General features: G+C 55.4%; 6 protein-coding genes and 1 non-coding gene across 12 annotated transcripts; 4 read left to right on the top strand and 3 right to left on the bottom strand.

The window, feature by feature from the left end:
* Positions 1-21,560: 21,560 nt before the first annotated feature.
* Positions 21,561-54,272, top strand: LOC122682699 (atherin-like). The gene is made up of 4 exons (XM_043885701.1): positions 21,561-21,890; positions 22,012-22,263; positions 22,595-22,698; positions 52,739-54,272. The coding sequence occupies exons 1-4, from the start codon at positions 21,561-21,563 to the stop codon at positions 53,277-53,279; spliced, it is 1,227 nt and encodes a 408-aa protein (XP_043741636.1). The 3' UTR covers positions 53,280-54,272.
* RAB7A (RAB7A, member RAS oncogene family) lies at positions 21,758-64,984 on the top strand. Its single transcript, XM_043885312.1, has 6 exons — positions 21,758-21,890; positions 54,284-54,344; positions 56,174-56,300; positions 60,453-60,671; positions 61,943-62,071; positions 63,709-64,984. Exons 2-6 carry the CDS (start codon positions 54,292-54,294, stop codon positions 63,802-63,804), a joined length of 624 nt encoding a protein of 207 aa, XP_043741247.1. The 5' UTR covers positions 21,758-21,890; positions 54,284-54,291; the 3' UTR covers positions 63,805-64,984.
* Positions 64,985-69,924: 4,940 nt separating this feature from the next.
* LOC122682744 lies at positions 69,925-90,032 on the bottom strand. Its single transcript, XM_043885839.1, has 4 exons — positions 87,772-90,032; positions 86,085-86,373; positions 85,556-85,692; positions 69,925-72,917 (listed from the first exon to the last, which is right to left on the bottom strand). The coding sequence occupies exons 1-4, from the start codon at positions 87,916-87,918 to the stop codon at positions 72,843-72,845; spliced, it is 648 nt and encodes a 215-aa protein (XP_043741774.1). The 5' UTR covers positions 87,919-90,032; the 3' UTR covers positions 69,925-72,842.
* Positions 81,793-83,398, top strand: LOC122682745 (histone H1.10). Its single transcript, XM_043885840.1, has one exon. It carries the CDS (start codon positions 82,308-82,310, stop codon positions 82,947-82,949), a length of 642 nt encoding a protein of 213 aa, XP_043741775.1. The 5' UTR covers positions 81,793-82,307; the 3' UTR covers positions 82,950-83,398.
* Positions 90,033-90,218: 186 nt separating the features above from the next.
* On the bottom strand, positions 90,219-104,260 carry HMCES (5-hydroxymethylcytosine binding, ES cell specific). Of its 6 annotated transcripts, none has more exons than XM_043885834.1 (9): positions 104,190-104,260; positions 103,743-103,948; positions 98,010-98,153; positions 97,198-97,323; positions 95,370-95,551; positions 92,546-92,738; positions 91,046-91,357; positions 90,967-91,000; positions 90,219-90,803 (listed from the first exon to the last, which is right to left on the bottom strand). In XM_043885834.1, exons 2-7 carry the CDS (start codon positions 103,923-103,925, stop codon positions 91,124-91,126), a joined length of 1,062 nt encoding a protein of 353 aa, XP_043741769.1. In that variant the 5' UTR covers positions 103,926-103,948; positions 104,190-104,260; the 3' UTR covers positions 90,219-90,803; positions 90,967-91,000; positions 91,046-91,123. The 6 variants fall into 6 exon arrangements, with proteins under 6 accessions (XP_043741769.1, XP_043741768.1, XP_043741770.1 ...); XM_043885833.1 differs by having other exon boundaries at positions 104,179-104,245; XM_043885835.1 differs by lacking the exon at positions 104,190-104,260 and adding an exon at positions 104,134-104,185 and having other exon boundaries at positions 90,963-91,000.
* A 986-nt stretch (positions 104,261-105,246) lies between these two features.
* On the bottom strand, positions 105,247-123,313 carry COPG1 (COPI coat complex subunit gamma 1). The gene is made up of 24 exons (XM_043886486.1): positions 123,137-123,313; positions 122,178-122,230; positions 121,521-121,601; positions 121,211-121,282; positions 121,019-121,098; positions 119,977-120,052; positions 119,793-119,885; positions 119,353-119,439; positions 118,343-118,500; positions 118,115-118,248; positions 117,748-117,815; positions 117,343-117,531; positions 116,629-116,724; positions 115,447-115,690; positions 114,651-114,726; positions 113,559-113,662; positions 113,099-113,224; positions 112,728-112,796; positions 110,853-110,995; positions 110,345-110,516; positions 109,634-109,731; positions 107,845-107,983; positions 107,328-107,426; positions 105,247-105,672 (listed from the first exon to the last, which is right to left on the bottom strand). Exons 1-24 carry the CDS (start codon positions 123,171-123,173, stop codon positions 105,542-105,544), a joined length of 2,625 nt encoding a protein of 874 aa, XP_043742421.1. The 5' UTR covers positions 123,174-123,313; the 3' UTR covers positions 105,247-105,541.
* On the top strand, positions 114,258-114,330 carry TRNAE-UUC. Its single transcript has one exon. It is a non-coding gene; the product is annotated as a tRNA-Glu (tRNA).
* Positions 123,314-127,402: the final 4,089 nt, after the last annotated feature.

The following is a 127,402-nucleotide window of genomic DNA, read 5'->3' as shown; positions in this document are numbered from 1 at the left end:
TGAGGAACAACGCGCGTGAAGCAGCTAGTGCAGGGCAGCCCACGGGCACTCGGCCCTGGTCTCTAGTTCGGCCTCCGGGCTAAGGCCCTAACACTGCGCTCAGAGGTGTTCTCCATGGGCAGGAGCAGGCGGCCGCAGAGTGACAGTTAGCACAGGAAGCCTGTGAGCAGTTGGAGGGCTGGCAGGTCTGCAGGCTTCAGGGCCCCAGGCTTCCTGTTTGCATTGGGAGGCTGCAGGGATGGGCTGCAGGCCGTTCGTGGAGGTGTCTCCTTGCCAGCAGCCACCTGCTCTGTTCAGTTCCCTGACACCCCTTTGGAGCATCTTCCAATGCCTTTCACAGGCGTCAGCCTCTGTTTCTGAGGCTCAGTGCTCACACTTCACTGCTCATTTAATATGAAACTCATACTGCATATATCTAAAATTTAAAAAAAAAAAATTTAATAGCGATAAGGTACACATAATGTAGAATTTACCGTTTTAATATTTTTAAGTGTACATTTCAGTGGCATTAAGTGCATTCACACTGTTGTGTCTTTCCATTTTACAAAAAGATGAAGCTATGTGCAATAAACAGTACCTCTCCATTTTTCCTTCCCATGATCCCCTGGCAGTCACCATTCTACCTTCTGTGTCTGTGAAGTTTACTGCTCCAGGGACCTCATATAAGAGGAGTGAGAGTACTTATTTATCTTTCTGTGATTGGCTCGTTTCACTTAGCATAATATGTCCTCGAGGTTCACCCACTGTAGCGTGTGTCAGAATTTCCTTCCTCTTAAAGGCGGAGTAATGTTCCTTGTCTGCGTGTAGCCCCGGATGAGAGCAGAATACACCAGCCAAAACATGCCACTTTGTCATGTGAATTGTTTTGAGCTGAAGGAAATCAAGACCCAGCAGTTTTAGGAAAAACCTTTACCTCTTCTTTATCTGCCTAAAAGAATTTAAATAGGGGGCCAGCCCCTAAAGACAGCAATTACCAGAGATAGTTGTTTTATCTTCTGGACTTAACCTGTGCGGCAGGACAAACATGTGATCAGCAGACATGTGTTCTCGCCGTCCTGTGGGCGGCCCTCCCCTCTGCAGACCCAGCCCCTAACCATTTCCTCACCTCAGGGAGGCAGATGAGCCTCAGTTGCCTGACTGCCCGTGGGTCTCGTATTTTTATGGGGCTCCCATACATAGGAAATGAAATCGGTTTGTCTCCAGTTAATCTGTCTTAAATCAGTTTAACCGTTAGACCAGCCAAAGAACCTACACGGGGAGAAGGGACATTTTTTTGCCCCAACACTGCATTTTGTTGTTCACCTGTCAGGGGACAGCTGGGTTGCGTCTGCCTTTTGGCTCTTGTGAGTAATGCTGCTAAAAGCTGAGTGCATACATACTTTAACTTGAAGTAATGTCCAATAGGATTATAATAGAGAGTAGAGTGTGCTTTATATGCTTACATTTGATGAAGTAATTCTGAATCATGAAAAATGCAGTAGTAAGCTGTTCACAAGATCATTAGACGGTTTAAGAGACGTAGTCAGTCATAGTGCCTCATGGGCTGTGCCTCAGCTGGCGATGGGACGCACGTTCAAGGCGCTGTGACTGTCGTAGCTCCCTTCTGCCCCACCAGTGGGCTCGGGGGAGGTTGAGGGTAATCTTATTTAAAGGTGGCTTTGAAAACCTGAGAAAGGTGCACAAAGATAGGAATCAAAGACCTTTAACAAACGATTGTGAGGTGAAATGTTGGAAGCACTGCAGGCCTAGTCTGTGAGGCTGGATAATGAGAGCACTCACCTCGGGGTCGTGGTGAGGACAGGGGGTCACGTGCACACAGGGCTCACCTGGCCAGGAGTGGATGTTGGCCATGATGACCGCAGATGTGGAAACGTGTCCACAGTGTGCAAGTCATTTTTAAGAGGAATGCGGTGAATCTAGGGGAAGGGAACGCGGGGATTTACAGGGGTTCCTTGTAAGTTTTCGTATAAGTTTTCCTATAAACTCCTCTGTAAGTTTATTTCAAACTAAGTTAAAAAAACACACATCAAGGGACTTCCCTGGCGGTCCATTGGTTAAGACTTCATCTCCCAATGCAGGGAGTTGAGGTTTGATCCCTGGTCGGGGAGCGAAGATCCCACATGTCTCAGGAGCAAAAAGGCAAAACAGAAAACAGAAGCACTATTGTAACAAATTTGATACAGACTTTGAAAAATGGCCCACATCAAAAAAATCTTCAAAAACAAAACCCACATCAAAATAGCATGTAAAATAGAATGTAACTGTGAGGGAAACTATATGCACACAAAAAATACATGATATTTTTATATCAAAAATACTAATCACGGTTATCTCTGGGTGGCAGAATTATATATTCCACCCTCGGTGTTTTCTTGAGTTTACCAAGTTTTTTGTTGTCGTTGTTGTTCTATGCGTGTATCAGTTTACTAATTATGGAGAACACTAGTACTTAGTTTAATAAAAATGGACTCCGGTAGTTATCTAATAATTATCTAATGGAAACATCCCTTGTAGCTCAGTCAGTAAAGAGTCTGCCTGCAATGCAGGAGACCCAGGTTGGATTCCTGGGTTGGGAAGATCCCCTGGAGAAGGAAATGGCAACCCACTCCAGTGTTCTTGCCTGGAGAATCCCATGGACAGAGGAGCCTGGAGGGCTGCAGTTTAAGGGGTTGTAAGACATGGCTTAGACATGTAAGTCATGCTCGGACATGCCTGAGCGCCCAGCACACACAGCAAACACACACACACAGAAACATCTGAGACCTTTCATGAACTCGAGTTCCATCCAAACGGCCCCTGGCTTCTGTGAAGGACCACGGCCTCCGGGCAAGGACAGGTGCTGAGGTGATGGCTTCCCGTCCCACTTTTGGGCGGGTCCTTTACGAGGCTGACATCACAGTTGAGAGCCACATCAGATACTTAGAACAGCTGGAGGTTGAAAGGCCTTCACGGTGGAGTTCACTTCCCGGCTCTGGACGGCTCCCCCTCCAGTGGCTGGTCTCAGCTGGTCCATGCTCGGCAACTGTCTGTGGCAAGGCCTTTGCTGACTTGGAGTCCAGATCTGATCGCTGCTCTGTCCCTCAGAGATGTGCCGGGCCAAGACCGCCAGCGAGGGGCTCCGAAGTGTCTGCCCTGAACTCCTGTGACGCGTCCTTCCCCAGCCCAGCTCTCCCCCAAGCCCCAGACCTGCCCCTCCGGCTCTCCTGTTCTCTGTCCTCGTGGGTCTCACCGAGACCTCACATGCAGTGTTTCCGACGTGTGGCTGTCCTCCCCCCCAATACGTGCTGTCACTTGTCCCTGCTACAGTGATGGATTCGTTAGGGAGGGAGCGCTTGGTCACGGCTCTAGGCTCTGTTGCCTGATCTTCCTCACTGCCTCTGAGACACGGCTTTCTCCTGGCCACGGTGCGCTGGTGGAAAAGCTCCGAGTTAAGACATGGGCACCTCTGCTGTGACGGACATGCAAAATAGCGGTGACTATGTTCAGATGAAAGAGTGGCTCCACTCTCGGCAGCTCCAGCGACCACAGCGCGAGGGGTCAGAGTCAGAGCGCCGGTCGTGGTCGTGTCGGTGGCGGAAGGGTGACAGAGACGCAGAGAAGGAGCGTGGGCCTCCTGTGCCGGCCAGAGCAGGAAAGGGACCGGGCCAGACGGCCCCAGCAGACTGTCCCCGGCGCCAGTGAGTGGGAATTACCGGAGCTGGAACTTGAGGCCATCGTCCGCGATGGGAGAGTCCGTTAGAACTGAACAGATGAAGCCTTGGGAAGAGAAGCCACAGGCCAAGGGCAGAGGTGGGTGGTCTGAGGGGGAGGCAGTGCTGGGCGGGCCGAAGAAGCGGTGACCGACAAGCCATCCCGCCACTGAGTCAGGGTCCGAGCGCGGAGCGCCCCCGACCGGCGGCCCCTCACTTGGAGGCAGGGAGCTGCGGCAGCCGGACCGCTGGGTCCCGCTCACCCCAGGCGTGTGCCGTGCTCGCGGGGCTGGTGGGGGAGCCCAGGTCACAGTGGCCAGGGCGGGACAGGTCCCCCAGGAGACTACACTGACGGGGCTGGGGGAGGATAACCGAACCCGGGGGCTGAAGGGTCTGCCGCGCGCCCTCTCTCTTCCTGAACGTTAGGGGAGGGGGTGTGATGATGTTCTCTGTGGCCCCCTTCGAGGAAATGGCCGGGCGTGTCCCCGACTCCTGCGGGGAGCTGGGGAGGCTGCCTGGAGGAAGCCCTGTGCCCACTGACACTTTCGAGCAGAACAGCCCGCGTGTCTCCCGAGCGTGGTAGGCGGGCGCCCGCTGAGCTGGCTGCATCTGCTGGGCACGCGCAGTGCGCTCTCCAGAACGGCGTGCCTGAGCTCAGCCAGCCAGCCAGCCATGTCTGCCTCTGCGACCCAGGGTCCCAGGAACGCTTCAGGCCCATCAGGAATTATATCTAAAAAGACAGACATTGAAACGCTTATACACTGCTGGTGGGAATGTAAAACAGCGTGGCTGCTGTGGGAAACAGTGTGAGGTCCCCCCTAAAATTGCCTACAGAATGTCCATATGATCCAGCGATTCCTCTTCTGGGTGTGTTGCTAAAAGAACTGGAAGTAGGTACTCAGACGGGTATTTATACAAGCATGTTCACAGCAGTGCTCCCCAGGTGGCTCGGTGATAAAGAATCCGCCCGCCAGTGGAGGCGCAGGTTTGATCTCTGGCTTGGGAAGGTCCCCTGAAGGAGGAAATGGCAGCCCGCTCTCTTGCCTGAGAAATCCCATGGACACAGGAGTGTGGCAGGCTACAGTCCAGGGAATTGCAGAGTCAGACACAACTGAGCGATCGGACATGGACACCTGGGGCAAGCAGTGAGAAAAGCAGTTGAGAGGGACTGCCCTGAGGAGCAACCTTGGGGTCAGGAAGGGCTGAGGCGGCTGGCTTTTACTAAAGGCCTTTAGTACTACTATTTTTTAACCATATGCATGCATTGCTTTGATTTTTAAAAGGCTTCAAAACCATGCAAAAGATCACACTGCAGAGTAACATGTCATCTCTGACCCCATTTTTAAAGCGAGACCAAACCCCAACAGACCATCCGTCTGTGTACAGAAGATCATCTGAGCACCGGGAGTCGTGGAAGCGGGCGCTGGTGCCCGGGAGGCGGCAGCAGAGGATGTGGGAGAGACCCTCACCTGTCCTCCATGCTGTGCTGTCTGACTTGACCATGGACTGCTTAGGTCACTTTTTTGTTTCTATCATTCCTTCTCTCTAAACCACTTGAGAGTGAATTGAAAACATCTTTGTTTAACCTCTAACTTCAGGGTTTATTTCCTAAGATCACAGGCTGTTTGTTGTTCAGTCGCTAAGTCCTGTCCTTCACTGTCTCCTGGAGCTTGCTCAAACTCATGTCCATTGAGTCGGTGATGCCATCCAACCATCTCATCCTCTGTCATCCCCTTCTCCTCCTGTCTTCAATCTTTCCCAGCATCAGGGTCTTTTCCAAGGAGTCAGCTCTTCTCATCAGGTGGCCAAAGTGTTGCAGCTTCAGCATCAATCCTTTAAATGAATATTCAGGACTAATTTCCTTTAGGATTGACTGGTTTGATCTCCTGGCAGTCCATGGGACTCTCAAGAGTCTTCTCCAGCACCACAGTTTGAAAGCATCACTTCTTCAGCACTCAGCCTTTATGATGGTCCGAGTCTCACATCTGTACGTGATTATTGGAAAAAACATAAGCTTGACTATACAGATACAGACCTTTGTCAGCAAAGTGGTGTCTCTGCTTTTTAATACACTGTCATAGCTTTCCTTCCAAGGAGTAAGTGTCTTTTTAATTTCATGGCTGCATTCACCATCTGCAGCGATTTTGGAGCCCACAAAAATAAAATCTGTCACTGCTTCCACTTTTTCCTGTCTATTTGCCATGAAGTGATGGCCCGGGATGCCATGATCTTTGTTTATTTCATGGTGAGTTTCAAGCCAGCTTTTCCACTTGCCTCTTTTACCTTCATCAGGAGGCTCTGTAGTTCCTCTTTGATTCTGCCATTAGAGTGGTATCATCTGCATATCTGAGGTTGTTGCTATTTCTCCCAGCAGTCTTGGTTCCAGCTTGTGAGTCATCCAGCCCAGCATTTTGCATGATGTGTTCTGCCTGTAAGTTAAATAAACAGGGTGACAATGTACAGCCTTGTCATACTCCTTTCCCAATTTTGAACCAGTCAGTTTTTCCATGTCTGGTTCTAACTGTTGCTTCTTGACTTGCATACAGGAAATGTAGATGTCTCCTGTTTCTCAGGAGACGGGTAAGGTGGTCTGGTATTCCCATCTCTTTAAGAATTTCACACAGTTTGTTGTGATCCACACAGTCAAAGGCTTTAGCGTAGTCAGTGAAGCAGAAGTAGATGTTTTTCTTGATCTCCCTTGCTTTCTCCACGATCCAGCAAATGTTGATCTCTGGTTCCTCTATCCCTTTGAGGCCTAGCTTATATATCTGGAAGTTCTCAGTCCACATACTGCTAAAGCCTAGCTTGAAGGATTTTGAGCATAACCTTGCTAGCATGTGAAATGAGCACAATTGTGCAGTAGTTTGAGCATTCTTTGGCATTGCCCTTCTTTGGGGTTGGAATGAAAGCTGACTTTTTCCAGTGCTGTGGCCACTGCAGAGTTCTGATACAAAACCAGAGTACTATTATCAAAATCTAGAAATTGGACACTGATAGAATCCTGTTATCTAATGTACAGCCCATGGTCAGGTTCTCCCGTGTCACAAAAAAGTCCTTTCTGGCCTTTTTTGACTCCTGGTCCAAGATCCATAGGGCTTCCCTGGTAGCTCAGTTGGTAAAGAATCCACCTGCAATGCAGGAGACCCCGGTTCCATTCCTGGGTCAGGAAGATCCTCCGGAGAAGGGATAGGCTACCCATTCCAATATTCTTGGGCTTCTCTTGTGTCTCAGCTGGTAAGGAATCCACCTGCAGTGTGGGAAACCTGGGTTTGATCTCGGGGTTGGGAAGATCCGCAGGAGAAGGAAGCAGCTATACGCTCCAGTGTTCTGGCCTGGAGAATTCCGTGGACTGTGTTCCTGGGGTCGCAAAGAGTGAGACAAGGCTGATTGACTTTCGCTTGCAAGATCCATTCGAGGACCATGTGTTGCATTTCGTTTCCATGTCCCTTAAGTCTGTTGATCAGGAACAGTTTCTTAGCCCTTCTTTGACGTTCTGACCTTGATATTTGTAAAAAGCACAGGTCAGTTACTTTTTAGACTGTCCCTCCTCATGGGTCTACCTGGCGTCTCCTCCTTGTTACACGCCGCCTTTGCACCTTCAGCAGGAGCGCTGTATGTGATATTGTCTGTCTTCGTTCACCTTGTCACGGGGCCCTGGTGCCACTGTACCCCGGTACTGCTGATGTTCGGTGGGGTCACTTGGTTACGCTGGAAGTCCGCCAGCCCTGTCCACTGTAAAGTTCCTGTCTGGTGATGAGTGAGTGAGTGTGGGGCTAAGTTGTTTACGTTACTTTATTTACAGCATGTTAATTTCTGCTGTTCAGCAAAGTGATTGAGTTATACATACATATACTGTTAATATTCTTTCCCATTATGGTTTGTCCCAGGATTCTCATACACAGTAGGATTTGTGGTTTATCCAGTCTGTATACAAAAGCTTATATGTCTACTAACCCCAGTCTCCCACTCCCTCTCCCTCGGCAACTACACATCTGTGATGCTGTTTCCGTTTCATAGATACATTCATTTGTGTCATAGTTTAGATTCCACGTCTAAGTGATAGCACACGGTATTTGTCTTTCTCTTTCCGACTGACTTAGTATGGTCATCTCTAGGTGCCTCCACGTGACTGCAAATGCCATTATTCATTCTTTTTTATGACTAAGTGGTGCTCCACTGTATATGCACATCACATCTTCTGTGTCCATGCCTCTGTTGCTGGGACGTGTAGGTTGTTTTTCGGTTTTGTGTACTTATTTATTTATTTTGGGTACCTGGACAGTGACTTGAACCCTGGACCCTCAGAGTAAAACTCTGATGCTCTGCCGACTGAGCTGCCCAGGCATTCTCTCAGCATGTCTTTTTTAAGCTAGGCGAGAATGACAAGGAAGCACTTCAGAACGGTTTGGTCAAGGCCAGCATCCAGAACCTGCCACCCTTCCCGCTCCCCCGGTCCCTCGGCCACCGCTCGCATCCCGTCCACCTCTGCCCTGGGTACTGCAGAGTCAGGGTCGGAAGGAGGCCCTGCACACAGTTCTTCAAGCCCGAGGCCTCAGTGATGCGAAGGCAGTGTTCCTCCAGCTGTTGGGAGGATCTAAGACGGAGGAAACAGGTGTCGTTTGGGTTGGAGGAGAGCAGAGCTGCAGCCGAGCCCGGCAGAGGTCCGCTTCCCTGCGGGCCGGCCCGCGGGTCCCCAGCCGGCTCCCTGAGCCCGGCGCGGGAGGCGTGCCCGCGCACTGGCTCCTCAGGGGGCTGGCTCCCACAGCTCTGAGCCCGAGTCCTGGGCCGCGCGGGTCCCTGGCTTTTGAGAAGGGACTCAGTCTGTGCTCAGGCAGCCTCCCAACCCCCGCACCACCCCAGCTGCACTTTCTCTCTTCTTTTCCTGGGATATTAACTGCAGCCTCGAGAGGAGGCCGAGAAGCCGAAGAGACTCAGACAGGCCCCTGCCTCCTCTCTGCCGCTGAACCTGAAGGCGCCTGCTTCCTTGTGGCCTGCACACTGGAGGAAGCGGCCAGCGTGGATGTCCAGCCCCCAGACCTGGCACCTCCCCTGGGTGCTCTCTGCAACACACCAGCCCCTCCGAGGGGAACCAGGACCTGGGGGATGCGACAGCCACAGGAGGAAGTGGCCTGGAAGTTTCTCAGTTCTCCAAAGTGTGTTTCAGGGTCTGCCTATGACAAATACGGTGGGGGTGGGAGGGGGCAAAGACCGCAGCAGCCAGGGAAGAATCCCCACTGCGTCATGGCCCGCTGGCAGCCATGTGACACTGACAGGTCACTTCAGGCATCTGAGCCTCACTCTCCATCCTAACGTGGGGGCAGAGTTAAGCAACCCCTGCAGTTGTCACAAGGACCAGAGGTCATCTCGCGGTGGGACTTCCAGATCTTAGGAATCAGCATGCCACCTGCATAACTCCGGCCATCTCTTCATGCCACTTCTGCTATTATTTCCCTAATAATTCTCCGTAATTGGTTTTCCTTTCTAAATGTTCTAAAGAAATATTGCTCATGAAATTTGGTTTGTTTCACATGTCATATTTTCCTACTCCACCTTAAAGTAAGTAGATAATGATTAAATTTTAAAAGTCCTCTGTGGTCCCCAGTGGGGTCCCAGGTGCAGCGTGGGGGCCCCTCCTCTGTGCCCCGCACACCAGCAGTCCCCCCAACAGTCCCCTGGAGGCTCTGATCGTCTGTAGGGACAGAAAGAGGCGCCCAGTCTCCAGGACGACAGGCGTTTTAACGCACTGCATGTGCTGTGGCAGACTCTCATCGGGCCCAGTCGTGACTGGGACGGGATGGCCCTCACCCTGTGTGTGCAGAGGTAGCCCGGCAGCAGCAGGGTTTCCGCAGCACAGGCTGTGTCTGCTCGCCCTGAGCCCCCTCAGAGGGGGCCTGCGCGCCACCGGGGCCGGCCAGGTCAGGGGAGCTGTCTGATGGGGGTGTCCATGTTGCTTCTTCGGCGTTACAGCAGGAGGCCCTCCAGAATGCAGGCAGAGCCTGGACGTGAGCCACCTTTTAGGTGGAATGCGGCTGAATCGCCAGCTCTGACTGCAGGCCTCTGTGTCAGTCAGGGTCCACTTAAGGAAAGAGAAGCCATTCCCGCAATTCTAATCAGAAAGGGATTTAACCCAGGGCGTTAGATGCTTCTGGAGGCACTGCAGGGCCTCCAGGGGTCTCTTGGGGGTGGGGGGGGGAGGGCGGGGGCCCGGCCAGCTGGGCGGCAGGGTACTTGGAGCCTAGTGCCCTGACCCCGGGCCGCTGACAGAGGAGAAGGAATCTTCTGTCAGGTGCACATGTGTCTTGGTTCCGACAGAGCAGCTGCAAGAGCGTCCCGATTATTCCTGGTTCGGAACCACGCAGTGACACGAGCCCTGCTGTCTTGTAGACACGACTTCATCTGGAGACAGCACGGAAACCCGAAAGGCAGCGCCCGCTTGTGACTGTGTGGGGCAGGCGTGTTCTTCCTGAGTCTCTGTAACAGGGAGGTGGACCCAGAAAAGACCCTCACTGTGTAAAACAGTCAACGATCTAGGAGGTCGTATGTGTGTTTTACTCTGTCTCAGGCTTTCTTGTGGCAAGGTAGCCTGTTCCCAGCCTGTTTCAGGGAGGGTTGTCTTTTTTAATGTATTTAAAAAATTTTAAACTATTTTTTACTTATTTATTTATTTTTGATTGAGCTGAGTCTGTTCTGTTTGTGGGCTTTCTCTAGTTGCAGCAAGTGGGGGCTACTGTCTAGTTGCAGTGTGAAGGCTTCGCCTTGCAGTGGCTTCAGTAGTTGCAGCTCCTGGGCCCTAGAGAGCAGGCTCAGTAGTTGCGGCATGCAGGCTTAGTTGCTCCATGTCATGTAGGATCTTCCTGGACCAGGGATGGAACGTGTCCCCTGCACTGGCAGGCGGATTCTTAACCGCTGGACCACCAGGGAAGTCCTGTTCCCAGCTTTAAAGGAGTTTCAACAAGGTACAGAAAGCTCATTCCATGACAATGTTCATCACCGTGAAATATTGGAAATGATCTAATAATAAATCAACATGGGAGAGATTAAAGAAATTCATTAAGTCAAAGGAAAATTGCATGCATTAAAATAACGACAGTTATGTGTCAATGAATACCGTGCTTTGAAGTTATGCTAAATCAAGAAAGATTATAAAATAAGACTGTTGAGTCTTAGAGATACACAGATTAATAAAACATGGTCTTGGGCTTCCACAGTGGTCCAGTGGTTAAGACTCTGTGCTTCCACTTCAGGGGGCAGAGGTTCAATCCCTGGTGAGAGAACTAAGATCCCAGATGCCACAGCAGCCAAAGAAAAAAAAACTCATGGTCCTGTTGTGGCTCTCCGCTACGAGACCTGCAAGCACTGGTATGCAGTGAAATACATAACCAGCTGCTAGTCAGTTGGGAGTGGGGGAAATATTTTGTAATTTTTGCCAATTTCTGTGGCGTGAGCATTTCCCCCATGGCTGATTTCCAGCTACCAGTGGAACCTTACTAAACGGGGAATTGGGAAGACATGTACACAAGGGGCTCTTGAAAGTCGATACCAGCTGGCTCCTCGTGTCCCGGGAGCCCTCCGCCTCTTTTTGTGGACCAATTGGGAGGGTATTTTAAGTACATAATAATGTATTCATATAATGGAATGCTAATCAGTCCTGAGAGGATGATTCTTTGAAATAATCAGTCATATTTGAGAAAAATTCAGGTTTAGTTGCAAGTTTAAAACACAAGCAAGCGTGAGCGAGATCAGTGAAAATGGCAGTGTAAGGATTACAGACATTGCCTCCTCCATAAAATCAACCAGAAAATGGGCAAAAATTGTCAGAATCAACTTTTTGAAAAGTGTGGAAATTAGCCAAATTGTTGAAACAGCCTGGAGAACATTTATTCAAGAATAAGGTTGAACAGAGAGTGTGCTGACATTTGCCTTTGCCCCAGACTCATCCTGTGTCCTCCAAGTCCACAGTCACCTCAGCAATAACAGCTTGCATTTCCGGTGCTGCCCGCCAGCTGCCAGAGGGACAGGAGTGGAGCTGGAACCCGCTCCAGGGCACGCTCTCAGATGGGGCCCTCGTGTGGCCTGTCCGGGTTCCCTGGAAGCCCTCGGGGGCCAGGCTGACCCGGAGCTCACTCAGCGTGGGCAGGCTTCTCGCTACAGAGGGCATTTTGGAGAAGCCATCACAGGGCTTCCCCGCTGGCTCAGTGGTAAAGAACGCACTGCCAGCGCGGGACACGCAGTTCAGGCCGCAGTCCGGGAGGAGCCCACGCGCCGCCGGGCAGCTAAGCCTGCGCCCTGGAGCCCCGAGGCCGCAGCTCCGGAAGCCCGTGTGCCCTGGGGCCCGCGCCCCGCCGCAAGAGAAGCGCGTGCGCCGCACCTGGAGAAAAGCCCGCACAGCGGAGGCCTAGCGCAGCCACAGATGAAGAAAATTAATTTAAAAAATGAACAATTACAGACAAGCGTCTTAACTGTGTGATTGTTAGAGGCAGCAGATAAGAGTCCGGTCAAGCACCAGATCTAAAAGAAAGAAAAAGCTTGAAAGAGCAGGTCAGGGAACAGAGCCCCTGAGGGCTTTGGAGGCCCTGACCTACTCTGGGGCGCGTGGTGGCCGTGCTCAGCTGTGGGTCTCTGTGCCCAGGGGTTGCACTTGCTCAGAAAAGAGCTCAGAAGGCCCTCCGCGCTCACCTCCGGTTGACCCCAAAGCCTTGCACACACAGGCAATGAAGCCTAAGGTGGAGCCGTAAACTGCCTGCCTGTACCCCGAAAACCTGTCCGAACACGCACTCTGGGCCCCGTGGCAAAGACTGGGAGAACTACTTGTTCCAGGCATTTAAAGAAGACTCAGTCCCACGAGCCGACCACTAACCTAACTGACCAGAGATGGTAGCGGCCTCATGTGACAAAGGATACAGACACTGTAGAGTTAGTTCAACATAGTTACTGGACAGACAACCGCGGCAACAGCAGGAGTGGTAACAGACCTTGGGGACGGAGAAGGTCTTATTTCTGAAGCTGTACATTCAGTTGCTTAAAATGTTCAGTTTTCAGCAACAACAGAACGAGAACACTTCCCAGCTCATTTTCTGAAGCCAGCACTACTCTGACACTGAAACCAAAGACACCACAAGAAAACTACAGACCAGTATCTTTTGTGATTTAGATTTTATTGTTGTAATTTAGTCGCTAAGTCATGTCCGACTCTTTGTGACCCCGTGGACTGTAGCCCACCAGGCTCTTCTGTCCTTGGGATTCTCCAGGCAAGAACACTGGAGTGGGTTGCCATTTCTCGAAAACTGGATCCGGTAGCATATAAAGAGGATTATACATCATGGCCAACTGGGATTTATCTCAGGATGCAAAGCTGGTTCAACATACGAAAATCCAAATTGATCTACATATTCAATGCAATCTGTATCAAAATCCAGCTGCCTTTTTTTTTTTTCAGACATTGACAGGCTGATACTAGTATTCATATGGAAATGCAAGGGACCCAACATAGTCAAGACAGTCTTGAAAATAAGGACAAAGTTGGAAGACTTCATACTCCCCAGTTTGAGAAGTACCTGTAATCCAGGCAGTGTGGTGCTGGCATCAGAGTAGACATGTGGATTAATGGAACAAGTTGGGGAGTCCAGAAGTAAACCCATACACCTGTAGGCAACTGTTTTCAAGAAGGGTGCCAGGCCATTTACTGGGATCAGAACACGCTTGTCAACAGATGGTGCTGGGGCCACCGTAACAGAATGAAGTTGACTCCCTAACCATACTGTGTACAAATGTGAATTCAAATTGATCAAAGGCCCAAATGTAACCACGGACACTGTAAAACTTTCAAAAGAAAACATAAGAACTCCCTGGCGGTCCTGGCTGGGGCTTTTGCTTTCACTGCCGAGGTCCCAGGTCCAGTCCCTGGTTGGGGAGTTGGGATCCCACAAGCTGCATGGTGTGGGCCAGAAAACAAAAAAGGAAACATAGACGGAAATGTTTTTGCCTTTAGAGTACACAGTGGTTTCTTAGGTATGACATCTAAACCACAAGCAGCCGAGGATAAAATTATTGGGAGTTCATCAAATTTTAAAAGTTTCATATGTCAAAGAACACTGGCAAGACAGTGAAAAAATCCACAGAATGGAAGAAAATATTTGCAAATCATATATATGCAAAAGATATAATACCCAGAATATATAAAGAACAGTTACAACTCAATAATAAGACAACCCAGTTGAAAAATGGGCATAGGATTTGAATGGACATTTCTCCAAAGAAGGTATATAGAAGTTCAGTAAGCACATGAAAATATACAGTTTTATTCATCACTAGGAAAACACAAACCAAAATCACAATGGGAAACCATTTCACACCCACTGGGATGAGTCAAGGAAAAGCAAAGTGGACAGTAACAAGTGTTGTCCAGGATATCAAGACACTAGAACTCTCATTCATTGCTGGGAAGAATGTAAAATGTTGCAGCAGCCTTGGAAAATAACTTGGCAGTTCCTCAAAAAATTAACATAGAGTTACCACATGACCAGCCAGGTGTATACCCAAGAGAGTTGAAAACATAGGTTCACAAACATGTGTACATGAATATTGTTAATAGCAGCATGATTCCCGTTAGCTGGAAAGGAGAACAGATGACCATGGACTGATGACTGAATGAACAAAATGTGTCCATCCACATAGTGGGGCTTTTCCCGGTCATAAAAAGGAATGACGTACTATAACGTGGATGAACCTTGAAAACATTATTGCTAAGAAGCCGAGAACAAACGGCCACAAAATGTATGCAATCCATGTGCACACATATGTGTAATACCCTGGTATTTCATGTGTGCATTTATGTGCAATATTCAGAATAGGCAATGCTTATAGACAAAGTAGATCAGTGGTCTCTGGGCTGGGAAAGAGAGAACAGGAGTGGCTGCTCAGGCAAAGTTTTCTATAGGGTCTTGAAAATGTCGTGGAGTAAGCAGTGGTCTTTCCACAACCCTGTGAATATATCAGAAACCACTGAGTTGCACACTTTAAAACTGGTTTTGTGGAATATGAACTGTCTCCAATGAACAAAAAACAAGTAGGCCTCAAGACAGTCTTGCCTGTAAGTGGTTGGTAGGCAGCCTGCAAAGTGACCCCCGAATGGTTTTCTCCCCCTGGTGTATCCCTCACCCTTCGGCGCAGGCCAGATTTAGCGATTCACTGGTGTTAATAAGACGACAGAGCAGAAGTGGTGGAAGGTCGCCTGTGGCGTTAAGGTGAAAAATGATGGAGCCTCCCCATTGCCCTTTCTTTCATGCACATCCATCCCCCGGGGGGGCAGCTCCACGCCCTGAGCCCTCTGTGGGGCTCCTGCTGCCTCCGACAGGCCGGCTCAGCCCCGCCGCCCGCCAGCAGCCCCGTGGGTCAGCACCCAGGGGTCCTTGCCCAGCCAAGCCGAGAGGTGGTCACAGCTTCAGCCAACACTGCGGCTGCAGCCAGGTGACTCGTAGAAACCGTGAGAGCTGAGTGCTCATCTTTTGTAGCTGCTGAGCGTTAAGGTGATTTTTTATATTTTCTGAAGTTAACTAATATGGTATGTTGTGTCAGACATAGACAAAAGACATGGCTGACAAATACTACTTATTATTTTACCAGTTATCTCTAGGTAGAATGATGGTTGGTGCCTCATTTTCCTCCCCACAGACGCCCGATTTTCCTAAAATGTTCAATGATGGACCTACACTGTTTACAGAGTCAGAGAGAGGTGAAAGTGACAGCTAATTTTAGGAGACTTTAGGGACTATTTGGTCACATAAATACATCTGGTACAACATTAGGTAAAATAGGCAGTATAAAAATGGTCTGCATGGAATTCCCTCGTGGCCCAGTGGTTAGGACTCTGCACGCTCATTGGCAAGGGCTTGGGTTCCATCCCTGGCTGGGGAACTAAAAACTCACAAGCTGCTCGGTGTGGGTCTGTATTCTGTTATTATTGCATAAAAATTCCATCTGTGTATGATTGAGGCCTGAACAGGAAACATCAAAACATTTAGTTCTTTTGGAGTCTCTATTTTAAATAGCAAATGCATTGTTAATTGCGATGTTTAATTATCGAGCTGCATTAGCCATAACATGGAAAGTAAAGAAAGCTCCCTCTGGCAGACACTGGAGGGAGACAGAGTGGACTCCAGCCCCAAGCGGCCGGGGAATGGGGATGCCATAGGGAATGGGAAGGTTGGGGTTTGGAATGGACCGAAGGATGAACCCGGGAGAGGACTAGGAGAGGACAGCTGGGTCCTGGTGCCTGGCTTCACGCGAGGACAGAGAGATGGTCCAGATAACTGCCCCACACTTGAGAACACAGAAAAGGAAAACGCAGTATTGATACAGCTTCCCCCACTGTTTGAAAGTAAAGCGTTCCTAAGAAACCTTTCATGAGCCAAGAGGCATAAAGGGAAGAAGCAGTCACCTTAGGACACATCTTGCTCTCAGATGCACAGAGAAGTCAGGAGCAGACGCTCGCAGACACAGCTCCCAGCTCTGGCGGCTGACTCTGAGATGCTGAGTGCGGCTCCTGGGAAGGACCTGGGGGGGCGGGTTGCCGCTCCTGCTGCTCAGAGCTTGCGCTGCCTCTAACAGCTCGCAGCGGAACTCACAGGAAACGCTATTTCCACTTTTTGCCTTTTTCTTATAAAAGTGAAAATCCTCTTTGGATTTCTTTGGTTAGTAAAAACAGGTACTAACGTAGGGCTTTCTTAAAATCGGAGTGGTATCAAGCGACCTTTTAAAAAGTGGGGAATACCTGTATCAGTTCATTTTGAAAGTTTTACGTGACTGTCTGTGTTCTGTTTGCCTTGTTTCTTCCAGGAACAGATTAGAGACCTGGCCTTTTAGGGTGCTCACCAGTGCATTCAGAGGGGGAGAAACATGTAACCACGAGATGATGGTCATTAATATTCAATGACTGTCCAAACAGTCAGTGCTGTTCATTAATGCTCAGACTCCTCTCCTTTCAGGGACGTGGGGAGATCCTGCTTCCCTGCCTCCTGGACGTTGCTGTGACCCGGGGTGGGGAGGGGGGAGTGCGGGGAGGCATCGCGGTTCACACGTGGGTGGGGTCTCCAGGGGGCAGCACAGGAGTGGGCCGCACCGCACGTGAGACGCAGCAGGCAGGCGGCCTGCGGTTAGAGACGCCGCAGGGGTGGGGGCTGGCACCCTCGGCCCGGATTCCTGAGATAAGAGTGGCGTTGAAACACAGTTGGGTGACGGTGGATACACAGACCTGCGCGGGGGATGCACTTACATGGCACACGGCGGGCACACACGTGCACACACACGCAGAAGAGAGTACAGGGAAGACTAAGGAGCTCGAAACACCACCAGTGTCAGCGTCCTCAGAGTGATGAGCTGTAGCTTTGCAAATCGCCACCCTTGGGGGATGCCGAGTAGAGTGCAGGCCGTCTCTCTGGACTACTCACACCTGCATGTGGATCTACAGTTAGCTCCAGAAAACCAAAAAGTGACAGAATTATCCCTTTTCCAGTAGTTTTCCAATCTTTCCGATCACCTCAGGGAGAAATTCTTGGTATGCTGGCAATGTGCATGTCCCATTTCTCTGAAACTTGCAAATATGCATTTTGAATAGAGAAAGTGTAGGCTTCCTTCTCAAGACTTTCAGCAGACAACAGCTAGTTATAAGCCAACAATCTTATTTTTGTGATGCTCGCCTTGCCAGTTGTCTTCTCTGTTTGGCAAGAGAGACTCATCCCCTTATGATGCTGATACAAAGGTTTATTTACAAAAAGTTTAAATTTAAAAAAATCAACTCCCTTTCCATAACTAGCAGTATTGATGGCATGGGGTATATCAAAAAAGTCATGAAGATGGTATACAAGTGATAGAATTTGAGGGAACACAGATCCCTTGGGAAAAAAGTGAAGTTTTAAAAGAAGTTTATTGTTAATTGGTTGAAGAATCTTAATGTCTGGTAACATAATTTGAAATATGCCATGAGTTCGATCCCTGGGTTGGGAAGATCCCCTGGAGGAGGGCATGACGACCCACTCCAGTATTCTTGCCTGGAGAATCCCATGGACAGAGAAGTCTGGTGGGGTGTGATCCACAGGGTCGCAAAGAGTTGGACACGTCTGAGCAACTTAACACACAAGTGCCATGGGTAGCAGATTTCTTAATGACATTAAATATTTTGAAGTGTTACACATATATGAAAAAGCATTCAAATAATACATAAGTGTACAACTCAATAAAATTCTCCCCACGTGGATCATAAATGCCATATGATTCCAGTCTATAGCAGAATTTTTATGTGGAAATTGACAAGCTGAGTCTAAAATTTATACAGAAATGCAAAGGGCCAATGATCGTGAAGGCCTTCCAGAAGGGGAGGAGGAGAAAGTTGGAGAACTTACCCGCCAGATCTCAGGACCTCCCATGTAAGTATAGTAATTAATCCAGTGTGGTGCTGGTATAAAGTTGGGCAGACAAATCAATGGAACAGGACAGTCTAGAAATAGACCCATAGATCTACAGTCATCTGACTTCTGGGAAAGGTGACAGCCGAGCACCATGGAGGAAGGGCCTCTTTTGAACAGATCCTTCAGGTCGTGGGTGCTTCTCTGTGCTCTGGGAGCCTTGGCACCTGTGCGGGGACCGCACTGTGTACGGGCCATGGGTGAGCTACCCGCAGAGCTCCATGGGCCTTCCCCTCGCTTGGGTCCATGGTGGGGTAGAGACGACCAGGCTAGAACTCTTCTGCCCCTCCAGCTCACCCTCCTCGGGTGCCCTGTGCCTGGCCAGCCCTCCCAGCTGCAGAGCCAGCAGGAGAGCCGTGGTCTGCAGCCTCCACGACAGCCCATGATTCTCCCGCCAGGGGTGCACGCCCTTCTGTGGTCCTCGCGCCCTGAGTCAGAGCTACCCCATGTGAGCCCACCAAGTTCTGTGGAGGTGAGGACACGGGACTTGTGAGGCTCGGTCGGGTCAGAGGCTGCAGCATCACCTCGGCCTGTTGGGTGGTTTTCTCAGGAGGAAGCCAGCTGCCACATTGTGTGGACATCAGCAGCCCGTGCAAAGGCCATGTGGAGAGAAGCCCAGGTGTCAGCACCGGTCACCCGTCGTGTGAGCCAGCCCCAGGCGAGCCCTCAGCTCATCCCTCAGCCGAGTCCCTCTGCCGCGGCCCAGGCAGCGTGGAGGATACAGGGGTCATGCTCATGACCCCCTGTCTGACCTCCTGGCCCAGGAGTCATGAGATAAGAGATGAGCACAGGTTTACGGCACTTAGGCTTGCGGTGTTTGATTTGCAGTGACGGATCGCTGATACAGTGGCTCAAGCTGCTGCCCTTTGGACCGACCTCTCGACTCCAGGACAAGCCTACAGGGTGGCCTCGCCCAGGCCAGGCGGCTGTGCAGGCAGCCACCCTGCAGCCTCCTCTCTGCTTGGAGTCCTCTCCTGCCCCTGGCAGGGCGTGGAGGGCAGGGTCCACTCGGAGATTCCCCAGGAAAGGAGAGTCCCGTGGGTCCCGTTCCCCCCACCCCAGCTGTAAGTCTCACAGAGCCCTCTCACCTTGGTAACCAGGGTGGGGGGCAGCCCAGTGATCACCAGCGGCCCTGTGAATTTTCTCTCTCCCCTCTCCTCAGTGGGGTGGGGGAGGAGGTGAGCCAGGTGGTAGGGCCAGTCCTGCCACTTCCGTCTGCGCCGAGGCAGGGCTGGGTCTCACCCGTCTTAGCCGGTGTCCCAGTCCTCCTAAATGTCAGCTCCTCCACACCGTTTGTCCTCAATTGTGGATCGGGACTGTCGATAGCAGGAAGACAGGAAAAGGCTCCATCAACCTCGGGATCAAAGGCACTCAGGACATACCACCAGCCGGCCTTTGCGCGTGAGTTTCCTCAGGGCTCCTGCTTCCTTCCCTCCAACTCTGTTCTCCAGGAACACTAACCCGTCAGCAATTTCTGGAATGAGTTATGACATGCTCTCTTTTCTCTAAACCTTTGCACACAGCCATCCCTCCAGGGTAGTCACCTTCCTCTTGGCCCAGCAGGTTTTTATTCATCCTTCGTGAATCACCTCGGCACCACCTCTTCTGGGAAGCCCTCCTTGGCTACTCCATCTCCTGCACCGCCCTCATTCCTCGGCGTCCTGTATTCAGTGTTTTCCACGCTGCATCTGCGGCAGGCCAGACAGATACGACCAGGTTCATTCCCTCTTCCGGAGCGCAGAGCTGGCGCCTCGCCTGCCCCCTGTTTTGCAGGTCCTCTTGCATCCAGCTGTGCAGTGCAACTAGCTCTCGCCAGAGGAATGTGAGCAGAGGCGGTGTGTGTCACTTCTGCACCCAGGCGTTTAAGAAGCAGGTGTGCCATCTCTGCAGAACTCCTCCCCTGCTCCCAGCTCTCTACACAGTGCCAAGCCCCTTGTGAACAGTGTGGCTCGGGGTCGCCCAAGTCTGCGTGTGCAGGAGAGCCACCTACTTCTGTCTTGTTTGAAATCTGACTCCTTGGAGGCCTACTGTTAAAGCAGGTAGGGTTACCTTCTGAAATACAGCACCATGACTGCGTGTTTACTAATGTAATCTTGCTGGACTAGTCTCAAGGGAGTGGTGGGAGCTCCTTATGTGAAAGGAGAGAATTAGGGAGATGGCAGAGGAATGAATTTATCAGTTGCTCAGGGAATACTCAGTACCTGTCACAACTCAGGCAGTGTTCCAGGCATTGGAATCTCAGCATCAAACCAGGTAGACAAGGAAGTGGCCTGATTTTGGGAGACAGGGAGGCTGGGGTCACTCCCTACCCGCTGCCACTGCTGTGTTTCTCCTCGTCACACTTTTAAAACAAATATTTATTTATTTGGCTGTGCCAGGCCCTAATTGCAGCATGGAGGATCTTTTATCTTTATGCAGAATTTTTAGTTGCGGGCCACAAAGTCTTAGCTCTGGCATGTAGGATTCTTAGTTCCCCGACCAAGGATCGAGCCTAGGCCCCCTGCATTGGGAGTGGGGAGTCCCAACCATTGGACAATCAGAGAAGTCCCGGGATAGGACCTTTTGGTTGTAAAGCCTTTAGTTTTTATTCTGACCTATGGGAATAGTTGGAGCAGCAACATGACATGTTATTCTGACTGCTGTGTTGAGACTAGATAGGGAATGGGGTGGGAGCAGAAAGCCAAGCTGTTGCCATAATCCAGGTGAGAACGGATGGTGGTTCAGAGTAGGTGGTGGTGGCAGAGAGAGTAAGGGGTCATGTTCTGGGTATCTTTCAAAGGCTGTGGATGAGGGGTCCAAGAGAGAGAGCTTTAGTGTCCTGGAACTGCTGGTGGCTTAAAACAACAGAAATAGATTCTCTCAAATACAAAAGTCAAACTCAGCACCACCCCCCACGCCTTGCTGCTGGCATCCTTTTGATTGTGTCTACTCCATCTCCACGTGGCCTTTCCCTCTTCGTTTGTCTCTTGCAAGGAGTTAAACCAGGAGGGTCTCATCTCCAGATCCTTAATTACACCTTCAAATACACTTTTTTCCAAATCAGGTCACATCCACAGGTTCCACGATGTGGACATACCTTTTGGGTCGTCACTATTCAACCCACTACGGTAATCAAGAATGATTCCATAGTTATTGTATCCAGCGACCAAAAGAATGAAGTTTGCAGTAAAAGGCTATGAGACGAGCATGTTGTTGCAGAGGGAGCCAAAGTTCTGAGCAGCTCCTACGGTGTGCACGTGGAGCTAGAGCTGGGTGGGATTTCCCACCCTCCGCGGAGCTCTCCGGGTTCCATTTCTTCGCTCCTTTTGATCCTGAGCTGTTTAGGGGCTGAGGCTTCGGTGGGTGGGTCCAGCATGGCGCCGCCCTGCTCCCGGAGGGGCCTCCAATATGGCCGCAGTTACTGGGGGCAGACATGTTTGTGCCACGTGACTCGGGCCGGGGCAGGAGACGGCGGAACGTGACGCACGACTGGGGCGGAGCTCCGCCCCCGCAGCCCTGGCGTCGAGCGTCTCGTGACAGGTACTTCCGTTCGGGGCGGCGGCGGTGGCGGAAGTGGGAGCGGAGCCGGAGTCTTGGCCATAAAGCCCGAGGCGGCGGCGGCGGCGGCGTTGGAGACTTGGACAGGCCCGGGAGTCCGCAGGAGCCTCAGCTTGGACCTCCCCGCGCGCCCGTCACCCCCCCGTTTCCTCCTCGGCGGAGCCCTCGCGACGCGCCCGGCCCGGAGCCCAGCGAAGCGGCCGCGGTAAGCGGCGGCCCGGCCCCATCCCCCTCCTTGGCCTCGGTCGCCGGCGCGAGCCGTCCTCGTCTCGGGCAGGCCCGGCCCGGCCTCGCGGGGAGTCCCGCGCCCTCGGGCCCGGAGGCAGGCCGGCCGAGAGGTGGCCGGGTGTGACCGCGACCGGCCGCGACCCGGGCCGGCGCCGCGCACGCCCTCCTCTCGGGCCGGCCGGCCGGAGCGGCCAGGTCTGCGCGCCCGGGCGGTGGCCAGCCGGCCGGCCGCGGGGGCGCCGCCCACCCCGCCCCGATGCCAGGCCGAGCCGTGTGCTCGCCGTCCCGTCCGCCGAACGGCCGGCCGGCCGAGGGTCCCCGACGCCGGGAGTCCGCGGAGAGCCGGTCACGTGCTCCCAGCTGCCCCGGGCTCCCGGGACGCGGAGCTTTTTCTCTTAAACGCGTCGCGGGGAAGCCTGGAAGAACTTTGCAAACTTGCTGGGGGCGAACCGCTGCCGGGTGCAACGCCGTGTTAGGTCTGGACTGCGGCGGGGCGCGCCTGTGCGTTCAGCCCGGGCTTCCCGGCGAGGAACGGTTCGCGAAACTGGGCGATTGAGAATAAAGACAGCGGACACTGGGGCGCTTACTGTCTGTCGGGCGGCGTGGCGAGACCTCTGCACCGATTGTTATATTTGATTCTTAGCGGAGTCTTCTCAAGTACATTGCTGTATCCGCTGGTAGATAGCGAAGTCGAAGATCGAGGAGGTTAAGTCACTGGTCCAAGGTCGCGGAGCGGAGATCGGAGTGCGGGTCCCTGAAGCTTGGGATCTGTCTCTTGCCACCCGGTATCTGCCTCTCCACGTCTTTTCTTGTGATGTGACGTTGGCAGCCTTCTCTGGTAGCATTAGTTCTGCCTTAAAACCACAACATGTTCCGTTTTCAGTTGTGAGTTATAACGCTTTTTTTTTTTTTTGGTAGTGTCGCGCCAGTCGATTGGAAATTCTAAAATTCTAGTAGAGTTGTTATTTGAGGTTTGAAAACTTTTGTCACCTTGGTCTCCTGTCAAATGAGTTGGGCTGGCCATCTTGCGTGTGGACCTTTCCTGAAGCCTTAGTGCATGGGTGTCCGGCCAGTTGGTTCTTTACTGTTGGAAATTCTGTATCTTCTCTTTGGATTCCAAAAGAACAGGCTCTTGTCTCTTCCTTGTGACTGAAGCAGCTGATTACCCGCATGACTTCTCATCCGTGGATTAATAAAGTCTCCTGTTAGCGTGCTTCTCTATTCAGACTTAGGAGAGTTTGTTCAGTTTTGAGTCAAGAGCTGGAAAGTGAGTCCTGAGTACTTCTCCTGAAGGTCCTGTTCAAGCTAGAAGTTGGTGCCTACTACTTTATCGTAGTCTGATTTCTTTTTTTTGGTTACCCGGTCGGATATATTGAAGTGAGTAATCTGCGTGGTTGCTGTAACTGTTGTTTGTGTTTGGAGCAGAGTAATGGTGATGAGTGGCTTTTCATCCATTCATCAGATGTTTTCAGTATGAACCGAGCATCAGGCATGGCTGAGTATTGACTCGGGGAGATAGGCCTGGTTCTTGTCCTCAAGGACGTTAAAAGCGATGAGTGGTCATGGCCAGGAATTCTCTCGTGGAGTGGCATGATGGTACTGTAGATGTTGAGATTTTTCATAAGGGAGAGTTATTTTTCATCTCAGCAAGTACATCTGTGGTAATCTAGACAGCATGGTGTTCTGCCCTAACTTGAAGGCTTTGTTAATTTTAACAGCAGCGTTTGGTTTGGTTTGCTTTTGAAGAGGGTGTGTAGAAGATAATATCACAGTTTCTAACTGATTGTGCTTTTTTTTTTTTTTTTGATTGTGCTTTTTAAAGAGTAACTTTTAGCTCTAAACTTGTTCTTTTGCTCTGGGGCATTTGTTGTTCACTCCACATGGAGTTTGTGTCGCCAGAAGCTTCCAGGACGGGTGTTAGCTGTTGGGGGCTCTCTGAGCAGAGATACTCTTGTGGGGCTGAGGCGGCTGCTTTGCCTGATAGCACAGGTTTGATGTACCAGGGTCACCCTAGGTAATCTCCACCAGCCCTCTGGCTCCCTTGGTTCACGGGGGATGCGAGTTTTACATTTGCTGTAGGATTGCCTGAGTAAACAAGCAGAAGGGGGGAGTGGAATGTGGAGGACACTCTAAAAATAGCTTTATTGGTACGTTTTTCCAGGTAATTGTAAGCAATCTCCTGAGGCAGAAATATTTTTTGGTGCCAAACAAGTCTAAGCCACCCCTCCGAACCCCATAATCAAAGGCCATTGCTTTACAGTAAAGTGTGGCTTTGAATCCAGTTCCTTACTCTACCACCAAATAAGGCAAAAAAAAAAAAGGTTTTGGTTGGTTATTTCCTTAGCTGTTAGTAAATTTCCAAAGGGACCTGTACTCAGTATATACTTGTTCTTTCATTTGGCATTGGTGTTCCTATGTGAGGGTGTAGCAAACCCAGATCCCACACGTGGGACTGTTGTTTTACGAACTGTTTCTCCGAAATTGACCTAAATGTTTGTCTTTACTTCTGTCTTGAGTTGTCTGGTTCTCCACCTAGCAGTTCACATATGACTGAGGGAACTGGACCAGTCACTGGACTGGGAGTTATACAAGCGGGTGTTCTGGGGAAGTCAGGAGGAGTCCCGAGCGAGGCCCAGATGGGGGTTCTCCCAGTGCTGCGGTCATCTGGAAATCGGCTCCCTGCTCCCCACCCCGCTTTGCAGCTCCTGGCTTTGTGTTGCCTCGTGTCTCCCCTGCAGGGTCGCCAGCATCCGCTCCTGTGTGTGATCAGACACACGTCCGGGGACGCCGTCTCCAAACTCTGCTTCCGTCTGCAGTTTGCTGCAATGTGTTCATCTTCTCAGTTATTGGCTCTCATCTCTCCCCTCTGTTTTCTGCCTTTTCCTTCCCATGTACGGCATTAAATACAAAAATAGTTTGCATTTATGTTTTAAAACTTTTTAATGGTGGTTGTGGTCAGTGTGACTTGTGAGTCAAAGGTAAAAGTGATGCAGTGGGGAAATCAGGGCAGGCTCTTCAGCGCTGTCTCCCACTAGTTTCAATTTCAGTACTCCAGGCTGTGATTTCAAAAACAAATTTAAGAATAGCTACTTGCAGAATGCCTCTGTGGGGGAGGAAGTGAGCTCGGCAGCTGGTTCCAGGGGTGACACGCAGTCCTGGCCGAGCTCTCCTGCCTGGAGATGCAGCACTTAATGCAGGGGATCGCAGGCCTCGCCCGGCTGCTCTATTTCGGTGATGTCATCACTGCCGAGGAGAGCACTCTGAGTCCCTTGTCCGTTTCCTGGCCTTGCTGGGCTGCTCGCTGTCCGGCAGAGCAGCTCCGAGGAGGCCTGTGAGGGGGGCTGGGGGCTGGGCGAGGCCTGCGTGTGAACCTGCCGCCAGGTGCCACACGCTGGCTTCCCTGGTCTCCCCACCCTGTCCGGTGTGAGCGGCTTGCTGCCTGCTACTGGCCTTCCTGGCCTGACCCAGCTCCGCTAGGGAGTCTCTGAAACATGACCCTGTGGACACCATCGGTTTCCCATTCTGGTATGCAATTTTAATTTTTAAAAGCTGATTTCCATTTGAGTTGTTTGCGAGTACACAACAAAGCTACTATGAATTAACCTTTAAAGAACTCGATCATAACAGCACAGAAATTTGGGAAAAACAGTGCCCTTTACATGTGTCTTTCAGTCAGGCTGCCGAGAGTTCTCTGGGCACTTATGGGTCCGGGGCCCCCAGAAATAACTCAGGGTTGCCCCGGCAGCCCGTAGGTTAAAAGACTCACTAAAATCCCCTGACCTGTGCGTTGCTGTGGATGGTTGTTAAGAGCACTTCTGTAGAAACTTCGCTACAGATACTCGTTTTGCTAGCATTTGGGTAGTGCTTCCAGTCCCACAGGGTCCCAGCTGGCGCCCGCAGCTGTCTGCAGGTTCAGGGCGGCTGAGCCTGGTGCTCAGGGGGCCCGGCTGCTTGTGCAGGTCGGGATCTCTTGGAACGCACTGAGGCTCTGACACCCCAGCCTGGCTTTTGGGTTTTTCATGATTTGCTCTAAAGCCCTCAGCTCTCGACTCCTTATAAAAACGTTATTCTTCCTCCACTGAAAAGTGCTAGTTGCTCGGTTGTGTCTGACTCTTTGCGACCCCGTGGATTGTAGCCCGCCAGGCTCCTCTGTCCATGGGATTTTCAGGCAAGAATGCTGGAGTGGGTTTCCATGCCCTTTTCCAGGGGATCTTCCTGACCCAGGGATCAAACCCAGGTCTCCTGCATGGCAGGTGGATTCTTTACCAGCTGAGCCACCAGGGAAGCCTTACTTTTTATTTAAAGTGGTGTTTCTCTTTTGCTGATTATTAAACTAGTCGCTTCTTTAAAAAAAAAAAAAAAGCTAGGAAAATACAGAAGTGAAAAAGAAGAGAAATGTAATTCACTATCCGTAGGAAGACCAGAGTGTTAATTGGTAGTTTTACTCTTATGAACGCCTTCCTTTAATGAGATTGAGTTTTAAAGAGATGGTGTGACAAAGCAGCCGTGGGCATTCGTTGGCTCCTCTGACAGGTGGGGGAGCTGGGGGCCAGGGGACAAGCTGTGCGTCCAACTCTGTAGTGGCAGCCAGAGAAGAACCTGGTGAGTCCAGCTGGGTGGTGAGGTTGACTTGCCGTGCTGACAGTGGATCAGTACGGCGTTGCAGCTTGTCTTTTCTACATTTTACTAAACTCCGAATTTGCAGTGGGACGTATGAAGACTGTGCAAGTAAGTGAGAAACTTGGGGAGTTTTCATAGACTCGGAAGGCCCCTTGTGCCTCCTTGAGGTCATTGTCATCCTCTCTTGGTTTTTTCTTTAACTTGTAAGCACTGTGGGGTTTTTTGTCTGTGTCTCTGTTGGTCATACACGCTGCGCCCTCTTGTCTCTGTCTCCGTGTTGTCTGACACTCTCTGCTGGGTGCAGCCCCGACTCCGTTTCCAGTGTTCCCAAGTGCTTCTTCCCTTGGCCCACCATGATGTTTGTGTTAACTTCGTGATGCGCGTTTGGGTAGCTTGTAGCGTGTGGCTGGTAGAAGTAATGCTGTACTGGGAGCTCCCTGGTGCTCCGGTGGTTAAGACCCCACACTCCCCTGCAGGCGGCCCAGGCTCCATCACTGGCCAGGGAGCTAGAGCAGAGTGGCCAAAAAGAAACTCTGTGTGAATAGTCCTGGATCCGTCTTCTGATCGGCGTGTGTGCACATTTCCATTATGTCAGTACTGAGGAGTGGAAAGGCTGGGTTCTAGCCGGTGTATCTGTAGATTGTTAGGCCACTGTAACAAAACAAACTTACTGGGTCTTAATTTTGGAGCCTGGAAGTCTCAAGTTTGAGTGCTGGCAGAGCTGGTTTCCTCGGAGGCCCCTTCCCTTGAGTTGTGGGGACCATCTGCTCCCTGTTTGCCCACCCTGTCTTTCCTCTGAAGGGTTCTGCGTCCTAACCCCCTCTTCTCGGGACCCCAGTTAGATCCATTAGGGCCCGCAGGACCTCGTCTAATCTCCCTCACCCTGTAAGGGCTCCATCTCCAGCTGCAGTCACGGTCTGACATTGTGAGGTGGTGGGGTTAGATCTGGAGTTGGGGGGCCACAGTCCAGCCACAACCGTGTGTGCGGTGCTGTGGTGGACCCGGCTCGGTTCCCACAGTCCTGCCGCTTCCACGCCCACCAGCCGTGTGTCAGGGTTCTAGATGCTCCGCATCTTTGCTGACGCACCTTCATTTTGCCCCTGGGGTGCTAGCGTTGCACCCCCATCTGGTGCTGGCATGGGCAGTGCTTGAGCGGGTGGGGAGGTTGGTTTTGGACCACAATGCGTCAAAATTTGAGACTGCCTCTTGTGAATGCTTCTTGAATCCACCGGGGATAGAAAAGCAGAGAGGCTTCAGTAGGGGAGCAGGTAGCCCTCCACACTGCCCTGTGGGAGCGTCTGCATTTATCATCTGACTCACTCCTGGGGGTGGAGCTGCCTTCAGATGGTCACCTGTAGGGTATAAAGGTAGCCCTAGGAGAGTTTTTCTTTGACCTGACACTTGGGTTCTTAAAACACTGGACTCCCTGATGTATGCTCAGAATAGGTCTGGATTGCGTGTTCTGACCGAGCATTTAGACGGTAGCTGGTGTTTGACCAGCAGCTTTCGGGCTGAGTGCTGGCTGTAGACCTGGGGTCCCTGGGGTAGTGTTGCCCCGCCCCTCCCCCACACTCACCTTGAGGGCAGGGGTGAGTCACGGCTCCAGGATGAGTTGAGACACTGCTCAGTAGCTTGATATTTCTCCAGTTCTAACTTTGCACACTGGGTTGCTATTCGTGGCATGTAAGTTTTGCTTCTGGGCCAGTGATGAATATGGATAGCCTTCCTGAATGATAAGTTATGCGCTCTGTGTTCGTTGGACGCAGTTTTATTGTCTGCTAAAACAAAGTGCGGCTGACAGCTGCGGGGAGGATCGGATAAGAAGCTCTGGAGGTTTTGGAGTCATCGTAGAAATGAGACAGATGCCAGTCTCAGAAACGTTAGAGGAGGTCAGTGGCTGGCTCAGAGGGTGCTGCGCAGACGTCCGGGAGAGTACCTCAGAGGGGGGCCAGGGAGAGCCGTTGGAGGGCGCTAGAGGGAGTGGACGGGGGCGGGGGGCATAGGACAGGTGAGGGGCTGTGGCACTGGGACTCGGGAGTGGCCGTCTGTGTGGGGAGCGGACGAGCCCCGGGCACGGTGGGGGGTTGGCCGTGGTCCTTTCCCCTGACCCGCACAGCCTGGTGGGTAAGGAGGACGGTGTCTCAGTCACCCACGAGGAGTGGCTGTGATGGTCCAGTTCACCTAAAGACACACGCTCTCAGAGGTGAGCGGGGTTAGGACTGGAATACAGAGGGCACGCTGCAGCCTTCAGGGATGTACTTCCTCAGACGTGCCTGCAGCACCGTTAAAGTCAGGGGCTGGTTTGGGGGGATTGACTGGAGAAAGAGAGCAGGTAGTTCGGTTTTCTTCTATAGCCGCTCGCCGTGTGGGCTCTTCCGAATGGTTTACGGGTGGTGTTTTATTAGGTAAATGTCTGCAATGGTCTAAAGCTGATGGCAGATGTTCAAACTCCTGAAAAACAGTGTGTGTGGCTTCTCTTGTTTTCCAGTCTTCCTTACCAAAAAGAAAAAGGAAAGGCAGTCATTCCGGTCTCTTGAAAAGGACCCTTAGCTCTTCGTTTGGCACCTGCCTTTAGAACAGTGGGAGCATCCCTTTAAAGACTCTATTGATCAGGGCTGCAAAGTCCTTGTGACAAGAATTGCTTTCCAGGGAGCTTGACTCTCTGAAAAGTGGCTCCATGTGAATGTGACACCTTGGAAAAAAGTATGTGTGTGTGTCTATATATACACAGCCTCTTTACATTTTAGAGAGCTTAGCGCTCACCTTGAAGCAGCATCTGAGTTGTCAGCATCTGTTTCCAGATGAGAGACCCACCAGAAAGAACATGCTTGGTATCACGGTCCAGCGCTGCGTGTTCCAGGTCGGGACGCGTGTCTTTAACCCCAACAGCGCTGAGAACACCTCCTATGGAAGCACAGCCTCTGTGAATTTTAGTGATACGGTGTTGTGTTTATTTAAAAATGATTTGGAAAGACGGATGCTTTGACAGGTCTGTTTCTTCTGAAGTGTAAATTTCACGCAGAGTCTGACTGAACTGGCTGTGTTGCTCAGCAGTAACACACCACCTCCGAGTGGCCGCAGACCACCGCTCGTTCGCTTTCTGCGGGTGCGGGTGCCCGCTGTGGTCTGCGCCACCCTCCCGCCGCTGGAGGGTCCCAGCCGTTACTTCTGGCTGGAGCGTGTCAGGGCGCCCGGAGCAGGAGGCCTGGGCCGTGCTGGGCAGTGGGGGAGGTTGACCGGCTGCTTCGAGGCCGCGGCTGCTGGGGAGGTGCCTGGTGTGCGGGTTCCCGTCCTGGCCTGCTGGCCTTTTGGGCGCCCGGCACCCCTTTGCGCAGTCCCTCTGTCTCCTTGAGCAGGAGGGCTGAGCTCGGCGTCAGGGGAAGGGAGCGGTGCGCCCGCGTCCTCCCTGCCGTCCGCGCTCTCCGGGCCCACTCCATCCTCCCTGTCGCGTGCGCCGGTGGTCCTGGCCCTGCATAGCCGTGTCTGTGTCGTCCGGCCTGCCGAGCCTGCCTGCCCTGAGTGCGCTTTGCTCCTGCCCTCGGTCCGGCCCCGCCGCGCCCCTCCTGTCCGCGCTCATCGCGCCTACCGCCTCGCCTGGTGCCAGCGGCCTCGCTTCCTAAGCGTTCTGGCCGTGTTCCCCTCAGTCTCACCTCTCACTGAATCCTCGGGTGGCTCTTAGACACCTGTCTTTCACAGGTTCTGTGGGTGCCGCACCTGCTCTCGAAGGCTCTTAGGGGAGACCCTAGACTGCTTGTTTAAACCAGTAAGCCTTTCGGGAGGGGAGCACCGTGCAGCTTGCGGGACCTGAGTTCCCTGACCAGAGGTTGCCCGCGGGCCACAGCAGGGAAAGCCTGGATCCTGAGACTAGGCTGCCAGGAGCTCCACACCCTAGACTGACCTGTGGGTTCCCCCAGAAAGTAGCCACCTGAAAGGAAGAGCTGAAATACATCCCCAAAGTGGCTTTTGATAGACACCCCCCGCCCCGTGGTGCTCCCTGGCTGAAAAGGAGCGCACACCTGTGACTGCCTCCCCTTGCTTGGAATCAGCGGGCCTGGAGCCAGGGGCATTGTCGAGGCTTCCTGAAGCAGTGCCACACGATGGCTCTGAGGAGAGTGGCTGAGCTTCGGTTTCCATGGCTGCACAATGAGAATTCAGCATCCCCCTTTATTCCCAGTTTCACTTTTTGCTGTTTCAGTTACCTTCTGTTAGCCACGGTCCAAAAACACTAGATTGAAGTTTCCAGATGTAAACCGTTGGTCATCTGACAGTGCGTGCTGTTGTCAGCAGCGTGACGGAGCCTCGCGCCCGTCTTGGTCCTCCCCACCTGGGGTCTCAGGCATCCAGGCTTGGAGCCTGCAGTGGGGTCCGCGGGTGGGTCGGGCGCAGGCCCTGCGCCAGGCGGGCAGCTCACCTCTCACGAGGAGGCGGGGGGCATGGTGCGGCCAGAGGCCTTGAGAGAGACCACACTCACGTGCGTTCAGTGCAGTGTGTCGTTAGTAACATTCTGTGCCTAACTTACACGTGACCACAGACGTAGAGGTATGAAGGGCCCACTGTGCGTGGGCTCCGGTCTTCTCCGTGGCTTCTGGCGTCCACTGGGGTCTCGGGGTGTGTCTCCCACGGACGGGGCCCGGACTGCGCACAGGCTCCTTCATACTTTGCCTCTTGGGCTCTTGCTCACCTGTGGTGGCTTTTGCAAGATGATGTCGCTGAAGTGCAAAAGACCCTTCCGGCCATTTGAAAAGCCAGGGCCTCTGTGGAGCCCTGCGCGTTCACTTCCTGCTGGGTGGGGAGGTCTTCCTAAATGGCGCAGCATAGGCGTCTCGGGGAGGGGTCTCCGTTACCCTTCTGGATTACTGGGTGCCCATGCTTCCAGACTCACCCTCTCCTCCAGAAGGGCTCGCTCCGCGCACACACGCTCCGCAGCTGCTTGTGAACCACCCCACCCCCCCCCTCACGCAGCACTTTGCCTTGTCGTGCCCACTGCTGCCCCTCTCACACTGCCCACACCAAAATGTAACCGTCCTCTGGCCGTCTCAGTTACTTCCGCCTCTTCTCTGTAACAGAATCACGCACTCTCTGTCCACTTCCGTGATCATGTCCCTAAGATCCCGTGATTGTACGTCCCTAGAATTTGGTACTTGTTATTATTGTGCCCCCAGGAGGGTTGTGTAGTTAGCTATTTGTAGTTGGAAGATTCTATCTATATAGGTGTCACTTTTTTTAGTGGTTGCCAGTGTAACTACTGGGGAAAATTTTAAAAGTGCCTCATTGTTTAACATTTACCTTTCTTTGATTAATGGATAAAATTTTATAAAAAGGGGATTAGCTATTTTTCTTTTGTTATTTGGCTTTTCTTCTTGAAGGCCCAGGGGAAGGTTTTTTTAAAAAAATATATAACAAGGATGTTTTTATGTAATAGCTTTTAAGAGTATTTTTTGTATAGGAAGAACATGATCGGTTTTTCATGTTGCAGTGTTCCTGGTTTCTTTCTCTTGCTTGGTTCAGTTGACGCTGTGTTTTTGTCCTATAGAAACTTTAAATAGTCACACCTGTTAACTTGTTTCATTTTCTGCATTCTGTTTTATCCTTCGGCCTTCTCCTTCCCTGTGCCAGTTTTTTCCCCTAGTACCTAGCATGTCTGAAAGTTCTGTGTAATGTGGTGTTAGACAGCTCTTTCCATATGTATGCTTGCTCCGGCATTTCACTGCACTGTCATCCTTTTTTCACCAGCTAGACATTTTTTCATCGCACACACTAACTTCCTCCCCACGCGTCTTTCCTAGATGCCCTGTTCCATTCTTTGTTTCCAGGACATTGCCGCTGTCTTGCTGGCTTCTCTGCTTCGTGATCCCTTTTGACAAGCTTGTAGTTGCCCGTCTTCATAGACCTCTGTTGAAGCTGTGCTCAGAGACGCGTCTGCTCCTGAGTACATCGGTGCTCCTCCTGCCGCTGTCCTCTGTCCTTGACTAGCTTTTCTGAGAGATTGATTCGTGGGATTGGGGGGATGGCCTGGTGGAGGGAGGAAGGACCGGCCCCCCGGGTCACGTGCCGGGTCTGCCGCAGGAGAGCACCTGGCTCCCGGGCCCGAGCATGAGCCTCAGCCCGGTGTGTCCCGGTCGCCTGGAGAGATGGCCTGGGACGCAGGCGGCCGGGCTTGGTTGTGATCGTGATGCTCTCCAGCGTCTCCCGTGGTGCCGCCTCTGGCCCCCTGCAGCATCTGAGCAGATGCAGTGACCTCATGATGTGCACTCCGGGTGCATTTCTAAAACGTTTTCGTCATTTAATGTTTGTCCAGGGGTGGCATGTAGGATCTTAGCGCGTTAAAAAATGCTTCTTTTTATGAATTAATTTTCACAAATAAAGGGTAGACTATTGGGCCAGTCTTAATTTTCATGACTTTCAAGGAAATGTTAGCAGTCTGAGTTGGGAAAGCAGTTACCTTTCTGTCAGGAGAAAGGAGCCTCGTCACCCAGTCCTCCCCTCTTTCTCTTGCTTGTTGACCTCTAACAGTGCAGCTCACCGTCTGTGCATGTGGACTCCTGTCTGCTCCCCAGACTCGCAGGTACCCGCAGTCTCTGGGGAGGAGGAGGGGAAGGCTCGTGGCCCATGTTAGCCCAGTCGAGAGGCCTGGCAGGGGGTCCCCTGCGGGGGCTGCGGTCAGGTCTGGAAGAGGGACGGCTGTGCTGGGGAGGCCCACGAGTCCCGGAGGGTGTCCTGTGTTGGCCCAGGAGGGGGCCTTGGACACACGTCTGCGTTCCTCGGTCTCTCCACCTGGAGACCATGGTGGACCCTCTGGTGGCTTGTTTTCACTACCAAAACCATTTGTAGGCTTCAGCTTAACAGAGTGTGAGCCGAATTTGTACCCTTAAAAAAACTAACTGCATTTGGTAGTACATGTGACTCTGCCTGGCATTATTCATGTGTTGTGACTATGTGTTTTGGAGTGAAGACAGAGTCTTCCCTCCGTGGGCTCTTTTTTGGCTGAGATGCGTGGAGGGGAGGAGACGAGGGGACCTGAGACCCTCCGTCCATGTCGTGGTCGTGCCTAGAAGCAGCCCCCTGGGTTCTGGACCTCGCTCAGTGTGAGGTGGTGGTCGGCCGTGAAGAGGGCGGTCTGGCGAGTTGGGGCTGGGTGCAGCGCGTGTGCAGCGTGGGGCGGGGTTGAGGGGGTTGCGCTTTCAGCTGCGTGGTTATTCGAGAGCCCAGGTAGAAATGCTGTGATGGGGCTGAAAGCAGTTTTGTGGTGGTCTTGTTTTCGCCCTGACCACAGTTTGCCACCAGAGCCGATCCATGTTTTCACGTTGAAACACACGGTGATTCCCGTGGTGGAGATGCTCTGCGGCTGGAACGGCGCAGGTGTGATGCGGCCCAGCCTGGTCAGGTTGAAGCTCTGAAAGCAGTGAAGCCTGTTTGACCTGCTTGGGTAGCGGGGGTGGGCAGTCCTGAGAGGAAGCAGGCTCACTGCAAAGGAGGAAGCGGTCCTGCTGGGCGGTGCTGGCGAGCCGGGACCTGGCCACCCCTGCCTCTGGTGACAGAGGGGCTCTCACTTCCCCTGCTGCCTGGCGGTGCTCACGTCACACTCAGGGCCACTGATGGTCAGCTCTTGATGCCGTTTGGCTGTTGTTGCTGGAGGAAGGACTTGTTGGATGGGATTTGCTGGCTGTTAGCACATCAGTTCTTCAAACATTGTAGCCTGTGGGTTGCTCACGGATACAAGTAACTGCTGCAGAAAAAGCTGCTCAGAGAGAAGGTTTCTGGTGGGAGGACTCAGTGCTTCCCCGCAGAGACTGTTGGCTGTGGTTTCTTATGTGTGTTTCCAGAAAGATGTTTAAGGCAAAAGAAGCGGAATATTGTAGCCAATATCCAGGTTCCTAATGTGCTTGGGGTTAGAATATAGAGTTGGAAGTATTGATTTCAGCTGCAGCCTTGGGCCCTAGACAGTTGTCCCGGAATAAAGACTCTAGAGGTAGACTCTGTGCCACGCTCCTCTTAATGCTGGGTCCACCGCCAGTGTTCTGAACAGTGTGTGAAGCCACAGCCTCGGGTTTGATGTTGGGGTCTGTGCTGTTAGAGGAGCGGATCTTTGCTTCATCCCTTCCTGTGGTCACAAGAGTTTTACGGAAGGAGGTACTTTGAAGGAAGGGTGACTCATTCTGATGGTTTGCCAAAACTAGAAACCACATCATACGTTATGCTGGAAGGATATGCATGTACCTGGCATTTTCTGCTGAGAGAATTAGCAGTGATTCAAGGGCTTAGATGAGTTTGATCAAGGTCTAGAAATCGGACAAAATCACTGATAGTTAAAGACTGTAGACCACAGTGATGTTATGCAAAATGGTGGGCTAGGAAACCTGAGCAGCAGCCCCCTACCAGGTCAGCACTGAGCTGGAAAGAATGGTTGGAATTGGCTGTTTTGGAGCCCCGGGGTCTGGCTGGATGAAGCCTTGCAAGGAGACGGCTGCTGGTTTTGCGAGTGGTGTGCTCAGGGTGAGAGTGGTGTGCTCACGGTGAACGCTTCTAGCTCACAGCAGACAGCAGCCCTGCAGGGAGGGAGACAGATCTCCAGAACACCACAGTGAAACTCTCAACAACAGAAAATACGGACCATACAGAGAACCGCAGGAAGAAATGCAAGGAGATCCAGCCAGTCAATTCTAAAGGAAATCAGTCCTGAATACTCATTGGAAGGACTGATGCTGAAGCTGAAACTCCAGTACTTTGGCCACCTGATGCGAAGAACTGACTCACCTGAAAAGACCCTGATGCTGGGAAAGACTGAAGGCGGGAGGAGAAGGGGACAGAGGATGAGATGGTTGGATGGCATCACCCACTCGATGAACGTGAGTTTGAATAAGCTCTGGGAGTTGGTGATGGACATGGAGGCCTGGCGTGCTGCAGTCCTTGGGGTCGCAAAGAGTCGGACACGACTGAGCGACTGAACTGAAGTGACGGAGAACTGGCAAAAAAATGTGTGGCCTTTCACAGGAAAAACGAGTTTGAGGGGAACCCTCCCAAAGCAGGCGGTGACATGAGGATGCTAGTCAGAGACGTTGAATCCGGCATGTTAATGCGCTCAAGGAGCCAAAGGAGACGGCGGGCAGAGAAGGAAAGGGAGTTGGGGATAGGTGTCTGAACAAAATGAGGATATCGGGAAAAAGTAATTCTAGACAAGGAAGCAGTTTTGAAACAGAAAAGTACAGTAGCTGAAAGGGGAAGCTTACAGAAGGGTTTAAGAGCCACATGAGCAGGCAGAAGAGTGAGACAGCTGAAGTGATTCCATGTGAGGAGCAGAAAAGCCTGAAGAGAAGTGAGCGCAGCCTGAGTGTACATGGATGAAGCTCTCCTGGTCCAGCTTGGCCTGATGGGGGCGACCGGAGGGAGCCGTGACCCAGCTCAGGCCCGAGGCTCACAGGACAGAGGAGATGGTGTCGTCAGAGCAAAACAAAAGAAACCACAGACAGGAGCAGACCCACAGATGTGTGGTTGCCGGAGGGGAAGGGGGCTGTGGGCGTTGGGAGAGCAGACACAGAGTGTTGTCCAGAGTGGGTAAATGACAGGCCTCTGCACCGCGCGGAGAGCTGCATTCAGTGCCCTGAGATGGCCGCAGTGGAGAAGGGTGTCGGAGAGAGTGTGCGGCAGAGGCGAGCGGCGTGGTGAGTCAGCTGCACTTGAATCAGAAGAGCAGAGTGGAGCTGCCCTGGTGGCGCTGTGGTGAGGAGTCTGCCTGCCAGTGCAGGAGACTTGGGTTTGATCCCCGATCCGGGAAGATCCCACATGCCACAGAGCAACTCACCAAGCCCTCATGCGTGGCCTTCATGGGAAAGTGCCTGGAGGCGGAGGAGCTCTGCTCCTTCCCCTTAATGACCTTGACACTCAGCCGGCCCAGCGTCACCTGGTGAAGCCACATGGGCTGGTGATGTTGAGGAGCTTGGAAGAGTCACGGGAGCCTCCTTGTCAGCAGGGAGGCCTCAGCGAGGCCCAGGACCGTGGTCACCTGCTGACTCTGCTTACTGTTAGTAACTGTGCTGACAGGGCTACCTACCTACCTCATTTTAACACACTTTGCTTTATAGCACTTAGCAAGTTGGCAATCCTGTGTCAAGCGAGTCTGTCAGTACCATTTTCTTCCCACAGCAGTTGCTCAGGTCAGGTCTCTAACATTTTGGTAATTCTCAAAATATTTCAAGCTTTACTACCGTATTTGTTGTGGTGATCTGTGATCACTGATCTTTGATGTTACTGTTGCAGAAAGATTACAACTCCCTGAAGGGTCAGGGGATGCCTGGTAATTTTAGTATTAAGTATTTTGAAATAAAGGCAGGTACATTTTCTTAGACATAGCACTGTTGCACATTTAATAGGTGACAGTGAAGTGTAAACGTAACTTACATGCACCAGAAAGTCCATGTGACTCAATTTAGTGCAGCCTCACTGTTCTGCAGTGGTCAGAACCAAACCTGCAGTGTCTGAGACATACTACTTGTGCTAACTAACAATTCTGATGTTACTAACAAAATGAAAAGTATTTCAATAAAAACAGCTGAAAATCAAAGATTATTGGTAAATTTCTCATCAGAAACCTTGGAGGCTGTGTTGCTCTGTTCAAAATATAGAGGGGGGAAAAACTTGTCAAACAAGAAACCTGTAACTGGCAAAACTGTCCTTCAAAACTGAGAGAGAACTTGAGAGCTTTCCAGAGAAGCCAGAGCTGAGCGAGTTCACCACAGCCCTGCCTGCAGTGAGGGGATTCCCTCATAGTGGAGGGTGCTGGACAGTGACCGCAGCCCCGTGAAGAAGTAGAGGTCTGGTGGAAGAGTCACACAGACGATTAGAAAGGCTGGTGCTGTTGTAACTCACCTTTTTGTTTCCACTCGATTTCAGGGACTAACATACTTAGAAACTGAGTTCATCTTTTGGGAGGACGCGATACATAAAGCTGTGGTTTTGTGACATCTGTGAGTGAGAGGGCATGGGGTCTGAGATGTATGGGAACAGCTTTGTATGTTACTGGAGTTAAGCTGGTGTAGAGTGGCCTGTTAAACTGCTGCAGCTTCAGGATGTTAAATGTGGTTCCATGACCACAAGGAAAAAGCTAGCTATGGGATATACTCACAAGGAAATGAGAAGGGAATTGAAAATGTTTTGCTATAAAGAATCAATTAATAACAAAAGAAGATGGCCGTGCAGGAATGGGGGACAAAGAAGCAATAAGGCATATGAAAAACAAGCAGGAAAAGGACTGGAACTGTGACTGCGTTAAACTTGCCAGTCAAAAGACAGATTGGCAGTTTGGATAGAAAAACATGAACCATTTACTTGCTCTCCACAGGAGACTTACTTCAGAGCCAAAGACAGAAAAATGTTCAGTGTGAAAGGATGTGGAAGGGACTCATGCAAATAGTAACCAAAAGAGAGGGCGACTATACTCATCTGAGGTGAAGTACACTTTAAGTCAAAAAAAAAAAAGCTTACAAGACAGCATATTAGTGGAAGATTCGGTACAGCAGGAAGGTTAGGCAGTGATAAACAGGTACACACCATTCCACAGCCATCAAAATACATGAGGCAGAAATGAACAGAGCTGAAGGCGGAGAAGCTTGACAGTAACGCTGACGATGGGTGGGCCCAGACAGCAGGTACGGGAGGAGGAGGACGTGAGTGACACAGTAAACGGACTGCGTCCAGCAGGCACGGGTCTCTGCCCCCCGCCACCAGGACACACATTCTTCTCGATGGACACGGTCGTTCTCCATGTTAGAATACATGTTGAGCCATAGTAAGTCTCAGAAGGTTTGAAAAAGTAGGTTATCATACAAAATACCTTTCTTTCTTTCTTCTTGTGATGGCGACCATTTTTGAAGTCTTTATTGAATTTGTTACAGTTATTGTTTCTGTTTTATGGTTTGAGTTTTTGGCCTTGAGGCATGTGGGATCTGCGCTCCCCAGCTAGGGGTGGAACCTGCACCCCCTGCGCTGGAAAGCAAGGTCTTAACCGCTGGACCGCCAGGGAAGTCCCCAAAGTATCTCTCGGACCACAATGAGATAAAGTTAGAAGTCAATAACGAGAGGAAAACTAGAAAACCCACAGATACCATAGATGGTAAACAGCACATTCTTACAGAACTAATGGGCCAAAGAAGAAGTCACAGGAGAAATCTTAAAACGCCTAGGGATGGAGGACTCACTGGCAGCAGTTAGGACTCAGCGCTTTCGTTGCTGGAAGCCTAGGCTCAGTCCCTGCTCTGGGAACAGTGACCCTGCAGACACAGCCTAGTAGAACGTAGAGGACCTAGCGAAGTTCTGAGGGGGAAGCTATCGCCATAAGTGCTAACATCGAAACAGATCTCTAATCACCAACCTAACTTCACTTCCCAAGGATCTAGAAAAAGAACAGTTTAAACCCAAAGCTTAAAAGGGAAGGAAATAATCCAGGTAAGAGCAGAAAACCCGTTAGATTAACTGCAAATTTTTTAAAGGCTCAAATCACTAAAATCAGAAAAGAAAGTGGAGATATGACTACCCGTTTTTATGAATAAAAAGGATTCTAAAAGAGTCCTAGGAACACTTGTACTAGAATGAATTGCATAGCTTGGATGAAACAGATTCCTAGAAATACACAAACTGCCAAACTAAATAGAAAATAGGAATTGTACTGTTGTCAACTAGGGGATGGAATCAGTTACCAAAAGCTTCCTGACAGAGAAAAGCCCTGGATCTAATGACTTCACTGGTGAATTCTAACGGTTAAAGATCTAAGACCAGTTCTCAAGTTCTTCCCAGATACTGAAGAGGGGAGAACGTTGCCTCTTCTTTTTTTTGTTTTGTGTTGGGACATGGCCTGTTAGCAAAGTTGAGATGGTTTCAGGTGAACAGTGAAGGGCCTCAGCCACACATGTGCATGTATCCATTCTCCCCCAAACGCCCCTCGCACCCAGGCTGCCGCATCACATTGAGCAGAGTGCCCTGTGCTGTGCTAGGGCCTTGTTGGTGATCCGTTGTAAACATAACCCTGCGTACGTGTTCATCCCAAACTGTAACTTCGAGGGGAAAACATTTCTTAGCTCATTCTGTGAGGCCTGTATTGGAAGTGAAGTGTTAGTGACTCCGTTGTGTCCAGCTCCTTGTGACCCCACGGACTGTTGCCCTTCAGACTCCCCGTCCACGGGGTTTCCTAGGCAAGGGTGCTGGCGTGGGCAGCCATTGTCTTCTTCAGGGGATCTTCTTGACGCAGAAGTTGAATCCTGGTCTCCTGCATTGCAGGCAGATTCTTCACCATCTGAGCCACCAAGGAGGCCAGCATTGCTCTCCTACAAAGGTCAGACAACCACTACAAAAAAAGGAAACTATCAGTCAATGTGTCTTAGGACAGTGGTGCAAAAGTCCTTAACAAAATACCTGTAACATTTAATTCGGCAGTCTGTTAAAAGGGTTTATGTGCCAGGACCAAGTGGGATTTATTCCTTGCTTGGATTTATTCCTTGGAATGCTAGGTTGGTTCCACAACCAAAGAGCGATTGTTAATACACCATGTTAACGTAATGAAAGGGGAAAACCATCATCTCAGCTGATGCAGAAGACAGCACCCTTTCAGGATGAAAGCAGTCGAAATACTGGGAATAGGAGGAAATTATTTCAACATAGTAAAAGTCTTATATGGCAAATCCACAGTGAACATCATGTACAGTGGTGAAGGACACACTTTGTCTTCTAAGATCAGGAACAAGGCACTGATGCCCACTTTACCACTTCTCTTCAAAACCCTACTGGAAGTTCCAGCCAGAGCAGTTCAGCAAGGAAAAGAAAAGACATCCAAATTGGACAGGAAAGAGATACATGATCTTATATGTGGAGTGCCTTACAGAGTTCATACCCCGAAATTAAAAAGCTAAAACCTCTTAGAGCTAATAAACTAATTTAGCAAATTTTAGGATACAATCTGAAAAAGAAATTAAGGAAACAGTTCCATGTACAGCAGCATCAAAAGAAATAAAATACTTTGGAATAAATTTTAACTTGGTAAATGAAAAAGACTTCTAAATGAAAGACTATAAACGTTGCTGAGAGAAGTTAAAGATGTAAGTAAGTGGAAAGACATCTCATTTGTGGATTAGAAAAGTTAATATTGTTGGGAAACCATCTACAGATTCAGTGCCATCCTTGTCAAAATTCCCAATGACTTTTTTTTTCTTTTTGCAGAAATAGAAAAGCCTGTCCTGAAAGCCGTGGGACCCTCAGTAGTCAAAATAATTTTGAAAGCTCAAAAGTTGGAGGTCTCCCACGTCCAGATCTTGAAACTGCAAAACTCTGTGGTAATTAGAACAGTGTGATACTGGAATAGGACACACGTGTAAACCAGCGGAACAGACTAGAAAGCCCAGACATTAATCTTCACTTTCAAGGTGAATTGACCTTTGGCAAAGGTGCCAAGTGCGCTCCGGGGCGAAAGCAGTGGCTTCCGTGGCTGGTGATGGTGCCGGGGGAATGTCTGCCTGCAGAGGGGTTTGGACTTGTCGTCACACACAGAGTTAGATCAGAGACCTGCAGCTGCTTTTTATTGAAGAATCGTTGATTTACCGTCTTGTGACGTCTCCTGTAGAGCACGCGACTCAGCTATACGTCCTGTTCTCTCCCGTCTTCTCCATGGTGGTTTACCGTAGGATACTGAATGTGTGGTCCCCGCGCTGTGCGGTCGGGCCTCGCTCCTGTCCGTCCTGCGTAATAGTTTGCCCCGCTCACTCTGACCTCCCAGTCCAGCCCCTCCGCGCCTCGCTTGCTCTTGGCAGCCGCAGAGAAAGCCCTGCTGGCTCTGTCCTGAGCCTCCTCCGTGAGCAGGTCCCCGTGGTGGCTCAGGTCTCACGTGTAGGTGGTGCAGGGCCGTTTCCCCCGGCCGGCCTCCTTGCGGGGTAGCCCCAGCTGCGCCCCTCTTGCCGCGCACAGTGTTGCTCTTCTGCACGTGCCGCGGCCGCCCCGTCCACTCGTCCGCCGCTGGGCACCCGAGTTGTCCCCAGACCCCGACTGCTGTGAGCAGTGCTGCTCTGAGCCTTGGGGTGCCTGTGTCTTTTTGACTTAGAGTTCTGTCTGGATATTCGCCCAGGAGTGGGATTGCTGGATCATATGACAACTCTATTTTTAGCTTTTGAGGAACTTCCCTAGTAGCTGCACCAGCTTATTGATAAATTCCTACCAAGAGTGTGGGAGGGCTCCCTTTTCTCCACACCCCCTCCCAAATTTATTATTTGTAGACTTTTTAGTGATGGCCATTCTGACCAGTGTGAGGTGGTACCTCATTGTAGTTTTGAATTGCATTTCTGGAATAATTAACAATATTGAGCATATTTTTATGTGTCTGTTGGCTGCCTGTATTTCTTTGGAAAAATGTCTATTTAGGTGTTTTGCCCAATTTTTTTTTTTAAGTTTATTTGGCTGTGTCAGATCTTGTTTGTGGCATGGGGAGTGTTCATTTTGTCACGCCACACCTTTTCATTGCGATGCGCGCACTCTAGTTACGGTGTGTGGACTTAGTTGCTCTGTGGCTACTTGTTTGTTGTGTTTTGTTGTTGTTATTGAGTTGTGAGAGCTGTTTGTATATTTTGGAAGTTAGACCCTTGTCAGTCATATCATTTGCAAATATTTTCTCCCATTCTGTAGATTTTTTTCCCTTTCTTTGTGGTTTCCTTTTCTGTGCAAAAGCTTGTAAGTTTGATTAGTTCCCATTTGTTTATTTCAGTTTTTATTTCTATTGCTGTGGGAGACTGAGCTAAGTTAAGAAAGCATTGGAATGACTTACATCAGAGAATGTTTTGTCTGCATTCTCTCCTAGGAGTTTGATGGTGTTGTGTCTTATATTTCAGTCTCAAAGATCTCAGTCTAAGAGGTAAAAGTAAAAAAGTGAGGGACGTCCTTGGTGGCCCAGTGGTTTTAAGAGTCCACACTTGCACTGCGGGAGACGAGGATTTGATCCCTGGTCAGGGAACCAAGATCCCACATGCTGCTCAGGGCTGCAAAAAAAAAAAAAAAAGACAGCTGTGAAACGCTCAGAAGTAAACAGGGCGAGATTCCTGGTGTTGGATTTGGCGGTGATGCAGTGGCTGTGATACCAAGGGCACCTGCAACAACAGAAAAAATAGATAAATTTGGCTTTGTCAGAATTAAAGCTTTCGTGTTTCCAAGCACAGTTAGGGGAGTAAAAAGACAACCTACAACATAGGGAAGATACTATCAAATTGTACATCTGATAAGGCTTATATTCAGAATACATATTTAAAGTTTGAACAAGTCAACAGCAAACAAGCAACTTGATTATAGATGGTTCAGGATCAGAGTAGACATTTCTCCAAAAAAGATGTGGAAATGGCTGATCCACACAAAAAATAAATACACAGCACCATTAGTTATTAGGGAAATTCAGAACGGTGATACATGCTGCACTTGGATTACGGTGGCTCTTTTCTCCCCCACCCGAAGTAATATTGATTGATTGATTGGTTGATTGATGGCTGGCTGTGCTGGGTCTTCCTTGCTGCTCAGGCTGTCTCTGGCTGTGTCGAGCGGGGGCTCTAGTCGCCACGTGCGGGCTTCCTGCAGTGGCCCCTCGCCGGGCGCGGGCTCTGGGCTCTGAGCCGCAGGGGCGCGGCCTGCCCGCCCTGAAGCACAGGCGCAGGAGTCGTGGAGCGCGGGCGTGGTTGCTCCAGAGCATGTGGGATCTCCCTGGACCAGGGGTCAGACCTGTGTCTCTTGCATTGGCAGGTGGATTTTTTACCACTGAGTCACCACGGAAGTCTGGCTCTGTATTTTTAAAATAAATATGTGTTGCTGAGAATTAGGGAAATTGGGACCCTTGCATATTGCTGGTAGGAATGTAAAATGCTGGAGTTGTGGAGAGCAGTGCGCAGATTACAGAAAATTACCATATGTCCTGGCACTTAGGTGCGTCTACCCACCAGGTTTGAAATCAGGATCTCCAGCATAATCCATACACCATGGTTTATGGCAGAATTACTCACAGCAGTCGTCGGGTGGAAAGACTCTGCGTGTTGGTAAACAGATAAGCGAGGCACGGTATCTGGATGCGGGGTGTGTTACTCACCATGTAAAGGAGTGGAGTTCCAGTGTGGGCCGCAAGCTGGACAGCCCTTGAAAGCAGGCCGAGTGAGATACGCCAGGCAGGAGAGGACCCGGTGCCCAAGAGCTGTTTGCAGAAGGCCAGTGCCGAGAGAGAAGTCGGGCCGGGGCGGGCGAGGAGGGCCGCTGCATGCTGCATGCGTGACCCGCGCGGGGCCTCTGCTCGCCCTGACGGAAGGCCCTGGAAGTAGTCACGGTGGCTGCTCACGGGTGAGGCGCTCACAGGTGCTGTCACTGGGGTGTGGGTCTCCGCTCCAGACGCGGCTTCCTCCCAAATCAGAGCCCGACGGCGTCTCAGCTGGCAGGTCTCTGACCTCGAGATGTGACGTTGTGGGCACCTCCTGGGTGGTCACCGCGCCGGCTGGGAAGCTGCGAGCCCTGCTCCAGGGCGGCTGTCCCACTGAGGAGGAGGACCGTGGTCTGCACGCGGCGTGTGCCTTGCAGTGCTGCGTGCACCTGACCTGCGACCGGACGTTCAGCTCTTCTCCTTGCTAGTGGGCGACTGGCGCGTGTCCACCCTGAGTGAGTGTTTAGCAGTGATTTTCCTAAATGTTACTGAAGCAAGCTGGCCGTCAGTGATCTTGGGAGGCAGGTGGATCTGTGTGTTGCCAAATCTTGCATGCACTGCTTTTGAATCCCTGTAAAGCTACACTTGAGTAATGACCTTCGGATAGTAACCTTGGTAGTGGAGGCAGGTAGTGGGCACTTCGGACTTCCTCATCAGCCAGAGGAGCTGAGCTCTCGCTGAGCTCTGAAGTCTGCGGGGCTTTCACACCTGCCTGGTGTGCTGGTGAATTTTCTGTGTCAGCCTGAGCGGCAGGGGCCCCCAGGGGTTAGCCTGAAGCGTGCTTCCAGGGTGTCCATGCTGTGTTTCTGGGTGAGGTGCACAGCTGGGCGTGTGGGCTGAGCAGGGCAGACTGCTCTTGTCCAGGCCTGGGAGGCTTGCCGAGGGCGACAGGCTGAGGGGGAGAATTCTCCCGGTCGGAGGTTTTCCCAGCTCCCCACTCAGCCAAGATCTAACACCAGGTTGCCTGGTTTCCAGGCCTTCAGATTGCCGATCGGGGGGCATCTCAGCCTCCGTAATGTTGTGAGAACTTCCTCTCTAGTCTAAATGCTACATTTCATGTGTGTATTCCGTGATCTTATACATCCTTACAGAAACGTGAATCTCATGTATGTGAAGTTTATTTTTAACAGCACATTTGAAATCTTACTTTAATGGTAAAACATAGGCTTTTATATGGTGCCAACAGAAGCATTAGGTTCTGTTCCTTCATCCTTGGATCCATGGTTCTGTTTCTCTGGAGAATCCTAACTGGTACGTACTCAACTGAATGCAGAGTTCCAGAGAATAGCAAGGAGAGCCTTCTTCAATGAACAGTGCAAAGAAGTAGAGGAAAACAGCAGAGTAGGAAAGACTAGATGCCTCTTCAAGAAGACTGGAGCTATCACAAGAACTTTCCATGGGAGAATAGCACGATAGAGGACAGAAACGGTGTGGACCTAACAGAAGCAGAAGAGATGAAGAAGAGGTGGCAAGAATACACAGCAGTAACGCTACAAAAAAGGTCTTAATGACTGGGATAACTGCAATGGTGTGGTCACTCACCTAGAGCCAGACATCCTGGAGTGTAAAGTGAAGTGGGCCTTAGCATCACTACCAACAAAACTAGTGGAGGTGATGGAATTCCAGCTAAACTATTTAGAATCCTCAAAGATGATGCTGTTGAAGTGTTCCACTCAATATAAAAGTGTTGCACATTTGGAAAACTCAGCAGTGGCCATAGAACTGGAAGATGTCAGTTTTCATTTCAAGCCCAAAGAAAGACAGTGCCGAAGAATGTTCAGACTACTGCGTAATTGCACTCATTTCACATGCTAGCAAGGTAATGCTCAAAACCCTTCAAGCTAGGCTTCAGCCGTAGGTGAGCCAGGAACTTCCAGATGTACAAGCTGGGTTTAGAAAAGGCAGAGGAACCAGAGATCAAGTTGCGAAAATCCTTTGGATCATAGAGAAAGCCTACGGTAAAGCCTTTGACTGTGCTGATCACAACAAACTGTGGAAAATTCTTCAAGAGATGGGAATACCAGACCACCTTACCTGTCTCCTGAGACTCCTTCCTGTATGTGGGTCAAGAAGCAACTGTTAGAACTGGACATGGAACAACGTCTGGTTCCAAATTGAAAAAGAACAACCACAATTAGTACTTTAATAGACTTACTCTTCAGAGACAGGCATCAGAGTAGCCTTGTTTGGAGTGGATATCGGGGGTCTTTTTGTTGTTTGTTTTTAATAATGTGGCTTGTGGGAGATCATAGTTCCCTGATCAGGGATTGAACCTGTGCCCCTTGCAGTGGAAGCTTGGAGTCTTAACCACTGGACCACCAGGGAAGTCCCTAGGTGATGGGTATTGCTAAAAGACAATTTTCAAGAAAAGATGGTATCATGACTGTCACTTACAAAATGAACAAAGAGCAGATATGCATGGGAGGTCAGCAGTGTTGTAAGGAACCTGCAGCTGGTGACAAAGCTGGCTTTTCCACGCCAGAAGCTTGTCCTGGTAGAACCCGTTTGTGTGTCTGAGAGTCATGTGTTCCGCCATCGTGTCCACACGTTCAGCTGGTCGGGACAGTGAAGGCCTGGAGTGAGGCCCAGGGCGCTCTGGGCTCTGGGCCCCAAGCCGTGCACCGTTCCCCGCAGGAGGCATCCCGCGCCCTCTTAACTGTAGGTCTCCGTACGGAATATGAGCTCATAATGCTAAATTGGGCTACTTTTTCATTTAATACTGAAATTTTTGAACACTTGTTTCAAAATGTTTTGGTGAGGAGGCTTTGTGAATTAAAGCCCCAGTGGTTACATATTTGGTTTAATGTAGTTTGATGACTTGATATGCAATGTGGTCTTTGCTCCAGGGGTCTGTTCTGAGGACAGTGGCCCTGGGACAAAGTGTGGGGCTCCTGGGGCTCCTGTATTCCTGGTGCCTAACTTGGACGCAGGCAGTGCTCGAGGATCGGAGACTGGGACCCCAAACGTTGGGCGAGAGTTGCTGCTCTAATTTGTCTTTCCCTGGGGGTAGCGCCCCACTTCATGCCAAAGCAGTAAATGCTGCGAGCCACAGGTGTGTGGTCCTGTGATCTTGTTCCCTGAAGCGGTGGTGGGATCAGGGTGGCCTGGCAGTGGGCACGGGGGACTGAGATTCACGGTGGGAGAGACAAGCCAGTCCTGAGCTGGCGCATCTTCAGAACGGAAGGGCCCTTGGATACCCGTCCAGGGGCCCAGCGGCCACCGAGAGCCTCCATTGAGGAGGGGGCGCCGCCGGCAGGGCGAGCTTGTTGGGGCCTGTGGACCGGAGAACAGCAGGCGCGCTGGGAGGAGCCGGAGCCCTGACGGGGCTTGGCCTTGGTTGGGGAGGGTGCTGCCGGCCGAGGGAAGCTCTCCGCTGGCTCGCCGCCCCCCCGTGGGTGCTGCTGGGGTCTGTCTGTCCCGGTTCCCACCCTTCCATTTCGCTGATGAAACGTGCCCTGCCTCTCTGGCTGCTGTCCTGGTGGTGGCGGTGTACCGCGTGACCTGGGCCTCCGTGTCTGAACTCCGGGTCGTAGATCCGTGGCCGGTGGCATTAACTTGTCGGCATCTAACCTGACCGCACGTGTGATATGATGCATTCTGTGCTCTGTGTTATGTGGAGCCTTAAAAACTGCCCAGTGTGGAGACAGACTGTCACTTAGCTGACTGGGTTTTTTTAACTTCGGCGTCTGGACTGGGACGTGGTCGGGAAGGAGTTGTTCAGGAGCCGGTCTAGCCCTGTCGTGGCACACCTCAGCCACCACGGTTCCTGCCAGAGTCCTTGAGAAGAAGTGCGCGTGACGCCTTACACAGACACCTGCAGGCGGAGGGTCTGCTGGGGCGCTCAGCACCGTCAGGAGCGGACGTCCACGCCTGGTCCCGGAGGTTCTGAGGTCTGCGCGACGTTCCCTAGTCTGACCTTCTGCAGGCCGCCTGCCCCGGATCAGTGCGGTCTGTCTGGCCCTTCATGCTCCCGGTGTCGTCCACAGTGCTGTGGCTTTCAGACGGGCCCCGGGGGTACAGAGGGCCTGGGGGACCGTGTGGACGCTCCTGGTCAGCCAGGACCAGTGGCTCTGAGTACTTTGAAGTGGTTAGGATGCAGCCAGTGTACTCCTGTGGCGTTGTGATGAAAGCCCATGTGTGCACTGGTGCCTGAGGTTGCTGGTGAAGAGCTAGTGCTTACTGTGTTTTCAAGAGGGAAAGAAGAGGGGCCAGGTGGTGCTGGACGCCATCCGCTGCGGCGGGAGGCGTGTGACGACCGCCGACAGTGCCGGTGGGACCCCAGGGCTGCGAGAGCGGCGCTGCGCAGACACCGCAGGACGCTGCAGCTGCGGGGACGCAAGTGCTCTCTGCAGGCGGGCCGGCGGGCGGGCGCGGCTGCTGCCGAGGACTGCCCGGTTTAGACCAGCCTTCTCCCACCGCTTTCATGATCACATCTCCCTTCTGCCCCCCAGGCCTTTGCAGATCCAACCCCCACCCCTACCCCGCCAACTGTCTCCCCTGCCCCAGTGAATTTTTTTTTTTTTTCCCCCAGTGAAATTTTAATACCATGGATGTCCTGTGTCGTTATGCTTGGCTTTTGGAGGGCCACAGACCATGGTTAGTAACACCCGCACGGGGAATGGGTGGCCTGGACCAGCAGAGGGTTGGCATGGTCGTGAAGCTTAGCCCAGTGGCAGTATACTTCGTGGGCGTTTGGGATGACTGCTGAGGCTGCTGGTACCTTCCTGTGCGTTAAGGACTTCCACGCTGAGGGAGCTCTTAGACGTTTGTAAAATTCTCCACGTTCTTACGGCGTCACCGTGTTTCACTAATGGATGATGCATGTACGATGAGGCAGGTGTCGTGAGAAGCGCAGTGAGTCTGATCCAGGCAGAGGGCGGCAGCGGGAGGCTGCGGATCCGGAGGCAGGCTGCGTGGGCAGGAGTTGAGGGCGGGTGTTGAGAGCGGTGCTGGAGGGTGTGTGCGTGTCTGGCCCTGCTGCGGGCTGAGAACAGCTCCCTGCGCGGGAGGTAGCTCGTGGTCTCTGGGTGTGCATGCGGGAGCCCGGCGGGGTGTGGGTGCCCCGGCTGTCTCTCCCAGCACAGGGTGGGGTAAAGTGACTCCTGAGGGCCCATTACGGTGTTGGGTGCTTGGACTCATTCTGCACGTGGCCTCCCCGTGTATGGCGTCACACCAAAGCCCTTGTCCAGTGAGGTGTGAAATAGCCAGCTGCATCTGGCCCCTGGAGCTCCCAGTTGACCACCCAAAAGCTACAGAAGAGAACGCTTTATTCAGCTCACAAGGAGTTGTTGCGGCCTTCTTGTTTGTTTGACTGCCCCAGGTGCTTCCTGACCAGAACCTGGACCCCCTGCGTTGAAAGCATGAAGTCTTAACCACTGATCACCAGGGATAGGTCAACCCCAACGTCCAGCCCAGTAACTGACACTTCACTGCACCCTCAGCAGGTGTCTGAGCCAAAGTGGGTGTGCTTACTCCCCGAGGTCGCGGCTAGTGACCAGTGTCCTGAAAGGGACAGGGGTCGTGAGTGCATGTGGTTAAGTGTGAGGCATGGAGGAGGGTGTCAGGACATAGGCCTTAGTCTGAGGTCGTCTGATCAGCTGGGTTAGGATCTCGAGAGCGGGGAGCCGTGCTTCTCGGGCGCACAGGTCTGAACTGTTAGCGCAGAACAGTAGGCGGACGCGGAGGCGAGAACCCGAGTGGAGTCGCTGCGCGCCCACTCTGCAGCTGTGCTTTTTCTCCTCTGGCGCGGGCACGCGCCTTCCTCCAGCGACTGCTCCGCCGCAGCGTTCGCTGGTTGGCGCGGTCCCAGTGGGCGCGGTGTGACGGACTGCAAGATGCACGTAAGCGAAGCTGTGAGTTGTCTTAGACGTTTCTCTAGGACCTCAGACACACGTGTTAACATGCGAGTGTCGCAGAGGCCAGCGAGTTAGTGTGAGAGGCTGCGGTGATGAGATTTGGAAGGTGAAGTAACAATACTAGGAATACTGGTTGACTAGGTACGTTTTTCACACTGTTAGAAAAGCCCTCATAGGGACTTCCCCAGTGGTCCAGCGGCTAAGAATCCGCCTTTCAGGGCAGGGGGTGCAGGTTCAATTTCTGGTCGGGCAACTGAGATCTCACGTGGTGCAACAACTGAACCTACTCCACTGCTAGAGAGTCTGCACTGCAGCTCGAGGCCCCACCCCACACCCGAGAGGCCCCGCCCCACACTCCAGAGGCCCCGCCCCACACTCCAGAGGCCCCGCCCCACACTCCAGAGGCCCCGCCCCACACCCCAGAGGCCCCGCCCCACACCCCAGAGGCCGCGCCCCACACTACAGAGGCCACGCCCCACACTCCAGAGGCCACGCCCCACGGCTATAGCTCCCCCATGATGTAAGTTGATGCTGTGGCAGCTCCAGAGAATGTGCCCTGGTGAGAATGCCAGCCAGGCCTTTCCTGCTGAGTGATGGGCAGGGGCTTAGGAGTCTTCCTCTCAGACAGTGCTGATCTTGTGCTTGTGTGGAGACCCTGGCACGTCGCTGCGGGCCAAGCCTAGGAGGAGGTGCTCGGGGCCTCCCCGGACCTGCATTCTCAGGTCCGTCGCCGGGACTGTCCCCCGTCCTCCTGTGCGGAGGGCACCTGGGGGGCAGCGTGGCGTGGCAGGAACACCCTGGAAGGAGCACCGGGGGAGACGGGGCGTGTTGGGGCAGTGTTGGCGGTCAGCGGGTCGTCCTGCCTGGGACATCCTGGCGCCCTTCCCCTCCTTCCAGTCCAGGCTCAGTCGTCCCCTCCTGGAGCAGAGCGCGTCTCACTCCCCAGCTGAGGTCGCGGCCTTGGAAGCGCCCGCGCGGTTCGGCGGTGTGCTGCTCCCTGGCGTCTCTCCTGCGTCTTCTCGAGCGCTCCCAGTGTCCTCTTGAAGCCCTCTGGTAGCTCTTTGCTGCTGAGTTTCCCCTGGGGGTGCTGGCTGTAAACGGGACATCAGACCAGCAGGCTGTTAGCTGACACCATCACAGCGGAAGGCTTGCTTGGAGCACACAGGCTGCATGATGAGAGGACCCCAAGATTCAAGTTGCATAAACCTCGGGGACTCGGCGTGGGGTGCGCCCCCGCGTGGCCGGCACGGGGGCAGCGCCCTGGTTGAGGGGCTGCCCTCCGGTTGGCGGCAGAGGTGGAGGTGGCCCGGCTTCCTGCTCCTCCCCTCCCCGTCCCTTTGTCCCCGGGCCCCCGCCCACCTTCTCCGGCAGTCCTCACTGGCCGTGCACAGCCCAGAGTCTGGGCTGGGTCACGGTGTTTTCCTGATGGTTCTGCCTGCTTGCGGCTTCCTTATTGGCTCTGCTTTTATGGCCAGTTGGCTGCTCAGCTTCAGAGATGAGAGCGGTGACTCCAGGTGTGTGTGTGGGAGTCTAGCTTTTGATTTCCCACCGGAGAAACAGTGTCCCTGGGGAAGGAATCCCTGCAGCACGTGGAACAGTGATGCGCACTGATCATGCTGGGTTTGAGGACAGAAGGAGAGGATGTGCCATGAGTATCCCTTCTTCTAGAAAGACACTGGGAGAGATTCCTGGGCTGGTGGGTGTTCTCTCAGGGCCTGTTCCCAGGCCCCGGGGTTGTAGGGTTTTTCAGAGCGGTCTGCGTCTCCAGCAGTCCGTGGAGATGCTGTTGGTCGAGGGTAACAAGGCAGGTGCTGCCAGAGAGGGCTCTGGAGGCTCTGCTCCTTGCGCAGACCTGTGTTCCAGGTTTGCCTTGGTTTTGTTTTTTCCTTCGCTCTTGTCTAGAAACAAGTGTCCCGCTCTTCGATCCTAGAGAACATTATGTACAAAAACATAGCTCTTAGTGGTTGCCAGTGTGAAGCCGGTGGCGTCCTCTGGGTTGGCCCTGGCCGCGACCCCCCCTCGCCTGTTGACAGGCGCTGCGTGGGGGTGCGTGTCCTGGAGGTCAGGAATGCTCTTGGAAGCAGAACCAAGTGGAAAAATCAACAGTGGACGTTTTCCTCCAAAATGGAAATAACTTTTTGAGTTTAAAGGTCGTTTGCCCCTGGAAAGATGACGGTTAAGCGAATATGAAGAAAAGGAAGTCGTTTGTGATCCCCCCTCCAGGAGAGACCTGCTGGTTTGTGCGTTGCTTACCTTCCCACCTCTGTCCTGTGTTGGAAGATGAGCTGCAGGGCTGTTAACCCCGCGCTCTCCACTGAGTGGGGGTCAGCCTTGTACTGCTGAGTTCTGCAACACTGGAATTCCAGCCCATCATGTTAATGCTGTATTTTTATAACGTACTTTCCAAGATGGTTAGGCCAGTTCCCTGTCACCACTCTTTTTTGAAAGGATTGGGAGGGACTCTTGTTCATTTTTCACTAAGAGAGATAGAATGACTTCATCACATTCCCCCCAAATCCTTGGAATTACTTAAATAGGGAAGAACTTTTATCTTTACATTAAGGCTTCCTATAGGAGGTATCTCTTCATTTATTCTGATTTTCTTTGTCTCAGTAAAATTTTTCTCATTTAGATCCTATATCTGTTAACTACTGCAACAGTGGCTGCAGTTAAATTTGGAAAATCCTTCAGGAAAGTGAATTAGCAAAAGTCATAAAAGTGCTTTTATACTTTTGACTCAGTAATCCCAGTCTTAAACAGTTAATCCCATTCTTAATCTCAGTAATCCCATTTTTAAACATCTTGGGTTAAGATGGACAGAAACCTTTCCCTTGAGTGAGAATTGACCTTTCATTGACTTCCTGGAACCCTTTGGGAACCCTGTTGAAGGCACATGAGCGCCTCTGTTGTGGGAAGCTTTGCTTATGGTCACGTGTCTCCACTTGGCGATTGCATCTGATGGGTGGGGAGGGGCTGGGCGTACCTGATGGGCCCCCAGCCTTGGGCTTCGTGGAGCACAGTGGCTCTTGTGCTGGATGTGTCTCTCGTGGGGAGCCCCCAGAAATGAGGGCTCAAGAGTCGGGGTGTTGAGGCCAGGCCGCCTCATCCAGGCCTGACACCCTTCCTCTGGCTTAAGAGCTGTTTTCCTTCTCCCAGCAGAGAGGTTGACCGGTGTGTCCGAGGTCACAGCGCTGGGGAGTGTGGGGCCAGGAATTCCCTTCTTCCCCTTCTTGAGTCACGGCCCTGTGGCAGCCAGTGCCGTCAGCCTCAGCCTTCAGGAATCCAGGCAGGTGAAGAGCCAGAAGTGGCTTTTGTCAGGCCCCGTCCGGAGAGTCTTGTCTGCCTGGACTGGAAGGACACCAGGGTCTGTCGAGTGCATGCCCTCCCTGCTCGGTCCCGTGTAAGCCCCGAGGCCCCCCGAGGTCCCCGCTCCGCTGACGGGGGGAGGCGGACGCCGCCCCTGCTGGTTCCCAGTCGTCTCTGCCCGGCCTGTCCAGTGTCTCCTGAGGAGGGCCAGGGCTCCGGGTCCCTGGAAGGTGTGGGGTCCTTTCTGAGGACACTTGTGCTCTGGAGGCGGTGGCAGCCCCCAGCCCTCTCGGGATCAGCGCCGAGGGGAGCTCATCGTGGTCCTCAGGTGCAGCCCCGACACCGGTCCAGGGTCGGGACTGCTGCCCTCCTGACGCTGCTCTTCCCCTGAAAGTCTGTGAGGCATTACTGAGGACCACGAGGCCCGTGACCGTAAGGAAAGTGATCCGGGGTCAGGGTGAGGCAGGAGGTTGCGCACCAGTGGGGCCTCTTCCATGCTGTGTGGTCCAGGCTCCGGAAGACTTCCTGAAGGGCTTTCTGGGGAAACATGGTCTCGAGCTGCAAAATCAGATGTTGTTTCTGCCAATATTTGGTAACTGCTGAGCACTGGAGATAGAGAAGAAAACGGTCTAGACAGAAACCATCAGGAGAAGAGAGATCAGTGTAATAACATTAAAATGTCGAGTCCAGGTGACCCTCGCACGTGCAGCCCTGAGCCGCGTGTCCGCTTGCAGGAGGGTTTCTGGCTGAGCCGCGCGCCCCGTCGCCGCAGAGGCTCTCCTCGGTGCGGAGCTCGGCTCTGGGCGCAGCGGCCGTGGCTCCTGGGCCGCTCAGGGTCAGTTGCTCCGCTGCACGTGGGAACTTCCTGGGCCAGGGCTGGAAACCCTGTCTCCTGCATTGGCTGGTGGATTTCTAACCCCTGGACCACCAGGGACGCCCTTGAGGGTGTTTTAAGGACTGCGGAGCCCGCGTGGTTGAAGTGCAGGGGCAGGACCGCGGGTGCCGACGCCCGGCTGTGAGGTGGTCCGCGGTCTCCAGCTGTGTGCAGGGTCCGTGCTTTGAAGACAGGCGGCATCAGGGGGAGAGGCGTCCTGCTTCACGGTGGACGAAGGGCTCGCCCCTGAGGAGACGTGCGTGAGCAGCACTGAGGCTCACCCGCGCCGCCTCAGCGTCCCGGAGGGCCGTGTGCGCCTGCAGGCTCCCCTGGGTGCTGCCTGGTGTGCTCCTGGCCTGAGTCCCGTGCTGAGTTGGGCGCTCCGTCCAGGCCCTAGGCGGCAGGGGGAAGCCAGCCGGAAGGCTTGGGCGCCGAGCTCCCAGGCCGCATCGGTGCATGTGCCGAGGGCGGGGCTCCCCTCGCAGTTCTGTCCTGCTCATGTGCCTTCTCCTTTCTTCCAGCTTGAAGGATGACCTCGAGGAAGAAAGTGCTGTTGAAGGTGATCATCCTGGGAGACTCTGGGTAAGCGTCCCTCCTGCACTTGAGCTGACACCCTGGTGGAGCTCTCGTGCTGGTCTCCGTGGGGCCGGGTCTCCCTGCCGTGGGGGCACAGCAGAACCCACGCTGCAGGTTTGGGGGGCGCTGCAGCACAGGCGGAGCCCGAGACCCTGCAGGTGCTTACAGACCACCTCCGCGGCGTCGGCATCACAGGGAAGGGAGCCACGGGACCGTCTGCTTTCTCGGGGCACAGAGAAGGCATGTTTGCACCGCGCCGTCACCACTTACACGAGCAGTAACCGGATGTCTAAAGGGCATCGCACATACTGTAATTTAAAAATCATTTACTGCCAGGAAATGCTAACCATCAGCTGACCCTTCGGTGAGACGTCATGTTTTTGCAGTAGCAACATCAAAGATCACTGATCACAGATCATAACAAAGTAATGATGGAAGAGTTATAACTACTGCGAGAATTGTCAAAATGTGACAGACGTGAAGGGAGCAGAGGTCCTTGGCAAAGCGGTGCCAGCCGACGAGCTTGACAGAGGGCTGCCGCAGACATGCAGTCTGCAAGAGAGCAAACGCAAGCGGAAGGCAGTTTCTGCAGACCGCCTGAGAGTGAGGCGTGCCTGCACCCGCCTCCGGCTGGGCCTGAGTCTCCAGTGACCAAGTAACTGATTAGTTCTGTGATCACTGGGAAGATTCCAGGGGGTGTGGGGGGCGCTTTTCAGACTTGGCATCTGAAGTGACCCTTGAAAACTTAGACCAGAGGCTGCATACTTTTGAAAATCATATAATAAATGCAAATGTGCCTCCTGTTCCAAAGTTCTTTTAAAAAGGCAGTGCTTTTCCTACCCTGGCTGGCTTCCTTAATCACCTGGTTTTAAAAGTGAGGGTCCCTCCCGAGCTGCGGGCCAGCGCTGGCCGGCATCCGTGAATCCGCACTCCCGGCCCGTCTCCGCTCTCCCAGCCGCCCCTCCCGCACTCACTCGCTCCGGTCCCTCCGCCCCACCGTCAGTACTGAAAGTGCTGCTTTCCGGCCCATTCCCCAGACTCGCCTGCTGACAGACTTCCTGGCGTCTTCCGCTGGACATTCGGGCGCAGGTGGCCGGGCGGGGAGCACTGCCCTGGGCTGTCCTCCCAGGTCCTCTGCCAGTGAAGCAAGTGTTTTCCTTGGTGGAAAGGAAGGTGTTACTCAGCTGGGCACTTGCTGAGTTCTCTTACTGAAACACCTCTCGGGAGCCTGCTTTGGTGGATTCCGATTTGGCGGAATATTGGTGCTTTTTCTGCTCCAGATTTTAAGCTCGGTTTGGGCTTCCCTCATAGCTCAGTCAGTAAAGGATCTGCCTGCAATGCAGGAGATCCGGGTTGGATTCCTGGGTTGGTAAGATCCCCTGGAGAAGGAAATGGCAACCCACTCCAGTGTTCTTGCCTGGAGAATCCCATGGACAGAGGGCTACAGTCCATGGGGTCGCAAGAGTCGGACACGACTTACTGACTAAACCAACAGCAGCAGATTGTCTGGCTGGTGTGAATGTGTGCTGGGAGCCAGTGGCTTCCTCTGACCATTACTCTCTTGGACTGAATAACCACCACTAAACGGAGAGACCCAGGATGGCAGAGACACTTATGAACGAGTGGGCGATCTTACTGCTGGAGCTTCTTTTAGGAGGAGGGCGTTGGTTGGCCTCTGTCCGTGACCGTCACTTGGTGAACTGGAGGCTTCCCCGCGTTGGGAGGGGCCCGCCCTGTTCTGCAGGACAGACAGTCCTTCCAGACTGCACGCGTCAGAGGCAGTGTGCGGTCCCGTCCTGCCTGACTTAACACTTGTGGTTTTTCTCCAATTTCAGAGTCGGGAAGACCTCACTCATGAACCAGTATGTGAACAAGAAGTTCAGTAACCAGTACAAAGCCACAATAGGGGCAGACTTCCTGACGAAGGAGGTGATGGTGGACGACAGGCTAGTGACCATGCAGGTGAGCGCCTCCCCTCCACGGCCCGGCCTGCTCGTGTGGTCTGGGCGCCGGCCTCTGCCCTGGCGCCGCCCTCCCTTTGGTCAGGCCTCATGGTTATGTTCACAGGCAGTCCCCTTCCAGTGGCCTGCCCAATACAGCCTGAGACACCGAGGGCGTCCTCAATACTGCAAGCCACACCAGCAGTTTTCCTTTTTTTCCCAAAGTTAGAATTGAACTGGACTTCCTGGGTTTTGTTGTTGTTTCGGTCTAGTTTTTTGCTATAAAGTTGGCAGCTTACAAGTTTCAGTCTTGCGTCTCCAAAGCATCTAAGTCGTCTCTCTCTCAGCACGCCTGCCTCGTGCTTTAGGCTGAAGAGCCCTTGCGTCTCTCCTGGGTCCTCACAGCACCCATTATAGTGATTTTCCTGGCTTCTCATCTGTGCTCTCCATGGCCCTTTGAGTTGAGTTTTGTTCAGGGAGTCTGGCTTTGTCATGTAGCAGTTTAATCTGATTTCCAGGGCTTCCCTTTCAACACTCGGGGTAAACACGATTCCTTCACTTTGCTCCTTAAGAGGCTTCACGTTCTGGGGCTTCCCTGGCGGTCTAGTGGTTCCAACCACGCGTCCAGTACAGGGGCCTGGGCTTGATCCCTGGGGAGGAGCTAAGCTCCCACCAGCCTCGCGTGCCCTCGCTCAGGGCTCTGCCGGCCAGGCCTTTCCGCCCCAGCTTCTGGCATCCTGACGTCGCCAGCTTTCAGCCCAGGTGTTGTGTTCGGAAGCCGCTGCCTCCACAGCAGTTGCGCCCTGTTCTCTGCCCTGAATGCTGTCCTGGGGAGACCACGCCGTGTGGTCCTGGCTGACACCCGGCTTGCTGAGAGTCTGGATGGTACGGGCTGCAGTGGGAGTGTCTACCCGTGTTCACCTCGAGCTGCATCTTGGGCTCCCGGGGCACGCGCTGCTCCAGGTGGTGCCGATGTGGCTGCCGCCGCACCGTGTCAGACACAGCGGCCTGCGGGGGTGGGCAGGCAGGTCCGGTGTCCAGAGGTGCGGGCCTCTGGCTGCACAGTAAGCAGGTGGGGGGCTGTGGGGTGCTCTCCAGGTGGCAGAACTGTAACCACTGGATGTTGTGGGGGCCCTTCTGTGACATAAAAGTGTAAAACCACAAGGTGGTACACCGGAAGCAAACGTGACGTTGTGGTCAGGGAAACCTCAGTCTCTGTGTGTGACGAAAGTTTGCGTAAGCCAAGCTTGAGAGAAAAGATTTTCAGATAGAGAGAAGCGGAAGCTGATGATAAGCTCAGGCTCCTGCGGCGGTGGTTTGTGGAGTTACAGCAGGGATGGCATTCTGTCAGTCTTCAGGACGAGACATGGCCTGCACGGGGCGGGCTGCGGAGCTGAGGCCCCGTTGGACACACAGACACGCAGGGCTCCTGGGGCCTGGGAGGGCTGTGGAAACAGGACTCCAGGCCTCAGGCCCCGGGAGGGGTGATGCTGGCCTGTGGGGTGCACCTGGGGCTCTGCTGCCCTGCCCCTGGTGGGGGACACGCCGTCTCGCTGTACATGTCTCTGCTCCACGGGGCACAGAGAGCTTTGCAGGATCTGACATAACCCTCTGTCACTCCTGCCGAAGACAAAGGTAAGCCCACCCTGTCGGGAGATGCACAACTTCCGGACAGAAAATGAGTTCTTGAGGGAGTAGTGAGGAGACGGGAGGCTTCTGGACAAGGGCTGGAGACTGAGGAAGACAGCGCCTGAGAGATGGACGTGTGGGAGGCTTAGAAAACGCAGACAGACTGCACAGGTAAACCTCAGGTTACACTCAGCGGGGGAAACCGTGAACTTCAGCACTGAGCTGAGCAAATCACCTCAAAGAAAACTGGAATGCCAGAAGCCAGAATCCTTAGAGCACTTGGGGAGAGAGGACGGGTACGGGTGCAGGAGAAGCAAGCGGACAGGTGAGTTCTCAGCTTTGCGGCGCGGCCGGGGGCTACATCCGGGTCCCGGGCTCAGGTGTTGCCTGAAGACCCCCGTGTCCTGGCGCAGACAGACAGCCGTGGTTCTCATAGCCACGAGGGCTTGCAGAAGGGAGGCCCAGCTCCTCCCAGCTCGGGGCCAGTCTGATGAAGCCCCATAAGCTCAGATCTTAAGAGTTTCCTGAAGTCGGTGCACCCGCCGAGAACCCAGGGCACCGAGCAGAGTCTGGAAAGAGTGCGAAAGAAAACGTGGTCCTCGGGTTGGAACAGAGGCGCGCTCAGGCTTCTGCGGCCAGCGTAAAAGGCTGGAAGTGAATGAAAACACCATCTCCGGACAAAGGCATCCTCATTCCAGGTCTGGAGGAATCCTCCTGTTTCTCTCCAGCAACATGCCGAAGAGAGATGATTCAGAGAAGGCAGCACAGCAAGGACCAGCGGGAACCTCCCTGGCAGCTCGAGCGGATTTGTTTGAAAGAAACGCAGCGTCCGTGCGTCTGCGGAGAAGCAGCTAAGCAGGTGGCATGGGTCAGTAGGGTTGCTGAGAGTGAAACACGGAAACCCAGAATTAGAAGTTAGACAGTGTTGGCAGATGGGACACAGCAGTCGCGGGCTGAGAGGAAGGAGAGTGATGGGAAGGGGAGCAGGTAGAAGCAGGACTGGGTGAGCAGCTCCGACTTTTCATTGCCTCGGAAGAGCGGGTAGATCAGAGATGCGTACTTGCTAGGAAGTTTCCACAGCAGGTGTGGTACCAGTCCACAGATTCAGGGAGGCCCACATTCCAAGAGGGGTAAATTAAGAAGACTGGAAAAACCATGTTGAAAGAAACACCTTTTTGAGACAAACTTGAAAGCAGCCAGAGGAGCAGGAACGACCGGGAAGCGCGGTGGCGAGGCTGAACGAGGCTGCAGTGGGTCCGGCGGCTGCGGCTTGTTCTCCGGGCGGGCTGCTCTGCCCCCGGGTGCCTGGCTGCGAGGAGGAGGGCGCACCTCCCTCGACTCCGGGGCAGAGAGCCTCAGAGGCGCACCCCAGGCAGGAGCGGCAGGTCCGCGATGTGACTGCAGCTTGCTGGCGTGACGGGGCCCCCGCACGGCCCCGTGCCCCGGGTTGTCCGCGTGCGGGCTCGCTGCCTCTGGGCAGACATCGGCCCGGATTTGTGCAGGAGGCCGTCCGTGCGGCCCTGGGAGGTTGGCGTGTTCCGCGAGTGCTGCGGTCTCAGGAGGCCGGGCCGGCTGCACGGAGCCTTAGATGAGACGGGTGGCTCAGTCTGCACTCCATGTTGACCTAAAACCCAGGCCTTGAGTCCCAGCCGGCGCTGTGGGCATCGTTTTTACTCGGGCTGTGAGGATGGTTCAGATTCTCGTGCTGTTCTGAAGCTAAGTGCTTTCCTGCAGACAGACAGACAGAGGGTCCAGCAGGTGGCAACTGCTGTCAGCGGAGGTAACCGCGTGCCTTCTGCCCCGGCACTGGGGCCTGTCCTGGGAACACCGGCTGTCCCTCCCGGCGACCGGGGCCCTGCTGGGGTCCGGGGCTTCGAGGAGGTGTGCCCTGCACCCCGGCCTGGCGGAGCAGTGCCTGATGGGAAGCCCTGAGAGCTGAGTGCCCTGTGCGCTCGGTCAGCACCTGCCCTCTGTGCTGGGTCCTCACTGCCTTCCCTTCGTTCCTCTCCCCCTCCCTTGCCCTCCTCACACAGTGCTTCTGTTTCGTCTCTTGAGATATAATAAAAATAAGTTTGTTTTTTTTAAGGTAAATGTTATATACAGTAAGATACTTAAATGTAAACAAATGTACAATTTGGGAGTTCCCTGCTGGCCTGGTAGTTAGGATCTGTGCTCTCACTGCTGAGGGCCCAGGTTCAGTCCCTGGCTGGGGAACTAAAATCCTGCAAGCCTCACGGTGTAGCCAAATAAGCAAAAGTAAACGTACACTGAACAGATGATCCCCCGCGGGAAGCTCTGCGAGTATGGAGCTCCTCGGGTTACGGCGCAGCTTTCCCCTGCATGCCTCCCCGTGTGACCTCCACCTGGATCAGGACCCGCAGTTTGGAGCGTCTCCGGGCTTCGGGCGCGTGCACTCAGCTGCCGGCGGTCAGGGTGCTCCGCCCCCGCCCTGAGCCCTGAGGTGCTCATCTTGGGGTGGCCCTGGTGTCCCCCGCGCCCCCTGTCCTGGGCCGCGCCCCTAGGAGTGACGGTGTGTCTTGGGCAGATCTGGGACACGGCTGGACAGGAGCGGTTCCAGTCCCTGGGCGTGGCCTTCTACAGAGGTGCCGACTGCTGCGTTCTGGTGTTCGACGTGACCGCCCCCAACACCTTCAAGACCCTTGACAGCTGGAGAGACGAGTTTCTCATCCAGGCCAGTCCCCGGGACCCCGAGAACTTCCCCTTTGTCGTGTTGGGAAACAAGATTGATCTCGAAAACAGACAGGTGCGTGCTGGCGACAGTGGGGTCTTTGGTGGGGGCCGCCTTTAAAGGGGGCGTGAGGCCCCGGGGACAGTGCCAGAGTTCAGGTTTGACTGGTGAAGAACCACGTGCCCCGAGGATCACCCCACCTTTCTGTCTGCGTGCGACCCCTGCAGGGGCAGAGTACAACTAACACGGGGGCTCCTGGCTGCCCTTGGGTGGGGCCCGGCTCCCTGGGAGCAGAGCGGGGAGGGTGTGCGGGGTCGGAGCGCCCCGGGGAGCGGCCCCCTGCCAGTCCTCCTGGCTCCTGTCTGGGATTGACCTCTAGGCCCCGTGGGACCTCGGTCTTCTGGCCTCGTGGCTCTGGGCGTGCACCGTCTCCAGGCCGGCTGCCCTTGGGGACTGGGGCCCAGGAGGCCCGTTGAGACCCCCACACCGCCCGCATGGCCATGACTTGGGCTTGTTGGCACCTCTGCCTCTGACCCGGGAGGAGGGTTCGGTTGCCCTCAGCTGTCGTCCTAGCGCTCCGGGGGCCTCCCCAGATCCCGTGGGTGAGGGCGTTGCTTTGGGATTTGAGTAAAACTGCTCTGGCTTCCTTTCCAGTAGCATCTCTCTGGGGAATGTAGATCAAGTTTTCTTAAGTATCAGTTCAGTTCAGTCGCTCAGGCGCGTCCGACTCTTTGAGACCCCAAGAATGGCAGCACACCAGGCCTCCCTGTCCATCACCAACTCCCGGAGTTTACTCAAACTCATGTCCATTGAGTCGGTGATGCCATCCAGCCATCTCATCCTCTGTCGTCCCCTTCTCTTCCTGCCCCCAATCCCTCCCAGCATCAGGGTCTTTTCCAATGAGTCAACTCTTCGCATCAGGTGGCCAAAGTATTGGAGTTTCAGCTTCAGCATCAGTCCTTCCAATGAACACCCAGGACTCCTTCAGGATGGACTGGTTGGATCTCCTTATAGCCCCGTTTATTTTTGACCAGTCAGCTCTCTCCTCAGTGAATTATTCCTTCTCTCGTGCCTGAAAACAGGCTCGGGTGCGGGGTGGGGAGGAGTCAGGAAACAGGAGGGGACTGGGTTGGGGGCTCTGGGGTCTGGGTGTGCGATCAGGCCAGGGGCCCAGGCAGGTGCGTTGAGCAGTCACAGGAGGGGCTGCAGACCTGGAGACGGAGTCCTGGGACAGGGGCGGGGCTGGTGGGCGGTGCCCGGGGGCGGGGCGGCGGGGGGGGGGGTCCCAGGGGTCCTCCGGTGGGATGCCTGCTCTTCCTGGCACCTGTGCCCTGCCTGTCCTTCAGGTGGCCACCAAGCGGGCACAGGCCTGGTGCTACAGCAAAAACAACATTCCCTACTTCGAGACCAGTGCCAAGGAGGCCATCAATGTGGAGCAGGCCTTCCAGACGATCGCCCGGAACGCGCTCAAGCAGGTGGGTGTCTGCAGCCATCGGCGCCTGTGGGGACGGAGCTCCGGCCTGGCCCCCTCCGCCTGCACCTCTCCCCGCGGGCCCTCTGCAGCCAGGGGCGGTGGCGGGCCTTGGAGAGCGGCCTATCCCGTCGTCTGAGTCAGCTCCACGGGCACCGAGGCCCCTCGGGAGGGCCTGCCCTGCTTGGCACGCTCCTCCTGTTCGGAGTTATCCTAAACGATTCTCATAAAGGTTAACCCCAAAGGCTCTAGGAAGCGTATTCCTTGGAGAAGGTTCCCCTGCGTTTCCTCTGTGCTGTTTGTTCAGCATCCCCCCCCCCCAGTACCAGGGGCGTCTTGCTGACACGCGCCCGGTGAAGGCTCTTCCGATCCCGGCGGCAGGGCAGTGCTCTCCCCCGAGCGCTCATGCCCCTAGAGCTGGGGTTGCGGGCGGCAGACCGTCCGGCTGTCCCTGGGGACAGCGGTGCCCCTCGGTTCCGGCACTGCGGCGGCCCCCCGGAGCAGCGCCCACGCTCCGCAGAGGGGCCGTCGCCCCGGACTCGCCGTGCGCAGAGCTGAGGGGTGAGCCGTGTGTGGCGGGCCTTCCTCAGCCCCTGTGGCCGCAGTGGAGAACTTCCCTCTGCTGGAGCCCGCCCCCCGTGCGTCGGGGCCCCTCTGCAGTCTGCGTGCTCCCTGCGCGGGCCGTCCCGGTCCCACTGCCTCTGCCCTCACCAGCTGTCTGCTTGGCTGTGTGTGGTTCATTATCCATTTAAACTAAGGCTTGTACTCCAGGTGCAACTTCTTCCTCCTCCATCCTCCCCCCCCCCCCAAAATAAATGAACCTTCCCCGAGGTTCTGACTGAACCGCACAACTGTCAGTCAGCAGCAGGCATCAGACAGACTCCACAGACCGTGTGGCTCAAGGACACACTTTTATTTTCTGTCGGTTTCGGGGCCACAGGTCCTCAATCGAGGGGCCAGCGAACCTGGCCTCTGCTGAGGCCTCCGTTAAGACAGAAAGCAGATGAGCGCCGCTCAGGGCGGGGAGCAGCAGGCGGGATAGGCCACTGCTGCTGGAGCCGCTCGCCTCCAGGTTGGGAAGGTCCTGGTGGTGCTGAGCTGTGAGCGGAGCAGGCCGCAGGCGCTTGCCCCTCAGGGAGAGAGCGCTTCACAATACGGGCAGTCCTGGGCGTGGCCAGCACTGTGATCGGAGCAGGTTCCCTGGAGGACCTCGACCGCGCGTGCTCGTGTCTAAGGGACAGGTGAATTTTATTCCCTAGGAAGCAGGAAGCTGCCCCTCGCTGGGAACATGTTAATTCAGCCCGCATCCCCGTGAAATGACCCCAGTCCCTGTCCCGTGGGCCCCGCGGTGAGGGAGTTGTCCCGGGCAGGCCCTGCGTGTGCAGCCGTGGGCGCGCGCTCTCCTGAAGCCTGGAAGAGACAGCAGCAGACGGGTCCAGAGAGAGGCGCGCAGGGCGAGCTCGCGGGGGCGAGGGCCGGGGCCCCAGACCGTGGCTTTGTCGGGCGCTGGCAGAAGCCCCCAGAGCGGGCGCCTGCGGGCAGAGGGCGTCAGCCTGTTCCTCGTCACCCGTCCTGCCCGCCCGGCCCCTCCGCTGCGGGGTCCGCCCCTGGCCCGGGGTCATCACCTCTCTCCCTGCCCAGGAAACCGAGGTGGAGCTGTACAACGAGTTCCCCGAGCCCATCAAACTGGACAAGAACGACCGCACCAAGCCCGCGGCCGAGGGCTGCAGCTGCTGAGGGGGCGGGCGAGCGGAGCACGGAGCCCTCACGACCGAGAACACACGCAGGCCTTCTTCCACGAGCCCCCCTCTCCACACAGACAGTCATCTCTCACCCCACTGCCCGGAGAGCCCAGCACACCGCCGACCCCCGCACACGCCCGACAGACCCACCGCCCGCCCCCGGGCTCCACGGCAGCAGGGCCGGCGGCAGACCCCCGCCTGGGGTGGAGTCTGCGTGGGAAGCTTCTTCCTTTTGTCCACTGGAGAGAGAACTGTTTACAGTTAATCTGTGTCTAATTAGTTCTGATTTTTTTAACCGTCTTGTGGTCTTTTTACCCCCCCCCCTCCTGTGAAGGCCGCCACGTGGGAAGGCTGGTGCCCTGCGCTCCATCACAGGCTCACACCCAGTCTGATCAGGCTGAGTTTTGTATGTATCTGTTAATGCTTGTTACTTTTAACTAATCAGATCTTTTTACAGTATCCATTTATTATGTAATGCTTCGTAGAAAAGAATCTTATAGTACATGTTAATATATGCAACCAATTAAAATGTATAAATCAGTGTAAGAAATTCTTGGGTTATGTGTTTAAGTCCTGTGATGCAGGCGTAGAGACAGAGGGCTGAACCTGGTCTGGATCTCAGCGTGTTCAGCACCTCAAGAGTTGAAGTCCAGCAGGAGGCAGTATTCTGTACAGTAGACAGGAGAATCATGTACGCCTTTTATCAAAGACTTCAGAGCCAAACAGCTTTGCATCTCTCCAGGGGAAACTGTCCCGTTCCCTTCTGTGTACCAGTTTTCCAAGAGGTGATTTGCATAATACTTTGGTGTGTGCAATGGAGAAACAGCTGTTTCACAAAACTCTCATTTTCCCTTTTTCTTTCCTGCGCCACACTTTAAAACTCCCGTTAGATTAGCATCCACGTCCAAGAGGGAGAGGAGGCCCTCCCAGACCTGTCCTAGCGACGGTACCTTTGTTCTAGAAGGCGCTCCTCTCGGGGTGTGGCGTCCTCGGTGAGCACACCTTCCCCCCGCCCCCCACTCCCCAGTGTAGCCCCCGAGCCCCCGCTCCCTGGCGGGGCTGCCCCGCCCCCCGCCCCCGCACTGTAGCCTGCTTCACAGGGCCTGCGTCCCAGGGTGTGGGCCAAGTTCTGTAAAGAGACGAACGTGATGCCAATAAAATGTACCAAGAACAAAGACCGTCTGTCTTCGCCCCGTCTTTTCCTCCAGGCCTGGGCTCAGGGGCGGCCCTGCAGCTGGTCGCCCTCACGGCGCTTCCTCTCGAGCGGCAACGCAGCACGTCTGCGGGACTCCCTGCATCCAGCCCCTCAGCACGGCCCCCGGTGTGTGCCGTCTATGTTTCTGATCACAGTGCGGGGTGGGACCCCGGCTGGAGAGCGCGCTGTCCGTGCAGAGGCGGGGCCGTGAGCGGCCTTTGGGTTTGCTGTGGTTTAACCTGCGTGGTCGTTGACACGCGGCCTTTGCGTGGTTCTGGGTTTCTGACTCTTGACAGGACAGGAGGGTTGGGCAGCAGGGCCCACGTTCCAGTACAGATGAGCCATCCTGGGACGGCAGATGCCGCGAGGACCAGTGTTAGAAACGGCCCCGTGTCAGTCGCTGGAGGCTGGAGGCTGGCAGACCGCGCCTTGGGCGCTACCCGCCGCGCTTCTCAGGCCCCCGGCGGTTTGCTTCCTCCGGCCGCTCTGGGCTCACACCCCGGACACTCAGGACCACGACGGCTCCCCGCGCTCTGGCCCTGCCTCCTGCGCTGGGCGTGGGGGGCCCGGTGCCGGGCCACGGTGAGTGGACCCCGAGTGGTGCTCACTTCACAAACCAGGCTGCAGCCCTCTGGTCCTGACCGTGAACAAGATAGGGAAACGGACTTTGCCCTCTGACCTCAACCACCTCCAAAAAGCAATGATTATCCTTACAGTGACCTGCCTTGTTTTTAAAATATATTTAATAGTGCTATAACCATGTATGTATTAAAGTCACCTTTAGACAGAATAAAAAGGTAAGCCAGACATAGAAACTATTTGCAAATCATGTATCTTACGGAGACCTTGCATCTAGAGTATGAAAAATAATAACTATTATGACTCAATAGTAAGAAAACAAAATGGGCAAAAGACTAGAATTAACATAAACATTTTATCAAAACATTCAAACTGTTTTCTAAGAATTAGAAAATGTTCTCAAAATTGTTAGTCACTAGGAAAATGCCAATTAAAACCGTGATGGGTGCTCCCTGCGGCAGCGCATGCACTAAAACCGTGATGGGGGAACTTGACCCCCTGGTTGTCAGTGGCGGGAGTCTGCCATCCAGCACGGGGGCGTGGGTTCAGTGCCCGGTCTGGGAACTGAGACCCGACGTGCGTCCAGGGAAGTAACCCCACGCGCTGCAACTGCTGAGCCCGCACGCCACAGCTCAGACCCGATGCAGCCCGATAAATATTTAATAAAACACACACACACAGAGGAGTTTCACTACACATGGACCAGGGTCACTATAATACAAAAAAGACAATACCAAGCATTATGAGGACTTCAAGAAAATGGAACCTCCCCACAGTACTGGTGGGAATGAAAATAGTACAATCCCTGCTGGAAAAATCTGCCAGTTTCTTAAGCTAAACATACGCTTAGCGTATGACCCAACAACTTCACTCCTGTGAATCTAAGAGAAATAAAATCATACCCTCTCAAACCCTCCTCCTATGCCACTGCTCTTGGCAGCATTGTTCATAACAGGTGAAATACGGAAGCAAAGAACTGGACACAACTGAGCAAGTCACCTGAACTGATGGAAGCAACTCCACTAGCAAATGGATACACAAGTGTGGGATCACACAAGTGTCCGTGCAGTGGATGTACTCTGCAGAAACAAGAAACTGATGAGCAACACGGACGGGCCTCAGCCTCAGCAGAGGAGGAGGATGCAGAACATTACACACCGTGTGACTTCATGTGCAATGTTCAGAATAGACAAATTTAAACAGAAGTCAAACCTGCAGGGACCTGGGGCTGAGTGGGGTGGGGGCAGGATCCTGGCTTCAGACAGGCTCAGTGGAGTTGTGTGGAGTGATGAAGGCATTGTTCGAGTGGACCACGGTGACTTCATAGCACTATAAACTCACCAACTTATTTTAAATAACAAATGTATTGGATCAAAAGTTTCTTCAATGAAGTTATTAAAATTATCTTGGGAAAATAAGTGTGAAGAGACATAGAGAAAGTCCGTTTACTCAGATAATATTAGATGGTAGACCACGCTTACAATACGGCTCATTCTGCATGCTCCCGCACAGGCCTGCCATGCTCTGGAATGAGCTTGAACATAACTTCGTGGCCCTGAACCCAACCACAGCCAGTCAAATTTAAATCAGATTTGACTTTGAACTGAATTTGACTCAGTCCTCAGTTTCCTCTCCTCACTGACAAATCATCCTAAGCATGGTCCCCTTGAAATGACCTTGAATCTGACCCTGTTATATTCCCACTTTCAAGCCCACCGTGACAACTTCCTCTCCAGCCTGGGACTCACCCATCCTAACGTCCCGTCAGCCCAGCGTCATCTTGTGCGCCGCACACACGCAGCTACACTTGCCTGGATTTGGTTTGTCCACAGTAAGAAGTAGGCGGAGACGGAACTCCACTAGTGCCGTGTCTTTTCCCGCAGTCCTCCCAAGACTGCACGTGCTCTTGAGAGAAGCAGGTTGGCTCCAACAAGGAGTAAGATGTGCTTCTGAAGGGAATGGGATATGGAGCGTTTGCCCTAATGCAAATTCTTACCTGTCATACTCCTTAGAGCCTTTGCATTTGCTCTGTCTCCCAGTAAGAATGTGAACTGAGACGCGTGTGTGGTGGTGTGTCTGCATTCATCTCAGTTCCAGCCAACGAGAGGAAGTTCCGTTTGAGAAACAGCAGTGACTTGTTGCAGTGATGCTGACCTGACACCGCCTGGCCTTGAAATGACTGTCACTTACCCACTGTGACCACGGCTTGTCCTGATTTTAGGTTGACTTCATACTTAACCTCAAACCGGAACTTCACCTTGAACCTGACCTTGAGCCTGACCCTGATCCAGTCTCTCACCCTGTGAATGAGTGTGTTCCACATGCATTGCCCTAATTTTGCCCATGACGTCAACTTGGTGTGGCATCTAGAGAAACAGAAACAAAACAGTAAAAACCCAAGTTCACAAACGCGGCAAACACACCGGGAACCAGAATCTGCATGTGCGGTGAGCACCGTGGGTGAAGGGTCAGAAGGTTACGAAGGCCTTTACAAAGTCAGTCCTGGGGAGGTCACGTACAGCCCGGTGACTGGTTCATAAATCTGCATAAAGTCACTGGGAGAGTAGACCTTAACATTCTCATCACAAAGACTTCAGTGGACGTGATGATGGGTGGTGATCATTTCACACTACAGACAATATCGAGTCATGATGGCCCAAAGCTCACAGCATGTTACCTGAGGGAAAAACTCCATCTAAACCTTGTGCGTTATACAAAAGTTAACTCCAAATGAATCAGAACCTGTAAAACTATAACTATAAAACTATGAAATTTCTCAAAAAAAACAGAAAAATTCTCAAGCCCTAAGCCTTGGTGAAGAACTCTTAAACATGGCTCCAACACCGTATTCTATAAAAGGAAAAAAAATCAATAAATTGGACTCCATCAAAATTCAAAGCTTTTTCTCTGGAAAAGCGATGTTTAAGACGATGAAAGGACCAACCACAGAGTGGCTCCCAGTAGCCCTGGCGTCCAGTGTTTACTGGGGCTCTGTTAGTGACCGATGACGGCCCCGGAGCACCCCGGCCTCCGTGTCAGGATGGGGCCTGGCCTGACGAGCTGACGGCCGAGAGCAGGGGCTGGGGGGCTAGGGGAGGCCCCCTCACGCCTGGTTGTCCGCCCAGGAGAGCTGCCGGCATGCACCCTTACAAAACTGACACGGGACCCGGCCCACACTGCCGGACTTGCCCCGCCAGCCTCCAGCGCCCTCACCCCGTGTGGCCGCCCCCACCCTAACCAGAGACACGCCTGCCACGGGCGACGTGGGGCGCCTCCCGCAGACCGCGGGCGAAGGCAGGCCTCTCTCGGGCAAGGCCACATTCTCTCCCACAGACCAGGGGGTTCACTCGTTTGAAGGGGGTGATTCGCGTTTGCGAAGAGCGTCCGGGAACTTGTCTGGAAACTAGGGGGGTGGGGGAAGCTGCAGGAAGCACTCGGCGTTCCGTCTCTAGACTGGACGCGCTTGTGACCACAGACCCCAGACTGGAGTTGCACATGCCCCACCTCCAGCCAGCCGTGCTCGCTGCAGACCTGCCCCCCAGTCCTGCCCGGCCAGAGCCAAGCTCATTATGTCCATGCTGTGCTCTCATCTGCCCTGAATCCGGGGCTTTTTGTACATGGACAGACGCTGTGGTTTGTCCAAGTCTGAAGGTCAAGGGCAGATTCTGACAGCAGCCAAGGGCCTCTAGTCAGCCCTGAGCAGGCTTCTCCAGGTGCTGGGCTTGTCCCTACACTCACCGCCAGCAGATGGATAAGGTATGCAGTTATTCCCGCCCTGGATTGTCTCTGTTTAATATCCTGGGCACAGTTTAATACATTGCACTCTTGAAGCTGCCTGTCCATCTTTATTTCAAAAATCTGGACATGGGGCCAGCATGTACTTAAGTTCAGTGTCTGATGGCGCAATTTAAACGTGAATAAAATAGCACACACCCCCAAAGAGTACACAGTTCAGCAGGTTTAGGGTCCGCACAGTGCTGTGTAACCACAGACACGAATTCTAGACCATTCCCATCACGCCCTCACTCCCCACTTCATCATGTTTAAGTAGAAAATCGCATGCAGAAATATGGTCAAAAAGATTTTTTTTCCTGCTTAACGTATGTGGAACCCAAACATCAAAGTGATGAACATAAACCAAGCTGGTGCAGATGATTTTCAAGGCTTGATTAGGATCAGTTCAGTTCAGTTCAGTCGCTCAGGCGTGTCCAACTCTCTGCAACCCCATGGACTGCAGCACGCCAGGCCTCCCTGTCCATCACCAACTCCCAGAGTTTACACAAACTCATGTCCATTGAGTCAGTGATGCCATCCAGCCATCTCATCCTCTGTCACCCCCTTCTCCTCCTGCCCTCAATCTTTCCCAGCATCAGGGTCTTTTCCTATGAGTCAGCTCTTCGCATCAGGTGGCCAAAGTATTGGAGTTTCAACGTCAGCATCAGTCCTTCCAATGAATATTCAGGACACTTGATTAGGATACTTTGAGTATATCTGCTATCTCCCACATGGTATAAACACTGATAGTTCTCAGCGTCTCGATTTGATTGCTATCAACTTCAACTGATCTATCCAACCCTGGAGCATCGTGCAGCGAGAGTCTCCAGCAGGAAGCGTCACAAACCGCCGCTGACAGGCCGTCCGTCGCCGCACTTGGTCCGTACACTGCACAGAGCTCTCTCTGCGCGTCAGCTGTGTTTTCACTTCACTTTCACTTCACTTTCACTTTCACCGCGCTGAGAATGTTGCTTATTTCCCCTCCCATCTTCAGTACTAAAATGGCTGCACAAAAATTCACCAATTTTGAATTTTCAAAAACGCATCCTGATAGAACAGCTGTCACCATACAACGGAACAAAATCGTTTCAAATGAAGTGGAAGAGAATTGAGTGCTGCCAGAGCTATCTTACAGAAAGAAACGGACCAATATTTTGGCCAACCCAGCGCAACGCTGCGGTCATCAACACAGCGACGGTACTGGCAGAAAACGGCAGGGTGCCCACCCCTGTGGTCACCCACGCTAGACCAAGGGAGGCAGGGCCACACAGTGGGGGAAAGCGGCCTCTGCAAGAAACGCCACTGGCAAAACTGGACAGCTGTATGTAAAAAAAGAAATCGGAAGCTTCTCTAATGACACATACAAACATATACGCAAAACGGATTCAAGACTTGAATGTAAGTTGGTCAGCCGCCGTGGAAGCAGTATGGGAGCTGCTGAGGAAACTAAAAACACAGCTACTGTTAATGCACGACCCAGCAAGCCCGCTCCTGGGCACATGTGTCCAAACAGAAGTGTGATTCAGAAAGACGCACCCCTGCGTTCAGTGCAGCGGCCGAGGGAAGGACACGACCTGAACGACCACCGGCAGACGGATAAAGAAGGTGTGACGGGGCTTCCCTGGCGCTCGGGTGGTTGAGCGTCCACCCGCCGACGCGGGGACACGGTTTCTATCCCTGGTCCAGGAACGAAGATCCCACACGCTGCGGAGTAACCGGCTTACGCGCCACAATCCCTGAAGCCCGGGTGCCTACAGCGTCTGCTCCGCCACAAGAGAAGCCCCCGCAATGAGAAGCCTCGACTCACCCCAAGTAGAGAGAAGCCTGCACGGCAGCAAAGACCCAGCACAACGAAAACTCAGGACGAACTTAAACAATTTTTAAGAAACTGAGGATCTCAACGACGCACTAGCTCTCCTGACCACCACCCCTAGCTGCTACCCCTACTTGTATTTCTTGGGTCCACTGCCCCTACATGCATCCCACCAGAATTTTCAAATGTGCAAAGTCCAATTCTCCAGCGGCTCCTACTTGCGGCCCCAGCGCATGTGCCTGCCTTCTCCCCGCGTGCGCCTGCTCACGCGGGCCGAGAAGCGTGTGGCTGGAAGCCGGTGCTGCCTGGAGCTGATGTGGCTGCCCTGCCTGGCTTCCCTCCGACCACTGGGTTTCCCCGCATCCGGAAGAGACGCGAGCGTCAGCCCGGCCCACTGCCCTCCTTCCTCAGTCCCTGTTGCCGGGAATGCGTCACTTTGCTGGAGCTCCATGGGAAGGAGCCAGCGCTGGAATGCCGTCCCCCACTCAGGGTCCTGTCTAGTCCATGGGTTAACGGTGAATCCAGGGAGGAGGAGGGCTGAGGGGTGTAATACAGCCCCAGCTTTAGGGGAGCAAAGGCCCACCGACCGAGGTGGGGTCTGCACGGGAAGCCAGCACGGCTGTCAGCCCAGAAACGCGCCCTCCCTCTCTCCCCAGTCACGCCTCCACCCCGGAAGGGCTGTCTGGGGGTCATCTTGTCCCGGGGCTGTGGAGGAGCGCGGAGCTGGCTTCACCCCCCACTCCAGGTCCCTTTTGGGATGAGAGGACCCTCCAGCTCTGACATCCGCTCAGGTTACCCTGGGCATCACCTGAGTCCTATGAGGGGATCCCTTCTCTGCCTGTTTTCCCGGAAAAAGGAAACTGCTAGAGCATACTGAAAGGCCTATACGCTGTGGCCAAGTGGAATTTATTCCTAGAATGCAATACATGACATTTATAGGGTGAAGATGAAAACCCAATGTGATCATCTCAAATGACGCAGAAAAAGCATTCCAAAAAATTCAACTATGAGGTTTCTGCAGAGGACTTCCCTGGAGGCCCAGTGATTAGGACTCGCGCGTTTCTACCACAGGGCCACCTGGTTGGGGAACCAAGATTCCATCCCCGGTTGGGCAGCTAAGATCCTGCCTGCCCACTGGGGCAGTGAAAAATGTAATGAATTACATAAATAAAATTTTAAAAATAAGCCAAACTCACAGAACAGACTGGATGTTGCCACAGGTGGAGGATTGGGGGCGGGGGGGTGACATGGGTGAAGGGTCGAAAGGCACAGGCTTCCAGGTCCTGGGACTGCAACGCTCATGATGGTGACTGGGGTCCATCACGCCCAATTGACTGCATCTTGCAAAGCTGCTGACGCCGCTGAACCAAGCTGGTTTACCTGACGCGGAGCGAGCCACACTCCACTGAGACGCCTGAGACGCCGAGGTTTGGGGGTTTATTCACAAGCCAGCCAAGCAAGGAGGCAGGAGAACGAACCTCCCGGCCGGCAAGGGGCTGGGGCATGAAGGGATCAGGAGTAAGAAGCAGGGCGAGGTGGCGGGGAAAGGTGGGCGCATCCCGTCCTGTCGCGGGTCTGCGCAGGTGGAACCAGGCCCCGGCGTCTGCGGCTTCAAGAGGTCACCTTGTGGACACCTGTGCCGGCCCAGCTGGAGGGGCCGTGGTCCCACGGCTCAGCTCACACCAGGTGCAGCGGAAGCCGAGTTCCTGGAGGACAGCTTGGGCAGACGTGTTGTTGAGGCTCCGAGCTGTGTGGAGGATACGCGACTCTTTATGCAGCAACGATTAAAATGAGCCTGAGGCGTCAAGGCAGGTTACAGGTGAAACGGATTTAACTACAGACTCCATCCAGTTTCACAAGGAGGGTAGGTCTTAAAAAGTCCTCATCAGGAAAAAAACAAAATCCTGGAAGCGTGTATGGTGACGGACTGTGCTGTTTCACAGTACGTACAAACATTCAAGTACATGGTACACTGGAGGGCTTCCCAGGCAGCTCAGCGCTCAAGGACCCGCCTGCCACTGCAGGAGATGCAGGTTCAATCCCTGGGTCGGGAAGATGCCCTGGAGGAGGGCATGGCAACCCACTCCAGTATTCTGACCTGGGGAATCCCATGCCAGAGGAGCCTGGCAGGGTGCAGTCCCTGGGGTCACAAAGAGTCAGACACGACTTAGCGACTAAACAACAAACGTTTAAAGCACAAGAGATTACATACTAAGCAAGATCATTTTCCTCCTTGTCTTCAGAGCATTGAGCCTGCCTGCCGCCTGGCGTCGCAGCGGGGGCTGCTCTCAGTTGCCCCCTTGTGGGCCCACCAGGCCTTGCAAACCACCTCATTGACGTATTTTCTACCTGGTCAAGTAGGCCTGTAAGTTTGTGGGCCCTGGGATAGATACAATTGGTGCTTTTGTCTATGGTTTTCTTGTGGGGTGTTTTGGTTTCCTGGGACGAAATGAATAGAGAAGCATCCAGACAGAGGAATGGGGAGCGGGGACAAGGAGGCACAGAGGTGTCGGAGCGGGGACCCGCATGAGCACGCAGCTCTGGCGGCTCACCGTCAGGTGAGTCTGTGACGCCCTGGTCCCCGGGGGCCACGGACTCCCGCCCGACCAAGGCCAGCAGGTGCCGACTACACATCCTTGAAGGCAGCACCAGGGACAGCCGTGAGGACGGATGAGAGGTCACTGCTGGAGCGGCAGCAGGTCAGGTGTGCACCAGCTGTCACCTGGCCAAAGGCCCGGAGAAGCCAGCCTCCAGGTGGGCCGGTCTCCACTGAGGCTGTGGACATTATGTATGTCTGTGTGTAGAGGGGAGGGCTGTCTTGCGAGAACACCAGCTGCTGTGGGCATCTACATGTGCACGTGTGTGTGTGTGTGTGTGTGTGTGCATGTGCGCGTGTGTGTAGGCGGCAGGTATGTCTCCTGGCCGGGAGGAGAGGAGCCCAGGCTGCTCTGAGACCCCAGAGCCCGGAGACCGCGGTGGGGGCCGGCGGGACGGCGCCCTCGGCGGCTGCCCCAGGGCGGGGTGTCTGCACGGACCCTCACCGCAGAGCCGCCTCTAGAGCGGTCCTGCACAAGCGACCGCCACCGAGGGTCCAGATCGCCGGCTCTGGGTCAGTGCCTTTCCCAAAGCTGCTCCCTCAGCGGCCTCCCGAGCCCGCGTCGCCCGGGAGGCCCCCAGGCCCTTCCCCGGGCTGGCACAGCTCAGGGTGCGCGCGCTCGCGCGCCGCGCAGCGGGAGGCGCGCGCGGTCTCCATGGAGACGGCCGCGGGGGCGCGCGCCCAACGTCCGCCGGCGGCCCGGTTGGGAGGCGCGCGCGGTCTCCATGGAGACGGCCGCGGGGGCGCGCGCCCAACGCCCGCCGGCGGCCCGCGGCCCAGACCTCCGGCACTGCTGGATGAGGGCGGGCGGGCACGAAGGGCCGGGGGCACTTGGGGAAAACGCGGAGGCTGGGCGCCCGCTCCCGTGCCCCGGGGGCAGAGACGAGCGTCCCCACCCTGGGGACCCTTCCCCTCTGTACCCAGAGGCCTCCGCCGACCGACCCCGGCCGCGGCCGCTATCCTTTCGGGGGGTGAAGACTGTCCTTGCCGAGAACCTCCCCGCTGCCCACACAGAAGGCTGCCCCCAAGTCCTCGGAGCCCCCTTCCCAGGGCTCCAGGCCACAAGCGTCCCGTTGGAAATGCTCCTTCCTCCGCTTGAGCCTAATGCTGGCCCCTCGCAGGCCTAGGGTGTGTGTGTGGCAGGGGGAGATGCCGCCTCGCTCTCCACTCTCCAGCAACCAGTCAGCACTGGGGGCCGAGAGGAGAGGCCACATCTCCCAACTCCTCCTAGGCAGGGCTCTTTCTCCTCATTCATTCACACAAATTTTTACTGAGCATCTACTGTGTGCCGCCTACAGGGGGTCCGGTGACCCACAAGCCAGAGAAGCAGAAGCTGGGTGGGGAAGAGAGACTTAGGCTATAAATGCAGAAGCTACAGTAGTGACAAGTGCTTTGAAGAAAAAACCTGGAAAAGTGAAAGACGGTGGGCGGTGTATGGTCCTACTTCAGATAGGGTGCTCAGGGAGGGCTTCCTGGATGAGGCGGTATTCACCTGCTTGGCAAGAAGGGGAGGTGAAGGAGGGCTCTGCAGCACAAAAGCCCCAAGTGGAGCGGCGGGTGGGGGACACGGTGCAGGGCGGGACAGCAGGGAGCACGCTTGGATTTTATTCTAAGTGCGATGGGAAACAGCCTGAGGGTTTAAGGAGGGATGGGCAGAATCTGATGGGGTGGGGGGGGGGGAGCTCTGAGAAAACGGTGGCTTCTGTGAAGATCTGGCCACAGGGAGACCCACTCGGAGGCTTTCTCAGTCTTCTGGGGCTGGTAGTGCCTGGCAGACAGGTCCAGGGTGAGCTCAGAGGCCAGGAGACAGCTTGGGCTCTCCCCCAGGTCCCCTCCCAATGTTCCCAGGCTCTGGGGCCTGGCCCCGGACAGCCTTCTCACCCAGACAAGGCGGGCACATGGCCAACGTCCGTCCTCATCCAGGGGCCTGGCCTGGCCTCCCCATCCCTTCCCCATCCCCAGCTAACTGGCCAGATGAGAGGTGAGGAAGGGCAAGAGCACTGGACTGGGAATCAGACTTGGAACACAACCCAGAAGCCCTGGGTGGGCTTGGCCCTTTCTCTGCACCTTGCACCTCAGCTTTTTCAGGTCCCAAGGGGGTCCCTTCCCCTGAACCCGTCGAGGACGCTCCCAAAGCATTCAGGGGGCCACCTCCTTCAAGAAGCAGTGGCTGATGAGAGGGGAGGAGCGGAGGGGAGCTCAGTTTTGGAGAGCTGTGTATGTCAGGCTCTCGAGTTAGGAGGAGGTGTTGTCTGGTGCGCTCTGCTGGCCTCATTTTCACAAGTGGGTCCCCATGCACCCATCTTCTGAAATAGCAGAGCGCCTTCTAGAGTCTCATATTCAAGGCTGCACAGGACAGAGGGGCCTGGAGGGCAGATGTTAAAGCAGAAGATAATTTAGCTAGAGAAAGCTTAACAGGAGAAGGAATTGGGATGACCAGGCTTGAAGGAGCTGGGGTGGGACGCGGGCTGTGGCAGGGAGGCCGGGTGACCTGGGGATATAAAGTCGAAGAGGTCAGCAGGGCCGGGATGCTGTGGCTGGTGGGGTGGCCCTGAGTGGGAGAGCAAGAAGCTCCCAGCACTCTCTTCAAAGGCCTCTGGGGGAGGGGGTGAGGAAGCGGGGGGGTGGTGGGCAGGAGGAGGGGCACCCCCAGAAAGCGGCAGTTAGGGAGCTTTCAGCGGTGGCTGGGGTTGGTTCTAGACCAGGAAAGAAAGTCAGGATCCCCAGGACTGGGCAAGCCCAATCGCCCTGAGATGAGCTTCTGTGAAGTGAGCCTGGCAGGCCCTCGTGCTAACCCTAAGCCCGCCCGGCTTTGACTCCCATTTCATTCATTCAACAAATATTTATTGAGGGCCTACTATGTGTCAGGCCGTGTGCAGCGTGGCTTGAGAGCATCCCTGCTCGCACGGGGGTGACAGGCACATGACAGGACAATCTCGGAGAGTGATTAATGGTATAAAACCAAGTGCTACTGCTGGGGTGGGGGGTGGTGCCGCTCCTTGAAATGAGGTAAATAGCAATGCTGTGCTATCTTCCCCGGCCGGGGGGACCTTGCCAGTAGGGCGACCCTGGAAGATGATTTCTCTGCTTGTCAGGCTCTGCCCTGGCCCCGGCACCCCTCCCAGAACAGTGTCTGGACGCGACCTTGCCCCAGCCCCTCGGCCTCGATCCCCGGGGCCCCATGGAGAAGAGATGTCAAGCTCTACCACGGCTGAGGCTGGACAACCCGTTCCGGCCTTGGCCTCCCTGGCGCGTGGGCCAGCTCGCCCCCCAGGACACCCTGCCGGAGGAGCGAGGCAAATGGGCAAGGGGCCAGCCTCTCCTGGGCCTCCCTGTCCATGGAACATGGCTAGAAGGCCAGTCAGCACCACTGTCCCCCGAGCCTGCCCCCCTCTGCCAGGCAGCGATCCCCCTGCAGGGGAGGCCCCTCGGGGAGGCGGGGGCCAGCCGCTCCTGGGCCACCCTGCCCACAGATCACGGCTCGAAGGCCACTCAGCCGCACTGTCTTCCCAGAGCCTGCCCACCCCTCCCTGCCCCTGGCCAGGCAGAGATCCCCGCAGGGGAGACCCCTTGGGGAGGCAGGGCTGTGGCTGTCTCAGAAGGAAGAAAAGGAGGTGGGGGGGCAGAGCCTGGCTGTGAAGGGGAAGGACGCCAGGCCATCCAAGCCCCCGAAAGGCTGAATTCGATGGGGGAGCCAGGAAGCGCCGAGGAGGCAGCCAGGTCACCAGGGGTGACCAGATGGCTGCGCCTGAAATGTGGGGCAGGGAGACACACAGGCCAGGCCGGGTGGACTCACAAGGCCCAGGATGGGTGCTCACGGGGACGTGGGTTGGAGGGGCGCACGCTTGGAAGCCTGCTGGGTCACAGGGCAACACTTAAGTGGATTTGTAAGAGTGAATCTGGCGGCTCATTCTGGGCTGATGAACAAAGGACAGTCAGGGAAACATCAGTAACTGCCCGGCCTGCCCCGAAGACATGACAGGACGGGGCGGGGGGGGCGCCGAGGCTGCTGAGCACTGGCCCCCGTACACGGACCCGTGTCCAGAGCCCGAGACACGCCGCCGTAGTTTTCACTTCACACAGCCTTGTTCCTCCAGTCGGGTTTTCTACCACGAATAACTTCACTAAGAAAAAGGGACCCGGCTCTTAAAGGAAAAAAACTCTTAAAGTAAAAGGCCTGGAGAAGGTGGCGTGACCGAGAGGGTCCGCAGCTCTGGCAGAACCGGCCGCGGGAAGCTGGGGGGACGCCTCCCAGACACGGCGCCACCTGCCAGGCCCCGCGTCAGCCATCGGCTCCTGGGGGGGAAGGGGCTGTCACTTCGTGCTCCCGGTCCTCAGTCCCCCCCCCTGCCGGGGGAGCCTCCCTCACTGTGACCCCGACACGCAGCGCCCGGCAGCAGGGGGTCCTGCCACGCTGAGTGGCGCCCGTCCCTTCTTTACACAGTCTTCTAAGCACAGCTGCACTTCGGGGGTGTCTGCAGCGGGGGGACCCCCCCCCAGGGGAAGCAGGGGTGGGTGGGCAGCCGGGGCCTCCGGGCTCACTCCACTGCCCCTGGGGACAGGGCGTGGTGGCCTCTCGATCCCGTGTCCTGCCTCCTCCAAGCCATCCGCTCTCCACGGGCGGCTCACCCGCCGCTGTGGGGGAGGCGGGAGACCAGAGACCTCCAGAGCACCCCGTTCAGGGCTTCACAATACACATTTGCATCTTAAAGGCGACCTTTCTCACACCTGGTGAATTCCATTTCCCCTTAGATACTAAAAAGCACCTAAGGTCTCTTACTTCCATTTTAAACCCCAAAGCGGGCCCAGGCTGGAGCCAGCCTCGCTGTCTAAAACAGTGTAGGGAGACAGACCCTCCTGCCAACCCCGGAGCCCGCGGGGCCTTTCCCACAGGGGCTGCGACCCCTCAGGCCTGCCTCTTGCCTGGGGCCCCATCCTAGGCTGTCAGAAACTGTGTGTGGGGGCCCGCTCTGTTGGTCCTTTTGTGTGTGGACCCCTACAGAGCCGGCCCAAGGCCCAGGCAGGTGGGTCACACGGGGAGTGCATGGGGGAGCAGGGGTCCAGGCCAAACCACGTTTCTGCTGCAGGGTGTGCCCCAGGGAAGCTGGGCCCGTAGGGAACAGGGCCAGTCCAGCTGGCGCTCAGAGGGCCTCCCTTGCCCCCCGACAAATAGGCAGCATAGGGTCAGATAAGGATAAGTGCTATGAGGAAAATAAAGCGGGGTGGCGGGCCTGGAGGCAGCTCTGAATGGATTCTGGAGGAAAAGGGCCAGCCACATGGCAAGTGCCAAGGCCCCGAGTGGGCGTCCCAGGCGTGGTGGAGCCTCGGGCGCAAGGAACAAAAAGGCCAGAGCCAGAGGGTGGGGCGGCTGAGCGGGGAGCAGCCCCTGCTCTCTGCAAGTGTGGGGGAGAGCAGGATTGCAGGAGAAAATAGGAGACACAGAAGAGAGACTTCAGACACCCCGAGGGGAAGGTGGGTGGCTGCTGTCTGCTGCTTGGGAGAGACGTGGGTGTCACCAGTGTATGCACAGAATCTGAACCCTTAAAGTCCTAGGCCCTGGGCCAATTGCAGAGGCCCCTTTCCCCACATTTCGTCCTTCTTTCATTGGCCACGGGAGGCCTTCGCCACCTGTCCTGTCCTTACAGGGGTGGCAGGCAGCTCCCTGGGAGTGTGGGGTGTGTGGGCCACGCGTTCCTGAAGGCGTGGGCCCAGTCCTGTTTCCTCATCTGTATGTTGAGGTCAGTGGGAAGAAACCACTCCATCCCACCAGCTTCCGGAGCCCAGAGTCGGTGTCCCCGAGCCCCGGGGCCCACTGGGCTGGAGAGGCCTCTGGAGTGTGTCCACCGCATCCTCCCGGTGGTCTGGGCTATGCTGCCCGGCCTGCACGTGTCCACTCTCTGCTCTGAGTCCTATGTTCCTTCTGGTATGGCCAGCCCTCCCCCCCGGCCACAGAGCCTTTCCCCCACTCCCGCTGACCCCCTCCTCACCGACCAGGTGCTGGACATCAGCCCACTGTTACTCACCCCGCTTCTGCCCCGACCCTGGTCCAATCTGCAGATTTTTTAAAAAGTGAAACCTGAAATCTGGACTGCATTTTTGTGTGAAATGGCCTGATTTTTTAATTTCACCTTTTTAAATACACTGGGCTGAACAGGCAAAGTCCAGGCAGAGTTCCTGAGAAGTCGGAAGCTGGCCAGTTGAGTCAAGTTCAACCAGTTTCCTGAGGGGCTGCCCTGAGCAGACAGGTCCTCTGTTCTAGAAAATCTCTCAACTAGCATGGCCCGGACTGTGCCTGGTCCTCTCCTCTCTGATGGTCCTTCCTCTGTCTCCAGTGGACAGCCGCACTCTCCTGCCAGCCCACACCCTCCTCTTCCGTCTGGTGTGATGTCAGGCCCCGGGGAGAGGGCCCTCACCCAGTCTTGCCTGCTGCTGCAACCAGCTCTAGATTCACATTCTCAGCCCATGCCCCGCCCCCACTGGATGAGCTGGTTTCAGTCTGGGGTCCCTCCGGGGGCCTCACTCTCTGTTCTCCCTTTGACCTGAGTCCCTCTCACCAGTCACCTGGTTGCCCTGGGCCAGCTGTCTCCCAGGTGCCCCTGCTCCCACTCCACCTCCATGCACCCTGGTCCACCCTGGGAGGGGGACAAGGGCTCTCCCACCTTGCAGCTTCCCGCCCTGCACACAACCTTGCATCTCTGGAACTCGAGGTCTTCGCTCAAGCCCTGTGTGTCTGCACGCCCCTGACCACTGCTCCCCATTCCCCCCTGGACTCAGGGCTCCTGGCCGCTGTGCTGGAAGGGGCTCCAGGAGCCCACGCTGAGACCCATCTTCCTTCTCTCTCCTGCTGGGTGTACTCACTGCCCCCTGTTGTGGCTCCCAGCCCCTGACCTCCCCTGTCCCCCTGCAAATCCCACCAGCCTCACATTTCCCTGGCTTAAAGTCCTTCTCCCCTGGGGCTTATTATAACCGCAGCTTGTTGGAGAGCACGCGGGGCAGCGCAAGCGCTGTGGCAGGGGTGCGCACAGACCTCTGAGGGGCCCCGCGGTTCTGCTCTACACCCCCACTCCGTCCCGCCCGCCCCTCCTCCATGCTTGGGCCTCAGGAGACTGCAGGGCGCAGGATCGGGCCTAAATCACTCATCCTAAAAGGGATCCACCCTCCTCCTGAAGCGTCTCCCCGTGTCTCAGCTTTCCCCAAGTGGGGGCTCCTTTGGCTTGGAGAAAGATGGTCCGACGCCTCCTGCTCACCCCCAGTACTGGACCCAGCGGCAGGGCCACCAACTTGCACAAGCTTCCGCCTGGTACCCAGAGAGTGTCCCCGCTCTCAACTGCGCTCCCCACACGAAGTGGGGTGGGGGGAGTGCAGAGAACAAGGAGCCGCTCCCCTCCCCCATCCTCCTTGGGAAATCCTCCGGGGGCCAGCGCCTCCCCTCGTCCCCGCCGGAGCCGCCTTGTGGCTTTGGGGTAAGGGTAGAAGCTACTCACGCACCATAAAATGGGGGCACTTGTAGTATCCGCGGCGGCGGTGGGGACGCCTAGGGAATGTCCCCAAAGAAGCGCCTGCCGTCCTCCCCGCCGCCTCCCGCGTGGTGCCCTGGGCCCTTGAGGCCTAAGGAGGCCTCGGGTGCGCAAAGGAAGGCGCCTGCATCCGCCCTCCCCTTGCACTCAGGCGGAGACCCCCCTCGAAGCGTCCCGGCTCCTTCCACACTGCCCCAGCCGACCGCGCGAGGGCGTGCCCTGTGTTAGTTCGGACAAATTAAAGCCCGTCCAGCGGGCAGGCCCGGGGGCCTCTGGACGCGATCTGGGCTTGGGGGCCCGTGGAGCACTCTTGGCTGTCGGCTGCGGAGCTCCGGGCTGCGGAGCCTCCCTGGGGGCCCGCGCTATTCGGCCTCAAACGGGGTGCCCCCCTCCTCTCGCGCTCCCTCAGCCTAGGGTGCGCCCCTCCGTTCCCCTCTAGCGAGCCCTCCCTGGGCGCGGGCCGCCTCTCCATCGCGCCACGGGCTCGGGCCATGTCCGGGGTGCACAGAGACGGGCACAGCGGCGCCGGGGAGGCCGGGTCTGGGAAGCCAGCGGCCGGAGAAGGGGCTTCAAGAAGCACAAGTTGGCGCCGGCCCCGGACCAGGCTGTTGTTGTTCTCAACGTGGTCCGCCGTGGAGCCATAAAAGGGGAGCACGGCACCCTCCCCGCCAGAGCGCAGCGCGCACGCCCAGCGAATTCCGGCGCAGGCAGCGGTGGCGGCAGCTCGCTAGGCCGACTTCCCCGCTCCCGGACGATTAACTGCTCCGACCATTTCGCGCCGGACTTCTGCGCTCCGATCGCTTCCGCACCGGCCCCGCTTCCGGTCCCGATTCGGGACCCCCGCTCCGGCCGGCCCGGCCCCACCCCAGCCCTGCCGCCCGGCCCCAGGCCCGGCCGCGGCCGCTCCCGCCTGGAGCCGCCGCGCGCCCCCAGCCCCCCGGCGCCCCCGCGGCCCCTCGCCTTTCTCTTCCCGGCGCGGCCCCCGGGTTTCCGCGCCCCGCCCGCCACCAACCCGCTCGCCACTATGTCTGTGGAGCTTGAAGAGGCCCTGCCGCTGACGACTGCCGAGGGGGCGGCCAAGAAGGCGGCGAAGGCTGGAGGCTCGACCTCATTGTCCCCATCCAAGAAGAGGAAGAATAGCAAAAAGAAGAATCAGCCGGGCAAGTACAGCCAGCTGGTAGTGGAAACCATCCGCCGGCTGGGTGAGCGCAACGGCTCATCACTGGCCAAGATCTACGCGGAGGCCAAGAAGGTGGCGTGGTTCGACCAGCAAAACGGGCGCACCTACCTCAAGTACTCCATCAAGGCGTTGGTGCAGAACGACACCCTGCTGCAGGTGAAGGGCACTGGCGCCAACGGCTCCTTCAAGCTCAACCGCAAGAAGCTGGAGGGCGGCGGCGAGCGGCGCGGAGCCCCGGCGCCCGCCTCTGCCCCGGCGCCCGCTGCGCACAAGGCCAAGAAGGCGGCCCCGGCTGCGGCCGCCCCGCGACGCGCGGACAAGAAGCCGGCCAAGGGCCCACAGCCCGAGAAGCGCTCGCACAAGAAGGGCGCCGCTTCCAAGAAGGACAAAAGCAGCAAGGCCAAGAAGGCGGCGGCTGCGGGGGGCAAGAAGGTGAAGAAAGCGGCAAAGCCTAGCGTCCCCAAAGTGCCCAAGGGCCGCAAGTGATCGCAGGGCCCCGGCGCCTACTTTTCCACCCCAGAGTGCACGTAGGTTTTGCGCGGAGCCCGAACAGCCGTGCGCGCCCCGACATCAGTGGGCCCGGGCCGCGCCGGCCTGCCCATCCCCCAACGTGGGAGCGTTTTTTTTTTTTTTTTTTTTTTTTTTTTTGTTTTTGGTTATTTGCTTTAGATTTTTGAAACGGCCCTGGCGACGCCCTTATTGGCTCGCGCCCTTGGCCCGGGCTGTCGCCTTGGTTACCAGCTCCGGGGCGCCAATGGCCGGGCTGCGCCTGCCCGCCCCGGCCCCGCGCGCGAGGACGCCAGGGCGGTGCAGCCCTTCCCGCCCCCGCCCTCCCCGCCTCCGGGCGCGCGCCGGGTAATGGCGCGGGAGCGCGCGTGGCTTTTCTCCTTCTGGTCTCCATTTTTGGGGCAAAATAAATTGTTTAAACCTTTCAACCGCTCTTGTTGTCTTCGCGTGGAGTAGGGAAGCGGGGGCTTGAGCTTGGGCTGGATGGGTAGCGGAGGGTCTCTGGCGCGCTAAGTCCGCTAGAGACGCAGGCGCGGAGCTGGGCGGTGGGGTCTCAAGGCATGGGTTTACGTGGGTAGAATGGCAGTTTCGTCCGGGGGCTGGGGGAGCAGGGGCTTTGCGGGGGTCTGCCCTCGGTCACTGCAGGGTGGGCCTTCACAGCTTAGTTAACTCTGGAGTTAAGTGAGGCTCCCTGTTGGTGTGGTGGACAGCGGACCCAGGCTCACCCACCATGATGCAAGAAGTGGTCTGAGCAAGGCTGACCCTCCTGGAGCTTGTAATGTGGCGCATACGTGGGATCCAGAGTTAAGGGTAAACTGAGGCCTATTTTGGTATGTTCCTATGAAGGGACGACCCTGCAAAACGGGAGAACTCTGGAGCGGTGGAGAAGCCAGCGAACACTGCGGAATAGTGTGTATGTACAGACCAGGCTGAGCAAGTCTGGGCTGGAACTAGATGAGAGCCGCAGAGAATCTCCATTAGAGTCCTGGGCCAGCAAGTTACTTGACCGCTGCCTGGCAGCCACTGCCCTCTGGAGCACAGGGAGGGGTGGCAGCATAGACCCTCCACACGGTGGGCAAGCGGCCACCCAGGCCTATTCGACCTCCTGTCCCTGCTGGGGGTCCGCACTGCCTCCTGCTACAGGGCCAGCTGCCAGTGTTGGCGCCCAGCTCAGTCTGGGGCCAAGCCAGCTCAGCTGCTGGCCCTGCCCACGCTTTGCTGGGGGTGGGAGGGAACCACGTCATCTCTGTAAAGTGACCAGGCCGCCATTGGGGCGGAGGAATGCTGGACTTGGCAGTGGCTGTCTGGATTCTTGGGAAAAACACCCACCCTGCCAGCCCAGGTTTTGGCTTCATCTCCTTTGCAGCTCTGATTGGGGGGCAGTGTGCCCAGTACCCTGCTGCAGGGCCACCGTGCCAGACCGGGCCAGTCCCAAGCTGTCTGCAGAGCCAGCCAATAGGCCACCAGCAGCTAGCAGCCCTGAGAGGCCTTGGCCTCCCCAGGGTCCAGGGGATGGTGCTCCTGACTCACTAAAAGTGAGCCCTCAGATTCCATCCTCTCTCCCTGAGCAAGATGCCACCTGGGCTCACCCTAGCTGTCCAAGTACGCCTCGGGCTGGAGACTGATTCTCTGGCCCTCTCGTAGGTGGCCGTAAGGTTGGGTTCGGGTGGGGTGGGCTGCAGGGACGGGGCAGTGATCTTTGCCTCTTCTGGCCAAGCTCTTCACATCAAGCAGCTTCCTCTTGCAGAGCTCCCCCTGACCCAAGCTCCTCCCCTTGCTAACTCCACCCTTTGACGACCACCCTGCAGCTCCACACCCTCAAGTGGCCTTGCAGGTCAGCCCTTCTGCATGGTCTTTCCAGACTTCCCTCCTAGGTCGGCCCTGTGCTGCTCACCACCCAGTTGCAGTGGCCTCCAGCTCTGAGGCCGCCCCCCTCTCCTGTCACCCTCTCCCCTCTGCTCTTTGAAGGCTTGGCCCCGGGCTTGTTGCCTTTTCCAGGCTAAGGCCTGTTTCTCCAGGAGCACTGGCGCGCCTCTTCTGATGATAAAAAGCACTTTCATTTTCTCCCAGGGACAAAGGCATGCCCCCTGTCCTCCAGCCACAATGCTCTGGGGTCTGACCCTTCCAGGCCCAAGGATGGTCACGTGACCAGAGACCTGGCTGATGATTCTTTTAACCTGTTGCCTGGCCACAACGATTGGTGAAATGAGTTCCTGACCTCAATGAGTCAATCGAAGTAGTGAGAAAAAGGTGCTCTTCCGCCCAGGACCACTAACGGAAGGGACACTGGGCCAGAGCTGCCGGTGGCCACCCTTGTCAACACACGGAGAGCGCCCAGCTGGAAAAGGAGCCAACACGGAAACAAAAACCTGAGGATGCTCACACCAGGCCCAGGTCCGGCTGGGCCTGAAGCTGCTTAGAGCCGGCTGTTCCAGGAGCCGATGCTTGCTTTCTACATAAGCTAGTTTGACTTGCGTTTCTGTCACCTGCAATCCAGTCTCACTCCTTCAGCTCATTTTATCCTCCCATGCCCACTTCCTGGACCTTGTCATCCATTCAAATTGCTCTTCCTCAAAACCACTCACCCAGGACTTCCCTGGTTGTCCGGTGGTTAGGAATCCACCTGCCAATGCAGGAGACGCAGGTTCTATCGCTGGTCCAGGAAGATCCCGGGTGCCGTGGAGGAACGAAGCTCGTGGGCCACGGCCGCGGAGCCCGTGCTCTGCAACAAGAAGCCGCCGCAGTGAGAACCTGGGCCCCGCGCCACAGAGTTGCTCCTGCGAGGCCTCCAGTAAACCCGTGAAAATCGAACACACGCTCTCCCAGGGGCCTTCACTCCACCCACAGGCCCCTCCTCAACTCTGCCCGAGTTGCCTTCAGCTGAGCGGCACCTCTGTGGGTGGGTCCCACACCCTGAAGTTGAAGAAGCACCCCTTGTGTGCCTGGCACCCCAAGGAAGGCTGCAGAGACCTCAGTCTCAAGACAGCCCATGAGGGAGGTGTTCCAACACCCCCCTTACTGGTGTGGGAGGTCTGTTTTCTGCTCTGACGCCACACTCAGCCCCTGCACAGAGCAGGGGGCAGGGGCAGGGGTGGAGAAGGGGGATCTACTTACTGCGTCTCTTGGACTTGGCCTCAAGGGCCCCCAATTCCAGATAAACATTGAAGGCACGTGACACCGCGAGGCCCTGGAGGAGGGCTTCCTGGAGGAGGTGACCGCACTGCACCAAGGAGGCAAGCGACCAGCGGCCTGGCCACGGCCCAGGCCTGCATCTGCCGGGCAGGAGAGGGGCTGGGAGGGGCTGGGAGTGGGGGCCCGCAGTGGCAGGGCAGGGCTCGACCTGGCTCCACCACCGTCCGATGTCTGTGGCAAGACTGCTCTCTCCAAGCCTCAGTGTCCTCACCTATAAACAGAGCCAAAAGAGGTATCTTTTGCTCACTCATCTGCTGAGCAGGGCTGTCTGACCCTCCGGCCAGGATCTCAGGTTTTCCACCACCTCTGGATGTGCAGTTCTCTCTCTCTTGCGAGGCCTACCTCTTGCCTCTCCCTGGGCTGGGACCTGCCTCTTTGGGAACCTCCTCAGATCTCAGGTCTGCTTCTGTGTTCTGGATCCTGCCTCTTCCTGGGCCCCAGATGGCTCCGCAGATGCTGCAAAGGCCCCTTTCGAGGCCAAACTGCCCGAGCAACCGATAGAATGGGGTCTTGACCCAGTCAACTCTGGCTCAAGCTGTCCTCCACCAGGACAGGGCCTGGTGCTGAGGACGGGACTGAAACCCAAGTACATGTTGCCTCTGACCCTGGCGACGGGGGTGTCCTTGTCCTGCAGAAGCTGAGACTCTTCGTCCAGAGGTGAACATGTCCACATCTGGCCTGGGAATCAGGAACCCTGAGAATCCTGAGAAAGTAGACTGCCAGCTCCTGTGCCGCTTCCCACCGAGGAGGCAAGTGGGCAGCCCGGCAACCATGGTGGCGGCTTCCTCCCGAATCCGGCAAGAATCTGCCTGTGGCCACCCCGCAGGGAAACATACAAGTGAGGGCGGCCCCATGCGGCCCAGCCAGAGCCATGCAGAGATCGCAATTCTCCACCATCAGGTGGGTGGTTCCAGCCGGGACCAGGCTCTCAAACAGAGGTGCACAGGCCTCAGAGCCCTTCTAATGGGTCTCCAGGCAACAGTGGGGCAGAATGTAGCCAGAGCTCTCTTAGACACTGCAGAAGCACCTGCAAGTTTCTGAGCTGCCCTCTGGAGGCAGGGAGGGGAGTGGGTTATCCAGGGAGCCTGGCAGGAGGGTCCCCCAGCTGCCGGTGGTCCCACACGGGACTCGGTCATCAGAGGCACCTCCTCAGAAGATTTTATGTGGAGACTATACATTTTGTGTGTGTGCATGTGAAACCTCCTACTTTTAAAATGTGGAATTGAAACTGGAACTTTGTGCATTGATGGTAGGAATGTAAAATGATGCAGCTATTGGAAAACAGTATGGAGGTTCCTCAAAAAATCATAGAATTGAGCCATCAATTTTACTTCTGGGGACACACCCAAAAGAATTGAAAATAGTGACTCAGAGATCCACGCAGCTGTGCTCATAGCAGCACTAACCACAACAGCCAATGGGTGGAAGCAACCCAGGGGTCCATCAGTGGCTCCTGGATGAACCAAGTGTGGCCTCAACACACCATGCAATATTATTCAGTCTTAAAAGGAAGTTCTGACACTGGCGATAACATGGATTAACCTGAAAAACAGTGCCCTCAGTCAAACAAGCCAGCCACAGAGGGAAAGGATGGCATGATCCCACTTACATGAGGGCCTGCAGGAGTCAAGTTCACAAAGACAGGAAGTAGGATGGTGGGCGTCAGAGGCTGGGACAGGGACGGGGCCAGAATCTCAGGTTTGCAAGGTGGAAAGACTTCTGGGGATGGCTGCACAACAGCGTGAGCGTTGTTCATGGCAGAGGACTGTGCGCTGAAGAGCGGGTGCGATGGTAACCTTACGTTGTGTGGATTTTACCAAAACAAATTCTGTAACAAACAAAATCCATAGCAAACAATAAATTCCTAGGCCAAACAAAATCACGTGTGATGTGGTGTGGCCTGTGGTCCCCACCTGTGTGATCACTCAGTTTGATCTTCTTTGAGGGTTGGGTGGTTCTGGCTGTTTCACGAAACAAATGGCTTTGGATGGTGGTGTCCTGATGGAGCAGGAGCCAGAGGAAAGCGCCGCGGTGGTGACGAGCTCAGCCTGCCGCTGCTGAGCGCCTGCACCCCAGGTGACCACCTCCCCCCAGAGCCCTGCACTGTGCACCTCCGGGTATTGCTTCCCTGTTCTCACCCAACTCCTCTTGCCTCTCCCAAGTGTTCTCTTTCTCCTGGCTGCCTCCATCGGGGGTGAAAAGTGGGGCAGTGGGGCCCTGTCCCAGCCCCCACTCCCCGAACCTCCACTGGGCGTGGTGCCCATGAAGTCTGCAGCATGTCTCTTCCCTGGAGCCTCGGGATCCTTCTCCACAGGAGCAACACCTTGACAGCGGTAGGTGTCGGCTCCCCAACAACCAGCACCTGTTGCTGTGGGCTCCTGGGAGCTCAACCGTGAGCACCCACTGTCCTGATTCAGAGACGGACAAACCACGTTTCAGGGCAGCTTTGTATGTACTGGGGACCACCCATGCAGCCCAAGCCAGACCTCCTTCCGCAAGGACTGAGGCTCTACCCTCCTTCTGGCTGAGGTCAGCCATCACCCTCTGATTCCCATCACCAGCCTACCCTCTGGGCTTTCCCGGTAGAAAGCAGGGTCCTGCCCCCACCCTGCAAGCTGAGACCCAAGCCAGGAGCCCCCTCCGACCTAACCCCTGTGGGCCGAGTCCCTCCCTTGCCTGGGTCTGTTCTCCTTGGATGCACAGGGCTTTTCAGGTACACAGCCTTACAGGAAGCGATGGAGCCAGGTGGGCTGCAGACAGGAGTTGGGGAGACATCTGTCCACTGCAACAGAATCTGGAGTCTAGGGGACCCTCTGCTCCCTCTGAGGCTTGGAGCCAAGCCGTGTGCCCACACAGCACGGGAGGGCTCAGAGAGCCCCGTGCAGGGACTGTCCCTCCTGCCGGGAGAATGGCTGGGGCCTGGTCTCCGTGGCCACCGGAGACGGGCAGGAGCAGGCTGCCCTTCTGAGACTTGATTCTTACAAGCAGGAGTAAGGATTGGCAGAGGGGAGAAAACGGCAGTCCAGTGAAAATCCGGGGCGCGACCTGGCAATGCCTAGAAACGCTGAGGCTTCAGACAGGGGGAGAACTGCAGAAGGAAATGCCCATGACGCCGTTAACGTAAACCTGAAAATCACAAAACCATGTTCTGACATGAGAATGCGCCTTTAGACATCACATTTATGTCGAGGTATAAAAACCAGAATGAAAAGCACACAGACTCTGGGAATGAGTGTGGAAAACCAAGGGAATTTCCCTTTTGCTGCTCTACTAAACGAAGTAAATACGACAAAAAAGTCTTACAGTCGACATTCCTGTATATTCTCTGTATTTGTAAAATCTCTTACTCCAAGCAGAAGAGCACAGAGGAGACGGAAGCTGCAGGAAAGCGCCGCCCCTCCACGGGTCCGGCTCCAGCCCACCCTCCGCGGCCCCGGAAGAGGAACCGGGGAGCCGGGGCCGCGTGGGCCCCGCCCCCCGGCCCCGCCATTGGCAGGAGCAGCGCCGGGCCCCGCTCTGATTGGTGGCGTTGCGATCCCTGATTTGCATAGACCCGGGTCGGACTGCCGGCCCGGAGCTCGGATGCGGAGGCGCCAGTCTGCAGCAGCAGCCGCCGGGATGGCCGCGGGGCGGGGCGGGGGCGGTTCTGGTCGGGCGGACGTCCTAGAGGCTTACCCAGGAGCCGGCGACCCCTCCTCCTCGGCGGCCCCCCCAACCAAACGCGGCGCCCGGGTGAGCCTGCAGGGCTGCGCGCATCCTGTCTTCGCGGACACAGGCATCTGGGCGGGGCGGACGGACGGCCACAGCCACGCAGACGGACATCTGCCTGCAGAGCAAACGCGGGGGGGCCGACCAGGCTGGGCGGGTGGCCGCCTCCCACCCGTGTCCCCGTCCGTGCCCTCCTGACCCCGGGCGCTGCGCACCTGAGCCGGGGCACGGCCCGCGCCCGTCCTGCGCGCCGGCCCCCGCAGCCCCTCCTGCCCGGCAGGCACTCCGGTTGCTTTAAGTTAGTGGATTCAGACAATTTCCAGGTGTTAAGAGTGAAGAGAGACTCAATAAAGACCCCCCTGCCAAGTCTTTTTATTGTTTCCAAAAAAGCAGTTTTGCCTGCAAAGACCCCAGTGCCCCCACGCTTGTGACAAAATCATTCCCCGGGACCGTGGCCAGGAGGAAACAGATCAGAGTTCCTCCCACCGGCAGCATTTTCTAGACAGGTTATCAAATACAGTTTATTCAGAGAAAAAGACAATGTTTTAAGAACCTAACTCCCAAACACTGAAAGAGCCCACAGGCTGAGCAGAATACAGCGTCTGCTGAGAACCGCCAGCAGGGACGGGCTCTGAGGGAGGGCCCACCTGGCCACCCAGCCACCGGGCGAGGGCTGTGGGCCAGGGCTCCCTCCCCTCTCTCGGAGCTGATGGGGGCTGCCCGCCCATCCCATCCGGCAGTCCTGGTCACAGCCAGCACGTACTGTGCCGGGAGGCCGAAACCCTGAACTAACACTGAGCTATGATGGGAGGCACTCCACCACCAACCTCCCACCCCAAGTGCAACCTGTGATCACAGTAGGATTCAGCGCAGCACCTCTCGCCCTTGGAACTCCCAACACACACGCGCGCACACACGTGCACACACACACACCTCAGCCTTGGAACTCCCCCACCACACACACACACACGACCTGTGATCACGCGGTAGTTAGCACCGAGCACCTCAGCCGTGACACACACACACCCACACACCTCAGCCTTGGAACTCCCCCACCACACACACATGACCTGCACGCACACACATACACACACACACCCCTCAGCCTTGGAACTCCCCCACCACACACACACACACACACACACACACCCCCCTCAGCCTTGGAACTCCCCTACCACACACACACACGACCTGGGATCACGCGGTAGTTAGCACCGAGCACCTCGGCCGTGGTCTCCAGAAGGCCTGTGCTACTACATGTGAGGCCGCTTGGCCGCAGGCTCTTCCTCCTGACCCCGCTTCAGCCACCGCTCCAGGAGGCAGGCGCTGCCTCGCTTGGGGGTTTGTGGGCTCTTCTGCAGGAACTGGCTGGACCACTGGGGCACATCTGACTCCTCCTTTCGGGGTGTTTTGGGCTCTTCCTTTTTGGGTGACTTCGTGGCCAGCCACTGCAGCATCTTCTGGCTGCTGGCGCTCGCCTTGAGCTCCTAGGAGAAAGCAGTGGCAGCTCAGACCCCCAGCTCGAGCTCCTGGGAAACCAGGGAAGAGGCACTGTGCGGGGGACCGACCTGGGCACGGAGATGTGACCAGGGGCACGAGGAGGGGAGCAGGGTGGGTTCCCAAGGGCCGGAAGGGAGAGGGGGCAGCTCGTGCTGGGCGAGACCGGCCACAGAAGACAGCGGGCAGGCTCTCCAGACCGGGGCAGAGAATGAAGCAAGCTCAGAGGAAGAGCAGCACTCAGCCCGAGCAGGCCGTGCGGGGAGCGAGCTGGAGACGCAGCCCTCAGAGGCCGGGCGAGAGGGGCCGGCTGCGCCCTGCACCCGAGCCCAGCACAGGACGCCAGCTCTCCGGAGCGTGAATTCTGCAGAGAAGACCGTGACAGACATGGGGCCATGTCTGGTGCAAAATGAATATCTACAGTTGCCTTTTTTTAGAGACAGGTAATGAAAAGTGCTACCAGGGATACAAGGCTTTGAGAGAACCGACAGAAAAAGGATGACGCTGACTGTGAGTGTGAAAACGTAAGAGGCTTTAAGGGAAACGGCGCAGGGGCCGTGGTCCCAGCTGTCGCCATCCTCTGGCCACCGAGGAGCAGCTGCCGCCCCCACGCCTCATCCCTGGTATCAGCAGGGCCAATTTCCGCTCTGGGCTTCCTTGTCACTGAGGCCTCTTGTCTGTCCACCTTACTTTCAAAACACACCCCTGTGACCTCCGCCAACTCTAAGAAGCTCGTGTTCCTAGAAGGAATGTTCTCCAGTCTCCTGAAGGAGAGTGAGGACTGAAATGCCCCATCTTGTAGTTGGAAAAGCAGAGAAAAGGGACAGAAACACGCCTCCCTTTCGGTTGGCAGCAGAGACGGTTCTGGTCAGGGGCCCTCTGTCCTTTCCACAGTCACCCTGCAGATGAGTGCTCAAAGGTGGCTTCTTATCAGACCCACCCGAGCAGCTTCCCAGAGGTACAGAAGGCCCAGCCCAGCCTCAACACTGACAGGCGTGCACCAGGCCGACCCGCAGCCAGCGCTGAGAATCACGGCCCTGGGCCGCCTTGCTGCGCACAAGGAAGAATTGTGGGTGGTTTGGATTCAGTCTCTGGTTGTAAAGGTCCCAGCATGCACTAACAGGCCCTTCGGAGCAGACAGAGCGCCTGGCAGGGCCGGCGGGCGTCCAGGCCCCTACCTTTCCGGTCAGCAGGTGGAGCGGGAGCAGACACTCGGGAGCGTTGTTCCAGGATCTGTTCACCATGGACGACACTGGGTGGAAGGCGATGTTCTCCGTGGGGTGGATCAACTTCAGAGCTTCCTGAGCTGAGACCTCACCAAAGTCCAGCCACTTAGAGACTGCCTCCTCCCCATCCAGTATGGCAGGCATCCTGGGGGGTGAGACAGGGGTCGGGGGCACACAGGATGGGGGGGGGGGTGTCTAGTAAGCTGATGCATAGGCCGCGCCCCTCCACATCTGCGCCCCGCACGCTGTCCCGTGCCCCCGAGGACAACAGGGCACGGAGCTCAGCGCGGAGAGCCCGCTCAGAGTGTGGTGGCAAAGACTGTGCCCAGCAGTACAACCGGGTGCCCTCCCGCGCACACGCTAGCGGACTGGTGACCTTTACGGCGCCGGCCTAGACGTCAAGGGGAGACAAAGCCCAGGACACCTGTCTGTCATTAAGACCCCAGCCTTCCCACCCAGGCAGGATTATGTAAGGGAGAGCTATTTATATAACTGTCAACGAGAGGGAACCACGGCTCAGAAAAGGGAAGAGGCCGCCCCAGACAACTCCTGGTACCCAGGAGACGTTAGGAAAAGAGCCCTTGTTTAGCTTCCAATTTTATGTTCTAGGCCAGTGCAAAGCATGTACATACTTCATTGGGGGGTGGTACAGTTGAATTTAGGAGATACATGCATGAACGTTACTTTTAATAATTATTGGTACTTCAACAAATTAAACACATATTAAACATCAAACACATATGTTTATTATTTTATTCTTTGGCTGCACCACACAGCTTGCAGGATCTTAGTTTCCCAGGGATCAAATTCAGGCCCTCAGCAGTGGAGGCATGGAGTCCTAACCACTGGACTGCCAGGGAATCTTCCCAAGATATATTTTTAAATCGCATTTTAAAATCTCCGAAATCTAGATTTACAATGAATGGCATCTTTGCACTGTATCACAACTTCATTGGCAGTAATTGGCAGCAGTTTACTTTTCTTAACTGTATAAAACAGTGGAACAAAATCTTAGATTTGATGAAACAGAACTTTAAGGTGAATTAGCAAAACTAGAAGTATTATATCCCAGAAAAGCATCATTTCAGACAGAATGCTTAGGACAAAGGGGTTAAAATAGATAATGCAATACGTGCCGTACTGGATTCTTTTCAGCAGAACATCATTGCCGAGGGCATTGAGACCTGGCAAAAATTGTGAAATCTTTACACAAGTACGTCAGTTCTGCTAGTGCTTGTTTTTAAAATGAAAATTTACTCCAGTGTGATTGACTAATAGAGAGCAATTTAAACATAATGCCAATTTTGTGTTTGCTTATACACTGTTGTATCTGTGAGGAAACAATGTGCACACAGCAAACCTCACCCCGCTGAACTGAACCCCGTAAGAGCACACGCAAACACGCAGCTCGGACGCCGACGGCTACCTCGGCGCGTCGCACACTGGCCTCCAGAGTGGTGATCTGCTCTCACTTTGCACTTGTAAACTCTTCTGTTCAAAAAACTGCTCACTCAACACCTCAAACGTGTCTAAGCTTCCTGGTTCAGACATTCTAAGCAGTGCACGAAAACGGAAAACGTTTAAGTCTTGGGGAGAAGCTGAAATAATAATAAACCATCTTGAAAGCCAGACTTCCCAGGTGGCGCAGGGGTAAAGAATCCACCTGCCAATGCAGGAAACGTGGGTTCAGTCCCTGGGGTGGGAAGATCCCCTGGAGGAGGAAATGGCAACCCACTCTGGTATTCTTGCCTGGGAAATCCCACAGACAGAGGAGCCTGGTGGGCTACAGTCCATGGAGTTGCAAAGAGCCAGACACAACTGAGCGACTAAATGACAATCTTGAAAGCAGAACAGAACACGTGGAATCTCCTGGGCAATAGACATAAAGGCTCCACAACAGTAAGGGGGCTGCAAGAAAGGAACATCCACGGCCGGAGCAACTGCAAGCAGCCGGGCTTGAAGGGACAGATGCAACAGGAAGATCTCTCAGGATGCTGACCAAAAGCCAAACAGTAAAAAAAAGTGGTGGTGGGGGGGGCTTTCTCACAAAGAGAACGCGCTGGCCGTACACAAAGACTGCAGACCGGCACGGAGGGGGCTCCATCAGGCTACGACGGCTGTCTGCCTGGCTCCAGGCACACCGCTGGGGCATTTCCAGGGGAGACGCTGAAGTTGGCTGGGGGGGGCGGTCTGTCGCATCAGAACGTCCGGTTCTGATTAAATATGTATCTACTATGAAGGCCAGCCTCGGAGGAACAACGTTTCAAAGACAGAAGAACACATCCCAGGATTTAAGACCGGAAAAGACAATCATTTCGCATCACCTTCCTTCCACCATGTCACAGTAAGTCACAAGCTGCGACCCCGCCAGCACAGGCTGATTTCAGGTCTTTTTAAGGTATGGTACTACATTTACTATAATTCCTTTGTACTTCTTAGCTAGGGAATGCATGAAACTGTAGTGTGGGTTTTATCAGATTCTTATTTTTTTAGCTGGGTCACTGACAAGATGTTTAAGTGCTGTCGCCTTATTCCCACTTTTCTGTAAGTTCTCTGGGTTTCACTGTACAGTTTTGCATAGCGTGGTAACTTTTAGGAACGCGTGTCATGTTACAGCCGCGCAGACTGTACCCGTATCTCGTGAAGCAACTGGCTTAGTTTCCGACTCTCTAAATCTGTGCATACAGAAACCCTGAGTTCCAAAAGCTGCTTGTTTGAGCCCAGACACGACAAAGCCTGCGCTGAGCCCTCTGAAGGCAGGCGGGGTGTGACTTGCCTGTTGTGGATGTCGGTCATGACCTTGCAGGAGTCCACCGTGATGATGCTGTAGGAATAGAGGCAGTCTCCGCCCTCCGGGGGCTCCCAGCAGTCAAAGATGCCGGCCATCGTCAGCGGCCGCCAGTTGTCCCAGACCTTCTCCCAGTCCTCGGGGCTGGCCACAGCACCCACCTGCTCGGACTGGAAGCAAACCCACGGCAGGTCAGGCACCCCGCGGCAGCCCTGCCCTGCAGGCGGCAGCATGGCCATCGTCTCCTGCATCCAGACCCCGCCTGCAGCACGGAGGCCCCGGACGCTCCGTCAGAGGAGCACAGAGGCTGCTCCGCAGACCCTCCCCGAGGCAGATTTATGGCTCCCGAACTGTCTCGATACAGGCTAACACCTCCCCTGGGCATTCAGGCCTGCCGGGATCTGGAGCCTCATTCCAGCTTTCATGTACAAGGGAACTTGCCCGCCCAGCTGTCTGTAAACAAAGCCTCCAGTCTCGAGGAAGTAACTTTCCTCTTCTGCCCGAAAGGTCTTTTCTGCCCGCCCTCGACGGGCAAACTCCTACTGCCTTCAAGATTCAGTCCCCAGCTTCTAAAGGCTAGAGAGAGTGTCACCTCCACCCCACCTCTCGACAAGAACAGGTAGAGACTCTCCATAACCATAACTCTCCTTAAACTCATCAGAGCACTCAGGTCATAGGGCAGCCACTTAGCCTGAACTGTAAAGCCAAGACAGGGTCACCCAAGGGAGAAAAGGCCCTACTGCAGGCTTCCCAGTGGTGGCAGAGGGCAAACGAGGCCTCCTTTATGCAGCAGCTAAGAATTCAGATAAGATGATCGCTGAATTGCCCTCTGCAGAGCGCGGGCTCGCCCAAGAGGGCTGCAGGCGTCCGGACCAGCCTCCACGGGTGCTCCCGAGAGAGACAGGGCCGGGGATGGCGAGAAGCCTCACCCTGCCGTTCTCCTCCGAGGAGCATGAAGGGGCCAGGGGAGAAGGGATAGATCCCGTCACTCCTAAGAGTCAAGGGAGGCCCCACCGAGGCTGCAGAAGGACGACAGGAACAGCTCTCTGCTCCCCTGGGGAGGAGCAGGCCCACCGAGAAAGCCCGCCAGCCGGGGCTCCGTTCCGCTTAAGACGGGGCTGGACCCGGACAGCAGAGAGCATGCTGCAGCCTCTGCGACCAGCAGGCCCCGGTGACGGGCGGCAGCGGGTGCCTGCGGAGAGCGTCCCGAGGGCTTCAAAGCGCAGGGAGCAGGGCTCCTCAGGAAAACCCTCTGGAAACCGAGCCCTCACCCTGAACACGGGGCGACACCAGACAAACAGTGAAAGCGCCCGGTGCACAAGAAGACCCAAGTCCAGCCCAGCTCCTGACAAGACCAACTCAGCCTAAGGGAAGATACACATGTCCACGTCCAGACACAAATATTATTGGTCTCAGTCTCATTGCCTTCTATGTCTGGCAACCAGTGAAAAAATTTCTAAGATATACAAAACAGCCAGATAACCAAGGAGCTGCTAAGATATGCAGAAATCAACAGGACCAGATTCAAGAGTAAATAAGAGAGAAGAGTGAACTTAAAGACAAATCAGTAAAAGTGGCCCAGACTGAAACGCAGAGAAAAAGAATGAAGTATATAAGACATCTGGAAGCTATGGGACGACACCACACTGTCTTAAAACACGTATAACGAGAATCCCAGAAAGAAGAGATGATGGCACAGAAGAAGAATCTGAATAGATAATTTATGGCTGAGAAAAAAAAAAAAACAGGAACACTACCGAACCCAACATCCAAGAAGACTGGAGAGCCAAACAGACAGACACGCCACTGCTACTACCTTCTCGGTCTTGATCTGCGGGAAGTAGATGAAGTAGGGCTGCCGGTGGTTCGTGGCCTGACGTCGCTGCCACTCGTAGAATCCGTCCGCTAAGACGACACAGCGTTTCCCCTTAACCAGAGGCACCTGGGGGAAAGCACGGGCGACCTCAGAACGGTAATTCCTCTGCACGTTGCATTTTATAGGTGTGAAGTCGCACGTACACAAGTGTTGGAAAGATTAAATAATGTGCCTAAGAGGAAATAGGTGCTGTGGAGGCTGCCTCCAAAGCTGGCCGCCCCCCCAACGAGCCCCACCCAGCAGGATTCACATGCGATGAGGTCCCCTCCGTCGGTGACCTCGGCCGGCTCGGGATAAACCAAGGAACACAGCAGAAGCGATGCTTGGGACTTCCGAGGTGGGGCCGTAAAGCCCCGTGGCTGTGCCGGCTCCCTGGAGGGTGCGCAGGGTGCCGCGTGAGACGCCTGACGGCCCCGCCCGCCACGAGACACGTGGGCGGGCCTTCCTCTGTCCCCGCATCCGGCTGAGGGCGGGACACGTGGGTTAGAAGCCACCTGGGCGTCCAGCCGTCCTGCGACGCGAGCGCTACACGAGAACCTCCGGCTGGGCGCCCCGTGTCCAGCCGGGCCCGGCAGCCCACGGTTGAGTGGGAGAAAAAGACGCCGTGGTCCTGGTGAGACCCGCTCTGTCTCACCGGGGTACGGTGAACAGCACTCTACAGCGGCGAGCGGGGACAGCCTGGGGCTATCCGCAGGTGTCCAAGGCGCCGGCAGTCAGACCGGGAACCTGCCAGCGCCCGTGCCCGCGCCTACCTTGAAGGACCGCTTCTCCATTATGGTGTCACTGCGGCAGTTGCTGGTGTTGATCTGCAGCTTGGAAAGATCCGCTTCTTTGAACCAGTAGGGAACCAAGCCCCACCGCATGGGCGCAATGATCCGCTCGGACGAGTCTGCGTCCTGCCAGGGGAAAGGGTAAGGTGCAGTGAGGAGATGGGAAGGAACCTGCAAAACCCTATGGAGGACACGCACCGCACTACTTGGAGGAGGAAATGGCAACCCCTCCCGTGTTCCTGCCTGGAGAATCCCGTGGACAGAGGAGCCCGGCGGGCCACAGTCCAACGGGTCGCAAGAGTCAGACACGACTGAGTGGCTAAACCCCACCACCACCAGTGTCAAAGCGCAGAGAGTAGATGATTGTGAAAAGGGAGAGCTCCTGCATGCCAACAGATCTAACGACTTCTCACGATGTGAGTGGTTGGCGTTCTCAGGCAACCGTGTTTATCAGATGGACGACATTCTGCCTGGGGGGTTGGGGGTGCAAAGAGGTTTAGCTCCTGTAAACTGTGACTCAGTGCCGGCCACAGAGAGACAGGCTCCGAGGCCCTGCACCTCATGTGGCCCAGCTCTCACCAGGCACGCAGGACAGGCAGTCACCCTACGGAAGGTCCGTGCTACGACCGGGGGACACACGGAAGGACCTGCACCATCCTCGTGAGGCCATGCAGACACTGAGCAACATGACGTGATACGATCGGTAAGTGGCTCGTAAGGCGGGCCGGGAAAGTTCGGCAGACAGTGATCTGTGAGGCGGGGCCTGCGGAAGCGATCAGCTCCTTGGTAGGGGCAGAAGGGGGAGCATTGGGTGAGGGGCTTCTCAGATTGGACCCCACAAGAGGAACAGGACTGGGACACAGAAGAGATGGGAGGAGGGACCAAAGGTGAAATCAGAGGCGGTGCCAAGGCTGGGCAGGAAGTGGCTTCGGGCAGCAAGCTACAGCAAGCCTGAGGATGCTATTTTTAGGAGGGCCTGCTCACAGGGCTGGCGCTCAGGCAGCATCTGAGAACTTGGCTCCTGAGAGCGTGCCCCTTCCCCTAACTGATTGGGACAGCACCCTAGGCCCGCTTCAGGCAGGACGACGTTCTTGCTGAGCGCCGGCTTTCCCTCTGGGCGTCTGGGATGCTGCTGCTTGCTGGGCAGAGTGCCTCCGTGACCAGCCCCCAGCAAACCTTGGGCCTGTGTCTGATGGGTTTCTCTGGGTGGAAACACTGCACACAAGTTACTCCCTTTTTCACTGCTGGAGAAAGAACTTGCTTGGTGTGTCCCTCCCAGGGAGGGAGGAGAGACCGTAAGGAAGCCTGGGCACGAATTTCTCCAGATCTCCACTTGCGTCTGTTCCCCTTGCTGATTCCACTGTGCATCCCTTCACTGTAATGCACCGCAGCCACGCTACATGCTGTCTTCTAACCAACCTCCAAACGCGAGGGGAGTTTTGGGGCCCCCACCCTGAACATACGGTTGCTAAACTTTCCTGGGGTACCTGGCCCCTTGAGAATTTGATGAGACCGACAGATTAAAATGCACACACTTTTCTCTCGGTACAGACGCTGGGCTGGTAGATTGAGCAGAGTACATTCTGGGCTCTGCTGCAGTGGTACGGTGGGTCTGGTGGGAGCAGTGATAATAAAGGACATCCAGAGGCAGGAGACCAGAGAACTGGACACAGAAGACGGGGTGACTGGGTTTTCAGGCCGGAAGACTGAAGTAATGATGGCACTACCGAGCAAAAGAGAAACATCCCCAGAGGGGTGTGATCTGGGGAAAGACCACAGGCCGAATTTCAGGTTAACAGTGGGAAGTCTGTGGCAGCTCAGAAGAAGGGGGTCCCCAAGCGTTTGAGACTTCTCCTGCCGAGAGCTGGGGGGGTAGGGGAGGTCCATGCTCCACGTCCTTGACTCTGGATGGGTCTGTGACTTGACTGTATCCAACAGAATGTGGCACCAGAGACGCTGTAAGCTCTCTAAGGCCAGGTCACAAGGGGTTTTCAGCCTCCTCTGTGTTGGCCGAGACCCTGCCTTCGCTGCCCCGAGCCGCCGTGTAAGAAATCCAGCGACGCTAAGACCACCACGCGTGAGAAAGCCCAGACTGTGGGGACCGGCCACGAGTCTGTGCCCAGGTAAGAGCCAACAGCCGGCAGGTGAGAGCGGGGAGAGGCCTCTACACCACATGCTCGCAGACTGTTCTCTGAAACGCTAAATAGTAAGTATTGCAGACTCTGCAGACCCTAGTCTCTGGTATGTTAATAAACACTATTACAGGAACAGAGCAGCCAAAGGCAACAGATAAATGGATGCTGCTCTGTCCCAGAAAATTTCACATACAGAAATGATCAGAGGACCCTGGCTTTCTGCCTCTGGAGACCCCAGACTCCAGGGAAGAGACAAACTGTACCTGCAAGGCCTTGCCCTAATTCCTCACTGGTGAACAAAACAGAAAGGTTTTCTGAGTCACCAGAATGAAATCCGAAGAGAGACGCTTCCTATGTCCCACAAGCATGTGGAGTTTAAACTGAGGAGACAGGCGGCATGGTAGGGAGAAGGGGTCAGCACTTTCTCTGTAATGGAGCAGACAGCGGGTGTTTGTGGCTTTCCGGGCCCATGCGGTCTCTGCTGCCACTCAGCTCTGGCACCCTGGGCATGTCAGAGCAGCTGGGGAGCAAGTGAGCAGGGATGAACTCTAATGAACTGTATTTGTAAACACAGGCAGTCTACCGGACTGGATCTGAAGACCACGGTTTGCCAATCTCCGGAATAAAGGCAAGAATTAGGCCTTCATACGAAGACCCTAGTTAGATGAGTGGCATGGAGGAGGTACACATGTGGTAGTTTAATATTTTTCGAGGTTATGACTAAAAAGAAACCGCAAAGTCTACATAAAGGTGACTGGTGAAGCCATGAGGATGAAATTTCTTAGAAAGTAAATCAACCACAGGATGAAACCTGCTGGAGGTGGGGGGGGGGGGCGGGGGAGAAAAAAGAAAAAATAAGAAATGAGGGAAAAGTGCAGTTCAAGAAAAAGTATCTAGAGAGGTAAAAGCCGAATGAAAAGAGTTGAGAGCAAAGGATTCTGAGAGCATGGGAAACCGTCAGTGATAGGATCTTGGAAGGGCTTCCCTTTTTTGTTCCAAGCTAATGCATCACTGACTTGATGGACATGAGTCTGAGCAAGCTCTGGGAGTTGGTGATGAACAGCGAGGCCTGGCGCGCTGCAGTCCATGGGGTCGCAGTCGGACACGACTGAGCGACTGAACTGAACTGAATGCCTCAACTATGCTCTTCACAAGAGCCTGTCTCAACTCTTTGCAAACCTTGCCCGTGTTAATGAGCTAACCCTCCCCCACACCACAGAGTCCATGCTTGTTCCACATGCAGTCAGGTTCCGCAAAGTCACTGCACACAGGGGGTTAGGGAAACCCAAGAGCTGCTCTGGGGGAAATACAGAGTTAGGAGGCCAGGCGCCTATAGCCATCTTTTCATTAACTGGTCCATATACAACCATGCCTTCTCTGTGTTTCTGTTCAGCATATTTACTGTTTTATGTTAGACTTTATTTAACATATATTGTCAGTTCATTAATTTTGAATTCATGACCACAGCCACAGTAACTCCTGCCCGAGTGAAGCGTCTCTGACACATGCATGTTCTCTGTAAGGCACGTTACCTCCTCCTTGCTTTTAGGAATTCTAGCCTGCGCTTTACCACTACACCTGGGGACAATTTTAAACAGTGAGATCGCCAGCAAAAAGCACAGAAATACCAAAAAAAAAAAAATTAGCAATAAATAGATCTCAAAAAAGACACTTGTTTATAGTATAAAAGCCGAAACAAGAAGGTGGAGCTTTGATCTCAGCTGGGATGTGTATTTGGGACTCATATTTCACTACTCTGTACGTCCATAAGTGACTCGAAAGCAACATGAGTATTATTTTGGGGGGTTTCAAAGTAGGCCAGTGATGCTGCTAAACATTCCACAGTGCAAACAGGTCAGCTTCCTACAACAAATATCTCACTCGAGGTGTCAGCGGTGCTGAGACTGGGAGATCGTCCTCTTACAAGTTCCATGTAGCACGTTTAACTTGAGTGCGTTCACTCGACAACTGTAAACCAAACCCAGGTAAGGGGCTGCCCCATAGGGGGGCATGATAAATAGAAAGTACTTCTAAGCCAAAATACTGAGAATACTGCTCAGTATTACTCATCTTCTCCTCTGCCCTCTCGGACTTGTGATCAGAGCAGCTGGTAGCACTGGGGTTGCATAAGCAGAAGCGGAAGTAGGGTGCAAATCGGTGGTTTCAAATGCAAATATTACAATCTGCACACAGGCACTGGTCTCGATGATGTGGATGAACGAGCCGAAACGGTTCTGTTTTGGCTTTACAATTTCACAATTTCTCATTTTCAGATAAACGAAAACTCAACTATTTATCAAAATCAGGAAATCCTAGTGATCTTTATAAAATTTGTGAGAGAAGTGGAGTCAAAACATTACATCAGCAAATGCACAGCGCTGACAGAGGAGGGCTCTGTGTGTTCAGGAGCCCCACCTTCCCATTCCTAGTTCCAGGAAGCATCACCGTAGTGGAAGGGTGGACTGGACCTTGGTACCAGCTGTCCCTCACCGACTGGGTAACCTGGGACCACCCACAGTCTTCCTGCACTTCTGTCTTCACACCTGTTTTCTTCCAGCTAACATTCATTCTATAATGAGGTGGTACAAAGAGAAACAGGGCCAAGCACTAAGAAACTGCAGTCAATCCTTGTCTCCAGATCATGCTTTCCTCTGAAACATTTTATTTTTTCCTTTCCCAGTCAAGGTTTCCCATAGTATTTATTTTATTTTGATTTTCTGCTCATTAAAAGGTTTTTTTTTAGTTTGAGTAGGGAAGTATGCACCGACTAAAAATGGCTCAAGCAAACCTTCATGTAAATGGCCTCACTCAACCAAAAGAATCAGTTATCTCGTGCGCCGATTTCAAAATATGATCTTCCTAACGTAAAGATGAATCTTTTGACTACCATATAAACACAACGCTTCTAAAGAGCACGCAACATGGACTTCCCTGGGGGTCCAGTGGTGAAGACTCTGTGCTTCCACTACCGGGGGCGCAGGTTTCAATCCCTGGTGAGCAAACAAGATCCCTACATGCTGCATGGTGGGGCCAAAACTTAAAAAAGAAAAAGTGTGCAACAGGGGTTCAAGCAACTTCATAAAGTGACTCATGCATTACGGACCAAACAGAATAAAAATCCAAGATGGACACAATCAGGATTTTAAAAAACATATCACAAATATTTAAAATAAGACATGGAGAAACTATTATTCTCCGGAATGAAGCATTTTTACTACACTGCATGTATACATACACTCCCCCTCTCTCTCTTTCAGGAGATAAAGCAAGGAAGCAAAACATTATAAATTATTGACCACTCCAACACTACAGAGGTAGATTCTATAAACACAAAGAAAGCAATTAAACTTTAGAATACCACACCAAACACCTCTGTTCCTAGCTTCAATTAAAGATAAAACAAGCAGAAAGGGTAGAAACTTCAGCGTTCAAGAAACATCAGAGGTGCTGCAGACTAGTTTCAACCCTGCCCTAAGCCTAGAGATTCTGATAAGCTGGACTCCTAAGGGGCATAGCGATTCCCCCGCTCCTCTTTTCTTTAAGATACCCAAATGACCCAGAAGATCAGGTCGGCGCTCACCTTCTCCAGGTGCAGCCGGGACAGGAGCACCGGGCTGTTGGACCGCGGGCTCTTGTTGTACGAGGGGCAGTACCGGTCGGGGTCCCTCCACTCCGGGAGCCGCTGGCGGCCCTGCCGGTCCCGGTAGGCGCAGGCCCGGGCCAGGACCTCCATAGGCAGGTGGCAGGACGTCCGGCCGCACATCCTCGGCGCCCAGACCGCTGGCCCTGCGCGCGGGGACGGGGGGAGTCGGACTCGGGCCTCGCCCCACGCGGCCCGCCTCTCCCCAGCCCCAACCCCCGCCCGCGCGCCCGGCCCGGCCCGGCCCGGTGACGGAAGGGACCCTCCCCGTCTGGGCCGCCTCCCGCCCCGCCGCCCGCAGCCCCGCTCCGCCCGCTTCAGGACCGCTGACCCAGAGGGACGAGCCCCACCGCTGCCCGCGCCCGCCGCGTCTCACCCGCAGCTCACCCGTCACTCTCTGCGCGCCAGCGGGCACCGCGCCGGACCCCGCCCCTCGGGCCAGGCCCCGCCCCCAGCGGCCGTGTGGCCCCACCCACACAAGGCCCCGCCCCCAGCGGCCGCCTGGCCCCGCCCCGTGACAGGCCTCGCCCCCAGCGCGCGGCTGTTCGGCCCGGGCCTGCGCTGCACCCACTCCCGCAGGGTGCCCAGGGACTACCCGGGAACGTAGCTCTCCCGGGGAGAACGTTCTCCCCGGGAACGTAGGGCCCGACAAGGAGACGGACAGCCTAGGGGTCCACGTCCTCCGTGTTGGCCGTGCCCCTGCGGGGTGAGCTGCCCCCATGGCTAACCTCGGGCAGGGGCCGGGAAGGGCCCGAGGGTCCAGGCTGTCCTGAGAGGCCAGCGATGCCACCCAGGGGCCTGCGGGCCCTGCTCCGCACAGCGGGAACCAGGGCTCCAGGTCATTGTGGGGGTGAAATCAGAAAACATGGTCTTTACTTGGCAGTCATACTAACTGCCCATGGTTTGGGGCAAGACTTGAAAAACCATCAGGAAAATTCCACGAACCACAGGTCACTCAAACTTCAGTGGGCACCAGAACACTTCCCAAGGCCCCCACCTTCCCCCCCAGCCCCAGTACGAATCTTTAACGGTTGACGCCAATGTTTTTAACAGTAGGCAAGACAGATGTATTGGCAAAACCGCCAGGCCTGGGTTTAAAAGTCCAGCTGCAGAAACCAGGGGCTTCTGCTCCGTGGGGCTGCTCCTCCAGCAGCAGGAGGGCACCCCCACCTCAGACCCAGCACTAGGCCTGGTGACCCACCCAGACCCCCAGACCTCACTGATCTCCTACAGGAGGAGGGTGGTTTTGCCCGCCCGCTGCTGTCATCCCCTCAGCAAAGGGTGAGGGGCCGGGGCGGAGGCCTGTGAGAGGGTCCTGCCTCCTGTAGGTACAGTGGCAGTGAAGCCGGACCCCTAAGCTCGAGTCTGCAAAAGTAGCAGTTGTTCAATAAATACATGCTGATTTATTTGTAGGGATAAGATGATGGTTCCGAAGGGGATAAACTCAGGTGGTGCAAGCACTTTATTCATTTGCAATGCCCCTTCCCTGGCAGGCAAGGCAGCAAGTTCTAGGACGAGCTAAAATCATGCCAGGTTTAGAGAGTCACTGTCAGCAGGGGGGTTTGGGGCAGGGGGTCAATTTAAGAAAACAAAAAATACAACAAAAAACCCTCAGTGATTCCTAATTGCTTTTCAATACAAGGCTTGGAAAGGAGCTTCCACTGGGTTCAGGAGGAAGGCGCAACTCTTGCGTAGTGTTCGGGGAAAGGGGAGGACGTGGTCCGATGCAAGCTGGCCTCTTAGCCCACAGACGCCAAGACGATGTCCACGGGCAGCTCCTCCGAACTTCTGGCTGTCACCTGCATAGTGACCGTGTCCAAAAGCAGCAGCCGGGAGCGCACCAGGATGTCATGGCCGCCCCGGAACACACCTGCAAGGGAGAGAAGGCAGGTGCGTAAGACCGAAGCAGGCTGCGCGGCTGGGCTGAGGGGGGCGTGCCACAGCCGGCAGAGGCAGCTCTGGGGGGAGACGGGAGCCGCGGGAGGCGCTGGGCATGTCGCTGCACCTCTCTGCGCTGCAGCATCATCAGTGACCTCGGCAGAGGTCAGCCTGCACGTCACGCTGCTGCCGACCCAGATGAATTACTGGACATGTATGGTTCTGTCTGACATCACCGAGGCTCTCACACGTCCTGACCGCATCAAAGCACAAAGAGCGAGGGACAGCCCCACCGTGGCAAGACTGCAGTGCAGGTGTCTGCAAGCCCAGGGGACGGCGCTGCCTGGCTGTGGCCTGGGTGCGGCCAGCTGTGAGCAGGGCACTGAAGCAGAGCCACTTCCTAACTCTGTTTATAAACACTCAGAAAAAAGAATTTCCCTCCGTTCATTGTTTCAGGTGTGATAAGCGTATTGGATCATGAGCTTTTAGAGAACCAACGGATCAGAAACATTTACATGTGAAATGTCTATGTATGGAGTTTGCTCTAAAATAATCTGGGGGTGGAGAACACATCTGGGTAGAGATGCTCGTTGCTACAGTTGGAGGAGTACATGGGGGTTCCGTGTGTTTAAGTTTGAAAATTTCCAGAAGTGCTTAAAAATCCCATTCCTATTAGAAAAGAATAACCAACCCAGTGGGAAAATATATATGATATAAATAAAACTACATACAATGTTTCATATCAAAGGATATGAAAACGATTCCCAGGAAATGGAATGCAAATGGCACTCTGCATTTGAGGAGATGCTGAATGTCATTGAGTACACAAGAAATGTAAAGTGAAACCACATGAGACACCATTAAGACGCCTGGCAAAGACCATACAGATTGAGAACACGCTGTTTGGTCGGAAGTGTGGGACAGAAGGCATACGATTCCTATGGCAGGCAACTGGAAATATTTACTGAGATGAAAAATGCACTTTGACCTGGTAGAGCCTTGAGAATCTTACCCTACAAATACCCGAGTGCACACATCCAAAGTAAACTGCCTAAGTGTACACGTATGTACGGGATTATTCCTTGCAGCACGCTCTGTAATAGCAGAACACTAGAACAATCCGGTACATCAGTACATGTACCGGTTCTGTGAAACAGTGGTCAGCCACAAGAAACTAAGAAAGCTCAGTCTGGGATGACAAGAAAGTTCTGGAGGTGGATGGTAGTGATGGCTGCAAAACAGCGGGAATGTACTTAACGCCTCTGAACTGAACACCTAAAAATTGCTACACTGGTAAATTTCATGTTGTTAAAAAAAAAAAGAAAAGAGGAAGCTCTTCAAGATGTACTGTCAAGTGCAAACCCAAGTGCAGAGTAACGTACCCACCACCTGTACACAAATGTTTGCATCTGCAAAGGGCAATGTGTACGCTAGCTCTCACGCCCTGTGGTCACAGGGAGGTGCGTGCTGTCCCGCGCAGTAGCTCACTGGCTGCCCGTGGGAGGGGACACAGAGACTGGCAGCAGGCGCTGGGGGAAGACGTCTCTGGCAGGTCTTCTTACGCCTTGTGATGTTCGGCGCTGCGAGCTCTGGGTGCCCGGGCCCCCCAGCGGCACCCAGGCCCTTCCCAAGACAAAGGCCACTTACCGGCCAGGAGCAGCGTGTGCGTATTCTTGTTGTCCGGCACTTTGTCAGACCGCTCACAAGGGTGCATTCCTAAGAACCTGACGATGTTGCCCACAGCCTCTGCGGGGAGAAGTCCCGGAGTTATTAACCCACTTATCCCACCCCCGCTTTGAGCCATCACCACTCCCCCAGCCCCAAATCCCACTGTGCACAGCTTTTAATGAAGCAGCATCTGAACTTTCCCCGGTGGCTCAGCTGGTAAAGAATCCACCTGCAATGTGGGGGACCTAGGTCTGATCCCTGGGTTGGGAAGACCCACTGGAGAAGGGAAAGGCTACCCACTCCAGTATTCTGATCTGGAGAATTCCATGGACTCTCATTCATGGGGTCGTAAAGAGTCGGACACAACTGAGTGACTCTTTTTTATTATTTTATGTATCTGAACTGTGTGTCCTGGATCTTTGGGGGATGGAGGCGGGGACAGTGGCCAAGGGTCTTGAAAGGCAGGCAAACCAGAACAGGCACCCCCAGCGCTTACCTTCGAGGGTCTTGATGGTAGACAAGGTGAATGTTTCCTCCTTCTCAAACTCATCCCCCACCTCGTCCCAGGCTGCCTCGAAGTTTACCTTCATGACCTTCTGGATGTGATCTGCTATCGTGACTTCCAGATCCTCCAGCTGGGGAAGGCAGGGGGGCCTGAGTTACAGCTCCAGGGACAGGCGGCCGAGAGCCTCTGCTGCACTCTGCCCACCTGCCCCCTCCGGCGGCGCAGGCTCCGAGTGCCGCGCTCCGGGGCCGGGCCCCACCGGACCAGCGGCCTGTCCTCAGCTGCTCACGGCCGGGTGGTGGCCCCTCAGCGGGACGCGCCCTCAGACACTGAACTCCTGGAGGCTCCAGTCCTTTATGTAAAGCAGTGCTGTATCTGTGTTTAAGCTACACACGTTTTCCTTACACTTTGCGCTACCTCTCGATTATTTATACCTGATACGATGTAAATATTGCAGAAACAGTTGTAAATACAGTGCAAACACTATGTAAACAGTTGCCTTGTGTAACAAGCTCAAGTTGTGCTTCTGGGAATTTTCTGGAACCCACTCTGATTATTTGCATCCGTCGGTTGGATGCATGGAGGCAGAACCCACAGATGTGGAGGGCCCGCCGTCCTCTCTCGGGGTGTCGGCTGTGAGAGAGCACCCTCCGAAGCCGCCAGTTCCTGAGTGGACGGGGCGGGGGGCGAGGGCTGCTCAGAGTCCGCCTCCTGTGACTTGGCCGGGCCGCTCTGAGCGCCCACCCACTCGTTCGCCAGCAGCTCTCCGCTGAGCCCCTGCTCCCGTGCACGGGAAGGGTGTTCACAGGTCAGACGCAGCCCCTGTGGCAGAAGCCGGGCCTCATACGCAGCCTCCTGTCCATGGCTTAGCTCACTGCTGGCTCCGCCGTGGGCCCGGGAGGACACACATGCCCATCGGCTGTGTTCCAGCGGCTGCCCCTCTGGCCACGAGGGCTCTGGCAGTCTCCATCCCAGGCTGCCTATCTGGGTCTGCACTCAGATGGCATGGAGCCACAGCGCCCTGGGCAAAGCGAGAATGACCCTGCCCTCGGTTCTAGGCTAGCCCGCGAGCTGGAGCCGGAAGGGCCACCGCACTGCATCAGAGGCTTGCCAGCAGATACAAACTGACCCCGCTTCTCTAGAAAGCAACTGACAGCATGAACCAACAAGCCTTAAAATTGTCCTGAGTCTTTGACGCAATTATCCTACTTATAGAAAATAATTGTTTAAAAAAATTCTTTTTAAAATTATTCTACTTCTAGTCCCAAGAAGATAGATCTGAAACACAGATACAAATTTATACTGAAAGGGGTGTTTAATGTAGCGCTTAAAAATAGTAGAACTTGGAATCACAAATGCCCAATGTTAACGGAATACAAGATGAAGTGAATTAGGATATATCAACAGAAGAGAGTATTTTAAAGTCATTAAAAATTGTGTTTATGAAGTATTCGTACTGACGGGAAATTATACCCCGGTTCTAAGTGAACCCAACAAGATCTGTAACGCACATAATAACCTCAGTCATACGATTCCTCTCCCCTCAGCCATTCCCAAGGACTACGGTTAACGTTTTCCTGTCTGTGTGTACTTTGTTTTTGTATTTCCCAGGTTTTCTTGTTACACTTGAACATGTATTTCTTTTTTAAGTTAAAAGCAAAAATTCTTGCACGATGGCTAAACGGAAACCAGCGAGCACACGCGTGCAGACTGGCTGTGAGCCCCGCGGGCCCCGGCTGCCGCTTACCACGTCCTCATCCTCATAGCCCTCCTCGCTTACCACGTACTCATCCTCGTAGCCCTCCTCATCCGCCTCTCCGGTGGTGGGGTCGCAGTCCTTGACGGTGAACTTCATCATGCAGCTGAACGTGCAGGCCACTGCGGGAGGGAAGGCGCGCCATCAGGGCGGGCGCTCTGCGGGCGGGCAGCCACAGCCTGCCCTCCAGGCCTCGGCTGCGCCAGCGGCCCGTGCCAGCCTGCCCACGAGTCGGGACCGAAGGCATGGGCGTGGGGAGGCAGGAGTGCCTGCTTGCAGCCTGAGGAGCTGCCCTCACGAGGAAAGAGGAGCAAGGGGGGCAGAGATGCTTCAGGGTGGCCACGTCCACGTGCCGTCCGGGCCCACCATCCCAGGCCTGGAAAAGCCCGCTTCTTTGGGAGGAGTGGACTTGGACGGTCCTGTGTGTGCCTCTCTGGCTCCTTCACGGTCAAGACAGAATCCTGCCTGAGGACCCGGGCTCGGCCTCTCACCAGCCTCATGAATTCAGGCATGCTGTTTACCCTGATCTCGGGTACCCTCTCGGACAGACAACAGTGCTGCCCCGAAGGGTGTGTGAGGAGGAAATGAGCTGCTGTGTGCAAAGTTCCAGGGCAGGCTGGCCTTCCTCTCTGGACCGACCTCCAGGAGCTGAAGCTCTGACCGGAGACAGACGGCTGGTGCACAGGCCGCGCCCCCCACCCGACCCAGGGGCTCCCAGGAGGCCGGGGGGCTCACCAGCCGTGGGGTCTTCCTTGGGCAGGGCCACCAGCGTGTAGCAGGTCCCAGGCTGGTTGTAGGGCAGGCTGCGGGCGGGCACGTAACCCAGCACCTCGTAGGCCTCCGTGGGCTCCATCTGCACCGTGACGTTCTCCAGGGTCTGGTCATTGAGTGTGTTCGTGCAGTCAAACTGGACCAGGGAGCAGAGGGGCTGAGATGCTGAGCCGGGGGGTGGGGGGGCCCGAGCTGCAGAGGTGGCGTCGGGAACCCCGCCTCTCACCCCACGGCCACCCCGACTCCCGACCCAGGCCCCCTGCCCAGGCTCCCCGTCTCCATGTGGGCACATGGGAGCCACACAGGCCCCGAGTCAAGGACTCAACACAGAGCAGAGGGAGGCAGGGCTGGCATTGAGCTGGGCTCCAGCCACTAGGCTGGGGGCGCCCGGCCCTCCGGGAGGCCCCCGGCTCGCCTGGAAGACCATGTGCTCAGTGGGGGCGCCCGGGCCCCCGGGAGGCCCCCGGCTCACCTGGAAGACCATGTGCTCAGTGAAGGTGTGCTTCGTACAGCGAATGACGTACTCCGTCTCTGACTCAGTGAGGGCCACGGGCTCAGGCGAGGACTTGAAGAGGGGCCCCAGCCCCTGGAACTCGGGCACGGCCGCCAGCTGCTCTGAAACCCACAGGCCGTGCGTTCACCCGGCGGCTCAGCGAGGTCTCTGATCAGGCCTCAGGCTGCGGGCCCTCAGGGCTCCCCGACCGAAGGGCTCACACCTGATTCCTGACACCCCCCGAGCACACCCTCCCGCCTTCACGCTGCTCGGCTGGTGCCACTCCGTGAAGCCGCCTCCCCGCCGTCCCACACGGCACGCCAGACCAACCATGGACAACAGGCCCACGGCCCGGCCTCGTCCATCCAGAGACCCCCTCAAGCTCAGAAGCTCAGCAAGGGTGCTCAGAAGAGGGAGACGGGGAAAGACAAGGAGAAGACGATCGCGCTGCTGGCCACTGAACCAGGCAGGACAGGCTGCTCTCAGACACGTGGCTGTCGGGACAAGTGGCCCCAGAGGAGAGGGAGCAGATTCTGAGTGTTACAAAAAGCCCAGCTCAGAGAGACCGGCAGGCGTCTGGTGCAGGCCAGCTTCGCGTGCCCGGGAGAACGGGGCACTGAGCAGCTGGCAGTGCTCCCCAAGCTGTGCTCAGGAGTCACCGCGCCAGAAACACCCGGGGGTGCGGGCATGGCAACAGTGCAGATCCTCAGGCCTCCCCAGACCTGCCCGTCAGAGACTCCGCAGCAAGAGCCCCAATCCTGCATCTCGAACAAGCTTCCCCTCGTGACTGACGCACACCGATGTCTGAGGACCACTAGTCAAGATCCGTCGCTGGTCTTCCCGGTTACACTGACCTCCACGTGGAAAAGAACTCTGCCCGAGGCAGTAGGATATGCTGCCCTACACTTAGCAGGATTTCGGGGACGGGGGAGAAGGCAGGCAGTATTATTATTATGCTCTTCCCCCCATAAAGAGGCTGAACTCAGACTTCAGGACAAGTGGTGAAGCAGCGTTGAGTGAAACCACTAAGTTCATGCTGATCTCTGCCGGCAGCAAGAGGGAAGGAACACACAGGGAAAACCTGCGGTGAGAGCGACGCCAGCCAGCTCAGGGTCCCGGTTCAGCCACATCTGAGAGACGGCATGTTGGTGGAAGACAGGTTCAGGAGTGGAATGGAAAAGGTGGACTTGAAATGAATCCAACAGTTATCGGGAGCCTGCTATGAGGAAGGCAGGCACTGGTGCAGTGACGGACAGAAAACAGAGAAGACAGAAGCCATGCAGAGCAGGCAGGACGACAGGAGACGAGTCGGGGAGTCGGCGTGGCAGTCACCCAGGATGAGAGGCAAGTGCTGGGCCTCGAAGGCAGGGATCTAGTGGACAATGTGGTCTGCCAACTAGACACACAGCCTCTCCCCTTAGAAATGCAGGAGCAGGGGGACAGACGGGCTCCTCACCAGACCCTGCCAGACAAGTTGGATGGAGCAGAAATGGAGCCGAGACACGGGCCCGCGTCGTGTCCTCAACTCCGCTGAGAGGCATCAGACACCCTGAACCGACTGGGCCCAGGGCCTGCAGCGCTCAGAACAAGGCCTGGGCGGCTCTGGGCCAGCTGGAGCTGGTCTTTAATTCTGGCACCCTCCCCTTGGTGCTGTGCAAACTGGGCAAATCACCGAGTCTCTCTGAACATCCAAATCCTCAGATACCAAATGGATGCGACAACCTCCACCTGAGGGTCAAGCATGCGTCTAAACACTCTCAGAGCCAGCACGCAGGGGAGACCTGATCTCGGCTCCTGGGGGAAGAGCCGCCACCCCAGCCATGGCCCGCGAGCCCCGCGAGCCCCCTCACTCACCCTGGAAGATCTCCTGCCGGGTGGCGGCCACCTTCTCGGGCTGCTTGGCGGCGGTGACTGGGGTGTTCTCTGCAGAACAAGCACGCACGGCGACCCACAGCTCAGAGATGGCCGGGCACGTCAACCTCAGCGCTGTTACTCAGCAAGTGTAATTTCCACCCCCCAGTGTGAAGTTCGGAGCACGGGAGACAGCATGCGACTGTCTGTGTGCAGCTGGCTTCCTCCCCCAGGGCCAGAGGCAGGCGGGCTAACTCCCTCCGCCCAGCATGGCGCCTTCCACCCTGGGCAGCTGTGGTGGCCTTGTGGGCAAGGCAGACCCTCCAGAGGAGGCCTAGACCGAAGGGCCGCTGAAGGACACAGGTGTGCCTCACCTGTCCTCTGCTCTGCCATGGGCGCGGTGGCCAGGGGCACAGACTTGAGGTCAAAGGGCTTCTCCGACGGCTCCAGAGTGTACTGCTGCAGCGCCCTCTCCAGACCCGGGATGGACACCGTCAGACCTAGAGGCCAGAGCGAGATGCGGGTCCAGGGGTCAAGGCTGTAGGACCCTGGGAAAACCACCGCGGCCGCCGAACCCCCACTTCTCAGGACACCCTCCTCTGCAGGACTGCTGCGAAGAGCAGACCGGCGCAGGAAGGGGCTTGGATAGAGTGGGAGGACTCGGCACGTGGAGGTCAGCTCTCTGGGCTGCTCCTACCCTCGCGCCCCCTCGCGTCTTCTGAGATGACAGAGAAGCCCTGCAGTTGCCAGGGGAGTCCAGCGGAGGGCGCCCCGCCCGGGAAGGCCGCAGCTCGGGGAGGGGGCTAGGGCGGTGGCCGGGCGGGGAGGACTCACCGTTCAGGATATAGCCTGCGTTGAGGGCCTTCTGCTTCTGCTCCAGGACGTTGAGATAGAAGGTGGCCCGGTCTCTGACCTCGTTGTCGTCGTCCATCACACACCTGTGGCCAGAACACAGGGCGCTCCTGACGGGGCCGCGGGGCGCAGGCGGCGCTGCGGGGCTCCTGTGCCCCGATCACCAGATGCGGTGCCCGGGTGTCAGAGGCACAGGGGCGGCGGTATTCACTCTCCTGGGACCCTCGTCCAGAGCCCACCCAGGGAGGGAGCCGCGCGCCTGTATCCTGCAGCACACGTCACAAAGGACTCGAACATGACTCCGCAATCCCGCTCCTGGGCGCACACCCAAGAGAGCTGAACGCACAGAGACTCGTGCAAGAACGTTCACAGCAGCGCGAGTCACGCCAGCCGCGGACCGGGAGCGGGCCAAACGCCCACCGACTGAACGGGTTATCAAACGAGGGCCCTTCACGCCACGCAGGAGTATCTGCCCATAGAAAGGCATGAAGCGCTGGCACGTGTGACAGCACGGGCGAAGCCTGGAAACCCGTGAAGGAGCCACACACGTGAGAGGCGACACGCTGAACGCCAGGGGTCGCATGGCAGGTCCGGACCTGGAGCCGAAGGGGCGGGGGCGGCGCTCGCGGGGACTACTAGCTAACAGGGCTTCTCTGGAGTGGTAAAACTGTTTTCGAGAATTCCCTGGTGGTCCAGTGGCTAGGACTCTGTGCTTTCACTGCAGAGGGTCCAGGTTCGATCCCTGGTCAGGGAACTAAGATCCCAGAAGCCGCACAGCGTGGTGAACAGAAAAGTTTCAACTTAGATGGGGGTGATGGGTAAACAACTCTGAATGTAACAAACCCGCTGTATCATGCATTGAAGACGGGGACACTGTGTGGGTTGCGAGTTCTCTCTCGATAAAGCTGTTTTTAAAACAGAGAACACCACGGTGACAGCCAGGCGGAGGGTTTTTGTGCGCACAGCGTCACGCTTTGCTGTGCTTCCGCTGTTTCAACAGCTGCGCATCTTTTCTCCCCCTTCCCAGCTACAGAGACGAGGAGCAGCCGCCGGCCGCGGGGACGCCACACGCACCTCTTCAGCAGCACCAGGATACTGGGCAGCATCTCTTCGTTCTGCGCCCCGAACTTGGCCAGAGCACTCACGGCGCCTGCGTGCACGAGGCAAACACGACTCATGAGCATCAGGGCTCAGAGCGGGCCGGCCGCAGGCCCGACCCGACACCCCATGACAAGCAGCGTCCAGGCCTCGCTTCTCCGGGGGGAGGCGGCCCTGTCCTCGGGCCCAGCAGCCCTTCTCAGCTCGAACTGCAAAGGGGCCACGAGAGCTGCCCTCAATTTCTGTATCCTAAGGGCCTCAGGTGCAGCGAAGCCTTACCTGACGGTAAGTGAGAGAAAATGAACTACAACTGAGGAAGTAACCGCTGCTTGGGGAGCGTCTGTCCAGAGCAGGCGCGAGCGGGAAACGGCAGTAAGTCAAAGTAAAATGCAGACTAGGGTGGCTGTATATGGAAGCGCACACTCATTTAAGGGAGTATGCTATGTGAATTATATCTCAAGAAAGCTATTGTTAAAAAGAAAAACCTAAACACCATGAAGAAAGAAAGGAGAAAGGTGAAAAAAGGAGAAAGGAAAACGACTACATACAGTGAAACAGAAAAACTGCTGAGGTGAGCGTTCACCGAGCGACGCCCACGCCCCTGGGCCGCCGGGAGCCCGGGTGCCCACGCCCCTGGGCCGTCCTCCGGCCGCTGGGAGCCCGGGTGCCCACGCCCCTAGGCCTCCGGGAGCCCGGTGCCCCGCCCCTGGGCCGTCCTCCGGCCGCCGGGAGCCCGGTGCCCCGCCCCGGCGCAGCCCCCGCCCCAGCGCACCTGCGCGGACCTCTGCGTGCTCCAGCACCACGCGGTTGTAGATGAAGCGGATGTACTTGGAGGGGTTGCTGGTCCTGGGCCCCTCCTGGCCCAGCAGGTGCAGGATGCGGGTGGCCAGCACGGTGAACTCGCAGTCCTCGATGAACTCGCACAGGTGGGACAGCCCCGTCTCCTTGCTCTCCGCGTTCTCCTCGATGATGCTGATGATGCAGTCCACGATGGCCCGCTTGTACTCGAAGCCGCCCTGCGGGCCAGCGCGACGAGGAGCTGAGCCCCAGCTGGCTCTGCGTAGCCCAGCTGCAGCCTGGCCCCGCGGCCCAGCCGGAGCCCGCAAGCGAGGGCCTGGCTCCCCCGCCACGACCTCCCTTTTGTGTAAAAACCAAAGGCTCAGGCTGAATGCTCGCCGGGGCTGTTCCCAGTCTAACCGCAGATGCTTTAATAGAAACATCTGGGACTTGATTTTCTTCCCACCTTTGAGACAAAGGCAGAATGGGTGGTGTAGAGGCCAGAGGGGTGTCAAGTAGGGGATTATCGTTAAATGGGAACAGAGTTCAGTTTTGCAGGATGAGAAAGTTCTGGAGATTAACTGCACTCCTATGTGAAGGTATGTAACAATATTGAACAATATAGACTTACGAACAGTTAAAGTGATGAACTCTGGTGTGAAAGTCGCTTAGTCTTTGCGACCCCATGGACTATATAATCTGTGGAATTCTCCAAGCCAGAATACTGGAGTGGGTAGCCTTTCCCTTCTCCAGGGGATCTTCCCAACCCAGGGGTCGAATCCAGGTCTCCTTCATCAGAGGCCAATTCTTTACCGGGGAAGCCCTCGATGAATTCTGTGTCATGTCTATTTTATGACAGCGGTCTCCAACCTTTTCGGCATCAGGGACCGATTTTTCTGGGAGAAAATTTTTCTATGAAAAACTGCAATGGCTAGAATATTTCTATACCAGATGATACCAGACAGACTGTGAGCCATCTTCTGCTTAAGCATTGCCTTGGGGCATCTGCTGGGTCTTTACGGCCAGGGTGGTACGTCGTCGGTTACGACTGTAACCACAGTGACTGGGGCGTGTTTGCACTGCCTGCGCATGAGGAGCCGAAAGGGAAGCCAGCCAGCTAACAGGTGGATCCAGGCCCGCCCGCCCGGGAGCCAGCAGCCAGGCCACCCGCTCTTACCTCTTCCCGCAGCATGGAGAACAGGAAGTTCATGAGCACGGCGTGCTTGCGGGGGTACTTCTGACACAGCGCGCTGATGGCCTGCACGACCACCACCTGTGCCAGAGACACGCGTGAACCACGGCCCGGGCCCGCAGGCGGCTCCTTCAGTCCCTGGGGCCAGCAGAGCCCCTCCTCGGGTGAGGCCGGGACAAGGCGTGACAGGCCAGGGGACGAGGGCACCTTCGCCCCCCTTGGGGAGCCTGCAACCCCGACCCCCTGGGCAGGGCAGCAAGCACAGTGGTCCAAGGCCCCGATCCACACTGCGAGTCCCTCCAGGCTGCTCTTCTACTCAGACCCCAAGGCAAGCGCACAAGCGCTCCTGCTGGCCCTTCCCAGGTCCTTCCTGGGCGGCTCCCCCGGGAACTGCTACCCTGAGGGTTTCCTCACTGCACCAGTGTGTGGAATGATCCCGTCCACACCAGTGTCGGCTTCCATCTTCCCACCCCAAAAAGCGAGCTCTGAAGGCAAGACGGCGCGTATACTGCTCCCCTCTCTCCGGACTCTGCCCAGCACAGGACACAGCGCCCACAGAGACACTAAAGGGCTTAACCGGCCAGCCTGGAAGCTCCTGGCCTTGCTGACAAAGGCCAGATGCAGTGCCTCGCACATCTCCACCAGCGAGGTCCCCCGTCCGCCCCCCGGCCCACCCTGCTCCGGGCGCAGACTATAGACCTTGAACTCGTCCGAGATCTCGGACATGAAGGAGGATATCTGCTTCATGAGGCGGTCAATGCTGCCCTCACTGCCCGTCTTGAGCAGGGTGGTGATGGCCAGCGTGGCGATGCTGCGGTTCGAGTCCGTCACCAGGTTCTCCAGGTCCAGGTTACAGGCTGTCACCGCGGATGGGTGCTTCATGGCCACCTGTCCGGGAGCAAAGAGATGAGGACAGGGATGGGCCGTAGAAGGCCTCCCGCTGTTCTGCTGGCCCTTCAGGTGGGCTCACGCCAGCAGCTGGGGGACAGAGACCAGCCAGGGCTGCACCTCCTGCTGTGGGGGACCAGACGGGTCTCCTGGGCCCAGGCCCCCTCCCCCAGCCCTGTCGGAAGGCCGGCCCCACTCCCTCCACCTCGAACTCACCTTGTTGAGGGTGCGGACCGCAGCATAACGGAGGGCGGCCTTGGGGGAGCTGCAGAAAAGCTGGAGCACTGTGAGGAGACAGACGCCAGTGACGGGCTGCCCCCTTTGGGGCAGCCAGGAAACCCAGGGGCCCCCGGGAGGGGCAGGGACGGGGCACGGGGCACAGTTGTGGGGCAAGGGCTTGGAGACTGTTCAGACCCAAATCCCCCGCTCAGCTATTCCCCAACCAGCACGGCCACCCCCACCGAGGAGCCGTGCACCTGCCCACCGCCGGGCAGGGCCTCGCCCCGGGAGACCCAGCTGCAGGGGGGGTGGCGGGGGGGCGGGGCCTGGGCAGCTGAGCCCGCGGGGGGCGGGGCCTGGGCACCTGAGACGGCGGGGGCCAGCTCCTTGGCGCTGCACCCGGGCAGGTTGACGATGGCCGAGGCGGCCTCGTACACCACCATCTCGTGCTTGTTGCGCAGGCAGCTCTCGATGAAGTCGAACAGCGGGCTGTCGCGGCTGCAACGAAACAGGCGGCAAGAGGACGCTGAGGGGCCGCCCCAGGGCCGGGTGAGGGCTGGGGGGGGCGCGCGGCAGGGCGCGGTGCCGCTACCTGCCGTCCTCGTCCTCCAGCTGCCGGCTGGCCACGCGGATCATCATGCAGTAGGCGAAGGGGGACTTGAGGCCGTGCCGCGTGAACTTGCTGATCATCTTGCTGACGGCCAGGCGGTCGTTCTTCCGCACGTGGTACAGAAGCCCCAGCGCGTGGTACTGGGAGGGTGGGGCGGGCACAGAGCAGGGCGAGTGAGGCCTGAGGCCACGCGGCCGCTCCTCACCTCTGGGGTGGGCACCATGGGCGCTTCCGGAGCCCAGGTGTGGGCCAGCCGGCCAAGCCACGGGGACTCTGCAGGCCTCCTTCCCCCGGCCCCGCCAGGCGCCACCCAGATGGAGGAACTGGAGACCAGGTGTCTCCAACCAGAAAGAGGAAGCCAGAGCCGGCCTGGTTTGAGGACACGTGTCGTCAGGGGCCGTGCAGACTGGCGCCCTCACAGCAGACCCTCGGCCCGGCCCCGCCCCAGGATGCATGGCTGCTGCTGCAAAGCCAGCAGGGGGAGGGGAGGCAAACAGACCATCCCCGTCCCCTCTGCCCTCCAGAGTCCTCACTAGGGCGGCGCTCAGGGCTTTCTACGTGGGAAGAAGCCCCTGTGATCCTGGAGGTTTTGAGGGGCCAGAGTGGGCCCTGGAAACGAGACCAAGCACTAAGACACGGGGCGGGAGAGGGAACAGATGTCCACACGGGGGGCCTGCAGGTCTGGGCAGGAGGGCAGAGGCTCCCACTGAACCCTCACCAGGAACCAGGCAGATGGCATCACACACCCAAAGCAATACTCGCTGGTTATCAAAACTATCAAATATTTTAGCATGAGCCCATCAAGTCTGTAAGCCAACTCCCCCTGCAAGAGGTGCCCTAGATTCTTTTCCCCAAATCCCCAAGCCTCCCCACCATGAGAAAAGGGTTAAAGACTGCTTCAGCCAGGGGCTGCCAGGACCTCCGTGGTGGAAGTCCATCCTGCTGGCCAGCGCCTGAGCATTTTCAGCATCCCTGCCCCGTTCACGGCTCACCTGGACCATGATGTTGTCACTGGACGCTGCCTCCTGGGCCTCATTCACCCAGCGCTTGACCACGTCGAAGCTGCACTTGAGCAGGTGCTGTGGGGCACAGGGCATGCTGAGCGGGGCGGGCAGGACGCCCTGCCGCCGGGGTCCTCCGAGAGGGTGCAGACTCGGCACGGCTCCCACCCTCGCTCCCCTTGCCCTGGCGGACTTCCTGCCAGGCTCAAATCCCCAAAACCTGTCACCCCAGGGCATGGGTCAAGGCCGCCAACCCGGCCCTCAACCCACCCAGAGTCCCCTGGGCGCTTTTCACCGAGCAGGGGTGGGACTCTCAGAACCGGGGCCACACAGCTTTAGTTTTCCTTTGGAAAGCCATCTTTGATGCTTCCTCAGTCTCCCGACCAGCCCCAGCCCCGGCCCCAGCCCGGGTCCCGGCCGAGGCCACACACCAGCGAAGACACGAGGGCGGAGCTGGAGACGCTGGGCACCTTGTCCACGATGGCCTGCTTCATGTAGCGCTCGATGGCCTGTAGCATGGTGCTCTGTGGGGCGCAGGCAGGGAACAGTGAGGACCGGAGGGGCGCAGGCGTGAGCCCCGGGGCCCCGCGCCCCTCCCCAGAGTGGGGCACTCACGTCGGTGATCTGGCAGAGGGCGCGCACGGCCGGGCCCCGGTAGCTGTCCTCCTTGCCGGTCATGTCCTTGGTCAGGCTGCGGGGACAAGGCGCGGGCCTCACGCAGGGCCGGGCCTGCTCCCACGCCCCACTCACCCCACCCGGATCAGCAGGCCCGTCTCCAGACGGGTGTCCGCTCTGGGCTCTTAACCCTTCATCAAGGGGTCTCCGTGAAACTCCACACTGCCTGGGTCACTGCCCTGCTCTGACGGCAATCTTCCCGCGCAGGGCTTCCTGCTGCCGTCCCTGTTGAGTGCTTGTGGAGAAGTCCCTGGACTCCCCCCAGATCCTGGCAGCTGTGCTCCACCCACCCCACCTCTGTCCTGCTCTGCCCACCTCGCCCCGCAGGACTCCACTCCCCCTGTTCCAGGAGGCCTTTCCTGACCCAGATTCAAGCCGGCAGTCCTCCTGGCCTGCTCTCACAGCCGCCACACCCCCCTAATGCCTGTCTGTGGGGTTACCTCCCTGGAAGCTCTGGGGCTGCAGACGCCGTGTCTGCCACATTCTCTAAGTGAACCTATACATGCGTGTGTAGCAGCCCCCCAAACCACGTCAAGAAGTACGAGAGTGGAGCCCAGGGATGACGCCAGAGCCAAACGCTTCCTGAGCACGTCCTCCGTGAGCCAGTCTGCCTGTGGGCGAGTTTGCCTGTGGCCTTCGTGCACCCCACCACCCCCCATCCCGGTCGCTTCTTCCCAGGCTCTCCTGGCAAGAGCTGGAGTCGCTGTGGAAGCTCCAGGCCGCCTCCGCGGACCAAGAGGAAGCAGGGAAGAGACGGCTTGTGCCTAAAAGCCCAGACCAGAGAATTACAAGAGGAACCGCCCACCCTGGAGGCTGCCAGGGCTGGGCAGAGTAACTGAAGGGGAGGGGGAGTGGAGAGGAGAGGCGGCGAGGGCGCTGGCGACACGTGACCGAGGAGGGCTGAGGGGCGGGAGCTCGGGAGAAGATGGGAGACAGAAGACAGGCTGGGCATGGGTGCGGCCATCAGGGGCCCAGGACTCGCCTGCTGGTCACGATGATGACATCCTCTGCGATGCAGGACATCTCCTTGATGGTCAAGTAGCACATCCGACGGAGGGTGGGCTGGGCAGGAGAGGCGAAAAGCCCTGTGACCCCTGGCTCAGCCTGACACAGGAGCAGCCATGCACAGGGGCCCTCCCACCACCCGGAGGAGGGCTGGGGTGGCGGCACTTACGTCATTGGACTGAAAGAGTTTGGTCATGGCAAAGAAGGCCTCGGTCGCTTCCGTGGTCCCCAGGTGCTCCCCCTGTTTCAGTTCAGAAGGAAGCCTCAGCTTGGGACAGAAAGGCCGGAAGGCTCTTCCTGCTATGTCAGCCCAGGTCGGAGCCTCAGACCCGCAGAGGCTGCATCAAGGACGACACCTCAGAGTGGGACCCTGAGGGCACCCAGAGATGGGCCGCTGGCTGCCACCACCCAGGGGCTGTGCCCCTGCCCCCAGCACACCCCAGTACTGTTTTCCACACCCCCAAGCCTCACCCTGTTACCTGGTTTATGAGGTAAAGGATCTTGGTGAGGATGTGGGCACATTTCCGAGGGTTGATGGGCGTTTCGTTAAACACACGGGCCTGAGAAGAAGCGACCAAGGATATTTACCTTCTGGCTGAGTTTATTTCCCTTCCATGACTGTCCTCAAGCACATCAGAGATCTGAGAACGCTCAAGGTAAAGAAATACACTTGTCCTACTTTATTTTCACATGGAAGGAGTTTTGTTTTCCTTTTTTTAAAATTCATCTATTAGCAACTCCTGAAATCCTCCCTAGATATTACCTGGAGATGTGCTGACTTAGAGACTAATGAATACTTAGTAAAAAGGCTCTTTTTTGGGGGGTGGGGGGAGCCACACTGCGTGGCCTGCATGCAGGATCTTAGTTCCGCAAACAAGGCTGGAGCCAGTGTCCCCTGCAGTGCAAGCGTAGAGCCCTACCCACTGGACCACCAGAGAAACCCTCAAAGCTTATTAATTAAATGGAAGGAGAAACAAAGATGAAGAAAAGGATCAGCATAATGAATTCCCCGTCTTTCCACAAACAGATTCCTCCCCTGATGTCCTATAAACCAGCACTTTGAATGTGCCAGCGTTTTGATCACACTGACTGTGAACATTCTCCATGGAAGACCTAGGGGAGCAAATGACACTTGCCTCCTGCAGCACCGCACTCTTCTCGAGGTGCTGGAACGGGTTGGAGCTTCCACCTTCCATGAGAGAAGAGAAGGGGCTGAGCACAGGTTGTGACCCTGAATTTCAAAACTCTCCCAGATGTAGACAATGGAGAAAGACATCCCGATGGCCCGGAGATTCAAACTCCAACTCCTCTCAAAGGCACTCAGAGCTCTACAGGCTGCCAATAGGCCCTGCCACCCGCCTCCAGGGAGCTCCCCTGACCCCAAACCACTAACTCGCAGTCACCCAGCAGCCCTGGTACAGTCCTCGTGTGCCTCTTAGAGTGTCATGTCTTTCATTCATGTATGCAACTGGTACCTAACTGAGCTCCTACTGCGTGAGGGACCACCATCTCCAGTGACTATGGTTTCTGCACATAGCAGAAGTCACACTCGTAATTAATGACACACCTATGTGACTGATGTCTATTGCCTCCACTCCGCTGCGACCAGTCTTATATTCCTAGCTTGCTCACGAGCGCGTCTCACTAGCTCTGCTGCAGAGTCTGGGAACAGTGCAACCTGGCATGCACCAGGCGCTCGATATGTTTGCCGGATAAATGAATCGGAGTCAGGGTTCTCAACCACCGATCCGGGCACCACCGACTAGGACTCCCCAGCACGGGCGCAGCCCCGGCGAATCCCCAGAGGACCACCGGGTCTGGCCCCCTCCGCTGACAGGCGGGGAAGCAGAGGCCCGGAGGCGCAGACCCGCTCAAGGTCACCCAGCGAATCGCGGCCCGAGCTGCCGGGTGAGGGGCAGCAGAGCCCGCTCGGGCTCTCCGGGGCCGGCTGCGGAAGGGCGCCGCACCTTCGCGCAAGTCCCCGGGGCCTCCCGAGGCCTCGCATCCAGACGGAGGTCCGGTAGGAGGCCTCAAAGGGAGGGCGCGGAGGGCTAGCGCGGGGATCTGGCCTCCCCCAAGGCCTCGGCCCTCTCACCCGATTCCTCGTCCTTCTTGTCGAATTTCTTCAGCATGGCGATGTCCCTGCAGGAGCCAAGCTGCAGCCAAGGATGGACGCAGCGGCCGGCGGCGGCGGCGGTTCCGCACTGCCCACTTCCGGCCGGCCACGTCGCCCGGCACTGTGCGCAGGCGCACTGCGCGCTCGGCGCAGGCGCACAGCCGGGCCGCGCCGCCGCGTCAGGCGTTAACCCCGTCCCGGCTCCGGGCGGCCGGACCTCCGCTTCCAAGCCCCACGCCCTCCTGTCAGTGCCGTCCTCCCCGCCTCGCTGACTCCGGGCGGGAGTCTAAGCGGGCGTTTCGGAGGCGAGGCAGAATGTGGCACGCTGGCCCGCGCAAGCGCGCGCTTCCCAGTGCCCCCTGTTCTGATCAGCCCCTTCGGGAGGCCCGCCGGCCTCGCCTCCCGTCAGCCGCTCCCCCGCCGGCCTTCCCTGCCCGCAGGAGGCGCCCCTGACACCTGTCACACACTCTCACTACCGCGGTGACTGTCTCTCATTTCCCGCGCCGGACACTGTCGGCATACAGTGGGCGCTCTATACGCGGCTGCGTGACCGGACTCTTGCCGCTCGCCTCAGCCCGGCCGCCTCACGGCCGCTCCTGGCGCGCGAACAATGTCGGGGGCGCGGTTCACTGGCGGGGACCTGTTTGAAGTGACTGAAGGCCGGCGTGGCTGCGGCAGCCGGCTCTTTAAACCCGCGGGCACTGGCCAAGCGCCCACTGCATGCGCCGCCGGGCGCTGGGGGCGGGCAGGGACGCGAAGGGGAGACAGGCGTCGCCCAGGGCCATCCCCGCGGAGCCGGGAGGACACCGCGAGGCTGAGGCGAGGACGCGCGCTGGCCAGAGGGCGGGAGCCCAGGTGAGTCCGGGCGCCGGCAGGGCCCCAGGGGCGGCGGGGGCGTGGCCCGCGGGCGCGGGGACCGGGGAAAGCGCGAGGCCGCGCCCCCGGGGGCCGGCTCTGCGGAGGCTGAGGCCGCAGTCGGGGGCCGCAGGGAACCCGGGCCGTGGGTCTTGCGCCGTCGGGAAATAAGTCAGGAGTCAGATGCGCAAAGTCTTTAACCAGTAACTCCACCCCTTGCCAGGAGGAAATCATCCAGAAGAAGAAATTAAGTTGCTCGGTGCAGTAGTTTGCCGCAAGAAAATTGGAAACATGGAAACATCCTAAACGTCCAGCAATAAGGGGATGGTTAACGGAATTATGGTCCATCCATCGGATGAAAGATTCCACATCCCTATATAAAGGGATATTTCTGATGGCTTGAGACTCAGTAATCCAAACTTCTTAAAATGAGACATTAACAGGGAGAAACAGACTGTAAAAGTCTCCTTAATTCAGTTGAAATAAGTACGCCTCTTGGTTAAAAACCAGGAAAGAGCCCCAGAGATTTGCATTGTTGGGTTAAGACCGTGAAATACAGATAAGTTATGTTGAGTAAAATGCAAACAAATATAAAATACCCTTTTATGTTATGATATTAATTCTATAGAATTATATACCAAGGGTAAATTTTATAACACCTCATTTTTACAATGAGAATCGTGGGTTGTGACTCCAACTCTGAGTATGAGGTCGTATATAATTGTGGGAGTTTTACTGCTTTAAACAGTAATGTACATTCTTTTGATACTTGCTAAATCCTTTATAGAAACACAGGGTATGGGGAAGTACAGGGGACATTAGGGAAATCTGAGTAAGATTTGTAGATTGAACCAATATCAATGTTATCCTGGTTGTGGTATTCTCTCTCTTTTTTAAATTTATTATTTATTAATTAATAATAATTTTGCTAGTTTTAAAAAATTTAGATATAATCCACATGCCTTAAAATTCATTCTTTTGGGACTTCCGTGGTGGTCCAGTGACCAAGACTCCCAGCTCCCAATGCAGGGGGCCCAGATTTGATCCCTGATCAGGGAACTAGATCCCACGTGCTGAAGCTAGGAATTCGCACATTGCAACTAAAAGACTGCATGCTGCAGTGAAGATGGAAGATCCTGCATGCTTCAGCTAAGAGTCACAAAGCAAAATAAATAAACATAAACATTTAAAAAAAAAACAATTCACTCTTCTGTAAGTGTACAATTTGATGGGTTGTAATATATTTTTAAAAATTGTGCCTCCATTACCACTAATTCCAGAACATTCTCATCATCCCTAAAAGAAATTGATCTCCAATAGCAGTCATTCTCCATTTCTCATTCCCTTCCCCCCAACCATTACTCTCCTTTCTGTTTCTGTGGATTTGCATGTCTGGATATTTCATGTAAATAGAATCATACAACATGTGGCCTTTTGTGTGTCTGGCTTCTTAGCATAATATTTTCAAGGTTCATGTCATAGCATGAATCAATATTTCATTCTTTTTTATTGCTGAATAATAGTCCATTTAGGGATATACACACATATACATTTTGTTTATTTAACTTTTACCAGTTAGTGAACACTTGGGTTGTTTGCACTTTTTGGCTCCTCAATAATGCTGCTGTGAAGGTTTCTGTACAAGTCTTTGTGTGACATATGTTTCCATTTCTCTTGAGTACAAATGCTGTGGAACAACTGTAACATTTTCCCTAACTGCCTGATTTCCAAAGTATCTGCTCCCCTGTATTTTCCCGCCAGCAAAGTATTAAAGGTTTCAATTTCTCCACATCCTTACTAACACTTACTGTCTTTTTTATTAATAGTCACCTTAGTGAATGTGAACTGGTATCTCATTGTGGTTTTTATTTGCATTTCCCTGATGGTTAATGATGTTAAGCATCATTTCAGGTACTTTTGGCTGTTTATACATCTTCTTTGAAAAAATGTCTATTCAAATACCTTGTCCATTTTTAAGTTGAGTTTTTAAATCTCATTTTTAAGTCTATCTTTTTATCATAGACTTATGAGTTCTTTATAACCCTAGTTAGACTCTTATCAGGTATATGACTGACAAATACTTTCTTTCATTCTGTGGGTTGTCTTTTCACTGTCTTTATAGTGTACTTGAAAGCACAAAAATTTTTACTGTGATGAGATCCAATTTATTCATTTGTTGCTGTTGCTTACGTTTTTACTGTCTTTCTTATATATAAGAAATCATTGCTTGATCCAAGGTCATGAAGATTTACCCATATGCTGTCTTTTAAGAATTTTATAGTTTTACCTCTTGTAATTAGGTCTTTGACCCATTTTGAGTTAGTTTGTGTATAAGGTGTAAGGCTCATACACCTTATGAGGCGTCCGACCTCATTCTTTTGCATGCGACCATCCAGATGTCCCAGCACCATTTGTTGAAGATCATTATTTCTCCCGTTGACTTGTGTTGGCACTTTTGTCACAAAACAATTGACCACAAATGTATGGATTTATTTCTGGACTCTCATTTCTATTCCATTGATCTTTGTTTTGCAAGGTCTAACTTGGGGGAAATTGGGGGAAATTGGGGGAAATTGGGCAAAGGGTATGAAAGATCTTTCTGTATTATTTCTTACAACTGCCCGTGAGCATACAATTATCTTAACAAAAATTTACTTTAAAAAGTCAGATACTATTTTAATAACACCTTCTCACAAGCACCACCACCCTGACACCGCACCCCACCCCAAATAAAATAACTTTTTGTGTTAAGAATTTCCCTAGCCTTCCTCTGTGGTCCCTGTTCTTTACCGCTAGGTGGCGCCAACTTTCTCTTTTCTCAGAAGCTGCCGCAGGAAGCAGCTGTGCCAGGACTTCTTGCGAAGAGCAGCGCCCCTTGCCAGGCCCTGGCTGCCACCATCATGATTCAGGGCAGAGTCCTGGCTGCCCTGACTGTGCCAAGATAACAGGGAGACTCAAGGCTGCCTTTGCTTTAGGGACTGCTTGTAGCCTCGCTCCACGTCTCCTCTGCTCAGGCTTTGAGAGCATTCCTTCACTCACTCGTTTGTCGTTGCTCAGTCGGTCACTCATGTCCAGCTCTTTGCAACACCGTGGACTGCAGTATGCCAGGCTTCCCTGTCCTTGACTGTGTCCCAGAGTTTGCTCAAACTCATGTCCACCCACGATTACCTAATACTTATAAACACAGCTGGTGCTCTATCCAGGTAAGTCATTATTAGTAATAAAAATTAGACATTCGGGGAATTTCCTGAGAGTCCAGTGGTTAAGACTTGGCAAAATCACTGCTGAGGGCCCAGGTTCAATTCCTGGTCGGGAAACTAAGGTCCCACAAGCTTCGTGGTGTGGGGGAAAAAAGCAAAGCTCCAAAATAACTTTAAAATATTGGACTTT

This window comes from Cervus elaphus, chromosome 24 (assembly GCF_910594005.1).
Source record: "Cervus elaphus chromosome 24, mCerEla1.1, whole genome shotgun sequence".
NCBI classification, from domain to species: domain Eukaryota; kingdom Metazoa; phylum Chordata; class Mammalia; order Artiodactyla; family Cervidae; genus Cervus; species Cervus elaphus.
This window is presented reverse-complemented; position numbering and strand designations above follow the sequence as displayed.

Excerpts from the sequence above, each read along its gene's own strand:
- LOC122682699 (XM_043885701.1), top strand. The coding sequence starts at position 21,561 with ATGTTTGTGCCACGTGACTCGGGCCGGGGCAGGAGACGGCGGAACGTG. Across the intron at positions 21,891-22,011 it reads AGCCCAGCGAAGCGGCCGCG|GCCGGCCGAGAGGTGGCCGG; the intron begins GTAAGCGGCGGC and ends GCCCGGAGGCAG. Across the intron at positions 22,699-52,738 it reads GATCTGTCTCTTGCCACCCG|CAGAGAGGTTGACCGGTGTG; the intron begins GTATCTGCCTCT and ends TCCTTCTCCCAG.
- COPG1 (XM_043886486.1), bottom strand. The coding sequence starts at position 123,173 with ATGCTGAAGAAATTCGACAAGAAGGACGAGGAATCGG. Across the intron at positions 120,053-121,018 it reads GTCATCATCGTGACCAGCAG|CCTGACCAAGGACATGACCG; the intron begins GCGAGTCCTGGG and ends TTGTCCCCGCAG. Across the intron at positions 107,427-107,844 it reads TACCATCAAGACCCTCGAAG|AGGCTGTGGGCAACATCGTC; the intron begins GTAAGCGCTGGG and ends TTCTCCCCGCAG.
- RAB7A (XM_043885312.1), top strand. The coding sequence starts at position 54,292 with ATGACCTCGAGGAAGAAAGTGCTGTTGAAGGTGATCATCCTGGGAGAC. Across the intron at positions 60,672-61,942 it reads TTGATCTCGAAAACAGACAG|GTGGCCACCAAGCGGGCACA; the intron begins GTGCGTGCTGGC and ends CCTGTCCTTCAG. Across the intron at positions 62,072-63,708 it reads CCCGGAACGCGCTCAAGCAG|GAAACCGAGGTGGAGCTGTA; the intron begins GTGGGTGTCTGC and ends CTCCCTGCCCAG.
- LOC122682744 (XM_043885839.1), bottom strand. The coding sequence starts at position 87,918 with ATGAACAACGCTCACGCTGTTGTGCAGCCATCCCCAGAAGTCTTTCCA. Across the intron at positions 85,693-86,084 it reads GGCCAAGTCCAAGAGACGCA|AGCACGGGCTCCGCGGCCGT; the intron begins GTAAGTAGATCC and ends TTCTTGTTGCAG. Across the intron at positions 72,918-85,555 it reads GACAACCAGGGAAGTCCTGG|CTCGGAGCCTCAACAACACG; the intron begins GTGAGTGGTTTT and ends TCCTCCACACAG.
- LOC122682745 (XM_043885840.1), top strand. The coding sequence starts at position 82,308 with ATGTCTGTGGAGCTTGAAGAGGCCCTGCCGCTGACGACTGCCGAGGGG.
- HMCES (XM_043885834.1), bottom strand. The coding sequence starts at position 103,925 with ATGTGCGGCCGGACGTCCTGCCACCTGCCTATGGAGGTCCTGGCCCGG. Across the intron at positions 98,154-103,742 it reads CCCGGCTGCACCTGGAGAAG|GACGCAGACTCGTCCGAGCG; the intron begins GTGAGCGCCGAC and ends TTCCCCTGGCAG. Across the intron at positions 95,552-97,197 it reads CGCAGATCAAGACCGAGAAG|TCCGAGCAGGTGGGTGCTGT; the intron begins GTAGTAGCAGTG and ends GTTTGCTTCCAG.